General features: G+C 47.4%; 28 pseudogenes; 13 read left to right on the forward strand and 15 right to left on the reverse strand.

Moving 5' to 3' along the window:
- Window positions 1–597: 597 nt before the first annotated feature.
- On the reverse strand, window positions 598–716 carry LOC143947201 (5S ribosomal RNA; annotated as a pseudogene).
- Window positions 717–1,038: 322 nt separating this feature from the next.
- Window positions 1,039–1,157, reverse strand: LOC143948026 (5S ribosomal RNA; annotated as a pseudogene).
- A 14,549-nt stretch (window positions 1,158–15,706) lies between these two features.
- On the forward strand, window positions 15,707–15,825 carry LOC143947952 (5S ribosomal RNA; annotated as a pseudogene).
- Window positions 15,826–16,147: 322 nt separating this feature from the next.
- On the forward strand, window positions 16,148–16,266 carry LOC143948494 (5S ribosomal RNA; annotated as a pseudogene).
- A 101-nt stretch (window positions 16,267–16,367) lies between these two features.
- On the forward strand, window positions 16,368–16,486 carry LOC143947202 (5S ribosomal RNA; annotated as a pseudogene).
- A 12,301-nt stretch (window positions 16,487–28,787) lies between these two features.
- LOC143948426 (5S ribosomal RNA) lies at window positions 28,788–28,906 on the reverse strand (annotated as a pseudogene).
- A 323-nt stretch (window positions 28,907–29,229) lies between these two features.
- On the reverse strand, window positions 29,230–29,348 carry LOC143947953 (5S ribosomal RNA; annotated as a pseudogene).
- A 3,555-nt stretch (window positions 29,349–32,903) lies between these two features.
- LOC143948891 (5S ribosomal RNA) lies at window positions 32,904–33,022 on the reverse strand (annotated as a pseudogene).
- A 695-nt stretch (window positions 33,023–33,717) lies between these two features.
- LOC143949559 (5S ribosomal RNA) lies at window positions 33,718–33,836 on the reverse strand (annotated as a pseudogene).
- Window positions 33,837–37,680: 3,844 nt separating this feature from the next.
- Window positions 37,681–37,799, forward strand: LOC143949015 (5S ribosomal RNA; annotated as a pseudogene).
- Window positions 37,800–45,383: 7,584 nt separating this feature from the next.
- LOC143949138 (5S ribosomal RNA) lies at window positions 45,384–45,503 on the forward strand (annotated as a pseudogene).
- A 9,835-nt stretch (window positions 45,504–55,338) lies between these two features.
- LOC143947910 (5S ribosomal RNA) lies at window positions 55,339–55,457 on the reverse strand (annotated as a pseudogene).
- Window positions 55,458–55,560: 103 nt separating this feature from the next.
- On the reverse strand, window positions 55,561–55,679 carry LOC143947954 (5S ribosomal RNA; annotated as a pseudogene).
- A 12,439-nt stretch (window positions 55,680–68,118) lies between these two features.
- Window positions 68,119–68,237, reverse strand: LOC143947203 (5S ribosomal RNA; annotated as a pseudogene).
- Window positions 68,238–68,559: 322 nt separating this feature from the next.
- On the reverse strand, window positions 68,560–68,678 carry LOC143947955 (5S ribosomal RNA; annotated as a pseudogene).
- Window positions 68,679–72,204: 3,526 nt separating this feature from the next.
- On the reverse strand, window positions 72,205–72,323 carry LOC143949429 (5S ribosomal RNA; annotated as a pseudogene).
- Window positions 72,324–72,989: 666 nt separating this feature from the next.
- LOC143949560 (5S ribosomal RNA) lies at window positions 72,990–73,108 on the reverse strand (annotated as a pseudogene).
- Window positions 73,109–86,863: 13,755 nt separating this feature from the next.
- Window positions 86,864–86,983, reverse strand: LOC143949895 (5S ribosomal RNA; annotated as a pseudogene).
- A 95-nt stretch (window positions 86,984–87,078) lies between these two features.
- LOC143949703 (5S ribosomal RNA) lies at window positions 87,079–87,197 on the reverse strand (annotated as a pseudogene).
- A 3,879-nt stretch (window positions 87,198–91,076) lies between these two features.
- Window positions 91,077–91,195, reverse strand: LOC143949651 (5S ribosomal RNA; annotated as a pseudogene).
- Window positions 91,196–92,967: 1,772 nt separating this feature from the next.
- LOC143947471 (5S ribosomal RNA) lies at window positions 92,968–93,086 on the forward strand (annotated as a pseudogene).
- Window positions 93,087–93,406: 320 nt separating this feature from the next.
- Window positions 93,407–93,525, forward strand: LOC143948750 (5S ribosomal RNA; annotated as a pseudogene).
- Window positions 93,526–93,626: 101 nt separating this feature from the next.
- Window positions 93,627–93,745, forward strand: LOC143949213 (5S ribosomal RNA; annotated as a pseudogene).
- A 3,717-nt stretch (window positions 93,746–97,462) lies between these two features.
- LOC143949915 (5S ribosomal RNA) lies at window positions 97,463–97,581 on the forward strand (annotated as a pseudogene).
- Window positions 97,582–103,178: 5,597 nt separating this feature from the next.
- LOC143948578 (5S ribosomal RNA) lies at window positions 103,179–103,297 on the forward strand (annotated as a pseudogene).
- A 95-nt stretch (window positions 103,298–103,392) lies between these two features.
- On the forward strand, window positions 103,393–103,512 carry LOC143949770 (5S ribosomal RNA; annotated as a pseudogene).
- Window positions 103,513–121,972: 18,460 nt separating this feature from the next.
- LOC143947958 (5S ribosomal RNA) lies at window positions 121,973–122,091 on the forward strand (annotated as a pseudogene).
- A 323-nt stretch (window positions 122,092–122,414) lies between these two features.
- LOC143947205 (5S ribosomal RNA) lies at window positions 122,415–122,533 on the forward strand (annotated as a pseudogene).
- The last annotated feature ends 11,131 nt before the right edge of the window (window positions 122,534–133,664 follow it).

Genomic DNA, 133,664 nt, shown 5'->3' on the forward strand with positions numbered 1-133,664 from the left:
GGACCCAGTTTCGCTTTTCGGAAGAATACCTCCGCGAGACATAGTAAGCTCATGGTGATCGTTGGAGATCGCTGTTCCAAACGTTGGACAGCTGATGAGCTGGTGAGCCGAGGGCGTCTCTTGCTCCCTGGGAGGGGACCCCACCCTATCCACTCTACCCACGACACCCCCTTACCCCTTCTTTTCCTTTTCTGCCATTTCCTTCCCCAATCTTCTCTTTCCCCTTCTCCCTCCTTTCAGTTCTACTATTTCCCTTCTTAACTCAAAAAAGGGAAAAGAAAATGGTATGTTCCGACCCCATTTGACTACTACACAATACTCTTCCCCTATCTATGGATATCTAAACTCTTCGAGGGTAGCAGGGCTAGTATCAATAATATTTTAAGTGGTAGAGGATCCCAACGAGATGGAGCTTTAATCTCATCTTGATATGACCGCAAAGCTGTACACGTGCTATTCTCCTCATACTTCTTACCATTGGCTCTGATATCCATGCAATATGATCGTTTGTTTATAACTATTTGTATCACACATTCTGTGAAGTTGCCTTTGCATTGTATGTCGCATACTACTAAATAAAAAAACAAAAAAAACAGAAGCCTATGGCACCTGGTATTCCCAGGCGGTCTCCCATCCAGGTACTAACCAGGCCCGACACTGTTTAGCATCCGAGATCAGACGAGATTGGGCGCTTTCAGGGTGATGGGGCCGTAGGTGATCTCTTCGGGCACTCTCAACCCTCTTGACAAATGCCAAGATGGTCACCTTGGGAAACAAGTGAAAAAAAAACAGGTCAATGTCAACAACATAAAAAGAAGAATACGGCACCTGGTATTCCAACGCCATCTCCCATCCAGGTACTAACTAGGCCCAACCCTTCTTAGCCTCAGAAAAGAGAAGAGATAGGGCTCTTTCAGGGTGATGCTGCTGTAAGCGATCTCTTTGGGCACTCTCAACCCTCTTGACAAATGCCAAGATGGTCACCTTGGGAAACAAGCAAAAAAAAGAAAACGAATTAACGCCAACAACATAAAAAGAAGCCTACAATAACTGGTAATCCCAGGTGGTCTCCCATCCAGGTACTAACCAGGCCCGACTCTTCTTAGCCTCCAAGATCAGATGAGATTGGGTGCTTTCAGAGTGATGTGGCCATAGACAATCTCTTCAGGCACTCTCAACCCTCTTGACAAACACCAAGATGGTCACTTTGGGAAATAAGCGAAAAAAAAAAACAGGTCAACGCCAACAACATAAAAAGAAGTCTACGACACCTGGTATTCCCAGGCGGTCTCCCATCCAGGTACTAACAAGGCCCGACTCTATTAGCCTCCAACATCAAACGAGATCGGGTGCTTTCAGGGTGATGTGCCCGTAGGCAATCTCTTCAGGCACTTTCAACCCTCTTGACAAATGCCAAGATGGTCACCTTAGGAAACAAGCAAAAAAATAAAAATAAGTCGGAAGCTAGAGACAATACGGCCCGAGTCCTCAATTTAATCCATGCGGCGCATGTACAGGGAAGGCCCTTGCTTATGTTGTCAACGGACGCGGAGAAGGCCTTTGACAGGGTGGCCTGGCACTTTATGCAGGCCACCCTGGAACATATAGGTCTTGGCCCCAACATGATGAGCTGGGTAATGTCGCTTTACTCCACGCCATCGGCAGCGGTACGGGTGACCGAGGGGTGCTCAGACTCTTTCCCCATCACTAATGGGACGAGGCAGGGGTGCCCTCTGTCTCCCCTAATTTTAATTCTGACACTGGAACCACTTATGTGTCACGTTCGGAATGACCCGAATATTACTGGCATATCCAAACCCTCGGCACACCACAAAATTGCGGCGTACGCTGATGATCTAATTTTTTCCGTCTCCAATCCACACATTTTGCTTCCCAAAATACTTGCGTCTCTACAGCGACACGGCAGCCTATCAAACTATAAAAACAATTGCGCCAAGTCGGCTGTATTGAATATATCGGTCCCGGATGGTGAGGCCAAGAGGCTCCGCTCCTCTTTTCCATTCTACTGGGCTGAAAAATCTATACGTTAACTGGGCGTTGACATCGCAGCGGATTTAGCGCAATTGTACCTGCTTGATTTTGTCCCTCTCCTGGATAGACTGAAATCTGATTTGGGAAACTGGCATGCTTTAACACTGACCTGGGTTGGGCGCTGTAATGCATTCAAAATGATGGCCCTCCCTCGGATCTTATACATGTTCCAGACATTACCGATCCGGTTACCCCCAATTTTTTTCAGACAACTGTAGGTGCTGCTCCGGGACTTTATTTGGGCGCGCAAACCGCCCAGAGCCCGTTTGCAATTGCTTGCCAGACCAAAGGACAAGGGGGGTCTGGGTCTCCCAGATCTCAGACAATTCTACAGAGTGACTCTGCTAGCGAGAGTCGTTGATTGGCATTGTAATGGCCCACACAAGCAGTGGGTGGAGATGGAGATTGAGGATGGATCCATTCCCCTATTGACCTCCCCGTGGCTCCTGTCCTCCCTACCAAAAGACCTCAGAGGTCACCCCGTAGTGGGAGCTACGTTGGCTGTTGTGCGGAGGTTGTTCCGCTGCACACACATTGCTCCCCTGCCATCACCAATGACTCTGGTTATAGGTAATCCAGACTTTTCATCGGGATTTACCAACAAGAAACTGCGACAGTTGACAGTGGTGGGGAAACAGCGTCTGGGAGAGGTGTGGCCCACGGGAGGGCTCCCGACCACGTAAACGGTCGCCGAGCTTTCTGACCCTCCGCTTGACTTGTTTAGTGCTTATCAACTTCGTCACTTTCTTCTGGCCATACAAAGGGCCCCCTACACTCCTAGAGACCTGACACCCTATAAATCCATCTGTCACAAAAGGGAACCTGTGCGACACACCCTCTCCCTCCTGTACAACCTATTAAGTAGTCAGGAGGAGGAGTCGACCCCCACCATTTATCCACAAATGGGAGAGGGACTTAGGCATCACATTTACCCCACAACAGATAGGGAAGATCCTGACCTTCGTACATAAAGCTTCCATCGCAAACCAATATCAAGATACAAGATAGTCTCACGCTGGTATAGAGTCCCATACCTTCTGAATAAAATGGATAGATCGATCCCGGATGTTTGTTGGAGGTGAAATTCAGATATGGGGACCATGGGACACCCTTTCTGGGCATGCCCGACCTTGAGGAACTTTTGGGTTCCCAGTAGCGTGCCTTCTACACTTGACCGAACAGCCTGTTCGAAAATACAAAAAAACCCTCACGATGCAACTCCTGAATGCCGCCCGGGCCTGCATTCCCGCACTGTGGAGGCAGCCTCAGCCCCCATCCAAGGTGCTGTGGTATTCCAAAGTCAATCATATTCTCCGGATGGAAGAATTGACCGCCACCCTTCACAACACTGAAGAGGCATTTAGTGTTACATGGAGGCCCTGGAGGTATTTTACTGGTACTCGAGACTACATTCGGGAGGTGAGCAGTGCCTCCGTCCCAGAAAACGACTGAACATCTAACGTTTACCTACGTAGGCCATGTCTGCCCTGGGTGGCATTCCCCCCCTCCTTTTTGTCTTTATTTTTCTTTTTTTCCCCGTCGCCATCCCCCCACCTCCTCTCTCTCCGTCTTTGCACTCTCTTCTTCCCCCGTCCTCCCTTTTGACTATGCCTTGTCTCCTTACTAGCCTTCGGGACCCAGAAGAACCCCAGGGTTCTGGACATGACCGGCTCATATTTTGCTCTGGTTCACGTAGGTCATGATAAGCTGGCTCGCTGTGGTCCCAGTTGTTCTCCATGATTACATTTGTCCGAACGGAGCTGCACTAGTTATACTGTACTACATGTCGGAGGTGGGGTTTCTCTATTTTCTGCATGAAACTGTAGGACTCCCCTCTGAGAACCCAGAGTTATTTGGCTGCCTATTTTTTGTTAGCATGTAATTGTGACCCTGGGTCATGCTGTATGGTTGACTGTTATATTTATATTGTTCTACTTATGCTTAATAAAAGAATAAAACAAAAAAAAAAAAAATAAGTCAATGCCAACAACTTAAAAAAAAAGCCTATGGCATCGAGAAATCCCAGGCGGTTTCCCATCCCGGTACTAACCAGGTCCCAACCCTGCTTAGCCTCTGAGATCAAATGCACGCTCAACCCTCTTGACAAACGCCAAGATGGTCACCTTGGGAAACAAACAAAAAAAACAAGTCAACGCCAACAACATAAAAAGAAGCCTGCAGCATTTGGAAAACCCAGACGGTCTCCGATCCAGGTACAAACCAGGCCCAATCCTGCTTAGCCTCTGAGACCAAACGAGATTGGGCGTTTTCAGGGTGTTGTGCCCGTAGGCAATTTCTTTGTGCACTCTTAACCCTCTTGACAAATGCCAAGATGGTCACCTTGGGAAACAAGGGAAAAAAAACAGGTCAAAGCCAACAACATAAAAAGAATCCTACGGCATCCGGTATTCCCAGGCGATCTCCCAATCAAGACACTAACCAGACCAGATCCTTCTATGTCACCTGGTCTTCCCAGGCAGTCTCCCATCCAGGTACTAACCAGGCCTGATGCTGCTAAGCCTCTGAAATCAGACGAGATCGGGTGCTTTCAGTGTGATGTGGCCGTAAGCGTTCTCTTCAAGACACGGCCAACCCTCTTGACAAACGCCAAGATGGTCGCCTTGAGAAACAAGCGAAAAAAACAGTTCAAAGCCAACAACATAAAAAGAAGCCTACGGCACCTGGTATTCACAGATGGTCTCCCATACAGGTATTAACCAGGCCGTACACTGCTAGGCCTCCGAGATCAGATGAGATTCTGCACTTTCAGGGTGATGTGGCCATAGGTGTTCTATTTAGACACTCTCAACCCTCTTGACAAATACCAAGATGGTTATCTTGGGAAACAAGTGAAAAAAAAAAGGTCAACGCCAACAACATAGACCCTGGCGGTCTCCCATCTGACCCAGACCCTGCTTAGCCTCTGAGATCGGGCGCTTTCAGGGTGATGTGACCTCAGGCGAACGCTTTGGGACATACTCAAAACTCTTGACTGATGCTAAAATGGTCACCTTGGGAAACAAGCGAAAGAAAAACAGGTCAAAGCCAACAATATAAAAAGATTCCTACGGCACCTTTAATTAGGTACTATCCAGGCCGGACCCTGCTTAGCCTCTGAGATCAGATGAGATCGGGCGCTTTCAGGGGGATGTGGCCGTAGGAGATTTCTTTGGGCTCTCTCAGCCCTCTTGACAAATGCCAAGATGATCACCTTGGGAAACAAGCGGAAAAAAAAAAACATGTCAACGCCAACAACATAAAAAGAATGCTACGGCACCTGGTATTCCCAGTTGGTCTCCCATCCAGTTACTAATCAGGCCCGACAATGCTTAGCCTCCGAGATCAGACAAGATCAGGCACTTTCAAGGTGATGGGGCCATAGGCGATCTCTTCGGGCACTCTCAACCATCTTGACAAACGCCAACATGGTCATCTTGGGAAACAAGCGAAAAAAACCAAGTCATTGCCAACATTGGAGGCTAAGCAGGGTTGGGCAATCAGTTTCCTTGCCTGAAATAGGCATCTCAGAACTGCCATCTGGCTACTTCCCGGGTTTCCAACTCCTTCAACTAATCCCAGGAGACAATACTTCGCCTCCATCCTGGTGGAGGTTCCAACCACCCGATCAATGGTTCCTGTCACCTCTGTCCAGTAGCGGATCAACTTCGGGCATCTCCAAAACATGTGCATCATGTCTCCCCCCATGTTCCCGCACCGGGGGCAACTTGCGTCCGGCCGTTCGGCCAAACTGAAAAAGTTTACGAGGAGCATAATAGGTTCTATATAATAAGAACAGATGTGACATCCTGTGTGAGGAGAGCCACAATTCACCACAGGCAGGATTCCTGTGGCCAATTATAGCTCAGGGGGGTTTAGTACACACCCCACACTATATAAGGCCGCCAGCATGGCGGCCTTGTATAGTGTGTTGCGGTGGTCAGGGAAAGAGGACGATAGGCAGGGACAGTGTCTTTACTGCTTGGGAACCTAGCACTGTTACAGTGGGTGTTATGTGCCTCCTGCACAGTACACACCTGAAGCTACCCTTTATTACTGGTGTTCAATTTCTGCAATACATGCATCTGCAGTGCAGAAGTTAGAGTCGGTGTTGTGTGCCTCCTGCACAGTATACACCTTATTGCTGGTGTTCTGTTTCTGTAATACAGGAACCTAGTACTGTTACAGTGCTAGGGTGTACAGAGAAGCTGGTATATATAGAAGACTACAGCATACAGAAGAAAGGCTAGTGAATACAGAATACAGGTTTCGTGTATGTAGCTAGTCTTGAGTATACAGAGATGCTAGAGTAAACAGTGAGGCTGGGGTACACAGAGAGGCTAGTTTAAAGACAAATACAAAGATGTTAGTGTATATAGAGAGGTTAGTGTATAGAGAGAGTCGAGTGTATACAGAAAGGACAGTGCATATAGAGAAGCTAGTGTATACAGAAAGGGTATACATGAAAGCTGACATTCTATACAGAAGACTGGGTAGTGTATACAGAGAGTCTAGTGGGTACAGAAGACAGGCTGGTGTATTCTAGCTAGTTTTTACAGTCTAGTGTATACAGAAGACAGGCTGTGGTATACAGAGAGTTTAGTGTATTCAGAGAGTCTAGTGTATACAGCTGGCGAGTGTATACATAAGACTGGCTAGTTTACACAGTGTTTACAGAGATGCAAGGGTGTACAGAGAAGCTGGTATATATAGAAGACTACAGCATACAGAAGAAAGGCTAGTTAATACACAATACAGAAGACTCGTGTATGTAGATAGGCTTGAGTATACAGAGATGCTAGAGTAAACAGTGAGGCTGGGGTACACAGAGAGGCTAATTTAAAGAGAGGCTAGTATATACAAAGATGTTAGTGTATATAGAGAGGTTAATGTATAGAGAAGGTCGAGAGTATACAGAAAGGACAGTGCATATAGAGAAACTAGTGTATGCAGAAGACAGGCTTGGGTATACATCAAAGCTGACAGTGTATACAGAAGACTGGGTAGTGCATACAGAGAGTCTATTGGGTAAAGAAGACAGGCTGGTGTATTCTAGCTAGTTTTTACAGTCTAATGTATACAGAAGACAGGCTGTGGTATACTGAGGGTTTAGTGTATTCAGAGAGTCTAGTGTACAGAGATGCAAGGGTGTACAGAGAAGCAGGAAGCTAGTATATATAAGGCTAGTGAATACAGGCTAGTGAATGCAGATAGGCTTGAGTATACAGAGATGCTAGAGTAAACAATGAGGCTGGGGTACACAGAGAGGCTAATTTAAAGAGAGGCTAGTATATACAAAGATGTTAGTGTATATAGAGAGGTTAGTGTATAGAGAGAGTCGAGTGTATACAGATAGGACAGTGGATATAGAGAGACTAGTGTATACAGAAGACAGGCTTGGGTATACATCCAAGCTGACAGTGTATACAGAAGACTGGGTAGTGTATACAGAGAATCTAGTGAACCTAGTAAACCAGGCTGGTGTATTCTAGCTAGTGTTTACAGTCTAGTGTATACAGAAGACAGGCTGTGGTATACAGAGGATTTAGTGTATTACAGAGATGCAAGGGTGTACAGAGAAGCTAGTATATATAAAAGACTACAGCATACAGAAGAAAGGCTAGTGAATACAGAATAAAGGCTGGCTTCTACGGAGAGGCTACCACTACGGAGATGCAGAACACTATATATAGAGAGAGGGTATATAGAGAGGCTAGATTATACAGAGAGGCTAGTGCATAGAGTGAAGCTATTGTATATAGAAGCCTGGTTAGTGTATACAGAGAAGCTAGTGTGTACAGAAGAAAGGCTAGACAGGCTATAAAGAGAGACAAGTTTTTACAGAAGACAGTTTGGGGTATACAGAGATGCTAGTTTATACAGAGAGACTAATGTATACAGAAGACAGGCTAGGGCATACAGAAGACAGAAGACGGGCTAGTGTATTCAGAACATAGGCTAGTGTATATCGAAGACAGGCTATTGTATGCAGAAGACCGGCTAGTGTAAACATGCTGGTGTATATAGAGAGGCTAGTGAATTTAGAGGGTAGGCTAAGTGATAACAGAAGGCAATCTGGGCTATACAGAGACATTTCATCATTTCATCTAGCTCACATCTCTAATGGAGTTTGTCTCATTGCCATGTTATGCCTTTACATTCTTGTGCTAAATATAGATCACTACACGATTTTAATCATCCACATCAAGCATGCAATAAAACTATCATAAATCAAAATAAACCATGTACTCTTTTGCTCTATTTTGCATATTTGTACCGGGACTGTGAGTATGTGACAGTCCTGACACACCATCCTGACTTATTTTTCTTTATTTCTTATTAGAAATGGAGAGTACTATCTCAAAATCCGCTTAAATCTATTCACTTCTACCGCTAATTGTACCTTAATGCAAAATGTTCACAAAACCATCCATTTGCTACCAGACATGCTGCACATACTAAGAGTAATGTAACCATCGCTCTCTAACGATGTAAACAGTTTTATTGCTTTTCTGACATTGACCGAGTATCTCTGACATTAACTGAGTATCTCTCTGCACTATGATCTTAATAATAATAATAATAATAATAATAGAATTGTGTAATGCAAAGATCAACTAGTCAATCAATAAGCTTTCTCATTGGTACCAGCATATCCTTTAAATTTAGACTAACTCAACTATTTCTCGGCCATTTTCAAGCTAAGCTTTCAATCTCTTACCTTTGAACAGCGATACTTCCTCCCTACAATATTAAAGGGGTTGTAAAGGTACATTTTTTATTTTCTACATAGCTTCCATTAAGCTAGTGCATTGTTGGTTCACTTATCTTTTCCTTCGATTTCCCTTCTAAATGTTTTTTTTTCTTTGTTTTCTTTGTCTGAATTTCTCACTTCCTGTTCCTCCTCAGTAAGCTGTTCAGTAAGCTGTTCTGGCTGACTAACCACCAGCTCGAATGATGGTGAGAAGTTTACTGAGGAGAAAAAGGAAGTGAGATATTCAGACAAAGCAAAAAAACATTTAGAAGGGAAATCAAAGGAAAAGGTAAGTGAACCAACAATGCACTAGCTCAAAGGAACCTATGTAGAAAATAAAAAAATTACCTTTACAACCCCTTTAAGCCATTTAAATGTCCTATTGGTCGCCTATATTATACAACAATATGTAGAGAATAAAACTAGTCTTACATCTTAATAAAACAGTTTTATTGCTCAACCAGTATCAGCTGTCATGACAAATAAACGTTTCCACTGTTTTTTTTTTTTTAACTCCGTTTTTTATTAACAATAGTTGGCACAGACATATATAATTAGTACATCTTTGTGTGATATAAACAAGACATGATAAACATTGGCAAGTCATACTATAGTAATTGCCCTGTACCTCAGTTATACCAAAATCGTATACCAATTGTATTTTTTAACGTTTCCACTGTTTGACTCTATTTTCTGTATTACTTCTTTTTCTCCACCTTATCTGTCACAGTTAAAACACAGTGACAAAACATTTCTTTTTACCGCAGCAAAATGTGAGAAAAGCAGTGTAAGCCGTCTTTCTGCCATATGCAACCATCTCTCGCTACCTCTATACAATAGGTTTCTCTTTCCAGTGGAAACGGAAAACAGTCAGTGTAAGCCGTCTTCGTGCGTAACAAAATTAATGGAACGATTTACACGTTGGAATTTGCAAGCTACGTCAATTTACTCTTAAATAATGTACCTTTGCATTTATCCCTTGACTTTGCAACTATCCCTTGATCCCTTTTGTGTATTCACGTTATCTCGACCTATATATACTGCCTCAATATTTTCCTAATTTGTTTTCCTATACTTATTATTATTATATTATAGAGATTACTAACTCTAAATCATTGTAAACCTAACCATAGTTATAATGTCCACAGCTAATTTTACGTTAAAGAAAAATTCACACAAAACCATCTTTTTAAAACCTTTACACATTAAGAGTAATGCAACCATCTCTCGCTACCTCTATGCAATAGGATTCTCTTTCCAGTGGAAACGGAAAACAGTCAGTGTAAGCCGTCTTCTTGAGCATCAAAATTAATGGAACGATTTACACGTTGGAATTTGCAAGCTACGTCAATTTACTGTTAAATAGAGTACCTTTGCATTTAACCCTTGACTTTGCTACTATCCCTTGATCCCTTTTGTGTATTCACTATATCTCGACCTATACATACTGCCTCAAAATATTCCTAATTTGTTTTGCTATACTTATTATTATTATTTTATAGAGATTACTATCTCTAAATCATTGTAACAAGTTATAATGTCTACAGCTAATTTTACGTTAAAGCAAAAGTCACACAAAACCATATTTTTAAAACCTTTTACACACTGCACATTAAGATTAATGCAACCATCTCTCGCTACCTCTATGCAATAGGATTCTCTTTCTGACTCTATTTTGTGTATTACTTCTTCTCCACATTAACTGTCACACTGATAACCATTTGTAACACATAACACTTGCAACACATTTTTTAACAGCGGCAAAATGTGAGAAAATCAGTGGGACGGTTTACTTGATTGAGAAGTGGTTGCAGTAGCAAAGCATAACAATACAGTTTGATTACATTAATAACACATAATGCAACTATTTTACATTCATTTTACATTTACATCATGCATACATCCTAATGTAAGCTGTCTATCACTATTAATGTTCATGGTTACTGATACATTATGCCGATGACCAGTGGAAACGGAAAACAGTCAGTGTAAGCCGTCTTCGTGCGTAACATAATTAATGGAACGATTTACACGTTGGAATTTTCAAGCTACGTCAATTTACTCTATTGAACAATGTAAAGGTAAGCTAGATATTTTGTGTATTTCCACTTAAACTCGACCTGTATATACTGTCTCTATATTATCTTTTCTAATTTTGCTAAATTAGATTATAGAGTTTGCTATGTCTAAATCCAGGTTACCTACTCACCTTTATTACGTATACTGCTAATTTTAGGATAATACAAAACCATCTTATTGCTTCTTTACACGCTGCACATATTAAGAGTAATGCAATGCTACCGTGAACAGTTTAATTGCTCGTCTCACATTTAGCTGGTATCTCTCTGCTATAGGAAACTGAATTTGTACTAGAACGATCACTCATCTAATATCAGTCCACTCAGTGCTACTGGGATAACTTTTACATTTAGAGTAATGAAATGATTTCTCAGTCATTTTGGAGCTACTGCAACTAACGCTTCCGATCTAATTTCGACTGCAATACTTAATCTCTGCTATTGTAGAATATTTAGCTGCTTAGCTCACACTTTGCTGTACGTAGCCGTGGCGATTGGCATTTCAACTCTAATTCATATTCACATTTCTAATGCAGTTTGTCTTTTTGCCATGTCATCCTCTGTTAGTTATTATGCTTTCTCATCCTTGTGCTCCAATATTGGGGTATATTCACTACATGATTAAAGACACGTAATGAACTTGATTGATAAAAACCTACACACGTTGTTGCTGTTATTTCGTGTATTTTCACTTAAACCCGTTATAGTTATTTTTCTATATTTATTACTAGTATAAAAAGATTACTATCTCTAAATCCTGGTAAACCAGCTCACACTAAACCATCTAATTTCTACCTTACACGCAGCACATATTAACATATTAACATTTAGCCGGTATAGTGAAATAGTAAACGAAATGCGTAGATCACTCATCTAATATCGTCTTTTTAGTGCTGCCGGAACATATTTTAAATTTAGAGTAATGCAACGATTTCTCAGTTTTATGAAGCTACTGCAACTAACGCTTTGAATCTCTTTCCTGATAAATTACGCTCTGCAATATTAAGCCATGTAAATTGTCCTATTGGTCTGCTAACAATGCTATGTATAATAATACAAATCTTTTAAAAGCAATATCGTCTCACTGCAATACTTACACTCTGCATAATATATATGAATAATGCGAATAATGCTAATAATAAAGTCGTCTAAAACACGGCTATAAGTAGAGAATAAAACTATCTTACATCAAAATAAACCATGTACTGCCAAACCAATAACGGCCAATTACTTAACGTCTATCAGTCAATGACTTAACAAAGTAAACTTAGCACTCTTTTGCTCTATTTTGAATAGTTGTAGTTCTCCACATTAACTGTCACATTGATATCACCACTGACAACACACCACTTTTTAACAGCACCAAAATATGAAAAAAGCACTTTATATGTTTCAAAAGTAGTTACATTAGCAAAAAATAAAGTCCTGTCTTCTTTACACGCTAGCTTTTCTGTATACATTAATCTCTCTGTGTACACCAGCCACTCAATATAGACTAGCCTCTCTGTCTTCTGTATACAGGTGCCCGTAAACTATATACACTAGCCTGCCTTCTTTTTACAATAGTCTCGGTGTCTCAGCCTCTCTGCATACACTAGCCTCACTGAATTCCCCAGACTGTCTTCTGTATACACAAGCCTATCTGTAAAAAAAAATAGCCGTTCTTCTGCATACTCTAGCCTCTCTGTGTAACACAGTCTCTCTCTGGATTCCCTAGCCTACATCTCTGCATACCCAGGACCTTCCTCTGTATAATCTAGCCTATCTGTATACACTAGCCTGTCTTTTGTACAAATTAGCTTCTCTGTAGCCGGTCTTCTGTATACACGAGCCTCACTGTCTACTCTTGGTTGTCTTTTGTATACACTAGCATCTCTTTATACATTAGCTCTCTGTATACCCAAGCCTCTCTGTATACACTAGTCCACCGGTATGCACTAGCAAGTCTGCATACACTAGCCTCTCTTTGTAACTCAACTTCTCTCTCTGTATACCTTAGCCTCCATCTCTGCATACCCAGGACGTTCTTCTCTATAATCTAGCCTATGTGTATACACTAGCCGGTCTTCTGTAGACATTAGCCTCCCTGTATAAACTAGCTGGTCTACTGTATACACTAGTCCGTCTGTATACACTAGCAAGCTTGCATACACTAGCCTCTCTGTGTAACCCAGCCTCCATCTCTGCATACCCAGGACGTTCTTCTCTATAATCTAGCCTATTTGTATACACTAGCCTGTCTTTTGTACACATTAGCCTCTCTGTATAAACTAGCCGGCCTCTGGGGTTCTTCTGGGTCCCGAAGGCTAGTAAGGAGACAAGGCATAGTCAAAAGGGAGGACGGGGGAAGAAGAGAGTGCAAAGACGGAGAGAGAGGAGGTGGGGGGATGGCGACGGGGAAAAAAAGAAAAATAAAGACAAAAAGGAGGGGGGAATGCCACCCAGGGCAGACATGGCCTACGTAGGTAAACGTTAGATGTTCAGTCGTTTTCTGGGACGGAGGCACTGCTCACCTCCCGAATGTAGTCTCGAGTACCAGTAAAATACCTCCAGGGCCTTCATGTAACACTAAATGCCTCTTCAGTGTTGTGAAGGGTGGCGGTCAATTCTTCCATCCGGAGAATATGATTGACTTTGGAATACCACAGCACCTTGGATGGGGGCTGAGGCTGCCTCCACAGTGCGGGAATGCAGGCCCGGGCGGCATTCAGGAGTTGCATCGTGAGGGTTTTTTTGTATTTTCGAACAGGCTGTTCGGTCAAGTGTAGAAGGCACGCTACTGGGAACCCAAAAGTTCCTCAAGGTCGGGCATGCCCAGAAAAGGTGTCCCATGGTCCCCATATCTGAATTTCACCTCCAACAAACATCTGGGATCGATCTATCCATTTTATTCAGAAGGTATGGGACTCTATACCAGCGTGAGACTATCTTGTATCTTGATATTGGTTTGCGATGGAAGCTTTATGTACTAAGGTCAGGATTTTCCCTATCTGTTGTGGGGTAAATGTGATGCCTAAGTCCCTCTCCCATTTGTGGATAAATGGTGGGGGTCGACTCCTCCTCCTGACTACTCAATAGGTTGTACAGGAGGGAGAGGGTGTGTCGCACAGGTTCCCTTTTGTGACAGATGGATTTATAGGGTGTCAGGTCTCTAGGAGTGTAGGGGGCCCTTTGTATGGCCAGAAGAAAGTGACGAAGTTGATAAGCACTAAACAAGTCAAGCGGAGGGTCAGAAAGCTCGGCGACAGTTTACGTGGTCGGGAGCCCTCCCGTGGGCCACACCTCTCCCAGACGCTGTTTCCCCACCACTGTCAACTGTCGCAGTTTCTTGTTGGTAAATCCCGGTGGGAAGTCTGGATTACCTATAACCGGAGTCATTGGTGATGGCAGGGGAGCAATGTGTGTGCAGCGGAACAACCTCCGCACAACAGCCAACGTAGCTCCCACTACGGGGTGACCTCTGAGGTCTTTTGGTAGGGAGGACAGGAGCCACGGGGAGGTCAATAGGAGAATGGAACCATCCTCAATCTCCATCTCCACCCACTGCTTGTGTGGGCCATTACAATGCCAATCAACGACTCTCGCTAGCAGAGTCACTCTGTAGTATTGTCTGAGATCTGGGAGACCCAGACCCCCCTTGTCCTTTGGTCTGGCAAGCAATTGCAAACGGGCTCTGGGCGGTTTGCGCTCCCAAATAAAGTCCCGGAGCAGCACCTGCAGTTGTCTGAAAAAAATTGGGGGTAACCGGATCGGTAATGTCTGGAACATGTATAAGATCCGAGGGAGGGCCATCATTTTGAATGCATTACAGCGCCCAAACCAGGTCAGTGTTAAAGCATGCCAGTTTCCCAAATTAGATTTCAGTCTATCCAGGAGAGGGACAAAATTAAGCAGGTACAATTGCGATAAATCGGCTGCGATGTCAACGCCCAGTTAACGTATAGATTTTTCAGCCCAGTAGAATGGAAAAGAGGAGCGGAGCCTCTTGGCCTCACCATCCGGGACCGATATATTCAATACAGCCGACTTGGCGCAATTGTTTTTATAGTTTGATAGGCTGCCGTGTCGCTGTAGAGACACAAGTATTTTGGGAAGCAAAATGTGTGGATTGGAGACGGAAAAAATTAGATCGTCAGCGTACGCCGCAATTTTGTGGTGTGCCGAGGGTTTGGATATGCCAGTAATATTCGGGTCATTCCGAACGTGACACATAAGTGGTTCCAGTGTCATAATTAAAATTAGGGGAGACAGAGAGCACCCTTGCCTCGTCCCATTAGTGATGGGGAAAGAGTCCGAGCACCACTCGGTCACCCGTACCGCTGCCGATGGCGTGGAGTAAAGCGACATTACCCAGCTCATCATGTTGGGGCCAAGACCTATATGTTCCAGGGTGGCCTGCATAAAGTGCCAGGCCACCTTGTCAAAGGCCTTCTCCGCATCCGTTGACAACATAAGCAAGGGCCTTCCCTGTACATGCGCCGCATGGATTAAATTGAGGACTCGGGCCGTATTGTCTCTAGCTTCCGACTTATTTTTATTTTTTTGCTTGTTTCCCAAGGTGACCATCTTGGCGTTTGTCAAGAGGGTTGAAAGTGCCTGAAGAGATTGCCTACGGGCACATCACCCTGAAAGCACCCGATCTCGTTTGATGTTGGAGGCTAATAGAGTCGGGCCTTGTTAGTACCTGGATGGGAGACCGCCTGGGAATACCAGGTGTCGTAGACTTTTTTTTATGTTGTTGGCGTTGACCTGTTTTTTTTTCGCTTATTTCCCAAAGTGACCATCTTGGTGTTTGTCAAGAGGGTTGAGAGTGCCTGAAGAGATTGCCTATGGCCACATCACTCTGAAAGCACCCAATCTCGTCTGATCTTGGAGGCTAAGAAGAGTCGGGCCTGGTTAGTACCTGGATGGGAGACCACCTGGGATTACCAGTTATTGTAGGCTTCTTTTTATGTTGTTGGCGTTGATTCGTTTTCTTTTTTTTTGCTTGTTTCCCAAGGTGACCATCTTGGCATTTGTCAAGAGGGTTGAGAGTGCCCAAAGAGATCGCTTACAGCAGCATCACCCTGAAAGAGCCCTATCTATTCTCTTTTCTGAGGCTAAGAAGGGTTGGGCCTAGTTAGTACCTGGATGGGAGATGGAGTTGGAATACCAGGTGCCGTATTCTTCTTTTTATGTTGTTGACATTGACCTGTTTTTTATCGCTTGTATCTCAAGGTGACTATCTTGGCATTTGTCAAGAGGGTTGAGAATGCCCAAAGAGATTGCCTATGGGCACATAACCCTGAAAGCACCCGATCTCCTCTGATCTCAGAAGCTAAACAGGGTTGGGCCTTGCTAGTACCTGGATTGGAGACCACCTGGGAATTCTAGGTGCTGTAGGCTTCTTTTTATGTTGTTGGCCTTGACCTGTTTTTTTTTTCACTTGTTTCCCAAGGTGACCATCTTGGCGTATGTCAAGAGGGTTGAGAGTGCCCGAAGAGATTACCTACGGCCCCATCACCCTGAAAGCGCCCAATCTCGTCTGATCTCGGATGCTAAACAGTGTCGGGCCTGGTTAGTACCTGGATGGGAGACCGCCTGGGAATACCAGGTGCCATAGGCTTCTTTTTTTTATTTTTTTTTATTTAGTAGTATGCAACATACAATGCAAAGGCAACTTCACAGAATGTGTGATACAAATAGTTACAAACAAACGATCATATTGCATGGATATCAGAGCCAATGGTAAGAAGTCCGAGGAGAATAGCATGTGTACAGCTTTGCGGTCATATCAAGATGAGATTAAAGCTCCATCTCGTTGGGATCCTCTACCACGTAAAATATTATTGATACTAGCCCTGCTATCCTCGAAGAGTTTAGATATCCATAGATAGGGGAAGAGTATTGTGTAGTAGTCAAATGGGGTCGGAACATACCATTTTCTTTTCCCTTTTTTGAGTTAAGAAGGGAAATAGTAGAACTGAAAGGAGGGAGAAGGGGAAAGAGAAGATTGGGGAAGGAAATGGCAGAAAAGGAAAAGAAGGGGTAAGGGGGTGTCGTGGGTAGAGTGGATAGGATGGGGTCCCCTCCCAGGGAGCAAGAGACGCCCTCGGCTCACCAGCTCATCAGCTGTCCAACGTTTGGAACAGCGATCTCCAACGATCACCATGAGCTTACTATGTCTCGCGGAGGTATTCTTCCGAAAAGCGAAACTGGGTCCAGTAGAACCATCTGTTCCCATGCTCCTCCCTCATTGTGGCAGTCAGGTCTTCCATTCGTTCAATATCATTTACCCTTGCGAACCACTGGGTCACCATTGGAGCAGATTGCTCTTTCCACTGACTTGGGATACAGGCCCTAGCTGCATTGAGGAGATGTTTAAGTAAGGACTTATGATAACGCTTTCTCGACATAGGAGTTAGATTGAGAAGAACTGCTGTGGGATCATTGGCTAAGGAAATGTCTGTGAACTTGTGGATGAGTCTCAGGACAGGCTGCCAGAATGTTTGTAATTTAGGGCATTCCCAGAAAATGTGGAGAATGGTGCCAGCCTGTTGCCCGCAGCGACAGCAGCGGTCAGATTGACCGGGGAATATTTTGGCCAACACCACCGGTGTACGATACCAGCGTGTGATCAGCTTATATGAGATCTCCTGATATTTACTGCAGAGTGACGACTTATGGGCGAAAAAGAGTATTCTGTCCTTCTGTGGTTTGGAGAATGTAGTTTGTAAGTCCCTTTTCCATTTAGCTAGGAAGGGTGGATCCGTGGAGGATTGTGCGTCTGTAAGGATTTGGTAGGACCTAGAGAGGAAACCACGAACTGGGCCATCATCCAGGCAAAGTTCCTCAAAGGGGTGGAATTGTCTAGAGAAGAACGAATGGTTAGGTAGTGATCCGAGGAAATGGATTAGCTGTCTAGCTCTCCAGCTATCCAATGCAACAGGTACTTGCTCTAGCAGTATGGTCCCCATGGGAATCAAGCCCGTGGGTCCAAGAAATAGGGCTGCTCTCAGAAGCCCTTTCGGGGCTTGCCTGGTAAAGGCCTGGTCAGACAGGCCCGGAGGGAATCTAGGATGTCCAATAATTGGGGTCATAGGAGAAGGGAAGTTAGTGAGGTGGGAAAGGTGAAAAAAACTATCCATCTCGGCGAGCGAGGGGCCAATTAACGGGTGAGTAGTCACACAGGGCTCCAATGGCCTCCCCGCCCAAGGCAGACCAGTCAGTGGAACCCGCACCATCTCCTGCTCTAGCTTGACCCATAGCTTCAGTTCCCCATGCCGGTGTCCTATCACATATGGTCCCCCATCGGATAGTGTCCGCTGTGTGCTGCGCATGCGCAGTACACAGCAACACAGATTCCGAAAATTGCCGAGCATGAACGGCGCCTGCGCACTGAGTCCAGGTTCTATCCCCACTATCCAAGTGGACATAGAGTAAGAATATAAAAGAGCCGAGCGCAGCGAGGCCGAGCCCGAAGCGTGGCGAGCGAAGCTCGCCTGCGAGGGACCCTCTAATATTCACAACCCTATGTCCGCTTGGATGGTGGGGCTACCACCTCCACTCACCGCGCAGGCGCCGTTTAGCTTCGGAGATTTTCCGAAGCTTCGTCTGCTCCGTACTGCTCATGCGCAGTACGGCGCGGACACTATATCATGGCCGGACAGTATATGGCAGAACACCGGCACCAGTCAACCACCTGTTTCATGTGCGTCGCTGTGTAATATAGAGCAGGGTCCGGGAAGCCAATACCTCCCCGCAATTTCGGTCGCAATAGCATTGCCCTACCAATACGCATATGTTTTCCGCGCCAGAGGAACTTGATAAAGATTGAGCGAACCGCATGAAAGAAAGTCTGGGGTATTTTGATAGGTAAGGCTTGTAGTAGATACAGAAGTCGTGGCATCGCGTTCATCTTCAACACATTACAGCGTCCGAACCATGACAGAGCTAGTGGGTCCCATCTTTTAAGGTCCGCTGTAAGCCCATAGGCTTCTTTTTATGTTGTTGGCTTTGACCTGTTTTTTTTGCTTGTTTCTCAAGGCGACCATCTTGGCGTTTGTCAAGAGGGTTGGGCGTGTCTTGAAGAGAACGATTACGGCCACATCAACCTGAAAGCACCCGATGTCATCTGATTTCAGAGGCTAAGCAGCGTCAGGCCTGGTTAGTACCTGGATGGGAGACTCCCTGGGAAGACCAGGTGCCATAGAAGGATCTGGTCTGGTTAGTGTCTTTTTTTTTTTTTATTCTTTATTTACGGATTGCAGGTAATACAGAGACAAACTGTAAAAGACATAGATCCCTCAGTTTTCCAGGTTAACAAAAATACATAGTTAATACTTCGTGGGGGACCGGGGGAAACCTAACAACTTATGTCAGCAGCAGCCCCAGCCGTGGCTAGGCCACCACATTATCCCACTCTAATGATCTGGCACCCTAGTGTCTACTTATAAACCAGGGCAGTCCGCGGGGCGATCCCCCTCAAGGCCCAGACTGAGGGGCCTCTAACATCGGTCACCTTCATTCTATTGGTCAAAGAGCTCAGCCGGGACCACCCCGAGGGCCGCCAACCCCTGGCTGGGAAATCGAGGGAACAAAACAAAAAGATCCTTGCAATCACCATGTATTTTAATTATACTTGGGAGTTAGGGGGTAGGGAAAGAGGGGGGAGCAAATGGGCAGGAGAAGGGGATGGGGTAGAAAGAATGAAAGTTATAGGGGGCTAACAGTGCTACGAGGCAGACGGGGGAGAGAGTGAACCAGGGTGGTATACGAGAAGGGAGAGAAAGAAAGAGGACTCCGATGGGTTCCCACGGCCGGACCCTTCCCTCTATACACGTGCCAGAGCCTACAGATAGGATCTGTATGCATCGGAAAACCTGAACAGGCTCCAAGACAACCAACAAGCAGTGTGCTCTTCCTCCCTGTCGCCTAACGCTGATGTGAGCTGTTCCATACTGTAGATGTCGCAAACTCTTGCAAACCAGTGAGACACCAGTGGAGCGGCCTGCTGTTTCCACATGCTAGGTATACATGCCCTGGCCCCACTCAGAAGATGTTTTAAGAGAGATTTATGGTACTTCTTGCTCGAGAGTGGGGTCAGATTGAGGAAGATCGCAGCTGGGTTGTTCTGGAGATCAATAGCCGTGAGGTCATAAATGATATTGAGAACCTGTCTCCAGAAATGGGCCAGTTGAGGGCATTCCCAGAAGATATGTAGTAACGTGCCGGCTTGTTCACCGCATCTCCAGCACAAAGGGCTGTGACCGGGAAACATAGCCGCCAGGACAGTGGGGGTCCTGTACCATCGGGTCAAAATTTTATAAGCTATTTCCTGGTATTTACTACATAGGGATGACTTGTGCGCAAAAAGAAGCGCGCGGTTCTTCTGGTCTGGCGAGAGCCGGACATGCAGGTCTCGCTCCCATTTTTCCACGAACACCAGGTTACCCTGGGAGAGTTGGTCCAGTAGGATGCGATATGACAGGGAAAGAGACCTTCGGGTCGGTCCCTCTCCTGAGAATACCTCCTCAAACGATGTTAGGGGTCTGCGGAATTCGCCACTGTTTGGCAAAGATTTCAAGAAGTGGGAGAGTTGGGAAAGCTTCCACTGTCCCAGGGCCGTGGTTGCTAACGCCTCGTACATAGTGGAGACCGCTGTCCACGTCCTAGGGCCAAGAAAAGAAGAGGCCCGCACAAGGTCCCAGTCAGGGTCGAGGCGGAAAGACTTTTCCGTCATGCCGGGTTCAAAGCGTGGGTGTCCAATAATAGGAGTCATGGGCGAAGGGAAACTGGGCACGCCCGTCAGGGTAAAATATCTGTCTAGCTCTTGTAACTTTGGCTCAATGTGTGGGTGTGCCCGCGTCGCTCCCGACCAGCCCGGTCCACTCCAGGGCAAACCCTCAAGTGGAAATGGTACGGATTCATGCTCCAGACGAACCCACAGCTTATCCTTCAGGTGTCTGCACCAGTCAACTACTCTGTTCATGTGCACCGCCGTATAGTACCATGCCGGATCTGGGAGGCCAATCCCTCCCTTGTCTTTTGGTCTGAGCAGTAATGTTCGGCTGAGTCTTGGAGGCCTGCCCTGCCATACGTATCGAATAAAGATGGAGCGCATGGCTTTAAAAAATGATTGGGGGATTTTTATCGGTAAGGCTTGTAATAGGTACAAGAGTCTGGGCATTACATTCATTTTGAGCACATTGCATCTCCCAAACCAAGAGGTCGCCAACTTTGACCACCTCTCTAGATCTACGGCAACATTTTTTAGAAGCGGCTGGAAATTCAATTGGAAAATCAGATGTGGGTCCGGGTGAACCTTGGTACCCAGATATTGTATAGCCCCAGTTGCCCAACGAAAGGGAAAATTAGTGCTTAGACTCGTCTGGGCGTTGGTAGACAGGGAGACGTTGAGTGCTTCCGATTTCTGTAAGTTAATTTTAAAATTTGACAGGGTGCCATATCGTCTTATTTCCGCTAAGAGATTCGGCAATGTAATGTGAGGCTCTGAGACATAGAACAAGAGGTCATCTGCAAAGGCTGCGACCTTATGGTGGTGTGAGAGGGTGTCCAGTCCCTTGATGTCTATGTTCTGCCTGATGTGGTGCAGCAAGGGTTCAAGCGATAGGACAAACAAAAGGGGGGACAACGGGCATCCCTGCCTCGTTCCATTGCCAATAGTGAAACGCGACGAGGCAAACCCATTGACCCTAACCATCGCCATCGGTGACGAGTAAAGAGCTGTAACCCATGAAAGCATGGGGGGGGGGGTACCCCCAGGCTTCGCAGGGTGGCTAGCAAAAAAGGCCAGCTCACCCTGTCAAACGCTTTTTCTGCGTCCACAGAGAGCAACATAATCGGTAGTTTAAGGCGTCTGGGGCGTTCTATAACATTGATTGTCCTGGTAGTGTTGTCTCGGGCTTCCCTGTTACGAATAAACCCCACCTGATCCAGAGGTATCAGGCGTTGGAGAATGGGCGCCAACCGCTCCGCCAGTATCTTAGTGAAGAGCTTAAGGTCGCGTATTAAGGAGATGGGCCTGTAGTTCGCACAGAGAAGCGGATCCTTCTCCGGCTTGGGTATGACCGAGATGCTTGCCTGCAACAGCTCCGGTGGAAAGGTCTGGCCCTCCAATAGGGCGTTAAAAGCTGACACAAACGGCGTGGACAACAGGGAGAGGAAGGCCTTATAATAAGGGACCGTAAACCCATCTGGGCCTGGTGCCTTGCCCTTGGGTGAGTCTCTTAACGTTGCCGACAATTCCTCCGGGGAGATAGGTTGCGAGAGAAGCTCTATCTCTTCCTGTGTCAGCGACGGGAGGTTTGCCGAAGCTAGGTACTCGTCAATGGCCGCTGTGCCGGCCTGGAGGGCGTCTCCTGAGTCCCGGGGGTGCAAGTTATAAAGGGCTTCATAGAAAGATCGGAAACACTCCGCTATCTCCCGTGAATCATGAAGCTTGGCACCTGAAGGGGAGGTCATGGTTGGAATGAAGGACGCTTTGCGTTGGGCACGCAGGGAGTTCGCTAGGGACCTACTACACTTATCTCCATATTCATAATACGTCCTGTGGACCCACATGAGTCTGGTTCTAGCCTGAAAGAGAGAGAAATCTCTGATTTGTTCTCTAAGATCTCTCACCTCCACCTCCAGCGCAGCAGTCGGCTGGGATTTGTGTCGTTGTTCACACGCATGCAACTTGGCAATAAGTTTGGCGAGAGCCTCAATTTTGGCCACTTTGAGTCTATGACCATGTTAAATAAGAATGCCCCTAATGTAGCATTTATGAGCCGCCCATAACATGAGGGGGTTGGAAACAGAATCACGGTTATGATCAAAGTAACTTTCTAATTCCCTAAGCATGTCTGCGTGGGTCTCAGGGTCCTTCAGGAGAGACTCGTTCAGTCTCCACCAGGACTGACCACACGACTCCTGTTGTAGCTTCAGCATCAAAGAAATCGGGGCATGGTCAGACAGGGCTATGTGGCCTATCTGAGCGTCTGTGACCGCCGGGATAGCATTGTGGGCGACTAAAAACATATCTATACGTGAGTAAGAACCATGAGCGGTGGAAAAGAACGTATAGTCCCTATCCTGTGGGTGAAGCGTACGCCACACATCGATCAGTCGGTGGGAGTGTAGCAGGTCTCTTATATGTGAACGCGTTCTCGCAGAAATCGCAGAGGTGCCCGATGATGAGTCTCTGCGGGGGTCCAAGGTGAGGTTAAAGTCCCCCCCAACGATCAAAGTACCCTCCGAGAATGCAGCCAGGGCATCCAAGCATGCTTCTAAGGCCGGCAGCTGGTCCACATTCGGCATGTATAGGTTGGCAAGAGTAAAAGTTTGCGAGTGGAGAGTTCCCTTAATGAAGAGTAATCTCCCTTCACTATCGGCTTGGACAGCTAACAGGCATTTTTAGCAAGAAGAACACACACTCCTCTCGATTTGGAAGTAGGGGACGTGCTGTGGTGGGCCAGGGGGAAGTGCTTACTATAAAGCCGTGGTATTTGGTCTGTCCTGAAATGGGTCTCCTGGAGGAAAACTATTTGGGGCTTCATCCGCCACAATTCTGTTAGGCAGCTGGACCTTTTTTCAGGTACATTCAGCCCTTTCACATTCCAGGAAACCAGCTTCAGGGCCATGTCGGCAGTGGTACCCGGCCGGCGGTCCCCACCAGAGTCAGTAGTAGATATAGAGTTCAAGCATAGAGGAAGAGGAGGAGAAAAAGGAAAAGCAGTAATGAAGCGGAGAAGGTCCGGAGTTAGTAGGGAGGAGGAGGGTAGGAGGGGTGGGGATAGATCGGGGAATTGCTAAAGCTCCTATCGGAGAGAACCTGCTGGTTAGGGCAGAGGGGCCTAGTGGGGGAAGAGGTAAGGCACTGCAGAGGGAGGAACTCGTCGGTGCAGTACCCCTCCAGCATCCCATGGTCCATGCAGTCGCAATCGGGCGTGCACGGAGCTTCTTTGGCATCTTAACTACGACATCAAACGCATTATAGAACATCACTGCAGCAGGTATCGGGCAGTTAACAATAGTAGAACAGTGCATAATTAAACCAACATATTAAACTTTTCAACACAGAGTATAGATAACTTTATACCACCCAGGCACCCGCCCCCCCCCCCCAAAAAAATGGAAAAAAGGGGGGGGGGGGGGAGAGGGGGAGGGAGCGGGAACGCCGCCCAGGGGCACCCGGGGGGCACCACCAGGCAGTCCAAAAACACAAACAGCGCAGAGACTAGGGCACCTGTAGATAAACAGTAACGAGAATGGTGAACAGTACCGCCAATAACTCAGGGCTTCGTCCAGGAAGCGCAGTGTCCAACTCTGTTCTTCCAATGTCCTTGCTCTCCCCTAGCGGGGGCGCTGGGAACAATGGCCCGTGGCATGGTAAACAACACAAAGCTGGATACTCCAGCCATCTATGTTGGTAGAGAAAAAGAAAACAAAAAAAAAAGGGTATAACACAGGAATAACGGAAAATTACTGTACTCTCTCAGGGTTCACGATCTTGAGGGGCCTGCGATCTCTGACGTTGGGATCGACGGTGGCGTCTCACTCTCTGTGGCCTGGTTGAGGGGTTGTTCGTCAGGGCCACTGCTCCCTGGGGGACAACAGGAGCCAACCAGTCGGGGACCTGAACCGAGGGCAGGCCCAAAGCCTCCAGAAAGGACGGGACCTCCGAAGGGTGTCGTAGCGCAAGGGGCCTCCCATTTTTGCGCACTATAAGGTGAAACGGATGGCCCCACTTGTATGGAATCCTCCGTTCAGTTAGGTGTTCCAGAAGGGGTCGCAGACAGCGTCTCATCTGGAAGGTCTTGCGGGATACATCTGGCAGAAGGATGACTTGGGCCCCGTCAAAATCAATGCTGCCTTTGCGCCACGACGCTTGCAGGACATCCTCCCTAACTGAGTAATTGTGGAGACAGCATAAAACGTCACGTGGCCGGTTCTCTGTGGGGCTCCTGGGGCCCAGGGTCCTGTGGACTCTATCAATAGCTATTACTGTGTCAGCAGCGCGGTCCAGACAGGCGTTAAATATAGCTGTAACTGTGGCTTTGAGGTCTGCCTGGCCAGTGGCTTCGGGCAAGTCTCTGATCCTGATGTTGCGTCTGCGGTTGCGATTCTCAAGGTCATCCACTAGGAGTTGCAACTGTGCCACTCTGTCAGCAAGGGTATCATGTGCGGCTTGCAGGCCAGAAACATCAGTGGTCAGGGAGGTCACATCCGATGCCAGGGTGGTCACCCGCTCATTCGTAGCCGACACGTCACGTTTGACCCCTGCGATTTCATGTCGCAAGGTCGTTTCAATCCTGGCTGCCATACAGCTAAAGTCTGCTTTAGTGGGAAGGTTTTGGAGTAAAGCTAGGATGGCCTTGTCCCCCAATAATGCCGGTGCTGGTGGCAGCGGTGGGTCCCCCTGTGTGTCTGAGGCGAGAGCAGCCTGGCCATTCGGTCCTGGGATGAGGCTTCCACTGCGGGAGGGTCTCTGGGACAGTTGGGAGGGGAGTTGTGAGGGAACCAGGGTGGCAGGCCGCTATGGTCCGGGCTGTCAAGCGAGGCCATGGACAGTGAGCGGGGGAGACACGGGGACAAGTCACTAGGCGAGGAGAACGGGGGCATGTCGTGTCCCTACATAGCAGTCTGCTCACCTTCCCTCTGTGCCGCGTGTCCTGGAGCGCCGGAGGCCGCGGGCGCCATCTTGGCTGGATCCGGCGTGGAGGCTGGAGGCTGCAGCGGGACCAAGTACCTGTCCATGGCAGCAGCGGCGGACCCCGCTCGGCTGGCTGTGTTCCGCCGATGCGCGGGGATGTCGGCGATGCCGAAATATGCGACCAGACTGTGGTAAAGGGGTGCGGAGGGGTCACGGACCAGGAGCTCCGGAAAAGAGCGTCCTCACTCCTTCATGCCAAGGCCACGCCCCCCCCTGGTTAGTGTCTTGATTGGGAGATCGCCTGGGAATACTGGATGCCGTAGGCTTCTTTTTATGTTGTTGGCTTTGACCTGTTTTTATTAGCTTGTTTCCCAAGGTGACCATCTTGGCCTTTGTCAAGAGGCTTCAGAGTGCCCAAAGAGAGTGCCTACGGCCAAATCACCTATATAGTATCTTATATATAATAACTAAAAATATTATTTATTATTATAGATATAGATATATAGTATAGGGATTTGGCCGTAGGCACTCTCTTTGGGCACTCTGAAGCCTCTTGACAAAGGCCAAGATGGTCACCTTGGGAAACAAGCTAAAAAAAACAGGTCAAAGCCAACAACATAAAAAGAAGCCTACGGCATCCAGTATTCCCAGGCGATCTCCCAATCAAGACACTAACCAGACCAGATCCTTCTATGGCACCTGGTCTTCCCAGGGAGTCTCCCATCCAGGTACTAACCAGGCCTGACGCTGCTTAGCCTCTGAAATCAGACGAGATCGGGTGCTTTCAGGTTGATGTGGCCGTAAGCGTTCTCTTCAAGACACGCCCAACCCTCTTGACAAACGCCAAGATGCTCACCTTGAGAAACAAGCAAAAAAAAACAGGTCAAAGCCAACAACATAAAAAGAAGCCTATGGGCTTACAGCGGACCTTAAAAGATGGGACCCACTAGCTCTGTCATGGTTCGGACGCTGTAATGTGTTGAAGATGAACGCGATGCCACGACTTCTGTATCTACTACAAGCCTTACCTATCAAAATACCCCAGACTTTCTTTCATGCGGTTCGCTCAATCTTTATCAAGTTCCTCTGGCGCGGAAAACATATGCGTATTGGTAGGGCAATGCTATTGCGACCGAAATTGCGGGGAGGTATTGGCTTCCCGGACCCTGCTCTATATTACACAGCGACGCACATGACACCGGTGGTTGACTGGTGCCGGTGTTCTGCCATATACTGTCCGGCCATGATATAGTGTCCGCGCCGTACTGCGAAGCAGACGAAGCTTCGGAAAATCTCCGAAGCTGAACGGCGCCTGCGCGGTGAGTGGAGGTGGTAGCCCCACCATCCAAGCGGACATAGGGTTGTGAATATTAGAGGGTCCCTCGCAGGCGAGCTTCGCTCGCCACGCTTCGGGCTCGGCCTCGCTGCGCTCGGCTCTTTTATATTCTTACTCTATGTCCACTTGGATAGTGGGGATAGAACCTGGACTAAGTGCGCAGGCGCCGTTCATGCTCGGCAATTTTCGGAATCTGTGTTGCTGTGTACTGCGCATGCGCAGTACACAGCGGACACTATCCGATGGGGGACCATATGTGATAAGACACCGGCATGGGGAACTGAAGCTATGGGTCAAGCTAGAGCAGGAGATGGCGCGGGTTCCACTGGCTCGTCTGCCTTGGGCGGGGAGGCCATTGGAGCCCTGTGTGACTACTCACCCGTTAATTGGCCCCTCGCTCGCCGAGATGGATAGTTTTTTTCACCTTTCCCACCTGACTAACTTCCCTTCTCCTATGACCCCAATTATTGGACATCCTAGATTCCCTCCGGGCCTGTCTGACCAGGCCTTTACCAGGCAAGCCCCGAAAGGGCTTCTGAGAGCAGCCCTATTTCTTGGACCCACGGGCTTAATCCCCTCGGGGACCATACTGCTAGAGCAAGTACCTGTTGCATTGGATAGCTGGAGAGCTAGACAGCTAATCCATTTCCTCGGATCACTACCTAACCATTCGTTCTTCTCTAGACAATTCCACCCCTTCGAGGAACTTTGCCTGGATGATGGCCCAATTCGTGGTTCCCTCTCTAGGTCCTACCAAATCCTGACAGACGCACAATCCTCCACGGATCCACCCTTCCTAGCTAAATGGAAAAGGGACTTACAAACTACATTCTCCAAACCACAGAAGGACAGAATACTCTTTTTCGCTCATAAGTCGTCACTCTGCAGTAAATATCAGGAGATCTCATATAAGCTGATCACACGCTGGTATCGTACACCGGTGGTGTTGGCCAAAATATTCCCCGGTCAATCTGACCGCTGCTGTCGCTGTGGACCAAATGTGGCACCATTCTCCACATTTTCTGGGAATGCCCTAAATTACAAACATTCTGGCAGCCTGTCCTGAGACTCATCCACAAGTTCACAGACATTTCCTTAGCCAATGATCCCGCAGCAGTTCTTCTCAATCTAACTCCTATGTCGAGAAAGCGTTATCATAAGTCCTTACTTAAACATCTCCTCAATGCAGCTTGGGCCTGCATCCCAAGTCAGTGGAAAGAGCAATCTGCTCCAATGGTGACCCAGTGGTTCGCAAGGGTAAATGATATTGAACGAATGGAAGACCTGACTGCCACAATGAGGGATAAAACGGAGGAGCATGGGAACAGATGGTTCTACTGGACCCAGTTTCGCTTTTCGGAAGAATACCTCCGCGAGACATAGTAAGCTCATGGTGATCGTTGGAGATCGCTGTTCCAAACGTTGGACAGCTGATGAGCTGGTGAGCCGAGGGCGTCTCTTGCTCCCTGGGAGGGGACCCCACCCTATCCACTCTACCCACGACACCCCCTTACCCCTTCTTTTCCTTTTCTGCCATTTCCTTCCCCAATCTTCTCTTTCCCCTTCTCCCTCCTTTCAGTTCTACTATTTCCCTTCTTAACTCAAAAAAGGGAAAAGAAAATGGTATGTTCCGACCCCATTTGACTACTACACAATACTCTTCCCCTATCTATGGATATCTAAACTCTTCGAGGGTAGCAGGGCTAGTATCAATAATATTTTAAGTGGTAGAGGATCCCAACGAGATGGAGCTTTAATCTCATCTTGATATGACCGCAAAGCTGTACACGTGCTATTCTCCTCAGACTTCTTACCATTGGCTCTGATATCCATGCAATATGATCATTTGTTTGTAACTATTTGTATCACACATTCTGTGAAGTTGCCTTTGCATTGTATGTCGCATACTACTAAATAAAAAAAATAAAAAACAGAAGCCTATGGCACCTGGTATTCCCAGGCGGTCTCCCATCCAGGTACTAACCAGGCCCGACACTGTTTAGCATCCGAGATCAGACGAGATTCGGCGCTTTCAGGGTGATGGGGCCGTAGGTGATCTCTTCGGGCACTCTCAACCCTCTTGACAAATGCCAAGATGGTCACCTTGGGAAACAAGTGAAAAAAAAAACAGGTCAATGTCAACAACATAAAAAGAAGAATCGGCACCTGGTATTCCAACGCCATCTCCCATCCAGGTACTAACTAGGCCCAACCCTTCTTAGCCTCAGAGAAGAGAAGAGATAGGGCTCTTTCAGGATGATGCTGCTGTAAGCGATCTCTTTGGGCACTCTCATCCCTCTTGACAAATGCCAAGATGGTCACCTTGGGAAACAAGCAAAAAAAAAAAAAACGAATCAACGCCAACAACATAAAAAGAAGCCTACAATAACTGGTAATCCCAGGTGGTCTCCCATCCAGGTACTAACCAGGCCCGACTCTTCTTAGCCTCCAAGATCAGACGAGATTGGGTGCTTTCAGAGTGATGTGGCCATAGGCAATCTCTTCAGGCACTCTCAACCCTCTTGACAAACACCAAGATGGTCACTTTGGGAAATAAGCGGAAAAAAAACAGGTCAACGCCAACAACATAAAAAGAAGTCTACGACACCTGGTATTCCCAGGCGGTCTCCCATCCAGGTACTAACAAGGCCCGACTCTATTAGCCTCCAACATCAAACGAGATCGGGTGATTTCAGGGTGATGTGCCCGTAGGCAATCTCTTCAGGCACTTTCAACCCTCTTGACAAACGCCAAGATGGTCACCTTGGGAAACAAGCAAAAAAATATAAATAAGTCGGAAGCTAGAGACAATACGGCCCGAGTCCTCAATTTAATCCATGCGGCGCATGTACAGGGAAGGCCCTTGCTTATGTTGTCAACGGACGCGGAGAAGGCCTTTGACAGGGTGGCCTGGCACTTTATGCAGGCCACCCTGGAACATATAGGTCTTGGCCCCAACATGATGAGCTGGGTAATGTCGCTTTACTCCACGCCGTCGGCAGCTTTACGGGTGACCGAGTGGTGCTCGGACTCTTTCCCCATCACTAATGGAACGAGGCAGGGGTGCCCTCTGTCTCCCCTAATTTTAATTCTGACACTGGAACCACTTATGTGTCACGTTCGGAATGACCCAAATATTACTGGCATATCCAAACCCTCGGCACACCACAAAATTGCGGCGTACGCTGACGATCTAATTTTTTCGTCTCCAATCCACACATTTTGCTTCCCAAAATACTTGCGTCTCTACAGCGACACGGCAGCCTATCAAACTATAAAAACAATTGCGCCAAGTCGGCTGTATTGAATATATCGGTCCCGGATGGTGAGGCCAAGAGGCTCCAGTCCGCTTTTCCATTCTACTGGGCTGAAAAATCTATACGTTAACTGGGCGTTGACATCGCAGCGGATTTAGCGCAATTGTACCTGCTTAATTTTGTCCCTCTCCTGGATAGACTGAAATCTGATTTGGGAAACTGGCATGCTTTAACACTGACCTGGTTCGGGCGCTGTAATGCTTTTAAAATGATGGCCCTCCCTCGGATCTTATACATGTTCCAGACATTACCGATCCGGTTACCCCCAATTTTTTTCAGACAACTGCAGGTGCTGCTCCGGGACTTTATTTGGGAGCTCAAACCGCCCAGAGCCCGTTTGCAATTGCTTGCCAGACCAAAGGACAAGGGGGGTCTGGGTCTCCCAGATCTCAGACAATACTACAGAGTGACTCTGCTAGCGAGAGTCGTTGATTGGCATTGTAATGGCCCACACAAGCAGTGGGTGGAGATGGAGATTGAGGATGGTTCCATTCCCCTATTGACCTCCCCGTGGCTCCTGTCCTCCCTACCAAAAGACCTCAGAGGTCACCCTGTAGTGGGAGCTACGTTGGCTGTTGTGCGGAGGTTGTTCCGCTGCACACACATTGCTCCCCTGCCATCACCAATGACTCCGGTTATAGGTAATCCAGACTTCCCACCGGGATTTACCAACAAGAAACTGCGACAGTTGACAGTGGTGGGGAAACAGCGTCTGGGAGAGGTGTGGCCCACGGGAGGGCTCCCGACCACGCAAACTGTCGCCGAGCTTTCTGACCCTCCGCTTGACTTGTTTAGTGCTTATCAACTTCGTCACTTTTTTCTGGCCATACAAAGGGCCCCCTACACTCCTAGAGACCTGACACCCTATAAATCCATCTGTCACAAAAGGGAACCTGTGCGACACACCCTCTCCCTCCTGTACAACCTATTGAGTAGTCAGGAGGAGGAGTCGACCCCCACCATTTATCCACAAATGGGAGAGGGACTTAGGCATCACATTTACCCCACAACAGATAGGGAAGATCCTGACCTTAGTACATAAAGCTTCCATCGCAAACCAATATCAACATACAAGATAGTCTCACGCTGGTATAGAGTCCCATACCTTCTGAATAAAATGGATAGATCGATCCCGGATGTTTGTTGGAGGTGAAATTCAGATATGGGGACCATGGGACACCTTTTCTGGGCATGCCCGACCTTGAGGAACTTTTGGGTTCCCAGTAGCGTGCCTTCTACACTTGACCGAACAGCCTGTTCGAAAATACAAAAAAACCCTCACGATGCAACTCCTGAATGCCGCCCGGGCCTGCATTCCCACACTGTGGAGGCAGCCTCAGCCCCCATCCAAGGTGCTGTGGTATTCCAAAGTCAATCATATTCTCCGGATGGAAGAATTGACCGCCACCCTTCACAACACTGAAGAGGCATTTAGTGTTACATGGAGGCCCTGGAGGTATTTTACTGGTACTCGAGACTACATTCGGGAGGTGAGCAGTGCCTCCGTCCCAGAAAACGACTGAACATCTAACGTTTACCTACGTAGGCCATGTCTGCCCTGGGTGGCATTCCCCCCCTCCCTTTTTGTCTTTATTTTTCTTTTTTTCCCCGCCGCCATCCCCCCACCTCCTCTCTCTCCGTCTTTGCACTCTCTTCTTCCCCCGTCCTCCCTTTTAACTATGCCTTGTCTCCTTACTAGCCTTCAGGACCCAGAAGAACCCCAGGGTTCTGGACATGACCGGCTCATATTTTACTCTGGTTCACGTAGGTCATGATAAGCTGGCTCGCTGTGGTCCCAGTTGTTCTCCATGATTACATTTGTCCGAACGGAGCTGCACTAGTTATACTGTACTACATGTCGGAGGTGGGGTTTCTCTATATTCTGCATGAAACTGTAGGACTCCCCTCTGAGAACCCAGAGTTATTTGGCTGCCTATTTTTTGTTAGCATGTAATTGTGACCCTGGGTCATGCTGTATGGTTGACTGTTATATTTATGTTGTTCTACTTAATAAAAGAATAATAAAAATAAAAAAAATAAGTCAATGCCAACAGCTTAAAAACTAAAGCCTATGGCATCGAGAAATCCCAGGCGGTCTCCCATCCAGGTACTAACCATGTCCCAACCCTGCTTAGCCTCTGAGATCAAATGCACGCTCAACCCTCTTGACAAACGCCAAGATGGTCACCTTGGGAAACAAAAAAAAAAAACAAGTCAACGCCAACAACATAAAAAGAAGCCTGCGGCATCTGGAAAACCCAGGCGGTCTCCCATCCAGGTACAAACCAGGCCCAACCCTGCTTAACCTCTGAGACCAAACGAGATTGGGCGCTTTCAGGGTGTTGTGCCCGTAGGCAATTTCTTTGTGCACTCTCAACCCTCTTGACAAATGCCAAGATGGTCACCTTGGGAAACAAGGGAAAAAAAACAGGTCAAAGCCAACAACATAAAAAGAATCCTACGGTATCCGGTATTCCCAGGCGATCTCCCAATCAAGACACTAACCAGACCAGATCCTTCTATGTCACCTGGTCTTCCCAGGCAGTCTCCCATCCAGGTACTAACCAGGCCTGATGCTGCTAAGCCTCTGAAATCAGACGAGATCGGGTGCTTTCAGGGTGATGTGGCCGTAAGTGTTCTCTTCAAGACACGCCCAACCCTCTTGACAAACGCCAAGATGGTCGCCTTGAGAAACAAGCGAAAAAAACAGTTCAAAGCCAACAACAAAAAAAGAAGCCTATGGCACCTGGTATTTCCAGGCGGTCTCCCATCCAGGTACTAACCAGGCCCGACACTGTTTAGCCTCTGAGATCAGATGAGATTGGGCGCTTTCAGGGTGATGGGGCCGTAGGTGATCTCTTTGGGCACTCTCAACCCTCTTGTTAAGCGCCAAGATGGTCACCTTGGGAAACAAGCGAAAATAAACAGGTAAACGCCAACAACATAAAAAGAAGCCTACGGCACCTGGTATTCACAGATGGTCTCCCATACAGGTATTAACCAGGCCGTACACTGCTAGGCCTCCGAGATCAGATGAGATTGTGCGCTTTCAGGGTGATGTGGCCATAGGTGTTCTATTTAGACACTCTCAACCCTCTTGACAAATACCAAGATGGTTATCTTGGGAAACAAGTGAAAAAAAAAAGGTCAACGTCAACAACATAGACCCTGGTGGTCTCCCATCTGACCCAGACCCTGCTTAGCCTCTGAGATCGGGCGCTTTCAGGGTGATGTGACCTCAGGCGAACACTTTGGGACATACTCAAAACTCTTGACTGATGCTAAAATGGTCACCTTGGGAAACAAGCGAAAGAAAAACAGGTCAAAGTCAACAATATAAAAAGATTCCTACGGCACCTTTAATTAGGTACTATCCAGGCCGGACCCTGCTTAGCCTCTGAGATCAGATGAGATCGGGCGCTTTCAGGGGGATGTGGCCGTAGGAGATTTCTTTGGGCTCTCTCAGCCCTCTTGACAAATGCCAAGATGATCACCTTGGGAAACAAGCGGAAAAAAAAAACCATGTCAACGCCAACAACATAAAAAGAATCCTACGGCACCTGGTATTCCCAGTTGGTCTCCCATCCAGTTACTAATCAGGCCCGACAATGCTTAGCCTCCGAGATCAGACAAGATCAGGCACTTTCAAGGTGATGGGGCCATAGGCGATCTCTTCGGGCACTCTCAACCATCTTGACAAACGCCAACATGGTCATCTTGGGAAACAAGCGAAAAAAAAACAAGTCATTGCCAACATTGGAGGCTAAGCAGGGTTGGGCAATCAGTTTCCTTGCCTGAAATAGGCATCTCAGAACTGCCATCTGGCTACTTCCCGGGTTTCCAACTCCTTCAACTAATCCCAGGAGACAATACTTCGCCCCCATCCTGGTGGAGGTTCCAACCACCCGATCAATGGTTCCTGTCACCTCTGTCCAGTAGCGGATCAACTTCGGGCATCTCCAAAACATGTGCATCATGTCTCCCCCCATGTTCCCGCACCGGGGGCAACTTGCGTCCGGCCGTTCGGCAAAACTGAAAAAGTTTACGAGGAGCATAATAGGTTCTATATAATAAGAACAGATGTGACATCCTGTGTGAGGAGAGCCACAATTCACCACAGGCAGGATTCCTGTGGCCAATTATAGCTCAGGGGGGTTTAGTACACACCCCACACTATATAAGGCCGCCAGCACGGCGGCCTTGTATAGTGTGTTGCGGTGGTCAGGGAAAGAGGACGATAGGCAGGGACAGTGTCTTTACTGCTTGGGAACCTAGCACTGTTACAGTGGGTGTTATGTGCCTCCTGCACAGTACACACCTGAAGCTACCCTTTATTACTGGTGTTCAATTTCTGCAATACATGCATCTGCAGTGCAGAAGTTAGAGTCGGTGTTGTGTGCCTCCTGCACAGTATACACCTTATTGCTGGTGTTCTGTTTCTGTAATACAGGAACCTAGCACTGTTACAGTGCTAGGGTGTACAGAGAAGCTGGTATATATAGAAGACTACAGCATACAGAAGAAAGGCTAGTGAATACAGAATACAGGTTTCGTGTATGTAGATAGGCTTGAGTATACAGAGATGCTAGAGTAAACAGTGAGGCTGGGGTACACAGAGAGGCTAGTTTAAAGACAAATACAAAGATGTTAGTGTATATAGAGAGGTTAGTGTATAGAGAGAGTCGAGTGTATACAGAAAGGACAGTGCATATAGAGAAGCTAGTGTATACAGAAAGGGTATACATGAAAGCTGACATTCTATACAGAAGACTGGGTAGTGTATACAGAGAGTCTAGTGGGTACAGAAGACAGGCTGGTGTATTCTAGCTAGTTTTTACAGTCTAGTGTATACAGAAGACAGGCTGTGGTATACAGAGAGTTTAGTGTATTCAGAGAGTCTAGTGTATACAGTCGGCGAGTGTATACATAAGACTGGCTAGTTTACACAGTGTTTACAGAGATGCAAGGGTGTACAGAGAAGCTGGTATATATAGAAGACTACAGCATACAGAAGAAAGGCTAGTTAATACACAATACAGAAGACTCGTGTATGTAGATAGGCTTGAGTATACAGAGATGCTAGAGTAAACAGTGAGGCTGGGGTACACAGAGAGGCTAATTTAAAGAGAGGCTAGTATATACAAAGATGTTAGTGTATATAGAGAGGTTAATGTATAGAGAGGGTCGAGAGTATACAGAAAGGACAGTGCATATAGAGAAACTAGTGTATACAGAAGACAGGCTTGGGTATACATCAAAGCTGACAGTGTATACAGAAGACTGGGTAGTGCATACAGAGAGTCTATTGGGTAAAGAAGACAGGCTGGTGTATTCTAGCTAGTTTTTACAGTCTAATGTATACAGAAGACAGGCTGTGGTATACTGAGGGTTTAGTGTATTCAGAGAGTCTAGTGTACAGAAATGCAAGGGTGTACAGAGAAGCGAGAAGCTAGTATATATAAGGCTAGTGAATACAGGCTAGTGAATACAGAATACAGACTCGTGTATGCAGATAGGCTTGAGTATACAGAGATGCTAGAGTAAACAATGAGGCTGGGGTACACAGAGAGGCTAATTTAAAGAGAGGCTAGTATATACAAAGATGTTAGTGTATATAGAGAGGTTAGTGTATAGAGAGAGTCGCGTGTATACAGATAGGACAGTGCATATAGAGAGACTAGTGTATACAGAAGACAGGCTTGGGTATACATCCAAGCTGACAGTGTATACAGAAGACTGGGTAGTGTATACAGAGATTCTAGTGGGTACAGAAGACAGGCTGGTGTATTCTAGCTAGTGTTTACAGTCTAGTGTATACAGAAGACAGGCTGTGGTATACAGAGGCGTTTAGTGTATTACAGAGATGCAAGGGTGTACAGAGAAGCTAGTATATATAGAAGACTACAGCATACAGAAGAAAGGCTAGTGAATACAGAATAAAGGCTGGCTTCTACGGAGAGGCTACCACTACGGAGATGCAGAACACTATCTAGGGTATATAGAGAGGCTAGATTATACAGAGAGGCTAGTGCATAGAGTGAAGCTATTGTATATAGAAGCCTGGTTAGTGTATACAGAGAAGCTAGTGTGTACAGAAGAAAGGCTAGACAGGCTATAAAGAGAGACAAGTTTTTACAGAAGACAGTTTGGGGTATACAGAGATGCTAGTTTATACAGAGAGACTAATGTATACAGAAGACAGGCTAGGGCATACAGAAGACAGAAGACGGGCTAGTGTATTCAGAACATAGGCTAGTGTATATCGAAGACAGGCTATTGTATGCAGAAGACCGGCTAGTGTAAACATGCTGGTGTATATAGAGAGGCTAGTGAATTTAGAGGGTAGGCTAAGTGATAACAGAAGACAATCTGGGCTATACAGAGACATTTCATCATTTCATCTAGCTCACATCTCTAATGGATTTTGTCTCATTGCCATGTTATGCCTTTTCATTCTTATGCTAAATATAGATCACTACACGATTTTAATCATCCACATCAAGCATGCAATAAAACTATCATACATCAAAATAAACCATGTACTCTTTTGCTCTATTTTGCATATTTGTACCGGGACTGTGAGTATGTGACATAGAGTAAGAATATAAAAGAATATAAAAGAGCCGAGCGCAGCGAGGCCAAGCCCGAAGCTCGCCTGCGAGGGGCCCTCTAATATTCACAACCCTATGTCCACTTGGATGGTGGGGCTACCACCTCCACTCACCGCGCATGAAAATCTCCGAAGCTTCGTCTGCTCCGTACTGCGCATGCGCAGTACGGCGCAGACACTATATCATGGCCGGACAGTATATGGCAGAACACCGGCACCAGTCAACCACCGGTGTCATGTGCGTCGCTGTGTAATATAGAGCAGGGTCCGGGAAGCCAATACCTCCCCGCAATTTCGGTCGCAATAGCATTGCCCTACCAATACGCATATGTTTTCCGCGCCAGAGGAACTTGATAAAGATTGAGCGAACCGCATGAAAGAAAGTCTGGGGTATTTTGATAGGTAAGGCTTGTAGTAGATACAGAAGTCGTGGCATTGCGTTCATCTTCAACACATTACAGCGTCCGAACCATGACAGAGCTAGTGGGTCCCATCTTTTAGGGTCCGCTGTAAGCCCATAGGCTTCTTTTTATGTTGTTGGCTTTGACCTGTTTTTTTTGCTTGTTTCTCAAGGCGACCATCTTGGCGTTTGTCAAGAGGGTTGGGCGTGTCTTGAAGAGAAAGCTTACGGCCACATCAACCTGAAAGCACCCGATCTCGTCTGATTTCAGAGGCTAAGCAGCGTCAGGCCTGGTTAGTACCTGGATGGGAGACTGCCTGGGAAGACCAGGTGCCACAGAAGGATCTGGTCTGGTTAGTGTCTTAATTGGGAGATCGCCTGGGAATACTGGATGCCGTAGGCTTCTTTTATGTTGTTGGCTTTGACCTGTTTTTTTTAGCTTGTTTCCCAAGGTGACCATCTTGGCCTTTGTCAAGAGGCTTCAGAGTGCCCAAAGAGAGTGCCTACGGCCAAATCACCCTGAAAGATCCCAATCTCATCTGATCTCGAAGGCTAAGCAGCGATGGGCCTGGTTAGTTCCTGGATGGGAGACAGCTTGGGAATACCAGGTGCCGTAGGCTTCTCATTATGTTGTCGGCGTTGACCTGTTTTATTTTCCCTTGTTTCCCAAGGTGACCATCTTGGCATGTGTCAAGAGGGTTGAGAGTGCACAAAGAAATTGCCTACGAGCACAACACCCTGAAAGCGCCCAATCTCGCTTGGTCTCAGAGGCTAAGCAGGGTTGGGCCTGGTTTGTATCTGGATGGGAGACCGCCTGGGTTTTCCAGATGCCGCAGGCTTCTTTTTATGTTGTTGGTGTTGACCTGTTTTTTTCGCTTGTTTCCCAAAGTGATCATCTTGGCATTTGTCAAGAGGGTTGAGAGTGCCTAAAGAGATCGCTTACAGCCACATCACCCTGAAAGCACCATATCTCTTCTGATCTCAGAGGCTAAGAAGGGTTGGGCCTAGTTAGTACTTGAATGGGAGACGGCCTTGGAATACCAGGTGCCGTATTCTTCTTTTTATGTTGTTGGCGTTGACCTGTTTTTTTTCGCTTGTTTCCCAGGGTGACTATATTGGCATTTTTCAAGAGGGATGAGAGTGCCCAAAGAGATTGCCTATGGGCACATCACCCTGAAAGCGCCCAATCTCCGCTGATCTCAGAGGCTAGAAAGGGCCGCCTCTTGTTAATACCTGGATGGGAGACCGCCTGGAAATACTAGGTGCGGTAGGCTTCTTTTTATGTTGTTGGTGTTGACTTGTTTTTTTTGTTTGTTTCCTAAGGTGACCATCTTGGCATTTGTCAAGAGGGTTGAGCGTGCCTGAAAAAATCTACTATGGCTGCATCACCCTGAAAGAGCCAAATCTCATTTGATCTCAGAGGCTAAGCAGGGTTGGGACCTGGTTAGTACCGGGATGGGAGACCGCCTGGGATTTCTCGATGCCATAGGCTTTTTTTTTAAGTTGTTGGCATTGACTTTTTTTTTTTTTTTGTTTTATTCTTTTATTAAGTATAAGTAGAACAACATAAATATAACAGTCAACCATACAGCATGACCCAGGGTCACAATTACATGGTAACAAAAAATAGGCAGCCAAATAACTCTGGGTTCTCAGAGGGGAGTCCTAGAGTTTCATGCAGAAAAGAGAGAAACCCCACCTCCGACATGTAGTACAGTATAACTAATGCAGCTCCGTTCGGACAAATGTAATCATGGAGAACAACTGGGACCACAGCGAGCCAGCTTATCATGACCTATGTGAACCAAGTAAAATATGAGCCGGTCGTGTCCAGAACCCTGGGGTTCTTCTGGGTCCCAAAGGCTAGTAAGGAGACAAGGCATAGTGAAAAGGGAGGACGGGGGAAGAAGAGAGTGCAAAGACGGAGAGAGAAGAGGGGGGCGGGATGGCGGCGGGGAAAAAAAGAAAAATAAAGACAAAAAGGGAGGGGGGGAATGCCACCCAGGGCAGACTTGGCCTACGTAGGTAAACGTTAGATGTTCAGTCGTTTTCTGGGACAGGGGCGCTGCTCACCTCCCAAATGTAGTCTCAGGTACCAGTAAAATACCTCCAGGGCCTCCATGTATCACTAAATGCCTCTTCAGTGTTGTGAAGGGTGGCGGTCAATTCTTCCATCCGGAGAATATGATTGACTTTGGAATACCACAGCACCTTGGATGGGGGCTGAGGCTGCCTCCACAGTGTGGGAATGCAGGCCCGGGCGGCGTTCAGGAATTGCATCGTGAGGGTTTTTTTGTATTTTTGAACAGGCTGTTCGGTCAAGTGTAGAAGGCACGCTGCTGGGTTGTCTGCGATATCTACATTTCTGAGAGTTTTTATCGTCCCGGTCACCTCCACCCAAAAGTTCCTCAAGGCCGGGCATGCCCAGAAAATGTGTCCCATGGTCCCCGTATCTGAATTACACCTCCAACAAACATCCGGAATCGATCTATTCATTTTATTCAGAAGGTATGGGACTCTATACCAGCGTGAGACTATCTTGTATCCTGATTCTTGATATTGGTTTGCGATGGAAGCTTTATGTACTAATGTCAGGATCTTCCCTATCTGTTGTGGGGTAAATGTGATGCCAAATGCAATCTCCCATTTGTGGATAAATGGTGGGGTCGACTCCTCCTCCTGACTACTTAATAGGTTGTACAGGAGGGAGAGGGTGTGTTGCACAGGTTCCTTTTTGTGACAGATGGATTCATAGGGCGTCAGGTCTCTAGGAGTGTAGGGGGCCCTTTGTATGGCCAGAAGAAAGTGACGAAGTTGATAAGCATTAAACAAGTCAAGCGGAGGGTCAGAAAGCTCGGCGACGGTTTGCGTGGTCGGGAGCCCTCCCGAGGACCACACCTCTCCCAGACGCTGTTTCCCTACCACTGTCAACTGTCGCAGTTTCTTGTTGGTAAATCCCGGTGGGAAGTCTGGATTACCTATAACCGGAGTCATTGGTGACGGCAGGGGAGCAATGTGTGTGCAGCGGAACAACCTCCGCACAACAGCCAACGTAGCTCCCACTACGGGGTGATCTCTGAGGTCTTTTGGTAGGGAGGACAGGAGCCACGGGGAGGTCAATAGGGGAATGGATCCATCCTCAATCTCCATCTCCACCCACTGCTTGTGTGGGCCATTACAATGCCAATCAACGACTCTCGCTAGCAGAGTCGCTCTGTTGTATTGTCTCAGATCTGGGAGACCCAGACCCCCCTTGTCCTTTGGTCTGGCAAGCAATTGCAAACGGGCTCTGGGCGGTTTGCGCGCCCAAATAAAGTCCCGGAGCAGCACCTGCAGATGTCTGAAAAAGATTGGGGGTAACCGGATCGGTAATGTCTGGAACAAGTATAAGATCCGCGGGAGGGCCGTCATTTTGAATGCATTACAGCGCCTGAACCAGGTCAGTGTTAAAGCATGCCAGTTTCCCAAATCAGATTTCAGTCTATTCAGGAGAGGGACAAAATTAAGCGGGTACAATTGCGCCAAATCCGCTGCGATGTCAACGCCCAGGTAACGTATAGATTTTTCAGCTCAGTAGAATGGAAAAGCGGAGCGTAGCCTCTTGGCCTCACCATCCGGGACCGATATATTCAATACAGCCAAAGGTGCAATTGATTTTATAGTTTGATAGGCTGCCGTATCGCCGAAGAGTCGCGAGTATATTGGGAAGCGAAATGTGTGGATTGGAGACGAAAGAAATTAGATCGTCAGCGTACGCCGCAATTTTGTGGTGTGCCGAGGGTTTGGATATGCCAGTAATATTCGGGTCATTCCGAACGTGACAAATAAGTGGTTCCAGTGTCAGAATAAAAATTAGGGGAGACAGAGGGCACCCCTGCCTCGTCCCATTAGTGATGGGGAAAGAGTCCGAGCACTCTGAAAGCACCCAATCTCATCTGATCTTGGAGGCTAAGAAGAGTCAGGCCTGGTTAGTACCTGGATGGGAGACCACCTGGGAATACCAGTTATTGTAGGCTTCTTTTTATGTTGTTGGCCTTGATTCGTTTTTTTTTTTTTCACTTGTTTCCCAAGGTGACCATCTTGGCATTTGTCAAGAGGGTTGAGAGTGCCCAAAGAGTTCGCTTACAGCAGCATCACCCTGAAAGAGCCCTATCTCTTCTCATCTCTGAGGCTAAGAAGGGTTGGGCCTAGTTAGTCCCTGGATGGGAGATGGCTTTGGAATACCAGGTGCCGTAGTCTTCTTTTTATGTTGTTGACATTGACCTGTTTTTTTTTCGCTTGTTTCCCAAGGTGACTATCTTGGCATTTGTCAAGAGGGTTGAGAGTGCCCAAAGAGATTGCCTATGGGCAGGGCCAGATTAAGAACATTGTGGGCCTGGTGCTGAGGATTTTGATGGGGCCTTTTATAAACAATAAATAAATAAAAATGCAAACTATTTTTTGTTATAACAAATTAAATGAAAGAGAGAGAGGGGATGAAAGAGGTGTGAGGGGTAAGGGAGGGAGGATGAGAGAGAAAGGGGGGGATGGGAGAAAGAGGGAATGACATCAATGCAGCCTGGCCAAGGCAAATGACGGAAGGCACAGAACCCAGAACGAAGACCGGGTGAAGATGGAAGTGCCCGGGCCCCGCCGGACTGATCACAGCACAGCACTGGAGGTCTGACAGGTAAGTGTACCCTAATGTGCTAATATGCTGGGCACACTTGTACATTATGGCATAACCTCCCCAAGGGCCTCTAAAAAGTAGTAATGTTAGAAAAGTTTACTACCGCTTTACTATCACCGGAGCCTCTCATGGGGCCCTACTGACCCTGTGGCCCTTGGGCAGTGCCTAAGTACATGGTTGTCAACATTTCAAATATATTTTAGGGTTGCTTTTTTTACAAGTGCTATATTTAGAGTAGCTGACATCCCCCGTGTTCCTCTATACATCACAATAGTCATTACAAAATAAAATAAGTACTAATAATGGGGCAGAACAAATATGAGGACTGTGAGATTTCCTTTAGTTGAACTGACAAAAGTGCCCATTCTAGAGCTGGTAACATTGAGGAACATATAATTTTAACATATAATTTTAAAGAACAGTTTTTTGTGGGTAAGAGGCATAAGGGAGGAGTGTGGATGGTATAAAAGTGGGAAGTATGTGCAGGTGAGGGAGAGGAATGTGGAAGTTCTAACAGTGGGCACTATGTACATGAGAGGAGTGCAGAGGGTATGGCAGAAGGCACTATGTACAGGAGAGGAGTGTGAAGGGTAAGACAGTGGGCAGTATGCACAGCAGAGGAGTGTAGAGGGTATGAAATTGGGCACTATGTATAAGAGAAGAGTGTGGAGGGTATGACAGTGGGCACTATGTACAGGAGAGTAGGACAGTAAGCAGTAATTACAGGAGAGGAGTGTGGAGGGAGGATATGACGGTGGGCACTATGTATAGGAGAGGAGTATGGAGGGTATGAAAGTTAGTAGTATGTACAGGAGTGGAGGGTATGATAGTGGGCACTATGTATAGGAGAGAAGTGTTGGAGGTATGGCAGTGGGCACTATGTATAGGAGAGAAGTGTTGGAGGTATGACAGTGGGCACTATGTATAGGAGAGGAGTGTGGAGGGTATGACAGTGAGTAGTATGTACAGGAGAGGAGTATGGAGGGTATAGCGGTGGGCACTATGTATAGGAGAGGAGTATGGAGGGTATGGCGGTGGGCACTATGTATAGGAGAGGAGTATGGAGGGTATGTCGGTGGGCACTGTATAGGAGAGGAGTGTGAAGGGTACGACAGTGGACACTATGTACAGGAGAGAAGTGTATGACAGCGGGCACTATGTATATGAGAGGAGTATGGAGGGTATGATAGTGAGTAGTATGTACAGGAGAGGAGTGTGGAGGGTATGACAGTGGGCACTATGTATAGGAGAGAAGTGTTGGAGGCATGGCAGTGGGCACTATGTATAGGAGAGAGGTGTTGGAGGTATGACAGTGGGCACTATGTATAGGAGAGGAGTGTGAAGGGTATGACAGTGAGTAGTATGTACAGGAGAGGAGTATGGAGGGTATAGCGGTGGGTACTATGTATAAGAGAGGAGTATGGAGGGTATGGCGGTGGGCACTATGTATAGGAGAGGAGTATGGAGGGTATGTCGGTGGGCACTGTATAGGAGAGGAGTGTGAAGGGTACGACAGTGGACACTATGTACAGGAGAGAAGTGTATGACAGTGGGCACTAAGTACAGGTGAGGAGAGTGTAGGATATGACAGCGGGCGTTATGTATAAGAGAGAAGTGTGGAGGGTATGACAGTGAGCAGTATGTACAGGAGAGAAGTGTGGAGAGTATGACAGTGGACACTATGTATAGGAGAGAAGTGTGGAGAGTATGACAGTGGGCACTATGTATAGGAGAGAAGTGTGGAGAGTATGACAGTGGGCACTATGTATAGGAGAGAAGTGTGGAGAGTATGACAGTGGGCACTATGTATAGGAGAGAAGTGTGGAGAGTATGACAGTGGGCACTATGTATAGGAGAGAAGTGTGGAGAGTATGACAGTGGGCACTATGTATAGGAGAGAAGTGTGGAGGGTATGACAGTGGGCACTATGTATAGGAGAGAAGTGTGGAGAGTATGACAGTGGGCACTATGTATAGGAGAGGAGGATGAAGTAATCTGGGAAGGAAAAATGTAAAGGTTTGTGGAAGGATGTTTAGGGGCTGTGTAGTGGTTAAGCGGGCCAGACATGGATTGAAATTACACCAATTAGGCAGAGACCAGCCATAGTCGATCTATGTATGGGCTAGCTGGTTTTACACAAGTCAACCTATTAACCGACTTGAGTGCAACCAGCCTGTCAGGTTTTCCCCAAAATAATCAGTGCTGCCACCTATAGTTAGCAACACTAATCATTGTATTCACTGGCAGAACACAATAACACTGCGGGAGTGATTGAATAACACTGCGGGAGTGATTGCCCCATTCACAGGGCAGCAGGTGAGAGGGTGTGTGGGGACAGGCTGGGAGAGATACTAGTCAGTCCCTGGGTAGGCACCGGTTAGTATCAGAGCCAGATACACACAGGTTACATACGCCAAGATCATTAGAGCGAGAGCAATAATTCTAGCACTAGACCTCCTCTGTAACTCTAAACATGTAAACTGTAAAAAAATGTAAAGCATCGCTTAGTACACAACAAAAAATCGTCCTAACTTTAGTGTTTTTTTTTATGAATGAAACAGTTTCTTTCCAACATAAAAAGTTGCAAATACCACCATTTTATTCCATAGGGTCTCTGCTAAAACAATATATAATGTTTGAGGGTTCTGAGTAATTTTCTAGCATAAAAAAATGATGATTTTTACATGTAGGAGAGAAGTCTCAGAATGGGCCTGGTTGCCAAGGGGTTAATTATCATAAGTAATATACAAATAATTATTATGAGCTCTGTGAGTTCATCCTCTCAGTCTGCTGCAGAGTGTTCCAGCTTGTATTTATACTGCCGCTCTGTATGTAGCTTCTGACAGGCTGCGCAAGGAACCCTGTATCTCCGGAACCATAGATGATAGCAGCCCCATATTTTAACCAGTGCTGGGGTGGGTCTTTAGCTACATACCCACCAAATATGGGGTCTCTGTGACTCCTGGTCGCCGAGCTAAAATCCTCTAGGTCGATCTTTTTTTTTTTTTTTTTGATTTTTTTTTTTTTGGGGCAAATGGGCCTATCTTGAGAAAGGGGCCTGGAGCTGCAGCTCCAATAGCCCCTATGTTAATCCGGCCCTGCCTATGGGCACATAAGCCTGAAAGCGCCCGATCTCCTCTGATCTCAGAGGCTAAACAGGGTCGGGCCTTGCTAGTACCTGGATTGGAGACCACCTGGGAATACTAGGTGCTGAAGGCTTATTTTTATGTTCTTGGCGTTGACTTGTTTTTTTTTTTTGTTTGTTTACCAAGGTGACCATCTTGGTGTTTGTCAAGAGGGTTGAGAGTGCTTGAAGAGCTCGCCTATGGCCACATAACCCTGAAAGCACCAGATCTCGTCTGATCTCAGAGACTAAACAGTGTCGGGCCTTGTTAATACCTGGATGGGAGACCACCTGGGAATACTAGGTGCTGCAGACTTCTTCTCATGTTGTTGGCGTTGACTTGATTTTTTTGTTTGTTTCCCAAGGTGACCATATTGGCGTTAGTCAAGGTTGAGAGTGCCTGAAGAAATCTCCTACGGCCACACCACCCTGAAAGAGCCCAATCTCATCTGATCTCAGAGGCTAAGCAGGGTTGGGACCAGTTTAGTACCTGGATGGGAGACCGCCTGGGATTTCCAGATGCCGTAGGCTTCTTTTTATGTTGTTGCCGTTGACCTATTTTTTTCCGCTTGTTTCCAAGGTGACCATCTTGGTGTTTGTCAAGAGAGTTGAGAGTGCCTGAAGATATTGGCTACGGCCACATCACCCTGAATCTGTTCCATCTTGTCTGATATTGGAGGCTAAGCAGGGTCGGGCCTGGTTAATGCCTGGATGGGAGACCGCCTGGGAATACCAGGTGTCGTAGGCTTCTTTTTTTTTTCAAATATAATTTTTTCTCCAAATAGGGGAAGACGGTCCCCCGAGTACATAATGCAACAGAGAAATACAGAGCAAAAAGCAGCTGAACAATACTTGATACAGGTATATTCGCAACTGTGAGTCTGCCTTCCATCAATCACAATGATTCGAGGCACGGATAAAGTACTGTACCAAGATCCAGGGTCACACAAACCCCAGGTCCCTCCGGCATAATCCATCCAGAGGGGGGTGTGGGGCCGTCATTCCCAATTTTCCACTCTTTCCAAAAGAGAGAGGGGGTGGAGGGGGTGAGAGATAGGGGAGGAAGGCAGAAAAGAGAAGGGTTGAAAGATCAGAAAAGGAGAAGGGGGGACGAGACACGATGGCAGCCACTGTCCAAGGGGCCAGTCAAGGAAAGCTCAGAGCACTAAGGCGATAGCAGGCGACATCCTTCCAGCGAGAATATAAAGGTATTCCAGATGTCTCAGGTTTGTTTAAAAAATTCTTGTTTACCTTGTGATGTGAGGATCAAGTCCTCCATTTTTTTTAATGTCCTCTATTTTCTTAAGCCAGTGGGTAATGAAAGGGGGGGAACATTTTTTCCAATAGAGAGGGATGCAGGATTTCGCCGCATTTATCACATGCCGTAAAATTGATTTTTTTGTACTTCTTAATGGGAATCTGTGAATGGTGCAAGAGAAAGAATGCAGCCTCTTCCTGGATGGAGAAGTCTGTGAATTTTTGTGTTATGCATCGGAGCTCTGTCCAGAAGTCCACCAAGCTGAGGCAGGACCAAAATTTGTGCAGCAACGTGCCCTCTTCTTCTCCACACCTCCAGCATATGTTCGAGGAAGAGGGGAAACATTTCTGCAGCTTTGATGGTGTCAAATACCACCTGGTGAGAAGTTTAAAATTCGTCTCCTGTATCTTCGTGCACAGCGACATTTTGAGAGCCAAAGTGATAATGTGTTGTCTCTGTGCTGGGGAAAATTAGCAATTAAGGTCCTTTTCCCAGTTGGACAGACAGGTTAAGTGTGGGTAATCTGTTTGAGAGAGAATGTGGGCCAAAGGGCCTTCGCTCCTGCATAGAGTCTCAAACTCCGTCTGAGGGCGGGCGAACGTTTGAGGATTGGGGATGGAATGGAGAAAATGATGTCGTTGCGCAGCTCTCCAAAAAGGCAGTTGGAAAAGCCCTGTCGGATCTGTTAGGGTTGAGAAAGAAGGCCATTTTCCATCAATGACGAATTTAGACGCATTGTCTAGGTTGGAATTTCTAAGTGGGTCCCCAGTTCAAAGGTTGGATGGCCACGTATAGGGAATAGGGGGGAAGTCAAAGACGTGAGTGTGTTTTGGGTAGCGATCAGGTGACTGACTTTCAACTAAGCCCCTATAGTGGGATGTGACATAAATTCTGTGGGTAAATACTTATAGCACCACATGGTGCTTCTTATCGGAATTTGGGAGTGAGCTTAGAAAGTTTGTTTCGATTCCAGTCCAATACACGCCCCAGATGGGAGGCCAGGTAGTAGCGTTGCAAGTTAGGGAGAACCAACACTCCCTGTTGTTTAGACAATGTCAGCTGTGACGCTTAAGTCTGGGATTTTTGTGAGCCCAGTTAAATTGAGTGAGCAAGGATTGAACTTGCTTAAAAAACAGGACTGGAATCTGGATCAGGAGAGCTTGGAAAAGATAAGTAAATTTAGGGAGTATGTTCATTTTAATGAGATTGCATCTGCTGAACCAGGAATGGAGGCCAGAATGCCACCCGTGAAGCAAACTGCGGATCTTAGTGACAAGGGGTGGGGGGAAGTTCAACATAAACGTACGCGCGATGTCCGGTGGAATGTAAGTACGTGAGTATATTTTACTTATCCATGCCAGCATCCGTTCACTCAGACCTATATGGCGAAGGACCGAGAACATTAATGTCCATTTGACCCGATCAAAAGCCTTCTCGGCATCAGTACTCATGAAAAGACAAGGGGTCCCAGATGACTTTGCTTTACGGATCAGGGTAAGCACCTTAGTGGTGTTGTCCCTATTTTCCCTGGTGGGAATAAAACCTAACTGGTCAATATGTATAAGGGACTACAAGTGATGTGCCAATCACGTGGCGAGGAGTTAGAGAATAGTTTTAGGACCGAATTTTGGAGGGAAATGGGTCTGTAGCTCCCACATAGGCCCGGGTCTTTGCCCTCCTTAGGTATCAACGAGATGTGGGCTCTAAGAGTATCCTCAGGAAAATCCCCATTCGAGCTCAGAGTATTAAATAAATTCACCAAGCGCGGGCCGAGAATAGGGAGGAAGGTCTTAAAGTATTGTGCGGTATATCCGTCAGGGCCCGGAGCCTTACCCACCTTCGGAGGTCCCACAGCCGTCTGGACTTCTTCCAGTGTGATCGGGTCCTCCAAGTACTCCCGTGATTCCGATGAGAGGGTTGGTAGACCAGAACCGGTTACATATCTGTCTATATTGTCCTGTCCAGACCCTGAATCGGGCAGGTTGTAGAAAACAGAGTAACATTTTTCAAAGACTTCGACTATTTGGGTTGGGGTAGAGCCCTCTGGCCATTCTCATCTATCAACTGTGGTATGTAAGAGCCAGATTTCAACTCCTTTACCGACCTGGCTAAGATTTTTCTGCATTTGTCCTCTGACTCCTACGCCAGTTTACGACAAAACTGGAGTGCCGCTTTCGCTTTATAATGGAGTAGGACAGCAATATGGGTATGGAGTGTCCCCAATTCAATCTCTAAGGTCCGTAAGGGGGTATGTTTATGTTTCGCTTCCACAGAGGCAAGTTCACGAAACAGATTAGCAAGCTGTTCCTTCCGTGTTCGTTTGATGCGCGCCCCGTGCCTGATAAGTACCCTGCGGAGTACTGACTTGTGAGCCTCCCAAATTATCCCCGGGTCACAGTCCTGCTTTAGTTTTCTTGGAAATAAAGGTCCAATTCCCTGGTCACATCTGCTAAAACTTCCGGTATCTGGAGGAGGCTCTCATTAAGGTGCCAGAATAGAGACCTAGGTGAGGGGTAGGGAGCGAGGAGCAAGAGGCAGAAGTATCAACCGATGGCGAAAGGGGACATTAAAGTCCCCACCTAATATCAATTGGCCCTCCCGAAAGTCACATAATCTGTGCAGGGTAGTTCTGAGGAACGTGTCTTGGTGATCATTGGGAGCGTACACAGTGGCAAATGTAAAAAGGCGCTCTCCAATGTGGCCCCTAAGAAAAAGATATTGGCCCCCAGGGTCCACCAGAGAATCCTGGAGAACCCAGGGGAGCCTGCTAGAGATCAGAATGGAGAGGAGGGGTTAGTAGAGTGGTAGACCTTAGGGAAGGATCTCGACCATAGAAAGGGGAGGCTAGTATTTTTAAAATGTGTTTCTTGTATAAAGGCCACATCAGTACAGGATGTGTTCAGTTCTCACAGGAGGATCCACCATTTTTCAGGGGAGTTCAGTCCCTTAACGTTTAGAGAGGTGACCTTGACTGAGTCTCCCATCGCTCCTCGGGGAAGGGGAGGGGGACGTCAGAGAAAAGCAAAGAAAGTTGAACCAAGGTAGGTTTTGGGTAGGTAATGCATGGCGGGAACTAAGGGGGAGAAAGGAAGGGCAAATGGAAGGAAAGGTAAAGGGAAAAAGAGGCCGGGCACCTCAACCCCAGGGGGAGAGGGAAATTAAGGGTTGTCCGCACTCAACAGTACAGGAAGGGTATACTAAAACAGCACAATTATGCTATAGCGCTTACCAGATGTACACTGGGTTTAAAGCGCTGTCCTACTTGGGTTATTGGGTAGACAGGTCGGAGAGGGAGCCCCCGAATCCTAGTCCCCCCAGTCCCGGCAGTGGTAAATGTCACGTCTGATACCGGTATGCAAATAAAAGACAATCAGTAACATCAAAGAAACAAAAAACAGTAGTATAACCAAAACAGAGGTAGAGCATATAACTGTCAGCACTGAGGGGTCTCCTCGGCTCACCCTAAACATAGGCATGCACGAGGGAGCCCGTCACAACAGAAAAGGCATCACAGAATGGGATCCACCACCCCCGTCCCATACCCCTAAAGTACATGCAGTCCCCGAACAAATGCATTTCTCCCTTTGGCAGATTGTCCTCTCCTTACCCCCTCTCCCCCGTCCACGCCCCGGGGGGAAAAGGGGCAGGGAAGGGGGGAAAGGGGGAGTGGAAGGGGGAAAGGGGGAGTGTAAGGGGGAAAGGGGGAGGGAAAGGAGGGAAGGGAAGGGTGGTAAGGGAGGGAAGGGAGGGGGAAACAGAGGAGAGGGGACAAACATGCAGAAATGTCAAGTCCTTTAGCGCACTCCCACCAGCAAACACCCGGACCCCATAAATTTAAACTCCTCCCCTCCATGGTCACCACATCAAGATGAAAGAGGAGCAGCCCTGGTCGGTGCATGGAAAATCCGGCAGGCAAGGGGCTAGGGCCACCATCCCTCCATCCAATGGGAGACTTCACCCGAGCAGCAGTCCTGGGGCCCGCCAATTAGTGTCTCTCCTGCATCGCCATCGGGGGCTGTGTAGAGCATCCAGAGGGAGGCTGGGACCGCCCAAACAGTAAGGGGTAAATCCTCCAGGGGGGTCCAGAGTCACCCTGGAGGGAAGCAGTGTCTCGTACCAATAGGCTCAATAAATAAGTCATCCAGGGTCCCCGAAAGCTGCAGAAGGCAATGTCGGCAAAGAGTAGGTGGGAGCCAGAGGGGGGGACAAGGGGCGCATCCAGGGGGAGGGGACACATATGCGGGAATGTCGAGGCCCTTCCAGTACAGCGCATTAGGTATCACTCAGACCCCCCAAAGTGCAACTCCCCCATCTAAGGTCAAGACTCCAGAAGGGAAGATGAGCCGCCCTGGTCTGTACATGAAAGAACCTGCTGCCAAGGGGTTGGGGCCATCATCCCTTCCTCCAATGGGAGATGCCACCGGAATGACAGCCCCGTGTCCTGTCAAGTGGTGCCCCTCTGACAATGTCGTTGTGGTATATGTGGAGCATCCAGGGAGAGGCAGGGACCACCCACACAGTGAGGGGTAAAGCCTCCAAGGAGGACCGGTGTCAGACAGGAGGATAGCGGTGTCTTGTACAAGTTGGTTAATTAGACAAGTCATCCAGTGTGTTCCTGTGAGCAGCGGAAAGAAAGGTCAGTAAGGATTATGAAAGGGTGGGGGCCAGGGAGTGCATAAAACTGCCACCAGATGACCGGGGCAAAGAGGGCAAGGGGATGAAACTCAGATCTGGTAGGTGGGGGCGGGGGTGAGGAGTGTCCCTCATATTACTCACGTTGGCCATACCTTGAAGCTGAGCGCTCTGCATACCCAGGACGTTCTTCTGTATAATCTAGCCTATCTGTATACATTAGCCTGTCTTTTGTACACATTAGTCGGTCCTCTGTATACACTAGTCTGTCTGTATACACTAGTGTATACAGATAAGCTAGATTATACAGAAGAACGTCCTGGGTATGCAGAGATGGAGGCTAGGGTATACAGAGAGAGAGGCTAGAGTATGCATACTTGCTAGTGTATACAGACGGACTAGTGTATACAGTAGACCGGCTAGTTTATATAGGGAGGCTAATGTGTGCAAAAGACAGGCTAGTGTATACAAATAGGCTAGATTATAGAGAAGAACATCTTGGGTATGCAGAGAGAGAATCTGGGTTACACAGAGAGGCTGGTGTATGCAGACTTGCTAGTGTATACAGACGGACTAGTGTATAGAGAGGCTTGGGTATACAGAGAGCTAATGTATAAAGAGCAGCTAGTGTATACAAAAGACATCCAAGGGTATACAGAGAGACTCGTGTATGCAGAAGACCGGCTAGTTTATACAGAGAGGCTAAAGTGTACAAAACACAGGCTAGATTATACAGAAGAACGTCCTGGGTATGCAGAGATGGAGGCTAGGGTATACAGAGAGAGAGACTGCGTTACACAGAGAGGCAGGAGTATGCAGACTTGCTAGTGTATACAGATGGACTAGTGTATACAGTAGACCGGCTAGTTTATACAGAGAGGCTAATGTGTACAAAAGACAGGCTAGTGTATACAGATAGGCTAGATTATACATAAGAAGGTCCTGGTTATGCAAGAGATGGAGGCTAGGGTATGCAGAGAGAGAGGCTTGGTTACACAGACTTGCTAATGTATACAGACGGACTAGTGTATACAGAGGACCGGCTAGTTTATATAGAGAGGCTAATGTGTACAAAAGACAGGCTAGTTTATACAGATAGGCTAGATTATACAAAAGAACGTCCTGGGTATGCAGAGATGGAGGCTAGGGTATACAGAGAGAGAGTGAGGCTGGGTTACACAGAGCGGCAGTAGTATGCAGACTTGCTAGGGTATACAGAGAGAGAGGCTAGAGTATGCATACTTGCTAGTGTATACAGGCGGACTAGTGTATACAGAAGACCGGTTAGTTTATACAGAGAGGCAAATGTGTACAAAAGACAGGCTAGTGTATACAAATAGGCTAGATTATAGAGAAGAACGTCCTGGGTATGCAGAGATGGATGGCTAGTGTATACAGATAGGCTAGATTATACAGATAGGCTAGATTATACAGAAGAACGTCCTGGGTATGCAGAGATGGAGGCTAAGGTATACAGAGAGAGAGGCTAGAGTACGCATACTTGCTAGTGTATACAGATGGACTAGTGTATACAGAGGACCGGCTAGTTTATACAGAGAGGCTAATGTGTACAAAAGACAGGCTAGTGTATAAAAATAGGCTAGATTATAGAGAAGAACGTCCTGGGTATGCAGAGAGAGAAGTTGGGTTACAAAGAGAGGCTAGTGTATGCAGACTTGCTAGTGTATACCGGTGGACTAGTGTATACAGAGAGGCTTGGGTATACAGAGAGCTAATGTATAAAGAGATGCTAGTGTATACCGACGGACTAGTGTATACAGAGGACCGGCTAATTTATACAGAGAGGTTAATGTGTACAAAAGACAGGCTACTTTATACAGATAGGCTAGATTATACAGAAGAACGTCCTGGGTATGCAGAGATGGAGGCTAGGGTATACAGAGAGAGAGAGCGAGGCTGGGTTACACAGAGACGCAGGAGTATGCAGACTTGCTAGTGTATACAGATGGACTAGTGTATACAGTAGACCGGCTAGTTTACACAGAGAGGCTAATGTGTACAAAAGACAGGCTAGTGTATACAGATAGGCTAGATTATACAGAAGAAGGTCCTGGTTTATGCAAGAGATGGAGGCTAGGGTATGCAGAGAGAGAGGCTTGGTTACACAGACTTGCTAGTGTATACAGACGGACTAGTGTATACAGAGGACCGGCTAGTTTATACAGAGAGGCTAATGTGTACAAAAGACAGGCTAGTGTATACAGATAGGCTAGATTATACAGAAGAACGTCCTGGGTATGCAGAGATGGAGGCTAGGGTATACAGAGAGAGAGGCTAGAGTATGCATACTTGCTAGTGTATACAGGCGGACTAGTGTATACAGAAGACCGGTTCGTTTATACAGAGAGGCTAATGTGTACAAAAGACAGGCTAGTGTATACAAATAGGCTAGATTATAGAGAAGAACGTCCTGGGTATGCAGAGAGAGAAGTTGGGTTACAAAGAGAGGCTAGTGTATGCAGACTTGCTAGTGTATACCGGTGGACTAGTGTATACAGAGAGGCTTGGGTATACAGAGAGCTAATGTATAAAGCGATGCTAGTGTATACCGACGGACTAGTGTATACAGAGGACCGGCTAGTTTATACAGAGAGGTTAATGTGTACAAAAGACAGGCTACTTTATACAGATAGGCTAGATTATACAGAAAAACGTCCTGGGTATGCAGAGATGGAGGCTAGGGTATACAGAGAGAGAGAGCGAGGCTGGGTTACAGAGAGAGGCAGGAGTATGCAGACTTGCTAGTGTATACAGATGGACTAGTGTATACAGTAGACCGGCTAGTTTACACAGAGAGGCTAATGTGTACAAAAGACAGGCTAGTGTATACAGATAGGCTAGATTATACAGAAGAAGGTCCTGGTTTATGCAAGAGATGGAGGCTAGGGTATGCAGAGAGAGAGGCTTGGTTACACAGACTTGCTAGTGTATACAGATGGACTAGTGTATACAGAGGACCGGCTAGTTTATACAGAGAGGCTAATGTGTACAAAAGACAGGCTAGTGTATACAGATAGGCTAGATTATACAGAAGAACGTCCTGGGTATGCAGAGATGGAGGCTAGGGTATACAGAGAGAGAGGCTAGAGTATGCATACTTGCTAGTGTATACAGGCGGACTAGTGTATACAGAAGACCGGTTAGTTTATACAGAGAGGCAAATGTGTACAAAAGACAGGCTAGTGTATACAGATAGGCTAGATTATACAGATAGGCTAGATTATACAGAAGAACGTCCTGGGTATGCAGAGATGGAGGCTAAGGTATACAGAGAGAGAGGCTAGAGTACGCATACTTGCTAGTGTATACAGATGGACTAGTGTATACAGAGGACCGGCTAGTTTATACAGAGAGGCTAATGTGTACAAAAGACAGGCTAGTGTATACAAATAGGCTAGATTATAGAGAAGAACGTCCTGGGTATGCAGAGATGGAGGCTAAGGTATACAGAGAGAGAAGTTGAGTTGCAAAGAGAGGCTAGTGTATGCAGACTTGCTAGTGTATACCGGTGGACTAGTGTATACAGAGAGGCTTGGGTATACAGAGAGCTAATGTATAAAGAGATGCTAGTGTATACAAAAGACAACCAAGAGTAGACAGTGAGGCTCGTGTATACAGAAGACCGGCTACAGAGAAGCTAATTTGTACAAAAGACAGGCTAGTGTATACAGATAGGCTAGATTATACAGAGGAAGGTCCTGGGTATGCAGAGATGTAGGCTAGGGAATCCAGAGACTGTGTTACACAGAGAGGCTAGAGTATGCAGAAGACCGGCTATTTTTTTTTACAGATAGGCTTGTGTATACAGAAGACAGTCTGGGGAATTCAGTGAGGCTAGTGTATGCAGAGAGGCTGGGACACCGAGACTATTGTAAAAAGAAGGCAGGCTAGTGTATATAGATTACGGGCACCTGTATACAGAAGACAGAGAGGCTAGTCTATATTGAGTGGCTGGTGTACACAGAGAGATTAATGTATACAGAAAAGCTAGCGTGTAAAGAAGACAGGACTTTATTTTTTGCTAATGCAACTACTTTTGAAACATATAAAGTGCTTTTTTCATATTTTGGTGCTGTTAAAAAGTGGTGTGTTGTCAGTGGTGATATCAATGTGACAGTTAATGTGGAGAACTACAACTATTCAAAATATTTGTTAGACATTTGACTACTACAAAATACTCTTCCCCTATCTATGGATATCTAAACTCTTCGAGGGTAGCAGGGCTAGTATCAATAATATTTTAAGTGGTAGAGGATCCCAACGAGATGGAGCTTTAATCTCATCTTGATATGACCGCAAAGCTGTACACGTGCTATTCTCCTCAGACTTCTTACCATTGGCTCTGATATCCATGCAATATGATCATTTGTTTGTAACTATTTGTATCACACATTCTGTGAAGTTGCCTTTGCATTGTATGTCGCATACTACTAAATAAAAAATAAAAAAAACAGAAGCCTATGGCACCTGGTATTCCCAGGCGGTCTCCCATCCAGGTACTAACCAGGCCCGACACTGTTTAGCATCCGAGATCAGACAAGATTGGGCGTTTTCAGGGTGATGGGGCCATAGGTGATCTCTTCGGGCACTCTCAACCCTCTTGACAAATGCCAAGATGGTCACCTTGGGAAACAAGCAAAAAAAAGAAAACGAATCAACGCCAACAACATAAAAAAAAGCCTACAATAACTGGTAATCCCAGGTGGTCTCCCATCCAGGTACTAACCAGGCCCGACTCTTCTTAGCCTCCAAGATCAGACGAGATTGGGTGCTTTCAGAGTGATGTGGCCATAGGCAATCTCTTCAGGCACTCTCAACCCTCTTGACAAACACCAAGATGGTCACTTTGGGAAATAAGCGAAAAAAAAACAGGTCAACGCCAACATCATAAAAAGAAGTCTACGACACCTGGTATTCCCAGGCGGTCTCCCATCCAGGTACTAACAAGGCCCGACTCTATTAGCCTCCAACATCAAACGAGATCGGGTGCTTTCAGGGTGATGTGCCCGCAGGCAATCTCTTCAGGCACTTTCAACCCTCTTGACAAACGCCAAGATGGTCACCTTGGGAAACAAGCAAAAAAATATAAATAAGTCGGAAGCTAGAGACAATACGGCCCGAGTCCTCAATTTAATCCATGCGGCGCATGTACAGGGAAGGCCCTTGCTTATGTTGTCAACGGACGCGGAGAAGGCCTTTGACAGGGTGGCCGGGCACTTTATGCAGGACACCCTGGAACATATAGGTCTTGGCCCCAACATGATGAGCTGGGTAATGTCGCTTTACTCCACGCCGTCGGCAGCGGTACGGGTGACCGAGGGGTGCTCGGACTCTTTCCCCATCACTAATGGGACGAGGCAGGGGTGCCCTCTGTCTCCCCTAATTTTAATTCTGACACTGGAACCACTTATGTGTCACGTTCGGAATGACCCGAATATTACTGGCATATCCAAACCCTCGGCACACCACAAAATTGCAGCGTACGCTGACGATCTAATTTTTTCCGTCTCCAATCCACACATTTTGCTTCCCAAAATACTTGCGTCTCTACAGCGACACGGCAGCCTATCAAACTATAAAAACAATTGCGCCAAGTCGGCTGTATTGAATATATTGGTCCCGGATGGTGAGGCCAAGAGGCTCCGGTCCGCTTTTCCATTCTACTGGGCTGAAAAATCTATACGTTAACTGGGCGTTGACATCGCAGCGGATTTAGCGCAATTGTACCTGCTTAATTTTGTCCCTCTCCTGGATAGACTGAAATCTGATTTGGGAAACTGGCATGCTTTAACACTGACCTGGTTCGGGCGCTGTAATGCATTCAAAATGATGGCCCTCCCTCGGATCTTATACATGTTCCAGACATTACCGATCCGGTTACCCCCAATTTTTTTCAGACAACTGCAGGTGCTGCTCCGGGACTTTATTTGGGCGCGCAAACCGCCCAGAGCCCGTTTGCAATTGCTTGCCAGACCAAAGGAAAGGGGGGTCTGGGTCTCCCAGATCTCAGACAATACTACAGAGTGACTCTGCTAGCGAGAGTCGTTGATTGGCATTGTAATGGCCCACACAAGCAGTGGGTGGAGATGGAGATTGAGGATGGTTCCATTCTCCTATTGACCTCCCCGTGGCTCCTGTCCTCCCTACCAAAAGACCTCAGAGGTCACCCCGTAGTGGGAGCTACGTTGGCTGTTGTGCGGAGGTTGTTCCGCTGCACACACATTGCTCCCCTGCCATCACCAATGACTCCGGTTATAGGTAATCCAGACTTCCCACCGGGATTTACCAACAAGAAACTGCGACAGTTGACAGTGATGGGGAAACAGCGTCTGGGAGAGGTGTGGCCCACGGGAGGGCTCCCGACCACGCAAACTGTCGCCGAGCTTTCTGACCCTCCGCTTGACTTGTTTAGTGCTTATCAACTTCGTCACTTTCTTCTGGCCATACAAAGGGCCCCCTACACTCCTAGAGACCTGACACCCTATAAATCCATCTGTCACAAAAGGGAACCTGTGCGACACACCCTCTCCCTCCTGTACAACCTATTGAGTAGTCAGGAGGAGGAGTCGACCCCACCATTTATCCACAAATGGGAGAGGGACTTAGGCATCACATTTACCCCACAACAGATAGGGAAGATCCTGACCTTAGTACATAAAGCTTCCATCGCAAACCAATATCAAGATACAAGATAGTCTCACGCTGGTATAGAGTCCCATACCTTCTGAATAAAATGGATAGATCGATCCCGGATGTTTGTTGGAGGTGAAATTCAGATATGGGGACCATGGGACACCTTTTCTGGGCATGCCCGACCTTGAGGAACTTTTGGGTTCCCAGTAGCGTTTCAACACAGATTCCGAAAATTGCCGAGCATGAACGGCGCCTGCGCACTGAGTCCAGGTTCTATCCCCACTATCCAAGTGGACGTAGAGTAAGAATATAAAAGAGCCGAGCGCAGCGAGGCCAAGCCCGAAGCGTGACGAGCGAAGCTCGCCTGCGAGGGGCCCTCTAATATTCACAACCCTATGTCCGCTTGGATGGTGGGGCTACCACCTCCACTCACCGCGCAGGCGCCGTTCAGCTTCGGAGATTTTCCGAAGCTTCGTCTGCTCCATACTGTGCATGCACAGTACGGCGCGGACACTATATCATGGCCGGACAGTATATGGCAGAACACCGGCACCAGTCAACCACCGGTGTCATGTGCGTCGCTGTGTAATATAGAGCAGGGTCCGGGGGCCAATACCTCCCCGCAATTTCGGTCGCAATAGCATTGCCCTACCAATACGCATATGTTTTCCGCGCCAGAGGAACTTGATAAAGATTGAGCGAACTGCATGAAAGAAAGTCTGGGGTATTTTGATAGGTAAGGCTTGTAGTAGATACAGAAGTCGTGGCATCGCGTTCATCTTCAACACATTACAGCGTCCGAACCATGACAGAGCTAGTGGGTCCCATCTTTTAAGGTCCGCTGTAAGCCCATAGGCTTCTTTTTATGTTGTTGGCTTTGACCTGTTTTTTTTTTGCTTGTTTCTCAAGGTGAGCATCTTGGCGTTTGTCAAGAGGGTTGGGCGTGTCTTGAGGAGAACGCTTACGGCCACATCAACCTGAAAGCACCCGATCTCGTCTGATTTCAGAGGCTAAGCAGCGTCAGGCCTGGTTAGTACCTGGATGGGAGACTCCCTGGGAAGACCAGGTGCCATAGAAGGATCTGGTCTGGTTAGTGTCTTGATTGGGAGATCGCCTGGGAATACTGGATGCCGTAGGCTTCTTTTTATGTTGTTGGCTTTGACCTGTTTTTTTTAGCTTGCTTCCCAAGGTGACCATCTTGGCCTTTGTCAAGAGGCTTCAGAGTGCCCAAAGAGAGTGCCTACGACCAAATCACTATACTATATATCTATATCTATAATAATAAATAATATTTTTAGTTATTATATATAAGATACTATATAGGTGATTTGGCCGTAGGCACTCTCTTCGGGCACTCTGAAGCCTCTTGACAAAGGCCAAGATGGTCACCTTGGGAAACAAGCTAAAAAAAACAGGTCAAAGCCAACAACATAAAAAGAAGCCTACGGCATCCAGTATTCCCAGGCGATCTCCCAATCAAGACACTAACCAGGGGGGCGTGGCCTAGGCATGAAGGAGTGAGGACACTCTTTTCCGGAGCTCCCGATCCGTGACCCCTCCGCACCCCTTTACCACAGTCTGGTCGCATATTTTGGCATCGCCGACATCCCCGCGCTTCGGCGGAACACAGCCAGCCGAGCGGGGTCCGCCGCTGCTGCCATGGACATGTACTTGGTCCCGCTGCAGCCTCCGGCCTCCACGCCGGATCCAGCCAAGATGGCGCCCGCGGCCTCCGGCGCTCCAGGACACGCGGCACAGAGGGAAGGTGAGCAGACTGCTATGCAGGGACACGACATGCCCCCGTTCTCCCCGCCTAGTGACTTGTCCCCGTGTCTCCCCCGCTCACTGTCCATGGCCTCGCTTGACAGCCCGGACCATAGTGGCCTGCCACCCTGGTTCCCTCACAACTCCCAACTGTCCCAGAGACCCTCCCGCAGTGGAAGCCTCATCCCAGGACCGAATGGCCAGGCTGCTCTCGCCTCAGACACACAGGGGGACCCACCGCTGCCACCAGCACCGGCATTATTGGGGGACAAGGCCATCCTAGCTTTACTCCAAAACCTTCCCACTAAAGCAGACTTTAGCTGTATGGCAGCCAGGATTGAAACGACCTTGCGACATGAAATCGCAGGGGTCAAACGTGACGTGTCGGCTACGAACGAGCGGGTGACCACCCTGGCATCGGATGTGACCTCCCTGACCACTGATGTTTCTGGCCTGCAAGCCGCACATGATACCCTTGCTGACAGAGTGGCACAGTTGCAACTCCTAGTGGATGACCTTGAGAATCGCAACCGCAGACGCAACATCAGGATCAGAGACTTGCCCGAAGCCACTGGCCAGGCAGACCTCAAAGCCACAGTTACAGCTATATTTAACGCCTGTCTGGACCGCGCTGCTGACACAGTAATAGCCATTGATAGAGTCCACAGGACCCTGGGCCCCAGGAGCCCCACAGAGAACCGGCCACGTGACGTTTTATGCTGTCTCCACAATTACTCAGTTAGGGAGGATGTCCTGCAAGCGTCGTGGCGCAAAGGCAGCATTGATTTTGACGGGGCCCAAGTCACCCTTCTGCCAGATGTATCCCGCAAGACCTTCCAGATGAGACGCTGTCTGCGACCCCTTCTGGAACACCTAACTGAACGGAGGATTCCATACAAGTGGGGCCATCCGTTTCACCTTATAGTGCGCAAAAATGGGAGGCCCCTTGCGCTACGACACCCTTCGGAGGTCCCGTCCTTTCTGGAGGCTTTGGGCCTGCCCTCGGTTCAGGTCCCCGACTGGTTGGCTCCTGTTGTCCCCCAGGGAGCAGTGGCCCCGACGAACAACCCCTCAACCAGGCCACAGAGAGTGAGACGCCACCGTCGATCCCAACGTCAGAGATCGCAGGCCCCTCAAGATCGTGAACCCTGAGAGAGTACAGTAATTTTCCGTTATTCCTGTGTTATACCCTTTTTTTTTTGTTTTCTTTTTCTCTACCAACATAGACGGCTGGAGTATCCAGCTTTGTGTTGTTTACCATGCCACGGGCCATTGTTCCCAGCGCCCCCGCTAGGGGAGAGGAAGGACATTGGAAGAACAGAGTTGGACACTGCGCTTCCTGGACGAAGCCCTGAGTTATTGGCGGTACTGTTCACCATTCTCGTTACTGTTTATCTACAGGTGCCCTAGTCTCGGCGCTCTTTGTGTTTTTGGACTGCCTGGTGGTGCCCCCCGGGTGCCCCTGGGCGGCGTTCCCGCTCCCTCCCCCTCTCCTCCCCCCCCCCCTTTTTTCCATTTTTTTTTTGGGGGGGGGGGGGAGGGGCGGGTGCCTGGGTGGTATAAAGTTATCTATACTCTGTGTTGAAAAGTTTAATATGTTGGTCTAATTATGCACTGTTCTACTGTTGTTAACTGCCCGATACCTGCTGCAGTGATGTTCTATAATGCGTTTGATGTCGTAGTTAAGATGCCAAAGAAGCTCCGTGCACGCCCGATTGCGACTGCATGGACCATGGGATGCTGGAGGGGTACTGCACCGACGAGTTCCTCCCTCTGCAGTGCCTTACCTCTTCCCCCACTAGGCCCCTCTGCCCTAACCGGCAGGTTCTCTCCGATAGGAGCTTTAGCAATTCCCCGATCTATCCCCACCCCTCCTACCCTCCTCCTCCCTACTAACTCCGGACCTTCTCCGCTTCGTTACTGCTTTTCCTTTTTCTCCTCCTCTTCCTCTGTGCTTGAACTCTATATCTACTACTGACTCTGGTGGGGACCGCCGGCCGGGTACCACTGCCGTCATGGCCCTGAAGCTGGTTTCCTGGAATGTGAAAGGGCTGAATGTACCTGAAAAAAGGTCCAGCTGCCTGACAGAATTGTGGCGGATGAAGCCCCAAATAGTTTTCCTCCAGGAGACCCATTTCAGGACAGACCAAATACCACGGCTTTATAGTAAGCACTTCCCCCTGGCCCACCACAGCACGTCCCCTACTTCCAAATCGAGAGGAGTGTGTGTTCTTGCTAAAAACTTGCCGTGGCGCCTGTTAGCTGTCCAAGCCGATAGTGAAGGGAGATATCTCTTCATTAAGGGAACTCTCCACTCGCAAACTTTTACTCTTGCCAACCTATACATGCCGAATGTGGACTAGCTGCCGGCCTTAGAAGCATGCTTGGATGCCCTGGCTGCATTCTCAGAGGGTACTTTGATCGTTGGGGGGGACTTTAACCTCACCTTGGACCCCCGCAGAGACTCATCATCGGGCACCTCTGCGATTTCTGCGAGAACGCGTTCACACATAAGAGACCTGCTACACTCCCACCGACTGATCGATGTGTGGCGTACGCTTCACCCACAGGATAGGGACTATATGTTCTTTTTCACCGCTCATGGTTCTTACTCACGTATAGATATGTTTTTAGTCACCCACAATGCTATCCCGGCGGTCACAGACGCTCAGATAGGCCACATAGCCCTGTCTGACCATGCCCCGATTTCTTTGATGCTGAAGCTACAACAGGAGTCGCGTGGTCAGTCCTGGTGGAGACTGAACGAGTCTCTCCTGAAGGACCCTGAGACCCACGCAGACCTGCTTAGGGAATTAGAAAGTTACTTTGATCATAACCGTGATTCTGTTTCCAACCCCCTCATGTTATGGGCGGCTCATAAATGCTACATTAGGGGCATTCTTATTAAACATGGTCATAGACTCAAAGTGGCCAAAACTGAGGCTCTCTCCAAACTTATTGCCAAGTTGCATGCGTGTGAACAACGACACAAATCCCAGCCGACTGCTGCGCTGGAGGTAGAGGTGAGAGATCTTAGAGAACAAATCAGAGATTTCTCTCTCTTTCAGGCTAGAACCAGACTCATGTGGGTCCGCAGGACGTATTATGAATATGGAGACAAGTGTAGTAGGTCCCTAGCGAACTCCCTGCGTGCCCAACGCAACGCGTCCTTCATTCCAACCATAACCTCCCCTTCGGGTGCCAAACTTCATGATTCACGGGAGATAGCGGAGTGTTTCCGATCTTTCTATGAAGCCCTTTATAACTTGCACCCCCGGGACTCAGGAGACGCCCTCCAGGCCGGCACAGCGGCCATTGACGAGTACCTAGCTTCGGCAAACCTCCCGTCGCTGACACAGGAAGAGATAGAGCTTCTCTCGCAACCTATCTCCCCGGAGGAATTGTCGGCAGCGTTAAGAGACTCACCCAAGGGCAAGGCACCAGGCCCAGATGGGTTTACGGTCCCTTATTATAAGGCCTTCCTCTCCCTGTTGTCCACGCCGTTTGTGTCAGCTTTTAACGCCCTATTGGAGGGCCAGACCTTTCCACCGGAGCTGTTGCAGGCAAGCATCTCGGTCATACTCAAGCCGGAGAAGGATCCGCTTCTCTGTGCGAACTACAGGCCCATCTCCTTATTAAACAGCGACCTTAAGCTCTGCACTAAGATACTGGCGGAGCGGTTGGCGCCCATTCTCCAACGCCTGATACCTCTGGATCAGGTGGGGTTTATTCGTAACAGGGAAGCCCGAGACAACACTACCAGGACAATCAATGTTATAGAACGCGCCAGACGCCTTAAACTACCGATTATGTTGCTCTCTGTGGACCCAGAAAAAGCGTTTGACAGGGTGAGCTGGCCTTTTTTGCTAGCCACCCTGCGAAGCTTGGGTGTACCCCCCCATGCTTTCATGGGTTACAGCTCTTTACTCGTCACCGACGGCGATGGTTAGGGTCAATGGGTTTGCCTCGTCGCGTTTCACTATTGGCAATGGAACGAGGCAGGGATGCCCGTTGTCCCCCCTTTTGTTTGTCCTATCGCTTGAACCCTTGCTGCACCACATCAGGCAGAACATAGACATCAAGGGCCTGGACACCCCCTCACACCACCATAAGGTCGCAGCCTTTGCAGATGACCTCTTGTTCTATGTCTCGGAGCCTCACATTACATTGCCGAATCTCTTAGCGGAAATAAGACGATATGGCACCCTGTCAAATTTTAAAATTAACTTACAGAAATCGGAAGCACTCAACGTCTCCCTGTCTACCAACGCCCAGACGAGTCTAAGCACTAATTTTCCCTTTCGTTGGGCAACTGGGGCTATACAATATCTGGGTACCAAGGTTCCCCCGGACCCACATCTGATTTTCCAATTGAATTTCCAGCCGCTTCTAAAAAATTTTGCCATAGATCTAGAGAGGTGGTCAAAGTTGGCGACCTCTTGGTTTGGGAGATGCAATGTGCTCAAAATGAATGTAATGCCCAGACTCTTGTACCTATTACAAGCCTTACCGATAAAAATCCCCCAATCATTTTTTAAAGCCATGCGCTCCATCTTTATTCGATACGTATGGCAGGGCAGGCCTCCAAGACTCAGCCGAACATTACTGCTCAGATCAAAAGACAAGGGAGGGATTGGCCTCCCAGATCCGGCATGGTACTATACGGCGGTGCACATGAACAGAGTAGTTGACTGGTGCAGACACCTGAAGGATAAGCTGTGGGTTCGTCTGGAGCGTGAATCCGTACCATTTCCAGGTTTGCCCTGGAGTGGACCGGGCTGGTCGGGAGCGACGCGGGCACACCCACTCATTGAGCAAACGTTACAAGAGCTAGACAGATATTTTACCCTGACGGGCGTGCCCAGTTTCCCTTCGCCCATGACTCCTATTATTGGACACCCACGCTTTGAACCAGGCATGACGGAAAAGTCTTTCCGCCTCGACCCTGACCGGGACCTTGTGCGGGCCTCTTCTTTTCTTGGCCCTAGGATGTGGACAGCGGTCTCCACTATGTACGAGGCGTTAGCAACCACGGCCCTGGGACAGTGGAAGCTTGCCCAACTCTCCCACTTCTTGAAATCTTTGTCAAACAGTGGCGAATTCCGCAGACCCCTAACATCGTTTGAGGAGGTATGCTCAGGAGAGGGACCGACCCGAGGGTCTCTTTCCCTGTCATATCGCATCCTACTGGACCAACTCTCCCAGGGTAACCTGGTGTTCGTGGAAAAATGGGAGCGAGACCTGCATGTCCGGCTCTCGCCAGACCAGAAGAACCGCGCGCTTCTTTTTGCGCACAAGTCATCCCTATGTAGTAAATACCAGGAAATAGCTTATAAAATTTTGACCCGATGGTACAGGACCCCCACTGTCCTGGCGGCTATGTTTCCCGGTCACAGCCCTTTGTGCTGGAGATGCGGTGAACAAGCCGGCACGTTACTACATATCTTTTGGGAATGCCCTCAACTGGCCCATTTCTGGAGACAGGTTCTCAATATCATTTATGACCTCACGGCTATTGATCTCCAGAACAACCCAGCTGCGATCTTCCTCAATCTGACTCCACTCTCGAGCAAGAAGTACCATAAATCTCTCTTAAAACATCTTCTGAGTGGGGCCAGGGCATGTATACCTAGCATGTGGAAACAGCAGGCCGCTCCACTGGTGTCTCACTGGTTTGCAAGAGTTTGCGACATCTACCGTATGGAACAGCTCACATCAGCGTTAGGCGACAGGGAGGAAGAGCACACTGCTCGTTGGTTGTCGTTGGTTGTCTTGGAGCCCCCCATCCCCTTCTCCTGCCCATTTGCTCCCCCCTCTTTCCCTACCCCCTAACTCCCAAGTATAATTAAAATACATGGTGATTGCAAGGATCTTTTCGTTTTGTTCCCTCGATTTCCCAGCCAGGGGTTGGCGGCCCTCGGGGTGGTCCCGGCTGAGCTCTTTGACCAATAGAATGAAGGTGACCGATGTTAGAGGCCCCTCAGTCTGGGCCTTGAGGGGGATCGCCCCGCGGACTGCCCTGGTTTATAAGTAGACACTGGGGTGCCAGATCATTACAGTGGGATAATGTGGAGGCCTAGCCACGGCTGGGGCTGCTGCTGACATAAGTTGTTAGGTTTCCCCCGGTCCCCCACGAAGTATTAACTATGTATTTTTGTTAACCTGGAAAACTGAGGGATCTATGTCTTTTACAGTTTGTCTCTGTATTACCTGCAATCCGTAAATAAAGAATTAAAAAAAAAAAAGACACTAACCAGACCAGATTCTTCTATGGCACCTGGTCTTCCCAGGGAGTCTCCCATCCAGGTACTAACCAGGCCTGACGCTGCTTAGCCTCTGAAATCAGACGGCATCGGGTGCTTTCAGGTTGATGTGGCCGTAAGCGTTCTCTTCAAGACACGCCCAAACCTCTTGACAAATGCCAAGATGGTCGCCTTGAGAAACAAGCAAAAAACAACATAAAAAGAAGCCTATGGGCTTACAGCGGACCTTAAAAGATGGGACCCACTAGCTCTGTCATGGTTCGGACGCTGTAATGTGTTGAAGATGAACGCGAGGCCACGACTTCTGTATCTACTACAAGCCTTACCTATCAAAATACCCCAGACTTTCTTTCATGCGGTTCGCTCAATCTTTATCAAGTTCCTCTGGCGCGGAAAACATATGCGTATTGGTAGGGCAATGCTATTGTGACCGAAATTGCGGGGAGGTATTGGCTTCCCGGACCCTGCTCTATATTACACAGCGACGCACATGACACCGGTGGTTGACTGGTGCCGGTGTTCTGCCATATACTGTCCGGCCATGATATAGTGTCCGCGCCGTACTGCGCATGCGCAGTATGGAGCAGACGAAGCTTCGGAAAATCTCCGAAGCTGAACGGCGCCTGCGCGGTGAGTGGAGGTGGTAGCCCCACCATCCAAGCGGACATAGGGTTGTGAATATTAGAGGGTCCCTCGCAGGCGAGCTTTGCTCGCCACGCTTCGGGCTCGGCCTCGCTGCGCTCGGCTCTTTTATATTCTTACTCTATGTCCACTTGGATAGTGGGGATAGAACCTGGACTCAGTGCGCAGGCGCCGTTCATGCTCGGCAATTTTCTGAATCTGTGTTGCTGTGTACTGCGCATGCGCAGTACACAGCGGACACTATCCAATGGGGGACCATATGTGATAAGACACCGGCATGGGGAACTGAAGCTATGGGTCAAGCTAGAGCAGGAGATGGCGCGGGTTCCACTGGCTGGTATGCCTTGGGCGGGGAGGCCATTGGAGCCCTGTGTGACTACTCACCCGTTAATTGGCCCCTCGCTCGCCGAGATGGATAGTTTTTTTCACCTTTCCCACCTGACTAACTTCCCTTCTCCTATGACCCCAATTATTGGACATCCTAGATTCCCTCCGGGCCTGTCTGACCAGGCCTTTACCAGGCAAGCCCCGAAAGGGCTTCTGAGAGCAGCCCTATTTCTTGGACCCACGGGCTTGATTCCCATGGGGACCATACTGCTAGAGCAAGTACCTGTTGCATTGAATAGCTGGAGAGCTAGACAGCTAATCCATTTCCTCGGATCACTACCTAACCATTCGTTCTTCTCTAGACAGTTCCACCCCTTCGAGGAACTTTGCCTGGATGATGGCCCAATTCGTGGTTCCCTCTCTAGGTCCTACCAAATCCTGACAGACGCACAATCCTCCACGGATCCACCCTTCCTAGCTAAATGGAAAAGGGACTTACAAACTACATTCTCCAAACCACAGAAGGACAGAATACTCTTTTTCGCCCATAAGTCGTCACTCTGCAGTAAATATCAGGAGATCTCATTTAAGCTGATCACACGCTGGTATCGTACACCGGTGGTGTTGGCCAAAATATTCCCCGGTCAATCTGACCGCTGCTGTCGCTGTGGGCAACAGACTGGCACCATTCTCCACATTTTCTGGGAATGCCCTAAATTACAAACATTCTGGCAGCCTGTCCTGAGACTCATCCACAAGTTCACAGACATTTCCTTAGCCAATGATCCCGCAGCAGTTCTTCTCAATCTAACTCCTATGTCGAGAAAGCGTTATCATAAGTCCTTACTTAAACATCTCCTCAATGCAGCTAGGGCCTGCATCCCAAGTCAGTGGAAAGAGCAATCTGCTCCAATGGTGACCCAGTGGTTCGCAAGGGTAAATGATATTGAACGAATGGAAGACCTGACTGCCACAATGAGGGATAAAACATGGGAACAGATGGTTCTACTGGACCCAGTTTCGCTTTTCGGAAGAATACCTCCGTGAGACATAGTAAGCTCATGGTGATCGTTGGAGATCGCTGTTCCAAACGTTGGACAGCTGATGAGCTGGTGAGCCGAGCGCGTCTCTTGCTCCCTGGGAGGGGACCCCACCCTATCCACTCTACCCACGACACCCCCTTACCCCTTCTTTACCTTTTCTGCCATTTCCTTCCCCAATCTTCTCTTTCCCCTTCTCCCTCCTTTCAGTTCTACTATTTCCCTTCTTAACTCAAAAAAGGGAAAAGAAAATGGTATGTTCCGACCCCATTTGACTACTACACAATACTCTTCCCCTATCTATGGATATCTAAACTCTTCGATGGTAGCAGGGCTAGTATCAATACTATTTTAAGTGATAGAGGATCCCAACGAGATGGAGCTTTAATCTCATCTTGATATGACCGCAAAGCTGTACACGTGCTATTCTCCTCAGACTTCTTACCATTGGCTCTGATATCCATGCAATATGATCGTTTGTTTGTAACTATTTGTATCACACATTCTGTGAAGTTGCCTTTGCATTGTATGTCGCATACTACTAAATAAAAAAAATAAAAAACAGAAGCCTATGGCACCTGGTATTCCCAGGCGGTCTCCCATCCAGGTACTAACCAGGCCCGACACTGTTTAGCATCCGAGATCAGACGAGATTGGGCGCTTTCAGGGTGATGGGGCCGTAGGTGATCTCTTCGGGCACTCTCAACCCTCTTGACAAATGCCAAGATGGTCACCTTGGGAAACAAGTGAAAACAAAACAGGTCAATGTCAACAACATAAAAAGAAGAATACGGCACCTGGTATTCCAACGCCATCTCCCATCCAGGTACTAACTAGGCCCAACCCTTCTTAGCCTCAGAAAAGAGAAGAGATAGGGCTCTTTCAGGGTGATGCTGCTGTAAGCGATCTCTTTGGGCACTCTCAACCCTCTTGACAAATGCCAAGATGGTCACCTTGGGAAACAAGCAAAAAAAAGAAAACGAATCAACGCCAACAACATAAAAAGAAGCCTACAATAACTGGTAATCCCAGGTGGTCTCCCATCCAGGTACTAACCAGGCCCGACTCTTCTTAGCCTCCAAGATCAGACGAGATTGGGTGCTTTCAGAGTGATGTGGCCATAGGCAATCTCTTCAGGCACTCTCAACCCTCTTGACAAACACCAAGATGGTCACTTTGGGAAATAAGCGAAAAAAAAACAGGTCAACGCCAACAACATAAAAAGAAGTCTACGACACCTGGTATTCCCAGGCGTTCTCCAATCCAGGTACTAACAAGGCCCGACTCTATTAGCCTCCAACATCAAACGAGATCGGGTGCTTTCAGGGTGATGTGCCCGTAGGCAATCTCTTCAGGCACTTTCAACCCTCTTGACAAACGCCAAGATGGTCACCTTGGGAAACAAGCAAAAAAATAAAAATAAGTCGGAAGCTAGAGACAATACGGCCCGAGTCCTCAATTTAATCCATGCAGCGCATGTACAGGGAAGGCCCTTGCTTATGTTGTCAACGGACGCGGAGAAGGCCTTTGACAGGGTGGCCTGGCACTTTATGCAGGCCACCCTGGAACATATAGGTCTTGGCCCCAACATGATGAGCTGGGAAATGTCGCTTTACTCCACGCCATCGGCAGCGGTACGGGTGACCGATTGGTGCTCGGACTCTTTCCCCATCACTAATGGGACGAGGCAGGGGTGCCCTCTGTCTCCCCTAATTTTAATTCTGACACTGGAACCACTTATGTGTCACGTTTGGAATGACCCGAATATTACTGGCATATCCAAACCCTCGGCACACCACAAAATTGCGGCGTACGCTGACGATCTAATTTTTTCCGTCTCCAATCCACACATTTTGCTTCCCAAAATACTTGCGTCTCTACAGCGACACGGCAGCCTATATGTATTGAATATATCGGTTCCGGATGGTGAGGCCAAGAGGCTCCGCTCCTCTTTTCCATTCTACTGGGCTGAAAAATCTATACGTTAACTGGGCGTTGACATCGCAGCGGATTTAGCGCAATTGTACCTGCTTAATTTTGTCCCTCTCCTGGATAGACTGAAATCTGATTTGGGAAACTGGCATGCTTTAACACTGACCTGGTTCGGGCGCTGTAATGCATTCAAAATGATGGCCCTCCCTCGGATCTTATACATGTTCCAGACATTACCAATCCGGTTACCCCCAATTTTTTTCAGACAACTGCAGCTGCTGCTCCGGGACTTTATTTGGGCGCGCAAACTGCCCAAAGCCCATTTGCAATTGCTTGCCAGACCAAAGGACAAGGGGGGTCTGGGTCTCCCAGATCTCAGACAATACTACAGAGTGACTCTGCTAGCGAGAGTCGTTGATTGGCATTGTAATGGCCCACACAAGCAGGGGGTGGAGATGGAGATTGAGGATGGATCCATTCCCCTATTGACCTCCCCGTGGCTCCTGTCCTCCCTACCAAAAGACCTCAGAGGTCACCCCGTAGTGGGAGCTACGTTGGCTGTTGTGCGGAGGTTGTTCCGCTGCACACACATTGCTCCCCTGCCATCACCAATGACTCCGGTTATAGGTAATCCAGACTTCCCACCGGGATTTACCAACAAGAAACTGCGACAGTTGACAGTGGTGGGGAAACAGCGTCTGGGAGAGATGTGGCCCACGGGAGGGCTCCCGACCACGCAAACTGTCGCCGAGCTTTCTGACCCTCCGCTTGACTTGTTTAGTGCTTATCAACTTCGTCACTTTCTTCTGGCCATACAAAGGGCCCCCTACACTCCTAGAGACCTGACACCCTATGAATCCATCTGTCACAAAAGGGAACCTGTGCGACACACCCTCTCCCTCCTGTACAACCTATTGAGTAGTCAGGAGGAGGAGTCAACCCCCACCATTTATCCACAAATGGGAGAGGGACTTTGGCATCACATTTACCCCACAACAGATAGGGAAGATCCTGACCTTAGTACATAAAGCTTCCATCGCAAACCAATATCACGATACAAGATAGTCTCACGCTGGTATAGAGTCCCATACCTTCTGAATAAAATGGATAGATCGATCCCGGATGTTTGTTGGAGGTGAAATTCAGATATGGGGACCATGGGACACCTTTTCTGGGCATGCCCGACCTTGAGGAACTTTTGGGTTCCCAGTAGTGTGCCTTCTACACTTGACCGAACAGCCTGTTCGAAAATACAAAAAAACCCTCACGATGCACCTCCTGAATGCCGCCCGGGCCTGCATTCCCGCACTGTGGAGGCAGCCTCAGCCCCCATCCAAGGTGCTGTGGTATTCCAAAGTCAATCATATTCTCTGGATGGAAGAATTGACCGCCACCCTTCACAACACTGAAGAGGCATTTAGTGTTACATGGAGGCCCTGGAGGTATTTTACTGTTACGCGAGACTACATTCGGGAGGTGAGCAGTGCCTCCGTCCCAGAAAACGACTGAACATCTAACGTTTACCTACGTAGGCCATGTCTGCCCTGGGTGGCATTCCCCCCCTCCCTTTTTGTCTTTATTTTTCTTTTTTTTCCCCGCCGCCATCCCCCCACCTCCTCTCTCTCCGTCTTTGCACTCTCTTCTTCCCCCGTCCTCCCTTTTGACTATGCCTTGTCTCCTTACTAGCCTTCGGGACCCAGAAGAACCCCAGGGTTCTGGACATGACCGGCTCATATTTTACTCTGGTTCACGTAGGTCATGATAAGCTGGCTCGCTGTGGTCCCAGTTGTTCTCCATGATTACATTTGTCCGAACGGTGTTGCACTAGTTATACTGTACTACATGTCGGAGGTGGGGTTTCTCTATTTTTTGCATGAAACTGTAGGACTCCCCTCTGAGAACCCAGAGTTATTTGGCTGCCTATTTTTTGTTAGCATGTAATTGTGACCCTGGCTCATGCTGTATGGTTGACTGTTATATTTATGTTGTTCTACTTAATAAAAGAATAATAAAAATTAAAAAAATAAGTCAATGTCAACAACTTAAAACTAAAGCCTATGGCATCGAGAAATCCCAGGCGGTCTCCCATCCATGTACTAACCATGTCCCAACCCTGCTTAGCCTCTGAGATCAAATGCACGCTCAACCCTGTTGACAAACGCCAAGATGGTCACCTTGGGAAACAAACAAAAAAAACAAGTCAACGCCAACAACATAAAAAGAAGCCTGCGGCATCTGGAAAACCCAGGCGGTCTCCCATCCAGGTACAAACCAGGCCCAACCCTGCTTAGCCTCTGAGACCAAACGAGATTGGGCGCTTTCAGGGTGTTGTGCCCGTAGGCAATTTCTTTGTGCACTCTCAACCCTCTTGACAAATGCCAAGATGGTCACCTTGGGAAACAAGGGAAAAAAAACAGGTCAAAGCCAACAACATAAAAAGAAGCCTACGGCATCCGGAATTCCCAGGCGATCTCCCAATCAAGACACTAACCAGGCCAGATCCTTCTATGTCACCTGGTCTTCCCAGGCAGTCTCCCATTCAGGTACTAACCAGGCCTGATGCTGCTAAGCCTCTGAAATCAGACGAGATCGGGTGCTTTCAGGGTGATGTGGCCGTAAGCGTTCTCTTCAAGACACGCCCAACCCTCTTGACAAACGCCAAGATGGTCGCCTTGAGAAACAAGCGAAAAAAACAGTTCAAAGCCAACAACAAAAAAAGTAGCCTATGGCACCTGGTATTTCCAGGCGGTCTCCCATCCAGGTACTAACCAGGCCCGACACTGATTAGCCTCTGAGATCAGATGAGATTGGGCGCTTTCAGGGTGATGGGGCCGTAGATGATCTCTTTGGGCACTTTCAACCCTCTTGTTAAACGCCAAGATGGTCACCTTGGGAAACAAGCGAAAATAAACAGGTAAACGCCAACAACATAAAAAGAAGCCTACGGCACCTGGTATTCACAGATGGTCTCCCATACAGGTATTAACCAGGCCGTACACTGCTAGGCCTCCGAGATCAGATGAGATTGTGCGCTTTCAGGGTGATGTGGCCATAGGTGTTCTATTTAGACACTCTCAACCCTCTTGACAAATACCAAGATGGTTATCTTGGGAAACAAGTGAAAAAAAAAAGGTCAATGCCAACAACATAGACCCTGGCGGTCTCCCATCTGACCCAGACCCTGCTTAGCCTCTGAGATCGGGCGCTTTCAGGGTGATGTGACCTCAGGTGAACGCTTTGGGACATACTCAAAACTCTTGACTGATGCTAAAATGGTCACCTTGGGAAACAAGCGAAAGAAAAACAGGTCAAAGCCAACAATATAAAAAGATTCCTACGGACCCTGCTTAGCCTCTGAGATCAGATGAGATTGGGCGCTTTCAGGGGAATGTGGCCGTAGGAGATTTCTTTGGGCACTCTCAGCCCTCTTGACAAATGCCAAGATGATCACCTTGGGAAACAAGCGGAAAAAAAAAAACATGTCAACGCCAACAACATAAAAAGAATCCTACGGCACCTGGTATTCCCAGTTGGTCTCCCATCCAGTTACTAATCAGGCCCGACAATGCTTAGCCTCCGAGATCAGACAAGATCAGGCACTTTCAAGGTGATGGGGCCATAGGCGATCTCTTCGGGCACTCTCAACCATCTTGACAAACGCCAACATGGTCATCTTGGGAAACAAGCGAAAAAAACCAAGTCATTGCCAACATTGGAGGCTAAGCAGGGTTGGGCAATCAGTTTCCTTGCCTGAAATAGGCATCTCAGAACTGCCATCTGGCTACTTCCCGGGTTTCCAACTCCTTCAACTAATCCCAGGAGACAATACTTCGCCTCCATCCTGGTGGAGGTTCCAACCACCCGATCAATGGTTCCTGTCACCTCTGTCCAGTAGCGGATCAATTTTGGGCCTCTCCAAAACATGTGCATCATGTCTCCCCCCATGTTCCCGCACCGGGGGCAACTTGCGTCCGGCCGTTCGGCCAAACTGAAAAAGTTTACGAGGAGCATAATAGGTTCTATATAATAAGAACAGATGTGACATCCTGTGTGAGGAGAGCCACAATTCACCACAGGCAGGATTCCTGTGGCCAATTATAGCTCGGGGGGTTTAGTACACACCCCACACTATATAAGGCCGCCAGCACGGCGGCCTTGTATAGTGTGTTGCGGTGGTCAGGGAAAGAGGACGATAGGCAGGGACAGTGTCTTTACTGCTTGGGAACCTAGCACTGTTACAGTGGGTGTTATGTGCCTCCTGCACAGTACACACCTGAAGCTACCCTTTATTACTGGTGTTCAATTTCTGCAATACATGCATCTGCAGTGCAGAAGTTAGAGTCGGTGTTGTGTGCCTCCTGCACAGTATACACCTTATTGCTGGTGTTCTGTTTCTGTAATACTGTTACAGTGCTAGGGTGTACAGAGAAGCTGGTATATATAGAAGACTACAGCATACAGAAGAAAGGCTAGTGAATACAGAATACAGGTTTCGTGTATGTAGATAGGCTTGAGTATACAGAGATGCTAGAGTAAACAGTGAGGCTGGGGTACACAGAGAGGCTAGTTTAAAGACAAATACAAAGATGTTAGTGTATATAGAGAGGTTAGTGTATAGAGAGAGTCGAGTGTATACAGAAAGGACAGTGCATATAGAGAAGCTAGTGTATACAGAAAGGGTATACATGAAAGCTGACATTCTATACAGAAGACTGGGTAGTGTATACAGAGAGTCTAGTGGGTACAGAAGACAGGCTGGTGTATTCTAGCTAGTTTTTACAGTCTAGTGTATACAGAAGACATAGAGCTTAGTGTATTCAGAGAGTCTAGTGTATACAGTCGGCGAGTGTATACATAAGACTGGCTAGTTTACACAGTGTTTACAGAGATGCAAGGGTGTACAGAGAAGCTGGTATATATAGAAGACTACAGCATACAGAAGAAAGGCTAGTTAATACAGAATACAGAAGACTCGTGTAGGCTTGAGTATACAGAGATGCTAGAGTAAACAGTGAGGCTGGGGTACACAGAGAGGCTAATTTAAAGAGAGGCTAGTATATACAAAGATGTTAGTGTATATAGAGAGGTTAATGTATAGAGAGGGTCGAGAGTATACAGAAAGGACAGTGCATATAGAGAAACTAGTGTATACAGAAGACAGGCTTGGGTATACATCCAAGCTGACAGTGTATACAGAAGACTGGGTAGTGTATACAGAGATTCTAGTGGGTACAGAAGACAGGCTGGTGTATTCTATCTAGTGTTTACAGTCTAGTGTATACAGAAGACAAGCTGTGGTATACAGAGGGTTTAGTGTATTACAGAGATGCAAGGGTGTACAGAGAAGCTAGTATATATAGAAGACTACAGCATACAGAAGAAAGGCTAGTGAATACAGAATAAAGGCTGGCTTCTACGGAGAGGCTACCACTACGGAGATGCAGAACACTACCTAGGGTATATAGAGAGGCTAGATTATACAGAGAGGCTAGTGCATAGAGTGAAGCTATTGTATATAGAAGCCTGGTTAGTGTATACAGAGAAGCTAGTGTGTACAGAAGAAAGGCTAGACAGGCTATAAAGAGAGACAAGTTTTTATAGAAGACAGTTTGGGGTATACAGAGATGCTAGTTTATACAGAGAGACTAATGTATACAGAAGACAGGCTAGGGCATACAGAAGACAGAAGACGGGCTAGTGTATTCAGAACATAGGCTAGTGTATATCGAAGACAGGCTATTGTATGCAGAAGACCGGCTAGTGTAAACATGCTGGTGTATATAGAGAGGCTAGAGAATTTAGAGGGTAGGCTAAGTGATAACAGAAGACAATCTGGGCTATACAGAGACATTTCATCATTTCATCTAGCTCACATCTCTAATGGAGTTTGTCTCATTGCCATGTTATGCCTTTTCATTCTTATGCTAAATATAGATCACTACACGATTTTAATCATCCACATCAAGCATGCAATAAAACTATCATACATCAAAATAAACCATGTACTCTTTTGCTCTATTTTGCATATTTGTACCGGGACTGTGATTATGTGACAGTCCTGACACACCATCCTGACTTATTTTTCTTTATTTCTTATTAGAAATGGAGAGTACTATCTCAAAATCCGCTTAAATCTATTCACTTCCATGAGTTCTACCTCTAATTGTACCTTAATGCAAAATGTTCACAAAACCATCCATTTGCTACCAGACATGCTGCACATACTAAGAGTAATGTAACTATCGCTCTCTAACGATGTAAACAGTTTTATTGCTTTTCTGACATTGACCGAGTATCTCTGACATTAACTGAGTATCTCTCTGCACTATGATCTTAATAATAATAATAATAATAATAATAGGATTGTGTAATGCAAAGATCAACTAGTCTAATATAAGCTTTCTCATTGGTACCGGCATATCCTTTAAATTTAGACTAACGCCACTATTTCTCGGCCATTTTCAAGCTAAGCTTTCAATCTCTTACCTTTGAACAGCGATACTTCCTCCCTACAATATTAAGCCATTTAAATGTCCTATTGGTCGCCTATATTATACAACTCTTTGAAAAGCCTATATGTAGAGAATAAAACTAGTCTTACATCTTAATAAAACAGTTTTATTGCTCAACCAGTATCAGCTGTCATGACAAATAAACGTTTCCACTGTTTGACTCTATTTTCTGTATTACTTCTTTTTCTCCACCTTATCTGTCACAGTTAAAACACAGTGACAAAAAATTTCTTTTTACCGCAGCAAAATGTGAGAAAAGCAGTATAAGCCGTCTTTCTGCCATATGCAACCATCTCTCGCTACCTCTATGCAATAGGATTCTCTTTCCAGTGGAAACGGAAAACAGTCAGTGTAAGCCGTCTTCGTGCGTAACAAAATTAGTGGAACGATTTACACGTTGGAATTTGCAAGCTACGTCAATTTACTGTTAAATAGAGTACCTTTGCATTTATCCCTTGACTTTGCAACTATCCCTTGATCCCTTTTGTGTATTCACTTTATCTCGACCTATATATAATGCCTCAATATTTTCCTAATTTGTTTTGCTATACTTATTATTATATTATAGAGATTACTAACTCTAAATCATTGTAAACCTAACCATAGTTATAATGTCTACAGCTAATTTTACGTTAAAGCAAAATTCACACAAAACCATCTTTTTAAAACCTTTACACATTAAGAGTAATGCAACCATCTCTCGCTACCTCTATGCAATAGGATTCTCTTTCCAGTGGAAACGGAAAACAGTCAGTGAAAGCCGTCTTCGTGCGCAGCAAAATTAATGGAACGATTTACACGTTGGAATTTGCAAGCTACGTCAATTTACTGTTAAATAGAGTACCTTTGCATTTATCCCTTGACTTTGCTACTATCCCTTGATCCCTTTTGTGTATTCACTATATCTCGACCTATACATACTGCCTCAAAATTTTCGTAATTTGTTTTGCTATACTTATTATTATTATTTTATAGAGATTACTATCTCTAAATCATTGTAACAAGTTATAATGTCTACAGCTAATTTTACGTTAAAGCAAAAGTCACACAAAACCATCTTTTTAAAACCTTTTACACACTGCACATTAAGATTAATGCAACCATCTCTCGCTACCTCTATGCAATAGGATTCTCTTTCTGACTCTATTTTGTGTATTACTTCTTCTCCACATTAACTGTCACACTGATAACCATTTGTAACACATAACACTTGCAACACATTTTTTAACAGCGGCAAAATGTGAGAAAAGCAGTGGGACGGTTTACTTGATTGAGAAGTGGTTGCAGTAGCAAAGCATAGGAATACAGTTTGATTACATTAATAACACATAATGCAACTATTTTACATTCATTTTACATTCACATCATGCATACATCCTAATGTAAGCTGTCTATCACTATTAATGTTCATGGTTACTGAAACATTATGCCGATGACCAGTGGAAACGGAAAACAGTCAGTGTAAGCCGTCTTCGTGCGTAACATAATTAATGGAACGATTTACACGTTGGAATTTTCAAGCTACGTCAATTTACTCTTAAATACCCTTTAGCTGCTTAGCTCACACTTTGCTGTATGTAGCCGCGTTTACATGTAAGTAACCAATGGGGATTGACATTTCATGTCCATCTCACATCTCTAATGCAATATGTCTCTTTGCCATGTCATACTTTGCCAGTTATTATACTTTCTCATCCGATAGAAACCTAGGCGTTGCTGATATTTCATGATTACAGCAATCATCTCATCTAATTGCTATTCCGACATTCTGCCTTGGTATTACTTTGCAATGCTCTATTGAACAATGTAAAGGTAAGCTAGATATTTTGTGTATTTCCAGTTAAACTCGACCTGTATATACTGTCTCAATATTATCCTTTCTAATTTTGCTAAATCAGATTATAGAGTTTGCTATGTCTAAATCCAGGTTACCTACTCACCTTTATTACGTATACTGCTAATTTTAGGATAATACAAAACCATCTTATTGCTTCTTTACACGCTGCACATATTAAGAGTAATGCAATGCTACCGTGAACAGTTTAATTGCTCGGGATAACTTTTACATTTAGAGTAATGAAATGATTTCTCAGTTTTTTTGGAGCTACTGCAACTATCGCTTCCGATCTCATTTCGACTGCAATACTTAATCTCTGCTATTGCAGAATATTTAGCTGCTGACACGTAATTAACTTGATTGATAAAAACCTACACACGTTGTTGCTGTTATTTCACGTATTTCCACTTAAACTCGTTATAGTTATTTTGCTATATTTATTACTAGTATAAACAGATTACTATCTCTAAATCCTGGTAAACCAGCTCACACTAAACCATCTAATTTCTACCTTACACGCAGCACATATTAACATATTAACATTTAGCCGGTATAGTGAAATAGTAAACGAAATGTGTAGATCACTCATCTAATATCGTCTTTTCAGTGCTACCGGAACAACTTTTAAATTTAGAGTAATGCAACGATTTCTCAGTTTTATGAAACTACTGCAACTAACGCTTTGGATCTCTTTCCTGATAAATTACGCTCTGCAATATTAAGCCATGTAAATTGTCCTATTGGTCTGCTAACAATGCTATGTATATTAATACAAATCTTTTAAAAGCAATATCGTCTCACTGCAATACTTACACTCTGCATAATATATATGAATAATGCGAATAATGCTAATAATAAAGTCGTGTAAAACTCGGCTATAAGTAGAGAATAAAACTATCTTACATCAAAATAAACCATGTACTGCCAAACCAATAATGGCCAATTACTCAACGTCTATCAGTCAATGACTTAACAAAATAAACTTTAGCACTCTTTTGCTCTATTTTGAATAGTTGTAGTTCTCCACATTAACTGTCACATTGATATCACCACTGACAACACACCACTTTGTAACAGCACCAAAATATGAAAAAAGCATTTTACATGTTTCAGAAGTAGTTGCATTAGCAAAAAATAAAGTCCTGTTTTCTTTACACGCTAGCTTTTCTGTATACATGAATCTCTCTGTGTACACTAGCCACTCAATATAGACTAGCCTCTCTGTCTTCTGTATACAGGTGCCCGTAATCTATATACACTAGCCTGCCTTCTTTTTACAATAGTCTCGGTGTCCCAGCCTCTCTGCATACACTAGCCTCACTGAATTCCCCAGACTGTCTTCTGTATACACAAGTCTATCTGTAAAAAAAATAGCCGGTCTTCTGCATACTCTAGCCTCTCTGTGTAACACAGTCTCTCTCTGGATTCCCTAGCCTACATCTCTGCATACCCAGGACCTTCCTCTGTATAATCTAGCCTATCTGTATACACTAGCCTGTCTTTTGTACAAATTAGCTTCTCTGTAGCCGGTCTTCTGTATACACGAGCCTCACTGTCTACTATTGGTTGTCTTTTGTATACACTAGCATCTCTTTATACATTAGCTCTCTATACCCAAGCCTCTCTGTATACACTAGTCCACCGGTATACACTAGCAAGTCTGCATACACTAGCCTCTCTTTGTAACTCAACTTCTCTCTCTGTATACCTTAGCCTCCATCTCTGCATACCCAGGACGTTCTTCTCTATAATCTAGCCTATGTGTATACACTAGCCGGTCTTCTGTAGACATTAGCCTCCCTGTATAAACTAGCTGGTCTACTGTATACACTAGTCCGTCTGTATACACTAGCAAGCTTGCATACACTAGCCTCTCTGTGTAACCCAGCCTCCATCTCTGCATACCCAAGACGTTCTTCTCTATAATCTAGCCTATTTGTATACACTAGCCTGTCTTTTGTACACATTAGCCTCTCTGTATAAACTAGCCGGTCCTCTGTATACACTAGTCCATCTGTATACACTAGCAAGTATGCGTACTCTAGCCTCTCTCTCTCTGTATACCTTAGCCTCCATCTCTGCATACCCAGGACGTTCTTCTGTATAATCTAGCCTATCTGTATACAATTGCCTGTCTTTTGTACACATTAGACTCTCTGTATAAACTAGCCGGTCCTCTGTATACACTAGTCCGTCTGTATACACTAGCAAGTCTGTGTAACCAAGCCTCTCTCTCTGCATACCCTAGCCTCCATCTCTTGCATAAACCAGGACCTTCTTCTGTATAATCTAGCCTATCTGTATACACTAGCCTGTCTTTTGTACAGATTAGCCTCTCTGTGTAAACTAGCCGGTCTACTGTATACACTAGTCCATCTGTATACACTAGCAAGTCTGCATACTCCTGCCTCTCTGTGTAACCCAGTCTCTCTCTCTGTATACCCTAGCCTCCATCTCTGCATACCCAGGACATTCTTCTGTATAATCTAGCCTGTGTTTTGTACACTTTAGCCTCTCTGTATAAACTAGCCGGTCTTCGGCATACACGAGTCTCTCTGTATACCATTGGATGTCTTTTGTATACACTAGCTGCTCTTTATACATTAACTCTCTGTATACCCAAGCCTCTCTATACACTAGTCCGTCTGTATACACTAGCAAGTCTGCATACACCAGCCTCTCTTTGTAACCCAGCCTCTCTCTCTGCATACCCAAGATGTTCTTCTCTATAATCTAGCCTATTTGTATACACTAGCCTGTCTTTTGCACACATTAGCCTCCCTATATAAACTAGCCGGTCTTCTGTATACACTAGTCCGTCTGTATACACTCTAGCCTCCATCTCTGCATACCCAGGACGTTCTTCTGTATAATCTAGCTTATCTGTATACACTAGTGTATACAGACAGACTAGTGTATACAGAGGACCGACTAATGTGTACAAAAGACAGGCTAATGTATACAGATAGGCTAGATTATACAGAAGAACGTCCTGGGTATGCAGAGCGCTCAGCTTCAAGGTATGGCCAACGTGAGTAATATGAGGGACACTCCTCACCCCCGCCCCCACCTACCAGATCTGAGTTTCATCCCCTTGCCCTCTCTGCCCCGGTCATCTGGTGGCAGTTTTATGCACTCCCTGGCCCCCACCCATTCATAATCCTTACCGACCTTTCTTTCCGCTGCTCACAGGAACACACTGAATGACTTGTCTAATTAACCAACTTGTACAAGACACCGCTATCCTCCTGTCTGACACCGGTCCCCCTTGGAGGCTTTACCCCTCACTTTTTGGGTGGTCCCTGCCTCTCCCTGGATGCTCCACATATACCACAACGACATTGTCAGAGGGGCACCACTTGACAGGACACAGGGCTTTCATTCTGGTGCCATCTCCCATTGGAGGAAGGGATGATGGCCCCAACCCCTTGGCAGCAGGTTCTTTCATGTACAGACCAGGGCGGCTCATCTTCCCTTCTGGAGTCTTGACCTTAGATGGGGGAGTTGCACTTTGGGGGGTCTGAGTGATACCTAATGCGCTGTACTGGAAGGGCTTGACATTCCCGCATATGTGTCCCCTCCCCCTGGATGCGCCCCTTGTCCCCCCCTCTGACTCCCACCTACTCTTTGCCGACATTGCCTTCTGCAGCTTTCGGGGACCCTGGATGACTTATTTATTGAGCCTATTGGTACGAGACACTGCTTCCCTCCAGGGTGACTCTGGACCCCCCTGGAGGATTTACCCCTTACTGTTTGGGCGGTCCCAGCCTCCCTCTGGATGCTCTACACAGCCCCCGATGGCGATGCAGGAGAGACACTAATTGGCGGGCCCCAGGACTGCTGCTCAGGTGAAGTCTCCCGTTGGATGGAGGGATGGTGGCCCCAGCCCCTTGCCTGCCGGATTTTCCATGCACCGACCAGGGCTGCTCCTCTTTCATCTTGATGTGGTGACCATGGAGGGGAGGAGTTGAAATTTATGGGGTCCGGGTGTTTGCTGGTGGGAGTGCGCTAAAGGACTTGACATTTCTGCATGTTTGTCCCCTCTCCCCTGTTTCCCCCCTCCCTCCCCCCCCTTCCCACCCTTCCCTTCCCTCCTTTCCCTCCCCCTTTCCCCCTTCCACTCCCCCTTTCCCCCCTTCCACTCCCCCTTTCCCCCCTTCCCTGCCCCTTTTCCCCCCGGGGCGTGGACGGGGGAGAGGGGGGTAAGGAGAGGACAATCTGCCAAAGGGAGAAATGCATTTGTCCGGGGACTGCATGTACTTTAGGGGTATGGGACGGGGGGTGGTGGATCCCATTCTGTGATGCCTTTTCTGTTGTGACGGGCTCCCTCGTGCATGCCTATGTTTAGGGCGAGCCGAGGAGACCCCTCAGTGCTGACAGTTATATGCTCTACCTCTGTTTTGGTTATACTATTGTTTTTTGTTTCTTTGATGTTACTGATTGTCTTTTATTTGCATAGCGGTATCAGACGTGACATTTACCACTGCCGGGACTGGGGGGACTAGGATTCGGGGGCTCCCTCTCCGACCTGTCTACCCAATAACCCAAGTAGGACAGCGCTTTAAACCCAGTGTACATCTGGTAAGCGCTATAGCATAATTGTGCTGTTTTAGTATACCCTTCCTGTACTGTTGAGTGCGGACAACCCTTAATTTCCCTCTCCCCCTGGGGTTGAGGTGCCCGGCCTCTTTTTCCCTTTACCTTTCCTTCCATTTGCCCTTCCTTTCTCCCCCTTAGTTCCCGCCATGCATTACCTACCCAAAACCTACCTTGGTTCAACTTTCTTTGCTTTTCTCTGATGTCCCCCTCCCCCTCCCCGAGGAGCGATGGCAGACTCAGTCAAGGTCACCTCTCTAAACGTTAAGGGACTGAACTCCCCTGAAAAATGGTGGATCCTCCTGTGAGAACTGAACACATCCTGTACTGATGTGGCCTTTATACAAGAAACACATTTTAAAAATACTAGCCTCCCCTTTCTATGGTCGAGATCCTTCCCTAAGGTCTACCTCTCTACTAACCCCTCCTCTCCATTCTGATCTCTAGAAGGCTCCCCTGGGTTCTCCAGGATTCTCTGGTGGACCCTGGGGGCCAATATCTTTTTCTTAGGGGCCACATTGGAGAGCGCCTTTTTACATTTGCCACTGTGTACGCTCCCAATGATCACCAAGACACGTTCCTCAGAACTACCCTGCACAGATTATGTGACTTTCGGGAGGGCCAATTGATATTAGGTGGGGACTTTAATGTCCCCTTTCGCCATCGGTTGACACTTCTGCCTCTTGCTCCTCGCTCCCTACCCCTCACCTAGGTCTCTATTCTGGCACCTTAATGAGAGCCTCCTCCAGATACCGTAAGTTTTAGCAGATGTGACCAGGGAATTGGACCTTTATTTCCAAGAAAACTAAAGCAGGACTGTGACCCGGGGATAATTTGGGAGGCTCACAAGTCAGTACTCCGCAGGGTACTTATCAGGCACGGGGCGCGCATCAAACGAACACGGAAGGAACAGCTTGCTAATCTGTTTCGTGAACTTGCCTCTGTGTAAGCGAAACATAAACATACCCCCTTACGGACCTTAGAGATTGAATTGGGGACACTCCATACCCATATTGCTGTCCTACTCCATTATAAAGCGAAAGCGGCACTCCAGTTTTGTCGTAAACTGACGTAGGAATCAGAGGACACATGCAGAAAAATCTTAGCCAGGTCGGTAAAGGAGTTGAAATTTGGCTCTTACATACCACAGTTGATAGATGAGAATGGCCAGAGGGCCTCTACCCCAACCCAAATAGTCGAAGTCTTTGAAAAATGTTACTCTGATCTCTACAACCTGCCCGATTCAGGGTCTGGACAGGACAATATAGACAGATATGTAACCGGTTCTGGTCTACCAACCCTCTCATCGGAATCACGGGAGTACTTGGAGGACCCGATCACACTGGAAGAAGTCCAGACGGCCGTGGGACCTCCGAAGGTGGGTAAGGCTCCGGGCCCTGACGGATATACCGCACAATACTTTAAGACCTTCCTCCCTATTCTCGGCCTGCGCTTGGTGAATTTATTTTCCTGAGGATACCCTTAGAGCCCACATCTCGTTGATAACTAAGGAGGGCAAGGACCCAGGCCTATGTGGGAGCTACAGACCCATTTCCCTCCAAAATTCGGTCCTAAAACTATTCTCTAACTCCTCGCCACGTGATTGGCACATTACTTGTAGTCCCTTATACATATTGACCAGTTAGGTTTTATTCCCACCAGGGAAGATAGGGACAACACCACTAAGGTGCTTACCCTGATCCGTAAAGCAAAGTCATCTGGGACCCCTTGTCTTTTCATGAGTACTGATGCCGAGAAGGCTTTTGATCGGGTCAAATGGACATTAATGTTCTCGGTCCTTCGCCATATAGGTCTGAGTGAACGGATGCTGGCATGGATAAGTAAGATATACTCACGTACTTACATTCCACCGGACATCGTGCGTACGTTTATGTTGAACTTCCCCCCACCCCTTGTCACTAAGATCCGCAGTTTGCTTCACGGGTGGCATTCTGGCCTCCATTCCTGGTTCAGCAGATGCAATCTCATTAAAATGAACATACTCCCTAAATTTACTTATCTTTTCCAAGCTCTCCCGATCCAGATTCCAGTCCTGTTTTTTAAGCAAGCTCAATCCTTGCTCACTCATTTTAACTGGGCCCACAAAAATCCCAGACTTAAGCGGTCACAGCTGACATTGTCTAAACAACAGGGAGGGTTTGTTCTCCCTAACTTGCGACGCTACTACCTGGCCTCCCATCTGGGGCATGTATTGGACTGGAATCGAAACAAACTTTCTAAGCTCACTCCCAAATTCCGCTAAGAAGCGCCATGTGGTGCTATAAGTATTCCCCCACAGAATTTATGTCACATCCCACTATAGGGGCTTAGTTGAAAGTCAGTCACCTGATCGCTACCCAAAACACACTCACGTCTTTGACTTCCCCCCTATTCCCTATACGTGGCCATCCAACCTTTGAACTGGGGACCCACTTAGAAATTCCAACCTAGACAATGCGTCTAAATTCGTCATTGATGGAAAATGGCCTTCTTTCTCAACCCTAACAGATCCGACAGGGCTTTTCCAACTGCCTTTTTGGAGAGCGGCGCAACTACATCATTTTCTCCATTCCATCCCCAATCCTCAAACGTTCGCCCGCCCTCAGTCGGAGTTTGAGACTCTATGCAGGAGCGAAGGCCCTTTGGCCCACATTCTCTCTCAAACAGATTACCCACACTTAACCTGTCTGTCCAACTGGGAAAAGGACCTTAATTGCTAATTTTCCCCAGCACAGAGACAACGCATTATCACTTTGGCTCTCAAAATGTCGCTGTGCACGAAGATACAGGAGACGAATTTTAAACTTCTCACCAGGTGGTATTTGACACCATCAAAGCTGCAGAAATGTTTCGAACATATGCTGGAGGTGTGGAGAAGAAGAGGGCACGTTGCTGCACATTTTTTGGTCCTGCCTCAGCTTGGTGGACTTCTGGACAGAGATCCGATGCATAACACAAAAATTCACAGACTTCTCCATCCAGGAAGAGGCTGCATTCTTTCTCTTGCACCATTCACAGATTCCCATTAAAGTGGAGGGCCGGTTATAAAAAAAAAAAAAAAAAAAAAAGTCAGCAGCTGCAAACACTGCAGCTGCTGACTTAATAAACACACTCACCTGTCCAGGGCGCCCGCGATGTCGGCCGCCCGAGGCCGACCCGTCCCTCGGCTCTCGGGTCCCGGCGCCGCCATCCCTTGTAAGGGAAACAGGCAGCGGAGCCTTATGGCTTCACTGCCCGTTTCCTACTGCGCATGCGCGAGTCCCGCAGCTACTGCGCATGCGCGAGTCCCGCAGCGCTTTCTGAATGGGACGCGCTGTGTTCTGGAACACACAGTTCCCAGAACATAGCGCGACTCATTACCCAGAAGACGCCGCGACGAAGACAGAAGACAGAAGATCTCCGCGGAGGAGGAAGAGGAAGATTAGGAGAAAGTGCCTAGCAACAGGCATTTCTGGTAAGTAAAAAAAAAAAAATGTTTTCATTTTTTTTTTTTTTAGATTTTTTGTAATTTTTAACATTTTTTTGTTTTTCAGGGTGGCCCTCCCCTTTAAGAAGTACAAAAAAATCTATTTTACGGCATGTGATAAATGCGGCGAAATCCTGCATCCCTCTCTATTGGAAAAAATGTTCCCCCCCTTTCATTACCCACTGGCTTAGGAAAATAGAGGACATTAAAAAAAATGGAGGACTTGATCCTCACATCACAAGGTATACAAGAATTTTTTAAACAAACCTGAGACATCTGGAATACCTTTATATTCTCGCTGGAAGGATGTCGCCTGCTATCGCCTTAGTGCTCTGAGCTTTCCTTGACTGGCCCCTTGGGGACAGTGGCTGCCATCGTGTCTCGTCCCCTCTTCTCCTTTTCTGATCTTTCAACCCTTCTCTTTTCTGCCTACCTCCCCTATCTCTCACCCCCTCCACCCCCTCTCTCTTTTGGAAAGAGTGGAAAATTGGGAATGACGGCCCCACACCCCCCTCTGGATGGATTATGCCGGAGGGACCTGGGGGTTTGTGTGACCCTGGATCTTGGTACAGTACTTTATCCGTGCCTCGAATCATTGTGATTGATGGAAGGCAGACTCACAGTTGCGAATATACCTGTATCAAGTATTGTTCAGCTGCTTTTTGCTCTGTATTTCTCTGTTGCATTATGTACTCGGGGGACCGTCTTCCCCTATTTGGAGAAAAAATTATATTTGAAAAAAAAAAAGAAGCCTACGACACCTGGTATTCCCAGGCGGTTTCCCATACAGGCATTAACCAGGCCTGCTGGTCTGCTTAGCCTCCAAGATCAGACGAGATGGAACAGATTCAGGGTGATGTGGCCGTAGCCGATATCTTCAGGCACTCTCAACTCTCTTGACAAACACCAAGATGGTCACCTTGGAAACAAGCGGAAAAAAATAGGTCAATGGCCACAACATAAAAAGATGCCTACGGCATCTGGAAATCCCAGGCGGTCTCCCATCCAGGTACTAAACTGGTCCCAACCCTGCTTAGCCTCTGAGATCAGATGAGATTGGGCTCTTTTAGGGTGGTGTGGCCGTAGGAGATTTCTTCAGGCACTCTCAACCTTGACTAACGCCAATATGGTCACCTTGGGAAACAAACAAAAAAATCAAGTCAACGCCAACAACATGAGAAGAAGTCTACAGCACCTAGTATTCCCAGGTGGTCTCCCATCCAGGTATTAACAAGGCCCGACCCTGTTTAGTCTCTGAGATCAGACGAGATCTGTTGCTTTCAGGGTTATGTGGCCATAGGCGAGCTCTTCAAGCACTCTCAACCCTCTTGACAAACACCAAGATGGTCACCTTGGTAAACAAAAAAAAAAAAAAAAACAAGTCAACGCCAACAACATAAAAATAAGCCTTCAGCACCTAGTATTCCCAGGTGGTCTCCAATCCAGGTACTAGCAAGGCCCGACCCTGTTTAGCCTCTGAGATCAGAGGAGATCGGGCGCTTTCAGGCTTATGTGCCCATAGGCAATCTCTTTGGGCACTCTCAACCCTCTTGACAAATGCCAAGATAGTCACCTTGGGAAACAAGCGAAAAAAAAACAGGTCAATGTCAACAACATAAAAAGAAGACTACGGCACCTGGTATTCCAAAGCCATCTCCCATCCAGGGACTAACTAGGCCCAACCCTTCTTAGCCTCAGAGATGCGAAGAGATAGGGCTCTTTCAGGGTGATGCTGCTGTAAGCGAACTCTTTGGGCACTCTCAACCCTCTTGACAAATGCCAAGATGGTCACCTTGGGAAACAAGCGAAAACAAAACAAAACGAATCAAGGCCAACAACATAAAAAGAAGCCTACAATAACTGGTATTCCCAGGTGGTCTCCCATCCAGGTACTAACCAGGCCTGACTCTTCTTAGCCTCCAAGATCAGATGAGATTGGGTGCTTTCAGAGTGCTCGGACTCTTTCCCCATCACTAATGGGACGAGGCAGGGGTGTACTCTGTCTCCCCTAATTTTTATTCTGACACTGGAACCACTTATGTGTCACGTTCGGAATGACCCGAATATTACTGGCATATCCAAACCCTCGGCACACCACAAAATTGCGGCATGCGCTGACGATCTAATTTTTTTCGTCTCCAATCCACATATTTCACTTCCCAATATACTCGCGGCTCTCCGGCGATACGGCAGCCTATCAAACTATAAAATCAATTGCACCGTCGGCTGTATTGAATATATCGGTCCCGGATGGTGAGGCCAGGAGGCTACGCTCCGCTTTTCCATTCTACTGAGCTGAAAAATCTATACGTTACCTGGGCGTTGACATCGCAGCGGATTTGGCGCAATTGTACCCGCTTAATTTTGTCCCTCTCCTGAATAGACTGAAATCTGATTTGGGAAACTGGCATGCTTTAACACTGACCCGGTTCGGGCGCTGTAATGCATTCAAAATGACGGCCCTCCCGCGGATCTTATACTTGTTCCAGACATTACCGATCCGGTTACCCCCAATTTTTTTCAGACAACTGCAGCTGCTGCTCCGGGACTTTATTTGGGCATGCAAACCGCCCAGAGCCCGTTTGCAATTGCTTGCCAGACCAAAGGACAGGGGGGGTCTGGGTCTCCCAGATCTGAGACAATACAACAGAGCGACTCTGCTAGCGAGAGTCGTTGATTGGCATTGTAATGGCCCACACAAGCAGTGGGTGGAGATGGAGATTGAGGATGGATCCATTCCCCTATTGAGCTCCCCGTGGCTCCTGTCCTCCCTACCAAAAGACCTCAGAGATCACCCCGTAGTGGGAGCTACGTTGGCTGTTGTGCGGAGGTTGTTCCGCTGCACACACATTGCTCCCCTGCCGTCACCAATGACTCCGGTTATAGGTAATCCAGACTTCCCACCGGGATTTACCAACAAGAAACTGCGACAGTTGACAGTGGTGGGGAAACAGCGTCTGGGAGAGGTGTGGTCCTCGGGAGGGCTCCCGACCACGCAAACTGTCGCCGAGCTTTCTGACCCTCCGCTTGACTTGTTTAATGCTTATCAACTTCGTCACTTTCTTCTGGCCATACAAAGGGCCCCCTACACTCCTAGAGACCTGACGCCCTATGAATCCATCTGTCACAAAAAGGAACCTGTGCAACACACCCTCTCCCTCCTGTACAACCTATTAAGTAGTCAGGAGGAGGAGTCGACCCCACCATTTATCCACAAATGGGAGATTGCATTTGGCATCACATTTACCCCACAACAGATAGGGAAGATCCTGACATTAGTACATAAAGCTTCCATCGCAAACCAATATCAAGAATCAGGATACAAGATAGTCTCACGCTGGTATAGAGTCCCATACCTTCTGAATAAAATGAATAGATCGATTCCGGATGTTTGTTGGAGGTGCAATTCAGATACGGGGACCATGGGACACATTTTCTGGGCATGCCCGGCCTTGAGGAACTTTTGGGTGGAGGTGACCGGGACAATAAAAACAGCCTGTTCGAAAATACAAAAAAACCCTCACGATGCAACTCCTGAACGCCGCCCGGGCCTGCATTCCCACACTGTGGAGGCAGCCTCAGCCCCCATCCAAGGTGCTGTGGTATTCCAAAGTCAATCATATTCTCCGGATGGAAGAATTGACCGCCACCCTTCACAACACTGAAGAGGCATTTAGTGTTACATGGAGGCCCTGGAGGTATTTTACTGGTACTTGAGACTACATTTGGGAGGTGAGCAGCGCCCCTGTCCCAGAAAACGACTGAACATCTAACGTTTACCTACGTAGGCCAAGTCTGCCCTGGGTGGCATTCCCCCCCTTCCCTTTTTGTCTTTATTTTTCTTTTTTTCCCTGCCGCCATCCCCCCCCCTCTTCTCTCTCCGTCTTTGCACTCTCTTCTTCCCCCGTCCTCCCTTTTGACTATGCCTTGTCTCCTTACTAGCCTTTGGGACCCAGAAGAACCCCAGGGTTATGGACACGACCGGCTCATATTTTACTCTGGTTCACGTAGGTCATGATAAGCTGGCTCGCTGTGGTCCCAGTTGTTCTCCATGATTACATTTGTCCGAACGGAGCTGCATTAGTTATACTGTACTACATGTCGGAGGTGGGGTTTCTCTCTTTTCTGCATGAAACTCTAGGACTCCCCTCTGAGAACCCAGAGTTATTTGGCTGCCTATTTTTTGTTACCATGTAATTGTGACCCTGGGTCATGCTGTATGGTTGACTGTTACATTTGTGTTGTTCTACTTATACTTAGTAAAAGAATAAAACAAAAAATAAAAAATAAGTCAATGCCAACAACTTAATAAAAAAGCCTATGGCATCGAGAAATCCCAGGCGGTCTCCCATCCACGTACTAACCAGGTCCCAAACCTGCTTAGCCTCTGAGATCAAATGAGATTTGGCTCTTTCAGGGTGATGCAGCCATAGTAGATTTTTTCAGGCACGCTCAACCCTCTTGACAAACGCCAAGATGGTCACCTTGGGAAACAAACAAAAAAAACAAGTCAATGCCAACAACATAAAAAGAAGCCTACCGCACCTAGTATTTCCACGCGGTCTCCCATCCAGGTATTAACAAGGCGCGTCCCTTTCTAGCCTCTGAGATCAGCGGAGATTGGGCGCTTTCAGGGTGATGTGTCCATAGGCAATCTCTTTGGGCACTCTCATCCCTCTTGAAAAATGCCAAAACCCTGGGAAACAAGTGAAAAAAAACAGGTCAACGCCAACAACATAAAAAGAAGAATACGGCACCTGGTATTCCAAGGCCGTCTCCCATTCAAGTACTAACTAGGCCCAACCCTTCTTAGCCTCTGAGATCAGAAGAGATAGGGTGCTTTCAGGGTGATGTGGCTGTAAGCGATCTCTTTAGGCACTCTCAACCCTCTTGACAAATGGCAAGATGATCACTTTGGGAAACAAGCGAAAAAAACAGGTCAACACCAACAACATAAAAAGAAGCCTGCGGCATCTGGAAAACCCAGGCGGTCTCCCATCCAGGTACAAACCAGGCCCAACCCTGCTTAGCCTCTGAGACCAAGCGAGATTGGGCGCTTTCAGGTTGTTGTGCTCGTAGGCAATTTCTTTGTGCACTCTCAACCCTCTTGACACATGCCAAGATGGTCACCTTGGGAAACAAGGGAAAATAAAACAGGTCAACGCCGACAACATAATGAGAAGCCTATGGCACCTGGTATTCCCAAGCTGTCTCCCATCCAGGAACTAACCAGGCCCATCGCTGCTTAGCCTTCGAGATCAGATGAGATTGGGCTCTTTCAGGGTGATTTGGCCGTAGGCACTCTCTTTGGGTACTCTGAAGCCTCTTGACAAAGGCCAAGATGGTCACCTTGGGAAACAAGCTAAAAAAAACAGGTCAAAGCCAACAACATAAAAAGAAGCCTACGGCATCCAGTATTCCCAGGCGATCTCCCAATCAAGACACTAACCAGACCAGATCCTTCTATGGCACCTGGTCTTCCCAGGCAGTCTCCCATCCAGGTACTAACCAGGCCTGACGCTGCTTAGCCTCTGAAATCAGACGAGATCGGGTGCTTTCAGGTTGATGTGGCCGTAAGCGTTCTCTTCAAGACACGCCCAACCCTCTTGACAAACGGCAAGATGGTCGCCTTGAGAAACAAGCAAAAAAAACAGGTCAAAGCCAACAACATAAAAAGAAGCCTATGGGCTTACAGTGGACCCTAAAAGATGGGACCCACTAGCTCTGTCATGGTTCGGACGCTGTAATGTGTTGAAGATGAACGCGTTGCCACGACTTCTGTATCTACTACAAGCCTTACCTATCAAAATACCCCAGACTTTCTTTCATGCGGTTCGCTCAATCTTTATCAAGTTCCTCTGGCGTGGAAAACATATGCGTATTGGTAGGGCAATGCTATTGCGACCGAAATTGCGGGGAGGTATTGGCTTCCCGGACCCTGCTCTATATTACACAGCGACGCACATGACACCGGTGTTGACTGGTGCCGGTGTTCTGCCATATACTGTCCGGCCATGATATAGTGTCTGCGCCGTACTGCGCATGCGCAGTACGGAGCAGACGAAGCTTCGGAGATTTTCATGCGCGGTGAGTGGAGGTGGTAGCCCCACCATCCAAGTGGACATAGGGTTGTGAATATTAGAGGGCCCCTCGCAGGCGAGCTTCGCTCGCCACGCTTTGGGCTTGGCCTCGCTGCGCATGCGCAGTACACAGCGGACACTATCCGATGGGGGACCATATGTGATAAGACACCGGCATGGGGAACTGAAGCTATGGGTCAAGCTAGAGCAGGAGATGGTGCGGGTTCCACTGGCTGGTCTGCCTTGGGCGGGGAGGCCATTGGAGCCCTGTGTGACTACTCACCCGTTAATTGGCCCCTCGCTCGCCGAGATGGATAGTTTTTTTCACCTTTCCCACCTGACTAACTTCCCTTCTCCTATGACCCCAATTATTGGACATCCTAGATTCCCTCCGGGCCTGTCTGACCAGGCCTTTACCAGGCAAGCCCCGAAAGGGCTTCTGAGAGAAGCCCTATTTCTTGGACCCACGGGCTTGATTCCCATGGGGACCATACTGCTAGAGCAAGTACCTGTTGCATTGGATATATATATATATATTGGACCTATATGTTTCAGGGTGGCCTGCATAAAGTGCCAGGCCACCCTGTCAAAGGCCTTCTCCACGTCCGTTGACAACATAAGCAAGGGCCTTCCCTGTACATGCGCCGCATGGATTAAATTGAGGACTCGGGCCGTATTGTCTCTAGCTTCCGACTTATTTTTATTTTTTTGCTTGTTTCCCAAGGTGACCATCTTGGCGTTTGTCAAGAGGGTTGAAAGTGCCTGAAGAGATTGCCTACAGGCACATCACCCTGAAAGCACCCGATCACGTTTGATGTTGGAAGCTAAGAAGAGTCAGGCCTTGTTAGTACCTGGAGGGGAGACCGCCTGGGAATACCAGGTGTCGTAGACTTCTTTTTATGTTGTTGGCGTTGACCTGTTTTTTTTCCGCTTGTTTCCCAAAGTGACCATCTTGGTGTTTGTCAAGAGGGTTGAGAGTGCCTGAAGAGATTGCCAATGGCCACATCACTCTGAAAGCACCCAATCTCGTCTGACCTTGGAGGCTAAGAAGAGTCGGGCCTGGTTAGTACCTGGATGGGAGACCACCTGGGAATACCAGTTATTGTAGGCTTCTTTTTATGTTGTTGGCGTTGATTCGTTTTCTTTTTTCGCTTGTTTCCCAAGGTGACCATCTTGGCATTTGTCAAGAGGGATGAGAGTGCCCAAAGAGATCGCTTACAGCAGCATCACCCTGAAAGAGCCCTATCTCTTCTCTTCTCTGAGGCTAAGAAGGGTTGGGCCTAGTTAGTACCTGGATGGGAGATGGCGTTGGAATACCAGGTGCCGTATTCTTCTTTTTATGTTGTTGACATTGACCTGTTTTTTTTCGCTTGTATCTCAAGGTGACTATCTTGGCATTTGTCAAGAGGGTTGAGAATGCCCAAAGAGATTGCCTATGGGCACATAACCCTGAAAGCGCCCGATCTCCTCTGATCTCAGAAGCTAAACAGGGTTGGGCCTTGCTAGTACCTGGATTGGAGACCACCTGGGAATACTAGGTGCTGTAGGCTTCTTTTTATGTTGTTGGCCTTGACCTGGTTTTTTTTTCACTTGTTTCCCAAGGTGAAAATCTTGGCGTTTGTCAAGAGGGTTGAGAGTGCCCAAAGAGATCACCTACGGCCCCATCACCCTGAAAGCGCCCAATCTCGTCTGATCTCGGATGCTAAACAGTGTCGGGCCTGGTTAGTACCTGGATGGGAGACCGCCTGGAAATACCAGATGCCATAGGCTTTTTTTTTTTTTTTTTTTTTTTTATTTAGTAGTATGCGACATACAATGCAAAGGCAACTTCACAGAATGTGTGATACAAATAGTTACAAACAAACGATCATATTGCATGGATATCAGAGCCAATGGTAAGAAGTCCAAGGAGAATAGCACGTGTACAGCTTTGCGGTCATATCAAGATGAGATTAAAGCTCCATCTCGTTGGGATCCTCTACCACTTAAAATATTATTGATACTAGCCCTGCTACCTTCGAAGAGTTTAGATATCCATAGATAGAGAAAGAGTATTGTGTAGTAGTCAAATGGGGTCGGAACATACCATTTTCTTTTCCCTTTTTTGAGTTAAGAAGGGAAATAGTAGAACTGAAAGGAGGGAGAAGGGGAAAGAGAAGATTGGGGAAGGAAATGGCAGAAAAGGAAAAGAAGGGGTAAGGGGGTGTCGTGGGTAGAGTGGATAGGATGGGGTCCCCTCCCAGGGAGCAAGAGACGCCCTCGGCTCACCAGCTCATCAGCTGTCCAACGTTTGGAACAGCGATCTCCAACGATCACCATGAGCTTACTATGTCTCGCGGAGGTATTCTTCCGAAAAGCGAAACTGGGTCCAGTAGAACCATCTGTTCCCATGCTCCTCCGTTTTATCCCTCATTGTGGCAGTCAGGTCTTCCATTCGTTCAATATCATTAACCCTTGCGAACCACTGGGTCACCATTGGAGCAGATTGCTCTTTCCACTGACTTGGGATGCAGGCCCTAGCTGCCTTGAGGAGATGTTTAAGTAAGGACTTATGATAACGCTTTCTCGACATAGGAGTTAGATTGAGAAGAACTGCTGCGGGATCATTGGCTAAGGAAATGTCTGTGAACTTGTGGATGAGTCTCAGGACAGGCTGCCCGAATGTTTGTAATTTAGGGCATTCCCAGAAAATGTGGAGAATGGTGCCAGCCTGTTGCCCACAGCGACAGCAGCGGTCAGATTGACCGGGGAATATTTTGGCCAACACCACCGGTGTACGATACCAGCATGTGATCAGCTTATATGAGATCTCCTGATATTTACTGCAGAGTGACGACTTATGGGCGAAAAAGAGTATTCTGTCCTTCTGTGGTTTGGAGAATGTAGTTTGTAAGTCCCTTTTCCATTTAGCTAGGAAGGGTGGATCCGTGGAGGATTGTGCATCTGTCAGGATTAGGTAGGACCTAGAGAGGGAACCATGAATTGGGCCATCATCCAGGCAAAGTTCCTTGAAGGGGTGGAATTGTCTAGAGAAGAACGAATGGTTAGGTAGTGATCCGAGGAAATGGATTAGCTGTCTAGCTCTCCAGCTATCCAATGCAACAGGTACTTGCTCTAGCAGTATGGTTCCCATGGGAATCAAGCCTGTGGGTCCAAGAAATAGGGCTGCTCTCAGAAGCCCTTTCGGGGCTTGCCTGGTAAAGGCCTGGTCAGACAGGCCCGGAGGGAATCTAGGATGTCCAATAATTGGGGTCATAGGAGAAGGGAAGTTAGTCAGGTGGGAAAGGTAAAAAAAACTATCCATCTCGGCGAGCGAGGGGCCAATTAATGGGTGAGTAGTCACACAGGGCTCCAATGGCCTCCCCGCCCAAGGCAGACCAGCCAGTGGAACCCGCACCATCTCCTGCTCTAGCTTGACCCATAGCTTCAGTTCCCCATGCCGGTGTCTAATCACATATGGTCCCCCATCGGATAGTGTCCGCTGTGTACTGCGCATGCGCAGTACACAGCAACACAGATTTCAAAAATTGCGAGCATGAACGGCACCTGCGCACTGAGTACAGGTTCTATCCCCACTATCCAAGTGGACATAGAGTAAGAATATAAAAGAGCCGAGCGCAGCGAAGCCAAGCCCGAAGCGTGGCGAGCGAAGCTCGCCTGCGAGGGGCCCTCTAACCACTTTCAGACCGGACCAATTTGCTGGTCAAAGACCAGACCACTTTTTGCGATTCGGCACTGCGTCGCTTTAACTGACAATTGCGCGATCGTGCGACGTGGCTCTCAAACAAAATTAACGTCCTTTTTTTCCCACAAATAGAGCTTTCTTTTGGTGGTATTTGATCACCCCTGCGGTTTTTATTTTTTGCGCTATAAACAAAAATAGAGCGACAATTTTGAAAAAAACGCATTATTTTTTACTTTTTGTTATAATAAATATCCCCCAAAAATATATAAAAAAACATTTTTTTCCCTCAATTTAGGCCAATACGTATTCGTCTACATATTTTTGGTAAAAAAAATCGCAATAAGCGATTATTGATTGGTTTGCGCAAAAGTTATAGCGTTTACAAAATAGGGATAGTTTTATAGCATTTTTATTAATATTTTTTTATTATTTTATTTTTACTAGTAATGGCGGCGATCTGCGATTTTTATTGTGACTGCGACATTGTCGGGGACCCATCGGACATTTTTGACACATTTTTGGGACCATTGTCATTTATACAGTAATCACTGCTATATAAATGCAGTGATTCCTGTGTAAATGACACTGGCAGTGAAAGGGTTAACCAGTGAGTGGCAGTGTAGGGGTTAAGTGTTCCTAGGGGAGTGTTACTAACTGTGGGGGGGTTGGGCTTTCATTTAGTGTACACTGATCTCTGCTCCAATCACATGGAGCAGAGATCAGCGTCACTAGTTGCTAGGCAGAATGAGAAAATGTTGTTTATACAGCATTTCCTCACTTCCGCCGCTCCGTGAGACGATCGAGGGGATGCCCGCGGCGATCGAGTCCGCGGGTCCCGCGACCGGACTCACGGGGGTCCCGACCAGCGCGGGAGCGCGCCGCCGCCGGCGCGCTCCCGATGGCACGGCGGCAACGAATATTGGACGTACATGTACGCCAATATGCCTGCCCGTGCCATGCTGTCGACGTACATCGTCGTGCGCTGGTCGGGAAGTGGCTAATATTCACAACCCTATGTCCGCTTGGATGGTGGGGCTACCACCTCCACTCACCGCGCAGGAGCCGTTCAGCTTCGGAGTACACAGCGGACACTATATCATGGCCGGACAGTATATGGCAGAACACCGGCACCAGTCAACCACCGGTGTCATGTGCCTCGCTGTGTAATATAGAGCAGGGTGCGGGAAGCCAATACCTCCCCGCAATTTCGGTCGCAATAGCATTGCCCTACCAATACGCATATGTTTTCCGCGCCAGAGGAACTTGATAAAGATTGAGCGAACCGAATGAAAGAAAGTCTGGGGTATTTTGATAGGTAAGGCTTGTAGTAGATACAGAAGTCGTGGCAACGCGTTCATCTTCAACACATTACAGCGTCCGAACCATGACAGAGCTAGTGGGTCCCATCTTTTAAGGTCCGCTGTAAGCCCATAGGCTTCCTTTTATGTTGTTGGCTTTGTCTGTTGTTCTCAAGGCGACCATTTGGCGTTTGTCAAGAGGGTTAGGCGTGTCTTGAAGAGAACGCTTACGGCCACATCAACCTGAAAGCACCCGATCTCGTCTGATTTCAGAGGCTAAGCAGCGTCAGGCCTGGTTAGTACCTGGATGGGAGACTGCCTGGGAAGACCAGGTGCCATAGAAGGATCTGGTCTGGTTAGTGTCTTGATTGGGAGATCGCCTGGGAATACTGGATGCCGTAGGCTTCTTTTTATGTTGTTGGCTTTGACCTGTTTTTTTTAGCTTGTTTCCCAAGGTGACCATCTTGGCCTTTGTCAAGAGGCTTCAGAGTGCCCAAAGAGAGTGCCTACAGCCAAATCACCCTGAAAGAGCCTAATCTCATCTGATCTCGGAGGCTAAGCAGCGATGGGCCTGGTTAGTACCTGGATGGGAGAAAGCTTGGGAATACCAGGTGCCGTAGGCTTCTCATTATGTTGTCGCGTTGACCTGTTTTTTTTCCCTTGTTTCCCAAGGTGACCATCTTGGCATGTGTCAAGAGGGTTGAGAGTGCACAAAGAAATTGCCTATGGGCACAACACCCTGAAAGCGCCCAATCTCGTTTGGTCTCAGAGGCTAAGCAGGGTTGGGCCTGGTTTGTACCTGGATGGGAGACCGCCTGGGTTTTCCAGATGCCGCAGGCTTCTTTTTATGTTGTTGGTGTTGACCTGTTTTTTTCGCTTGTTTCCCAAAGGGATCATCTTGGCATTTGTCAAGAGGGTTGAGAGTGCCTAAAGAGATCGCTTACAGCCACATCACCCTGAAAGCACCCTATCTCTTCTGATCTCAGAGGCTAAGAAGGGTTGGGCCTAGTTAGTACTTGAATGGGAGACGGCCTTGGAATACCAGGTGCCGTATTCTTCTTTTTATGTTGTTGGCGTTGACCTGTTTTTTTTCGCTTGTTTCCCAGGGTGACTATCTTGGCATTTTTCAAGAGGGATGAGAGTGCCCAAAGAGATTGCCTATGGGCACATCCCCCTGAAAGCGCCCAATCTCCGCTGATCTCAGAGGCTAGAAAGGGTCGCGCCTTGTTAATACCTGGATGGGAGACCGCCTGGAAATACTAGGTGCGGTAGGCTTCTTTTTATGTTGTTGGTGTTGACTTGTTTTTTTTGTTTGTTTCCTAAGGTGACCATCTTGGCATTTGTCAAGAGGGTTGAGCGTGCCTGAAAAAATCTACTATGGCTGCATCACCCTGAAAGAGCCAAATCTCATTTGATCTCAGAGCAGGGCCGGCGCTACCACTAGGCGAAGTAGGCAGCCGCCTAGGGCGCACTACCACCTAGGGCGCAACTACGGCCTCTGCCCAGTGTGAGCTCCTCTTCTGCTCTCTCGCCCCCCCTGTGGTGTTCCACCGGCGCCACCATTCCCCCATGTTTCCCGCTGAGCGCCCCACCGTACTCATCTCACAGCGCCGCTCCGGGACTCCTTTGCTCCAGCCTGTCCCTCTGGAGCTGCGCTGTGTGTCTGTGTGAGTGCAGCGGAGGGGCGGGGCTCGGCGGAGATGGGAGCTTCGAGAGGTCGGTCAGCTGACCTCCTGCCCGGCGGGGACATCATGGAGCGGGGTTGACGGCGCTGGCCTGGTCCCGGCGGGGATATGATGGAGGCGGAGCGGATGGATGGCGCTGGTGTGGCCCCGGCGGAGCGGGTGGACGGCGCTGGTGTGGCCCCGGCGGAGCGGATGGATGGCGCTGGCGTGGCCCCGGCGGAGCGGGTGGACGGCGCTGGCAGTGCGGAGAAGTCGGAGAGGCCCGGTGGGATGATGGTCGCTGAAGGCAGCATCAAAGAGCAGAGGTAAGGAGGAGGATGGATCCATTGAGCTGTATGGAGGGGGTTTGTGTGTGAGTAATGCAGGAAGTAGGAGTCAGGTAGGTCAGTGTGATGTGTGTCAGTGTCATGCCAGTGTGGTGTGTCTGTGTATGTGTCATGTCAGTGTGATGTGTCTGTGTATGTGTCATGTCAGTGTGATGTGTCTGTGTATGTGTCATGCCAGTGTGATGTGTTTGTGTATGTGTCATGTCAGTGTGATGTGTCTGTGTATGTGTCATGTCAGTGTGATGTGTCTGTGTATGTGTCATGTCAGTGTGATGTGTCTGTGTATGTGTCATGTCAGTGTAATGTGTCAGTGTATGTGTCATGTCAGTGTAATGTGTCAGTGTATGTGTCATGCCAGTGTGATGTGTCAGTGTATGTGTCGTGTCAGTGTATGTGTCATGTCAGTGTAATGTGTCAGTGTATGTGTCATGTCAGTGTAATGTGTCTGTGTATGTGTCATGTCAGTGTGATGTGTCTGTGTATGTGTCATGTCAGTGTGATGTGTCTGTGTATGTGTCATGTCATTGTGATGTGTCTGTGTATGTGTCATGCCAGTGTGATGTGTCAGTGTATGTGTCGTGTCAGTGTATGTGTCATGTCAGTGTAATGTGTCAGTGTATGTGTCATGTCAGTGTGATGTGTCAGTGTATGTGTCATGTCAGTGTGATGTGTCTGTGTATGTGTCATGTCAGTGTATGTGTCATGTCAGTGTGATGTGTCTGTGTATGTGTCATGCCAGTGTGATGTGTCTGTGTATGTGTCATGCCAGTGTGATGTGTCAGTGTATGTGTCATGCCACTGTATGTGTCATGCCAGTGTGATGTGTCGTGTCAGTGTATGTGTCGTGTCAGTGTAATGTGTCAGTGTATGTGTCGTGTCAGTGTATGTGTCATGTCAGTGTATGCGTCAGTGTATGCGTCAGTGTATGCGTCAGTGCCATTTTATGTGTCAGGGTATGTGTTTTCAGGGTATGTGTTTTCAGGGTATGTGTTTTCAGGGTAGGTGTCAGCGTGATGGTCAGTGTAGGTGTCAGCGTGATGGTCAGTGTAGGTGTCAGCGCGATGGTCAGTGTAATTGGCAGTGTAGGTGCCAGGTGGGTTGGTGTAGGTGCCAGGTGGGTCGGTGTAATTATCAGGTGGGTCAGTGTAGGGGTCAATGTGATGTGAGTAGTGCAGGAAGTAGGAGTCAGGTGGATTAGTTTATGTGTCAGGGGGTCAGTGTAGGGGTCAGATAGGTCATGTGTAGCAAGGGCAGGTGGAGTCATGGGCGCAGCCGGGGGGGGGGTGGCAAAATTAGGTTTTCGCCTAGGGTGTCAACGATCCTTGCACCAGCCCTGTCTCAGAGGCTAAGCAGGGTTGGGACCTGGTTAGTACCGGGATGGGAGACCGCCTGGGATTTCTCGATGCCATAGGCTTTTTTTTTAAGTTGTTGGCATTGACTTAATTTTTTTTTTTTGTTTTATTCTTTTATTAAGTATAAGTAGAACAACATAAATATAACAGTCAACCATACAGCATGACCCAGGGTCACAATTACATGGTAACAAAAAATAGGCAGCCAAATAACTCTGGGTTCTCAGAGGGGAGTCCTAGAGTTTCATGCAGAAAAGAGAGAAACCCCACCTCCGACATGTAGTACAGTATAACTAATGCAGCTCCGTTCGGACAAATGTAATCATGGAGAACAACTGGGACCACAGCGAGCCAGCTTATCATGACCTACGTGAACCAGAGTAAAATATGAGCCGGTCGTGTCCAGAACCCTGGGGTTCTTCTGGGTCCCAAAGGCTAGTAAGGAGACAAGGCATAGTCAAAAGGGAGGACGGGGGAAGAAGAGAGTGCAAAGACGGAGAGAGAAGAGGGGGGGGGGATGGCGGCAGGGAAAAAAAGAAAAATAAAGACAAAAAGGGAAGGGGGGGAATGCCACCCAGGGCAGACTTGGCCTACGTAGGTAAACGTTAGATGTTCAGTCGTTTTCTGGGACAGGGGCGCTGCTCACCTCCCAAATGTAGTCTCAAGTACCAGTAAAATACCTCCAGGGCCTCCATGTAACACTAAATGCCTCTTCAGTGTTGTGAAGGGTGGCGGTCAATTCTTCCATCCGGAGAATATGATTGACTTTGGAATACCACAGCACCTTGGATGGGGGCTGAGGCTGCCTCCACAGTGTGGGAATGCAGGCCCGGGCGGCGTTCAGGAGTTGCATCGTGAGGGTTTTTTTGTATTTTCGAACAGGCTGTTTTTATTGTCCCGGTCACCTCCACCCAAAAGTTCCTCAAGGCCGGGCATGCCCAGAAAATGTGTCCCATGGTCCCCGTATCTGAATTGCACCTCCAACAAACATCCGGAATCGATCTATTCATTTTATTCAGAAGGTATGGGACTCTATACCAGCGTGAGACTATCTTGTATCCTGATTCTTGATATTGGTTTGCGATGGAAGCTTTATGTACTAATGTCAGGATATTCCCTATCTGTTGTGGGGTAAATGTGATGCCAAATGCAATCTCCCATTTGTGGATAAATGGTGGGGTCGACTCCTCCTCCTGACTACTTAATAGGTTGTACAGGAGGGAGAGGGTGTGTTGCACAGGTTCCTTTTTGTGACAGATGGATTCATAGGGCGTCAGGTCTCTAGGAGTGTAGGGGGCCCTTTGTATGGCCAGAAGAAAGTGATGAAGTTGATAAGCATTAAACAAGTCAAGCGGAGGGTCAGAAAGCTCGGCGACAGTTTGCGTGGTCGGGAGCCCTCCCGAGGACCACACCTCTCCCAGACGCTGTTTCCCCACCACTGTCAACTGTCGCAGTTTCTTGTTGGTAAATCCCGGTGGGAAGTCTGGATTACCTATAACCGGAGTCATTGGTGACGGCAGGGGAGCAATGTGTGTGCAGCGGAACAACCTCCGCACAACAGCCAACGTAGCTCCCACTACGGGGTGATCTCTGAGGTCTTTTGGTAGGGAGGACAGGAGCCACGGGGAGGTCAATAGGGGAATGGATCCATCCTCAATCTCCATCTCCACCCACTGCTTGTGTGGGCCATTACAATGCCAATCAACGACTCTCGCTAGCAGAGTCGCTCTGTTGTATTGTCTCAGATCTGGGAGACCCAGACCCCCCTTGTCCTTTGGTCTGGCAAGCAATTGCAAACGGGCTCTGGGCGGTTTGCGCGCCCAAATAAAGTCCCGGAGCAGCACCTGCAGATGTCTGAAAAAGATTGGGGGTAACCGGATCGATAATGTCTGGAACAAGTATAAGATCCGCGGGAGGGCCGTCATTTTGAATGCATTACAGCGCCCGAACCAGGTCAGTGTTAAATCATGCCAGTTTCCCAAATCAGATTTCAGTCTATTCAGGAGAGGAAGAAAATTAAGCGGGTACAATTGCACCAAATCCGCTGCGATGTCAACGCCCAGGTAACGTATAGATTTTTCAGCTCAGTAGAATGGAAAAGCGGAGCATAGCCTCTTGGCCTCACCATCCGGGACCGATATATTCAATACAGCCGATGGTGCAATTGATTTTATAGTTTGATAGGCTGCCGTATCGCCGGAGAGCCACGAGTATATTGGGAAGCGAAATGTGTGGATTGGAGACGAAAAAAATTAGATCGTCAGCGTACGCCGCAATTTTGTGGTGTGCCGAGGGTTTGGATATGCCAGTAATATTCGGGTCATTCCGAACGTGACACATAAGTGGTTCCAGTGTCAGAATAAAAATTAGGGGAGACAGAGGGCACCCCTGCCTCGTCCCATTAGTGATGGGGAAAGAGTCCGAGCACTCTGAAAGCACCCAATCTCGTCTGATCTTGGAGGCTAAGAAGAGTCAGGCCTGGTTAGTACCTGGATGGGAGACCACCTGGGAATACCAGTTATTGTAGGCTTCTTTTTATGTTGTTGGCCTTGATTCGTTTTGTTTTTTTTTCGCTTGTTTCCCAAGGTGACTATCTTGGCATTTGTCAAGAGGGTTGAGAGTGCCCAAAGAGATTGCCTATGGGCACATAAGCCTGAAAGCGCCAGATCTCCTCTGATCTCAGAGGCTAAACAGGGTCGGGCCTTGCTAGTACCTGGATTGGAGACCACCTGGGAATACTAGGTGCTGAAGGCTTATTTTTATGTTGTTGGCGTTGACTTGTTTTTTTTTTTTTGTTTGTTTACCAAGGTGACCATCTTGGTGTTTGTCAAGAGGGTTGAGAGTGCTTGAAGAGCTCGCCTATGGCCACATAACCCTGAAAGCACCAGATCTCATCTGATCTCAGAGACTAAACAGGGTAGGGCCTTGTTAATACCTGGATGGGAGACCACCTGGGAATACTAGGTGCTGTAGACTTCTTCTCATGTTGTTGGCGTTGACTTGATTTTTTTGTTTGTTTCCCAAGGTGACCATATTGGCGTTAGTCAACGTTGAGAGTGCCTGAAGAAATCTCCTACGGCCACACCACCCTAAAAGAGCCCAATCTCATCTGATCTCAGAGGCTAAGCAGGGTTGGGACCAGTTTAGTACCTGGATGGGAGACCGCCTGGGATTTCCAGATGCCGTAGGCTTCTTTTTATGTTGTGGCCGTTGACCTATTTTTTTCCGCTTGTTTCCAAGGTGACCATCTTGGTGTTTGTCAAGAGAGTTGAGAGTGCCTGAAGATATCGGCTACGGCCACATCGCCCTGAATCTGTTCCATCTCGTCTGATCTTGGAGGCTAAGCAGGGTCAGGCCTGGTTAATGCCTGGATGGGAAACCGCCTGGGAATACCAGGTGTCGTAGGCTTCTTTTTTTTTTCAAATATAATTTTTTCTCCAAATAGGGGAAGACGGTCCCCCGAGTACATAATGCAACAGAGAAATACAGAGCAAAAAGCAGCTGAACAATACTTGATACAGGTATATTCGCAACTGTGAGTCTGCCTTCCATCAATCACAATGATTCGAGGCACGGATAAAGTACTGTACCAAGATCCAGGGTCACACAAACCCCCAGGTCCCTCCGGCATAATCCATCCAGAGGGGGGTGTGGGGCCGTCATTCCCAATTTTCCACTCTTTCCAAAAGAGAGAGGGGGTGGAGGGGGTGAGAGATAGGGGAGGAAGGCAGAAAAGAGAAGGGTTGAAAGATCAGAAAAGGAGAAGAGGGGACGAGACACGATGGCAGCCACTGTCCAAGGGGCCAGTCAAGGAAAGCTCAGAGCACTAAGGCGATAGCAGGCGACATCCTTCCAGTGAGAATATAAAGGTATTCCAGATGTCTCAGGTTTGTTTAAAAAATTCTTGTATACCTTGTGATGTGAGGATCAAGTCCTCCATTTTTTTTAATGTCCTCTGTTTTCTTAAGCCAGTGAGTAATGAAAGGGGGGGAACATTTTTTCCAATAGAGAGGGATGCAGGATTTCGCCGCATTTATCACATGACGTAAAATAGATTTTTTTGTACTTCTTAATGGGAATCAGTGAATGGTGCAAGAGAAAGAATGCAGCCTCTTCCTGGATGGAGAAGTCTGTGAATTTTTGTGTTATGCATCGGATCTCTGTCCAGAAGTCCACCAAGCTGAGGCAGGACCAAAAAATGTGCAGCAACGTGCCCTCTTCTTCTCCACACCTCCAGCATATGTTCGAGGAAGAGGAGAAACATTTCTGCAGCTTTGATGGTGTCAAATACCACCTGGTGAGAAGTTTAAAATTCGTCTCCTGTATCTTCGTGCACAGCGACATTTTGAGAGCCAAAGTGATAATGCGTTGTCTCTGTGCTGGGGAAAATTAGCAATTAAGGTCCTTTTCCCAGTTGGACAGACAGGTTAAGTGTGGGTAATCTGTTTGAGAGAGAATGTGGGCCAAAGGGCCTTCGCTCCTGCATAGAGTCTCAAACTCCGTCTGAGGGCGGGCGAACGTTTGAGGATTGGGGATGGAATGGAGAAAATGATGTCGTTGCGCCGCTCTCCAAAAAGGCAGTTGGAAAAGCCCTGTCGGATCTGTTAGGGTTGAGAAAGAAGGCCATTTTCCATCAATGACGAATTTAGACGCATTGTCTAGGTTGGAATTTCTAAGTGGGTCCCCAGTTCAAAGGTTGGATGGCCACGTATAGGGAATAGGGGGGAAGTCAAAGACGTGAGTGTGTTTTGGGTAGCGATCAGGTGACTGACTTTCAACTAAGCCCCTATAGTGGGATGTGACATAAATTCTGTGGGTAAATACTTATAGCACTACATGGCGCTTCTTAGCGGAATTCGGGAGTGAGCTTAGAAAGTTTGTTTCGATTCCAGTCCAATACACGGCCCAGATGGGAGGCCAGGTAGTAGCGTCGCAAGTTAGGGAGAACCAACCCTCCCTGTTGTTTAGACAATGTCAGCTGTGACCGCTTAAGTCTGGGATTTTTGTGGGCCCAGTTAAATTGAGTGAGCAAGGATTGAGCTTGCTTAAAAAACAGGACTGGAATCTGGATCGGGAGAGCTTGGAAAAGATAAGTAAATTTAGGGAGTATGTTCATTTTAATGAGATTGCATCTGCTGAACCAGGAATGGAGGCCAGAATGCCACCCGTGAAGCAAACTGCGGATCTTAGTGACAAGGGGTGGGGGGAAGTTCAACATAAACGTACGCGCGATGTCCGGTGGAATGTAAGTACGTGAGTATATCTTACTTATCCATGCCAGCATCCGTTCACTCAGACCTATATGGCAAAGGACCGAGAACATTAATGTCCATTTGACCCGATCAAAAGCCTTCTCGGCATCAGTACTCATGAAAAGACAAGGGGTCCCAGATGACTTTGCTTTACGGATCAGGGTAAGCACCTTAGTGGTGTTGTCCTTATCTTCCCTGGTGGGAATAAAACCTAACTGGTCAATATGTATAAGGGACTACAAGTGATGTGCCAATCACGTGGCGAGGAGTTAGAGAATAGTTTTAGGACCGAATTTTGGAGGGAAATGGGTCTGTAGCTTCCACATAGGCCCGGGTCTTTGCCCTCCTTAGGTATCAACGAGATGTGGGCTCTAAGGGTATCCTCAGGAAAATCACCATTTGAGCTCAGAGTATTAAATAAATTCACCAAGCGCGGGCCGAGAATAGGGAGGAAGGTCTTAAAGTATTGTGCGGTATATCCGTCAGGGCCCGGAGCCTTACCCACCTTCTGAGGTCCCACGGCCGTCTGGACTTCTTCCAGTGTGATCGGGTCCTCCAAGTACTCCCGTGATTCCGATGAGAGGGTTGGTAGACCAGAACCGGTTACATATCTGTCTATATTGTCCTGTCCAGACCCTGAATCGGGCAGGTTGTAGAGATCAGAGTAACATTTTTCAAAGACTTCAACTATTTGGGTTGGGGTAGAGGCCCTCTGGCCATTCTCATCTATCAACTGTGGTATGTAAGAGCCAGATTTCAACTCCTTTACCGACCTGGCTAAGATTTTTCTGCATTTGTCCTCTGACTCCTACGTCAGTTTACGACAGAACTGGAGTGCCGCTTTCGCTTTATAATGGAGAAGGACAGCAATATGGGTATGGAGTGTCCCCAATTCAATCTCTAAGGTCCGTAAGGGGGTATGTTTATGTTTCGCTTCCACAGAGGCAAGTTCACGAAACAGATTAGCAAGCTGTTCCTGATAAGTACCCTGCGGAGTACTGACTTGTGAGCCTCCCAAATTATCCCCGGGTCACAGTCCTGCTTTAGTTTTCTTGGAAATAAAGGTCCAATTCCCTGGTCACATCTGCTAAAACTTCCGGTATCTGGATGAGGCTCTCATTAAGGTGCCAGAATAGAGACCTAGGTGAGGGGTAGGGAGCGAGGAGCAAGAGGCAGAAGTGTCAACCGATGGCGAAAGGGGACATTAAAGTCCCCACCTAATATCAATTGGCCCTCCCGAAAGTCACATAATCTGTGCAGGGTAGTTCTGAGGAACGTGTCTTGGTGATCATTGGGAGCGTACACAGTGGCAAATGTAAAAAGGCGCTCTCCAATGTGGCCCCTAAGAAAAAGATATTGGCCCCCAGGGTCCACCAGAGAATCCTGGAGAACCCAGGGGAGCCTGCTAGAGATCAGAATGGAGAGGAGGGGTTAGTAGAGTGGTAGACCTTAGGGAAGGATCTCGACCATAGAAAGGGGAGGCTAGTATTTTTAAAATGTGTTTCTTGTATAAAGGCCACATCAGTACAGGATGTGTTCAGTTTTCCCAGGAGGATCCACCGTTTTTCAGGGGAGTTCAGTCCCTTAACGTTTAGAGAGGTGACCTTGACTGAGTCTCCCATCGCTCCTCGGGGAGGGGGAGGGGGACGTCAGAGAAAAGCAAAGAAAGTTGAACCAAGGTAGGTTTTGGGTAGGTAATGCATGGCGGGAACTAAGGGGGAGAAAGGAAGGGCAAATGGAAGGAAAGGTAAAGGGAAAAAGAGGCCGGGCACCCCAACCCCAGGGGGAGAGGGAAATTAAGGGTTGTCCGCACTCAACAGTACAGGAAGGGTATACTAAAACAGCACAATTATGCTATAGCGCTTACCAGATGTACACTGGGTTTAAAGCGCTGTCCTACTTGGGTTATTGGGTAGACAGGTCGGAGAGGGAGCCCCCGAATCCTAGTCCCCCCAGTCCCGGCAGTGGTAAATGTCACGTCTGATACCGCTATGCAAATAAAAGACAATCAGTAACATCAAAGAAACAAAAAACAATAGTATAACCAAAACAGAGGTAGAGCATATAACTGTCAGCACTGAGGGGTCTCCTCGGCTCGCCCTAAACGTAGGCATGCACGAGGGAGCCCGTCACAACAGAAAAGGCATCACAGAATGGGATCCACCACCCCCCATCCCATACCCCTAAAGTACATGCAGTCCCCGAACAAATGCATTTCTCCCTTTGGCAGATTGTCCTCTCCTTACCCCCTCTCCCCTGTCCACGCCCCGGGGGGAAAAGGGGCAGGGAAGGGGGGAAAGGGGGAGTGGAAGGGGGGAAAGGGGGAGTGGAAGGGGGAAAGGGGGAGGGAAAGGAGGGAAGGGAAGGGTGGGAAGGGGGGGAAGGGAGGGGGGAAACAGGGGAGAGGGGACAAACATGCAGAAATGTCAAGTCCTTTAGCGCACTCCCACCAGCAAACACCCGGACCCCATAAATTTCAACTCCTCCCCTCCATGGTCACCACATCAAGATGAAAGAGGAGCAGCCCTGGTCGGTGCATGGAAAATCCGGCAGGCAAGGGGCTGGGGCCACCATCCCTCCATCCAATGGGAGACTTCACCCGAGCAGCAGTCCTAGGGCCCGCCAATTAGTGTCTCTCCTGCATCGCCATCGGGGGCTGTGTAGAGCATCCAGAGGGAGGCTGGGACCGCCCAAACAGTAAGGGGTAAATCCTCCAGGGGGGTCCAGAGTCACCCTGGAGGGAAGCAGTGTCTCGTACCAATAGGCTCAATAAATAAGTCATCCAGGGTCCCCGAAAGCTGCAGAAGGCAATGTCAGCAAAGAGTAGGTGGGAGCCAGAGGGGGGGACAAGGGGCGCATCCAGGGGGAGGGGACACATATGCGGGAATGTCAAGCCCTTCCAGTACAGCGCATTAGGTATCACTCAGACCCCCCAAAGTGCAACTCCCCCATCTAAGGTCAAGACTCCAGAAGGAAAGATGAGCCGCCCTGGTCTGTACATGAAAGAACCTGCTGCCAAGGGGTTGGGGCCATCATCCCTTCCTCCAATGGGAGATGCCACCGGAATGAAAGCCCTGTGTCCTGTCAAGTGGTGCCCCTCTGACAATGTCGTTGTGGTATATGTGGAGCATCCAGGGAGAGGCAGGGACCACCCAAACAGTGAGGGGTAAAGCCTCCAAGGGGGACCAGTGTCGGACAGGAGGATAGCTGTGTCTTGTACAAGTTGGTTAATTAGACAAGTCATCCAGTGTGTTCCTGTGAGCAGCGGAAAGAAAGGTCGGTAAGGATTATGAATGGGTGGGGGTCAGGGAGTGCATAAAACTGCCACCAGATGACCGGGGCAGAGAGGGCAAGGGGATGAAACTCAGATCTGGTAGGTGGGGGCGGGGGTGAGGAGTGTCCCTCATATTACTCACGTTGGCCATACCTTGAAGCTGAGCGCTCTGCATACCCAGGACGTTCTTCTGTATAATCTAGCCTATCTGTATACATTAGCCTGTCTTTTGTACACATTAGTCGGTCCTCTGTATACACTAGTCTGTCTGTATACACTAGTGTATACAGATAAACTAGATTATACAGAAGAACGTCCTGGGTATGCAGAGATGGAGGCTAGGGTATACAGAGAGAGAGGCTAGAGTATGCATACTTGCTAGTGTATACAGACGGACTAGTGTATACAGAAGACCGGCTAGTTTATATAGGGAGGCTAATGTGTGCAAAAGACAGGCTAGTGTATACAAATAGGCTAGATTATAGAGAAGAACATCTTGGGTATGCAGAGAGAGAGGCTGGGTTACACAGAGAGGCTGGTGTATGCAGACTTGCTAGTGTATACAGACGGACTAGTGTATAGAGAGGCTTGGGTATACAGAGAGCTAATGTATAAAGAGCAGCTAGTGTATACAAAAGACATCCAAGGGTATAAAGAGAGACTCGTGTATGCAGAAGACCGGCTAGTTTATACAGAGAGGCTAAAGTGTACAAAACACAGGCTAGATTATACAGAAGAACATCATGGTTATGCAGAGATGGAGGCTAGGGTATACAGAGAGAGAGACTGTGTTACACAGAGAGGCAGGAGTATGCAGACTTGCTAGTGTATACAGATGGACTAGTGTATACAGTAGACCGGCTAGTTTATACAGAGAGGCTAATGTGTACAAAACACAGGCTAGTGTATACAGATAGGCTAGATTATACATAAGAAGGTCCTGGTTATGCAAGAGATGAAGGCTAGAGTATGCAGAGAGAGAGGCTTGGTTACACAGACTTGCTAATGTATACAGACGGACTAGTGTATACAGAGGACCGGCTAGTTTATATAGAGAGGCTAATGTGTACAAAAGACAGGCTAGTTTATACAGATAGGCTAGATTATACAAACGAACGTCCTGGGTATGCAGAGATGGATGGCTAGTGTATACAGATAGGCTAGATTATACAGATAGGCTAGATTATACAGAAGAACGTCCTGGGTATGCAGAGATGGAGGCTAAGTTATACAGAGAGAGAGGCTAGAGTACGCATACTTGCTAGTGTATACAGATGGACTAGTGTATACAGAGGACCGGCTAGTTTATACAGAGAGGCTAATGTGTACAAAAGACAGGCTAGTGTATACAAATAGGCTAGATTATAGAGAAGAACGTCCTGGGTATGCAGAGATGGAGGCTGGGTTACACAGAGAGGCTAGTGTATGCAAGCTTGCTAGTGTATACAGACGGACTAGTGTATACAGTAGACCAGCTAGTTTATACAGGGAGGCTAATGTCTACAGAAGACCGGCTAGTGTATACACATAGGCTAGATTATAGAGAAGAACGTCCTGGGTATGCAGAGATGGAAGCTAAGGTATACAGAGAGAGAAGTTGAGTTACAAAGAGAGGATAGTGTAGGCAGACTTGCTAGTGTATACCGGTGGACTAGTGTATACAGAGAGGCTTGGGTATACAGAGAGCTGTATATGTATATGTATAAAGAGATGCTAGTGTATACAAAAGACAACCAAGAGTAGACAGTGAGGATCGTGTATACAGAAGACCGGCTACAGAGAAGCTAATTTGTACAAAAGACAGGCTAGTGTATACAGATAGGCTAGATTATACAGAGGAAGGTCCTGGGTATGCAGAGATGTAGGCTAGGGAATCCAGAGAGAGACTGTGTTACACAGAGAGGCTAGAGTATGCAGAAGAACGCTTATTTTTTTTTTACAGATAGGCTTGTGTATACAGAAGACAGTCTGGGGAATTCAGTGAGGCTAGTGTATGCAGAGAGGCTGGTACACCAAGACTATTGTAAAAAGAAGGCAGGCTAGTGTATATAGATTACGGGCACCTGTATACAGACGACAGAGAGGCTAGTCTATATTGAGTGGCTGGTGTACACAGAGAGATTAATGTATACAGAAAAGCTAGCGTGTAAAGAAGACAGGACTTTATTTTTTGCTAATGCAACTACTTTTGAAACATATAAAGTGCTTTTTTCATATTTTGGTGCTGTTAAAAAGTGGTGTATTGTCAGTGGTGATATCAATGTAACAGTTAATGTGGAGAACTACAACTATTCAAAATAGAGCAAAAGAGTGCTAAGTTTATTTTGTTAAGTCATTGACTGATAGACGTTAAGTAATTGGCCGTTATTGGTTTGGCAGTACATGGTTTATTTTGATGTAAGATAGTTTTATTCTCTACTTATAGCCGAGTTTTAGACGACTTTATTATTAGCATTATTCGCATTATTCATATATATTATGCAGAGTGTAAGTATTGCAGTGAGACGATATTGCTTTTAAAAGATTTGTATTATTATACATAGCATTGTTAGCAGACCAATAGGACAATTTACATGGCTTAATATTGCAGAGCGTAATTTATCAGGAAAGAGATTCAAAGCGTTAGTTGCAGTAGCTTCATAAAACTGAGAAATCGTTGCATTACTCTAAATTTAAAATATGTTCCGGCAGCACTGAAAAGACGATATTAGATGAGTGATCTACACATTTCGTTTACTATTTCACTATACCGGCTAAATGTTAATATGTTAATATGTGCTGCGTGTAAGGTAGAAATTTGATGGTTTAGTGTGAGCTGGTTTACCAGGATTTAGAGATAGTAATCTGTTTATACTAGTAATAAATATAGCAAAATAACTATAACGGGTTTAAGTGGAAATACACGAAATAACAGCAACAACGTGTGTAGGTTTTTATCAATCAAGTTCATTACGTGTCTTTAATCATGTAGTGAATATACCCCAATATTGGAGCACAAGGATGAGAAAGCATAATAACTAACAGAGGATGACATGGCAAAAAGACAAACTGCATTAGAAATGTGAATATGAATTAGAGTTGAAATGCCAATCGCCACGGCTACGTACAGCAAAGTGTGAGCTAAGCAGCTAAATATTCTGCAATAGCAGAGATTAAGTATTGCAGTCGAAATGAGATCGGAAGCGTTAGTTGCAGTAGCTCCAAAATGACTGAGAAATCATTTCATTACTCTAAATGTAAAAGTTATCCCGGTAGCACTGAGTGGACTGATATTAGATGAGTGATCGTTGTAGTACAAATTCAGTTTCCTATAGCAGAGAGATACCAGCTAAATGTGAGACGAGCAATTAAACTGTTCACGGTAGCATTGCATTACTCTTAATATGTGCAGCGTGTAAAGAAGCAATAAGATGGTTTTGTATTATCCTAAAATTAGCAGTATACGTAATAAAGGTGAGTAGGTAACCTGGATTTAGACATAGCAAACTCTATAATCTAATTTAGCAAAATTAGAAAAGATAATATTGAGAGAGTATATACAGGTCGAGTTTAAGTGGAAATACACAAAATATCTAGCTTACCTTTACATTGTTCAATAGAGCGTTGCAAAGAAATACCAAGGCAGAATGTCGGAATAGCAATTAGATGAGATGATTGCTGTAATCATGAAATATCAGCAACGCCTAGGTTAATATCGGATGAGAAAGTATAATAACTGGCAAAGTATGACATGGCAAAGAGACAAATTGCATTAGAGATGTGAGATGGACATGAAATGTCAATCCCCATTGGTTACTTACATGTAAACGCGGCTACATACAGCAAAGTGTGAGCTAAGCAGCTAAAGGGTATTTAAGAGTAAATTGACGTAGCTTGAAAATTCCAACGTGTAAATCGTTCCATTAATTATGTTACGCACGAAGACGGCTTACACTGACTGTTTTCCGTTTCCACTGGTCATCGGCATAATGTATCAGTAACCATGAACATTAATAATGATAGACAGCTTACATTAGGATGTATGCATGATGTGAATGTAAAATGAATGTAAAATAGTTGCATTATGTGTTATTAATGTATTGCTATGCTTTGCTACTGCAACCACTTCTCAATCAAGTAAACCGTCCCACTGCTTTTCTCACATTTTGCCGCTGTTAAAAAATGTGTTGCAAGTGTTATGTGTTACAAATGGTTATCAGTGTGACAGTTAATGTGGAGAAGAAGTAATACACAAAATAGAGTCAGAAAGAGAATCCTATTGCATAGAGGTAGCGAGATATGGTTGCATTAATCTTAATGTGCAGTGTGTAAAAGGTTTTAAAAAGATGGTTTTGTGTGACTTTTGCTTTAACGTAAAATTAGCTGTAGACATTATAACTTGTTACAATGATTTAGAGATAGTAATCTCTATAAAATAATAATAATAATAAGTATAGCAAAACAAATTAGGAAAATTCTGAGGCAGTATGTATAGGTCGAGATATAGTGAATACACAAAAGGGATCAAGGGATAGTAGCAAAGTCAAGGGATAAATGCAAAGGTACTCTATTTAACAGTAAATTGACGTAGCTTGCAAATTCCAACGTGTAAATCGTTCCATTCATTTTGCTGCTCAAGAAGACGGCTTACACTGACTGTTTTCCGTTTCCACTGGAATGAGAATCCTATTGCATAGAGGTAGCGAGAGATGGTTGCATTACTCTTAATGTGTAAAGGTTTTAAAAAGATGGTTTTGTGTGAATTTTGCTTTAACGTAAAATTAGCTGTGGACATTATAACTATGGTTAGGTTTACAATGATTTAGAGTTAGTAATCTCTATGATATAATAATAATAAGTATAGCAAAACAAATTAGGAAAATATTGAGGCAGTATATATAGGTCGAGATAAAGTGAATACACAAAAGGGATCAAGGGATAGTTGCAAAGTCAAGGGATAAATGCAAAGGTACTCTATTTAATAGTAAATTGACGTAGCTTGCAAATTCTAACAAGTAAATCGTTCCATTAATTTTGTTACGCACGAAGACGGCTTACACTGACTGTTTTCCGTTTCCACTGGAAAGAGAATCCTATTGCATAGAGGTAGCGAGAGATGGTTGCATATGGCAGAAAGACGGCTTACACTGCTTTTCTCACATTTTGCTGCGGTAAAAAGAAATGTTTTGTCACTGTGTTTTAACTGTGACAGATAAGGTGGAGAAAAAGAAGTAATACAGAAAATAGAGTCAAAACGTGGAAACGTTTATTTGTCATGACAGCTGATACTGGTTGAGCAATAAAACTGTTTTATTAAGATGTAAGACTAGTTTTATTCTCTACGTGTAGGCTTTTAACCGAGTTGTATAATATAGGCGACCAATAGGACATTTAAATGGCTTAATATTGTAGGGAGGAAGTATCGCTGTTCAAAGGTAAGAGATTGAAAGCTTAGCTTGAAAATGGCCGAGAAATAGTTGCGTTAGTCTAAATTTAAAGGATATGCCGGTACCAATGAGAAAGCTTATTGATTGACTAGTTGATCTTTGCATTACACAATCCTATTATTATTATTATTATTATTATTAAGATCATAGTGCAGAGAGATACTCAGTTAATGTCAGAGATACTCGGTCAATGTCAGAAAAGCAATAAAACTGTTTACATCGTTAGAGAGCGATGGTTACATTACTCTTAGTATGTGCAGCATGTCTGGTAGCAAAAAGCGGTAGAAGTGAATAGATTTAAGCGGATTTTGAGATAGTACTCTCCATTTCTAATAAGAAATAAAGAAAAATAAGTCAGGATGGTGTGTCAGGACTGTCACATACTCAAGGTCCCGGTACAAATATGCAAAATAGAGCAAAAGAGTACATGGTTTATTTTGATGTATGATAGTTTTATTGCATGCTTGATGTGGATGATTAAAATCGTGTAGTGATCTATATTTAGCATAAGAATGAAAAGGCATAACATGGCAATGAGACAAACTCCATTAGAGATGTGAGCTAGATGAAATGATGAAATGTCTCTGTATAGCCCAGATTGTCTTCTGTTATCACTTAGCCTACCCTCTAAATTCACTAGCCTCTCTATATACACCAGCATGTTTACACTAGCCGGTCTTCTGCATACAATAGCCTGTCTTCGATATACACTAGCCTATGTTCTGAATACACTAGCCCGTCTTCTGTCTTCTGTATGCCCTAGCCTGTCTTCTGTATACATTAGTCTCTCTGTATAAACTAGCATCTCTGTATACCCCAAACTGTCTTCTGTAAAAACTTGTCTCTCTTTATAGCCTGTCTAGCCTTTCTTCTGTACACACTAGCTTCTCTGTATACACTAACCAGGCTTCTATATACAATAGCTTCACTCTATGCACTAGCCTCTCTGTATAATCTAGCCTCTCTATATACCCTCTCTCTATATATAGTGTTCTGCATCTCCGTAGTGGTAGCCTCTCCGTAGAAGCCAGCCTTTATTCTGTATTCACTAGCCTTTCTTCTGTATGCTGTAGTCTTTTATATATACTAGCTTCTCTGTACACCCTTGCATCTCTGTAATACACTAAACCCTCTGTATACCACAGCCTGTCTTCTGTATACACTAGACTGTAAACACTAGCTAGAATACACCAGCCTGTCTTCTGTACCCACTAGAATCTCTGTATACACTACCCAGTCTTCTGTATACACTGTCAGCTTGGATGTATACCCAAGCCTGTCTTCTGTATACACTAGTCTCTCTATATGCACTGTCCTATCTGTATACACTCGACTCTCTCTATACACTAACCTCTCTATATACACTAACATCTTTGTATATACTAGCCTCTCTTTAAATTAGCCTCTCTGTGTACCCCAGCCTCATTGTTTACTCTAGCATCTCTGTATACTCAAGCCTATCTGCATTCACTAGCCTGTATTCACTAGCCTTATATATACTAGCTTCCTGCTTCTCTGTACACCCTTGCATCTCTGTACACTAGACTCTCTGAATACACTAAACCCTCAGTATACCACAGCCTGTCTTCTGTATACACTAGACTGTAAAAACTAGCTAGAATACACCAGCCTGTCTTCTTTACCCAATAGACTCTCTGTATGCACTACCCAGTCTTCTGTATACACTGTCAGCTTTGATGTATACCCAAGCCTGTCTTCTGTATACACTAGTTTCTCTATATGCACTGTCCTTTCTGTATACTCTCGACCCTCTCCTTTATACCCTCTCCTTTATACACTCTATATACACTAACATCTTTGTATATACTAGCCTCTCTTTAAATTAGCCTCACTGTTTACTCTAGCATCTCTGTATACTCAAGCCTATCTACATACACGAGTCTTCTGTATTGTGTATTAACTAGCCTTTCTTCTGTATGCTGTAGTCTTCTATATATACCAGCTTCTCTGTACACCCTTGCATCTCTGTAAACACTGTGTAAACTAGCCAGTCTTATGTATACACTCGCCGACTGTATACACTAGACTCTCTGAATACACTAAACTCTCTGTATACCACAGCCTGTCTTCTGTATACACTAGACTGTAAAAACTAGCTAGAATACACCAGCCTGTCTTCTGTACCCACTAGACTCTCTGTATACACTACCCAGTCTTCTGTATAGAATGTCAGCTTTCATGTATACCCTTTCTGTATACACTAGCTTCTCTATATGCACTGTCCTTTCTGTATACACTCGACTCTCTCTATACACTAACCTTTCTATATACACTAACATCTTTGTATTTGTCTTTAAACTAGCCTCTCTGTGTACCCCAGCCTCACTGTTTACTCTAGCATCTCTGTATACTCAAGCCTATCTACATACACGAAACCTGTATTCTGTATTCACTAGCCTTTCTTCTGTATGCTGTAGTCTTCTATATATACCAGCTTCTCTGTACACCCTAGCACTGTAACAGTACTAGGTTCCTGTATTACAGAAACAGAACACCAGCAATAAGGTGTATACTGTGCAGGAGGCACACAACACCGACTCTAACTTCTGCACTGCAGATGCATGTATTGCAGAAATTGAACACCAGTAATAAAGGGTAGCTTCAGGTGTGTACTGTGCAGGAGGCACATAACACCCATTGTAACAGTGCTAGGTTCCCAAGCAGTAAAGACACTGTCCCTGCCTATCGTCCTCTTTCCCTGACCACCGCAACACACTATACAAGGCCGCCATGCTGGCGGCCTTATATAGTGTGGGGTGTGTACTAAACCCCCCTGAGCTATAATTGGCCGCAGGAATCCTGCCTGTGGTGAATTGTGGCTCTCCTCACACAGGATGTCACATCTGTTCTTATTATATAGAACCTATTATGCTCCTCGTAAACTTTTTCAGTTTGGCCAAACGGCCGGACGCAAGTTGCCCCCGGTGCGGGAACATGGGGGGAGACATGATGCACATGTTTTGGAGATGCCCGAAGTTGATCCGCTACTGGACAGAGGTGACAGGAACCATTGATCGGGTGGTTGGAACCTCCACCATGATGGAGGCAAAGTATTGTCTCCTGGGATTAGTTGAAGGAGTTGGAAACCCGGGAAGTAGCCAGATGGCAGTTCTTGGATGCCTATTTCAGGCAAGGAAACTGAATGCCCAACCCTGCTTAGCCTCCAATGTTGGCAATGACTTGGTTTTTTTCACTTGTTTCCCAAGATGACCATGTTGGCGTTTGTCAAGATGGTTGAGAGTGCCCGAAGAGATCGCCTATGGCCCCATCACCTTGAAAGTGCCTGATCTTGTCTGATCTCGGAGGCTAAGCATTGTCGGGCCTGATTAGTAACTGGATGGGAGACCAACTGGGAATACCAGGTGCCGTAGCATTCTTTTTATGTTGTTGGCGTTGACATGGTTTTTTTTTTCCGCTTGTTTCCCAAGGTGATCATCTTGGCATTTGTCAAGAGGGCTGAGAGAGCCCAAAGAAATCTCCTACGGCCACATCCCCCTGAAAGCGCCCGATCTCATCTGATCTCAGAGGCTAAGCAGGGTCCGGCCTGGATAGTACTTTGACCTGTTTTTCTTTCGCTTGTTTCCCAAGGTGACCATTTTAGCATCAGTCAAGAGTTTTGAGTATGTCCCAAAGCGTTCGCCTGAGGTCACATCACCCTGAAAGCGCCCGATCTCAGAGGCTAAGCAGGGTCTGGGTCAGATGGGAGACCGCCAGGGTCTATGTTGTTGGCGTTGACCTTTTTTTTTTCACTTGTTTCCCAAGATAACCATCTTGGTATTTGTCAAGAGGGTTGAGAGTGTCTAAATAGAACACCTATGGCCACATCACCCTGAAAGTGCACAATCTCATCTGATCTCGGAGGCCTAGCAGTGTACGGCCTGGTTAATACCTGTATGGGAGACCATCTGTGAATACCAGGTGCCGTAGGCTTCTTTTTATGTTGTTGGCATTTACCTGTTTATTTTCGCTTGTTTCCCAAGGTGACCATCTTGGTGTTTAACAAGAGGGTTGAGAGTGCCCAAAGAGATCACCTACGGCCCCATCACCCTGAAAGCGCCCAGTCTCATCTGATCTCAGAGGCTAAACAGTGTCGGGCCTGGTTAGTACCTGAATGGGAGACCGCCTGGAAATACCAGGTGCCATAGACTTCTTTTTTTGTTGTTGGCTTTGAACTGTTTTTTTCGCTTGTTTCTCAAGGCGACCATCTTGGCGTTTGTCAAGAGGGTTGGCCGTGTCTTGAAGAGAACGCTTACGGCCACATCACACTGAAAGCACCTGATCTCGTCTGATTTCAGAGGCTTAGCAGCATCAGGCCTGGTTAGTACCTGGATGGGAGACTGCCTGGGAAGACCAGGTTACATAGAAGGATCTGGTCTGGTAGTGTCTTGATTGGGAGATCGCCTGGGAATACCGGATGCCGTAGGATTCTTTTTATGTTGTTGGCTTTGACCTGTTTTTTTTCCCTTTTTTCCCAAGGTGACCATCTTGGCATTTGTCAAGAGGGTTAAGAGTGCACAAAGAAATTGCCTACGGGCACAACACCCTGAAAGCGCCCAATCTCATTTGGTCTCAGAGGCTAAGCAGGGTTGGGCCTGGTTTGTACCTGGATGGGAGACCGCCTGGGTTTTCCAAATGCTGCAGGCTTCTTTTTATGTTGTTGGCATTGACTTGTTTTTTTTTGTTTGTTTCCCAAGGTGACCATCTTGGCGTTTGTCAAGAGGGTTGAGCGTGCATTTGATCTCAGAGGCTAAGCAGGGTTGGGACCTGGTTAGTACCGGGATGGGAGACCGCCTGGGATTTCTCGATGCCATGGGCTTTTTTTTTAAGTTGTTGGCATTGACTTATTTATTTTTTTTGTTTTATTCTTTTATTAAGTATAAGTAGAACAATATAAATATAACAGTCAACCATACAGCATGACCCAGGGTCACAATTACATGCTAACAAAAAATAGGCAGCCAAATAACTCTGGGTTCTCAGAGGGGAGTCCTACAGTTTCATGCAGAAAATAGAGAAACCCCACCTCCGACATGTAGTACAGTATAACTAGTGCAGCTCCGTTCGGACAAATGTAATCATGGAGAACAACTGGGACCACAGCGAGCCAGCTTATCATGACCTACGTGAACCAGAGCAAAATATGAGCCGGTCATGTCCAGAACCCTGGGGTTCTTCTGGGTCCCGAAGGCTAGTAAGGAGACAAGGCATAGTCAAAAGGGAGGACGGGGGAAGAAGAGAGTGCAAAGACGGAGAGAGAGGAGGTGGGGGGATGGCGACGGGGAAAAAAAGAAAAATAAAGACAAAAAGGAGGGGGGGAATGCCACCCAGGGCAGACATGGCCTACGTAGGTAAACGTTAGATGTTCAGTCGTTTTCTAGGACGGAGGCACTGCTCACCTCCCGAATGTAGTCTCGAGTACCAGTAAAATACGTCCAGGGCCTCCATGTAACACTAAATGCCTCTTCAGTGTTGTGAAGGGTGGCGGTCAATTCTTCCATCCGGAGAATATGATTGACTTTGGAATACCACAGCACCTTGGATGGGGGCTGAGGCTGCCTCCACAGTGCGGGAATGCAGGCCCGGGCGGCATTCAGGAGTTGCATCGTGAGGGTTTTTTTGTATTTTCGAACAGGCTGTTCGGTCAAGTGTAGAAGGCACGCTACTGGGAACCCAAAAGTTCCTCAAGGTCGGGCATGCCCAGAAAAGGTGTCCCATGGTCCCCATATCTGAATTTCACCTCCAACAAACATCCGGGATCGATCTATCCATTTTATTCAGAAGGTATGGGACTCTATACCAGCGTGAGACTATCTTGTATCTTGATATTGGTTTGCGATGGAAGCTTTATGTACTAAGGTCAGGATCTTCCCTATCTGTTGTGGGGTAAATGTGATGCCTAAGTCCCTCTCCCATTTGTGGATAAATGGTGGGGGTCGACTCCTCCTCCTGACTACTCAATAGGTTGTACAGGAGGGAGAGGGTGTGTCGCACAGGTTCCCTTTTGTGACAGATGGATTTATAGGGTGTCAGGTCTCTAGGAGTGTAGGGGGCCCTTTGTATGGCCAGAAGAAAGTGACGAAGTTGATAAGCACTAAACAAGTCAAGCGGAGGGTCAGAAAGCTCAGCGACAGTTTACGTGGTCGGGAGCCCTCCCGTGGGCCACACCTCTCTCAGACGCTGTTTCCCCACCACTGTCAACTGTCGCAGTTTCTTGTTGGTAAATCCCGATGGGAAGTCTGGATTACCTATAACCGGAGTCATTGGTGATGGCAGGGGAGCAATGTGTGTGCAGCGGAACAACCTCCGCACAACAGCCAACGTAGCTCCCACTACGGGGTGACCTCTGAGGTCTTTTGGTAGGGAGGACAGGAGCCACGGGGAGGTCAATAGGGGAATGGATCCATCCTCAATCTCCATCTCCACCCACTGCTTGTGTGGGCCATTACAATGCCAATCAACGACTCTCGCTAGCAGAGTCACTCTGTAGTATTGTCTGAGATCTGGGAGACCCAGACCCCCCTTGTCCTTTGGTCTGGCAAGCAATTGCAAACGGGCTCTGGGCGGTTTGCGCGCCCAAATAAAGTCCCGGAGCAGCACCTGCAGTTGTCTGAAAAAAATTGGGGGTAACCGGATCGGTAATGTCTGGAACATGTATAAGATCCGAGGGAGGGCCATCATTTTGAATGCATTACAGCGCCCGAACCAGGTCAGTGTTAAAGCATTCCAGTTTCCCAAATCAGATTTCAGTCTATCCAGGAGAGGGACAAAATTAAGCAGGTACAATTGCGCTAAATCCGCTGCGATGTCAACGCCCAGTTAACGTATAGATTTTTCAGCCCAGTAGAATGGAAAAGAGGAGCGGAGCCTCTTGGCCTCACCATCCGGAACCGATATATTCAATACATATAGGCTGTCGTGTCGCTGTAGAGACGCAAGTATTTTGGGAAGCAAAATGTGTGGATTGGAGACGGAAAAAATTAGATCGTCAGCGTACGCCGCAATTTTGTGGTGTGCCGAGGGTTTGGATATGCCAGTAATATTCGGGTCATTCCGAACGTGACACATAAGTGGTTCCAGTGTCAGAATTAAAATTAGGGGGGACAGAGGGCACCCCTGCCTCGTCCCATTAGTGATGGGGAAAGAGTCCGAGCAACACTCGGTCACCCGTACCGCTGCCGATGGCGTGGAGTAAAGCGACATTACCCAGCTCATCATGTTGGGGCCAAGACCTATATGTTCCAGGGTGGCCTGCATAAAGTGCCAGGCCACCCTGTCAAAGGCCTTCTCCGTGTCCGTTGACAACATAAGCAAGGGCCTTCCCTGTACATGCGCCGCATGGATTAAATTGAGGACTCGGGCCGTATTGTCTCTAGCTTCCGACTTATTTTTATTTTTTTGCTTGTTTCCCAAGGTGACTATCTTGGCGTTTGTCAAGAGGGTTGAAAGTGCCTGAAGAGATTGCCTACGGGCACATCACCCTGAAAGCACCCGATCTCGTTTGATGTTGGAGGCTAATAGAGTCGGGCCTTGTTAGTACCTGGATGGGAGACCGCCTGGGAATACCAGGTGTCGTAGACTTCTTTTTATGTTGTTGGCGTTGACCTGTTTTTTTTTCGCTTATTTCCCAAAGTGACCATCTTGGTGTTTGTCAAGAGGGTTGAGAGTGCCTGAAGAGATTGCCTATGGCCACATCACTCTGAAAGCACCCAATCTCGTCTGATCTTGGAGGCTAAGAAGAGTCGGGCCTGGTTAGTACCTGGATGGGAGACCACCTGGGATTACCAGTTATTGTAGGCTTCTTTTTATGTTGTTGGCGTTGATTCGTTTTTTTTTTTTTGCTTGTTTCCCAAGGTGACCATCTTGGCATTTGTCAAGAGGGTTGAGAGTGCCCAAAGAGATCGCTTACAGCAGCATCACCCTGAAAGAGCCCTATCTCTTCTCTTTTCTGAGGCTAAGAAGGGTTGGGCCTTGTTAGTACCTGGATGGGAGATGGCGTTGGAATACCAGGTGCCGTATTCTTCTTTTTATGTTGTTGACATTGACCTGTTTTTTTTTTCACTTATTTCCCAAGGTGACCATCTTGGCATTTGTCAAGAGGGTTGAGAGTGCCCGAAGAGATCACCTACGGCCCCATCACCCTGAAAGCGCCCAATCTCGTCTGATCTCGGATGCTAAACAGTGTCGGGCCTGGTTAGTACCTGGATGGGAGACCGCCTGGGAATACCAGGTGCCATAGGCTTCTGTTTTTTTTGTTTTTTTATTTAGTAGTATGCGACATACAATGCAAAGGCAACTTCACAGAATGTGTGATACAAATAGTTACAAACAAACGATCATATTGCATGGATATCAGAGCCAATGGTAAGAAGTCTGAGGAGAATAGCACGTGTACAGCTTTACGGTCATATCAAGATGAGATTAAAGCTCCATCTCGTTGGGATCCTCTACCACTTAAAATATTATTGATACTAGCCCTGCTACCCTCGAAGAGTTTAGATATCCATAGATAGGGGAAGAGTATTGTGTAGTAGTCAAATGGGGTCGGAACATACCATTTTCTTTTCCCTTTTTTGAGTTAAGAAGGGAAATAGTAGAACTGAAAGGAGGGAGAAGGGGAAAGAGAAGATTGGGGAAGGAAATGGCAGAAAAGGAAAAGAAGGGGTAAGGGGGTGTCGTGGGTAGAGTGGATAGTGTGGGGTCCCCTCCCAGGGAGCAAGAGACGCCCTCGGCTCACCAGTTCATCAGCTGTCCAACGTTTGGAACAGCGATCTCCAACGATCACCATGAGCTTACTATGTCTCGCGGAGGTATTCTTACGAAAAGCGAAACTGGGTCCAGTAGAACCATCTGTTCCCATGCTCCTCCGTTTTATCCCTCATTGTGGCAGTCAGGTCTTCCATTCGTTCAATATCATTTACCCTTGCGAACCACTGGGTCACCATTGGAGCAGATTGCTCTTTCCACTGACTTGGGATGCAGGCCCTAGCTGCATTGAGGAGATGTTTAAGTAAGGACTTATGATAACGCTTTCTCGACATAGGAGTTAGATTGAGAAGAACTGCTGCGGGATCATTGGCTAAGGAAATGTCTGTGAACTTGTGGATGAGTCTCAGGACAGGCTGCCAGAATGTTTGTAATTTAGGGCATTCCCAGAAAATGTGGAGAATGGTGCCAGTCTGTTGCCCACAGTGACAGCAGCGGTCAGATTGACCGGGGAATATTTTGGCCAACACCACCGGTGTACGATACCAGCGTGTGATCAGCTTATATGAGATCTCCTGATATTTACTGCAGAGTGACGACTTATGGGCGAAAAAGAGTATTCTGTCCTTCTGTGGTTTGGAGAATGTAGTTTGTAAGTCCCTTTTCCATTTAGCTAGGAAGGGTGGATCCGTTGAGGATTGTGCGTCTGTCAGGATTTGGTAGGACCTAGAGAGGGAACCACGAATTGGGCCATCATCCAGGCAAAGTTCCTCGAAGGGGTGGAATTGTCTAGAGAAGAACGAATGGTTAGGTAGTGATCCGAGGAAATGGATTAGCTGTCTAGCTCTCCAGCTATCCAATGCAACAGGTACTTGCTCTAGCAGTATGGTCCCCACGGGAATCAAGCCCGTGGGTCCAAAAATAGGGCTGCTCTCAGAAGCCCTTTCGAGGCTTGCCTGGTAAAGGCCTGGTCAGACAGGCCCGGAGGGAATCTAGGATGTCCAATAATTGGGGTCATAGGAGAAGGGAAGTTAGTCAGGTGGGAAAGGTGAAAAAAACTATCCATCTCGGCGAGCGAGGGGCCAATTAACGGGTGAGTAGTCACACAGGGCTCCAATGGCCTCCCCGCCCAAGGAAGACCAGACAGTGGAACCCGCGCCATCTCCTGCTCTAGCTTGACCCATAGCTTCAGTTCCCCATGCCGGTGTCTTATCACATATGGTCCCCCATCGGATAGTGTCCGCTGTGTACTGCGCATGCGCAGTACACAGCAACACAGATTCCGAAAATTGCGGAGCATGAACGGCGCCTGCGCACTGAGTCCAGGTTCTATCCCCACTATCCAAGTGGACATAGAGTAAGAATATAAAAGAGGCGAGCGCAGCGAGGCCGAGCCCGAAGCGTGGCGAGCAAAGCTCGCCTGCGAGGGACCCTCTAATATTCACAACCCTATGTCCGCTTGGATGGTGGGGCTACCACCTCCACTCACCGCGCAGGCGCCGTTCAGCTTCGGAGATTTTCCGAAGCTTCGTCTGCTCCGTACTGCGTATGCGCAGTACGGCGCGGACACTATATCATGGCCGGACAGTATATGGCAGAACACCGGCACCAGTCAACCACCGGTGTCATGTGCGTCGCTGTGTAATATAGAGCAGGGTCCGGGAAGCCATTACCTCCCCGCAATTTCGGTCGCAATAGCATTGTCCTACCAATACGCTTATGTTTTCCGCGCCAGAGGAACTTGATAAAGATTGAGCGAACCGCATGAAAGAAAGTCTGGGGTATTTTGATAGGTAAGGCTTGTAGTAGATACAGAAGTCGTGGCATCGCGTTCATCTTCAACACATTACAGCGTCCGAACCATGACAGAGCTAGTGGGTCCCATCTTTTAAGGTCCGCTGTAAGCCCATAGGCTTCTTTTTATGTTGATTTTTGCTTGTTTCTCAAGGCGACCATCTTGGCGTTTGTCAAGAGGGTTGGGCGTGTCTTGAAGAGAACGCTTACGGCCACATCAACCTGAAAGCACCCGATGTCGTCTGATTTCAGAGGCTAAGCAGCGTCAGGCCTGGTTAGTACCTGGATGGGAGACTCCCTGGGAAGACCAGGTGCCATAGAAGGATCTGGTCTGGTCTGGTTAGTGTCTTTTTTTTTTTTTTTATTCTTTATTTACGGATTGCAGGTAATACAGAGACAAACTTTAAAAGACATAGATCCCTCAGTTTTCCAGGTTAACAAAAATACATAGTTAATACTTCGTGGGGGACCGGGGGAAACCTAACAACTTATGTCAGCAGCAGCCCCAGCCGTGGCTAGGCCACCACATTATCCCACTCTAATGATCTGGCACCCCAGTGTCTACTTATAAACCAGGGCAGTCCGCGGGGCGATCCCCCTCAAGGCCCAGATTGAGGGGCCTCTAACATCGGTCACCTTCATTCTATTGGTCAAAGAGCTCAGCCGGGACCACCCCGAGGGCCGCCAACCCCTGGCTGGGAAATCGAGGGAACAAAACAAAAAGATCCTTGCAATCACCATGTATTTTAATTATACTTGGGAGTTAGGGGGTAGGGAAAGAGGGGGGAGCAAATGGGCAGGAGAAGGGGATGGGGGGCTCCAAGACAACCAACGACAACCAACGAGCAGTGTGCTCTTCCTCCCTGTCGCCTAACGCTGATGTGAGCTGTTCCATACGGTAGATGTCGCAAACTCTTGCAAACCAGTGAGACACCAGTGGAGCGGCCTGCTGTTTCCACATGCTAGGTATACATGCCCTGGCCCCACTCAGAAGATGTTTTAAGAGAGATTTATGGTACTTCTTGCTCGAGAGTGGGGTCAGATTGAGGAAGATCGCAGCTGGGTTGTTCTGGAGATCAATAGCCGTGAGGTCATAAATGATATTGAGAACCTGTCTCCAGAAATGGGCCAGTTGAGGGCATTCCCAGAAGATATGTAGTAACGTGCCGGCTTGTTCACCGCATCTCCAGCACAAAGGGCTGTGACCAGGAAACATAGCCGCCAGGACAGTGGGGGTCCTGTACCATCGGGTCAAAATTTTATAAGCTATTTCCTGGTATTTACTGCATAGGGATGACTTGTGCGCAAAAAGAAGCGCACGGTTCTTCTGGTCTGGCGAGAGCCGGATATGCAGGTCTTGCTCCCATTTTTCCACGAACACCAGGTTACCCTGGGAGAGTTGGTCAAGTAGGATGCGATATGACAGGGAAAGAGACCCTCGGGTCGGTCCCTCTCCTGAGCATACCTCCTCAAACGATGTTAGGGGTCTGCGGAATTCGCCACTGTTTGGCAAAGATTTCAAGAAGTGGGAGAGTTGGGCAAGCTTCCACTGTCCCAGGGCAGTGGTTGCTAACGCCTCGTACATAGTGGAGACCGCTGTCCACGTCCTAGGGCCAAGAAAAGAAGAGGCCCGCACAAGGTCCCGGTCAGGGTCGAGGCGGAAAGACTTTTCCGTCATGCCGGGTTCAAAGCGTGGGTGTCCAATAATAGGAGTCATGGGCGAAGGGAAACTGGGCACGCCCATCAGGGTAAAATATCTGTCTAGCTCTTGTAACATTGGCTCAATGAGTGGGTGTGCCTGCGTCGCTCCCGACCAGCCCGGTCCACTCCAGGGCAAACCTGGAAATGGTACGGATTCACGCTCCAGACGAACCCACAGCTTATCCTTCAGGTGTCTGCACCAGTCAACTACTCTGTTCATGTGCACCGCCGTATAGTACCATGCCGGATCTGGGAGGCCAATCCCTCCCTTGTCTTTTGATCTGAGCAGTAATGTTCGGCTGAGTCTTGGAAGCCTGCCCTGCCATACGTATCGAATAAAGATGGAGCGCATGGCTTTAAAAAATGATTGGGGGATTTTTATCGGTAAGGCTTGTAATAGGTACAAGAGTCTGGGCATTACATTCATTTTGAGCACATTGCATCTCCCAAACCAAGAGGTCGCCAACTTTGACCACCTCTCTAGATCTACGGCAAAATTTTTTAGAAGCGGCTGGAAATTCAATTGGAAAATCAGATGTGGGTCCGGGGGAACCTTGGTACCCAGATATTGTATAGCCCCAGTTGCCCAACGAAAGGGAAAATTAGTGCTTAGACTCGTCTGGGCGTTGGTAGACAGGGAGACGTTGAGTGCTTCCGATTTCTGTAAGTTAATTTTAAAATTTGACAGGGTGCCATATCGTCTTATTTCCGCTAAGAGATTCGGCAATGTAATGTGAGGCTCCGAGACATAGAACAAGAGGTCATCTGCAAAGGCTGCGACCTTATGGTGGTGTGAGGGGGTGTCCAGTCCCTTGATGTCTATGTTCTGCCTGATGTGGTGCAGCAAGGGTTCAAGCGATAGGACAAACAAAAGGGGGGACAACGGGCATCCCTGCCTCGTTCCATTGCCAATAGTGAAACGCGACGAGGCAAACCCATTGACCCTAACCATCGCCGTCGGTGACGAGTAAAGAGCTGTAACCCATGAAAGCATGGGGGGGTACACCCAAGCTTCGCAGGGTGGCTAGCAAAAAAGGCCAGCTCACCCTGTCAAACGTTTTTTCTGCGTCCACAGAGAGCAACATAATCGGTAGTTTAAGGCGACTGACGCGTTCTATAACATTGATTGTCCTGGTAGTGTTGTCTCGGGCTTCCCTGTTACGAATAAACCCCACCTGATCCAGAGGTATCAGGCGTTGGAGAATGGGCGCCAACCGCTCCGCCAGTATCTTAGTGAAGAGCTTAAGGTCGCTGTTTAATAAGGAGATGGGCCTGTAGTTCGCACAGAGAAGCGGATCCTTCTCCGGCTTGAGTATGACCGAGATGCTTGCCTGCAACAGCTCCGGTGGAAAGGTCTGGCCCTCCAATAGGGCGTTAAAAGCTGACACAAACGGCGTGGACAACAGGGAGAGGAAGGCCTTATAATAAGGGACCGTAAACCCATCTGGGCCTGGTGCCTTGCCCTTGGGTGAGTCTCTTAACGCTGCCGACAATTCCTCCGGGGAGATAGGTTGCGAGAGAAGCTCTATCTCTTCCTGTGTCAGCGACGGGAGGTTTGCCGAAGCTAGGTACTCGTCAATGGCCGCTGTGCCGGCCTGGAGGGCGTCTCCTGAGTCCCGGGGGTGCAAGTTATAAAGGGCTTCATAGAAAGATCGGAAACACTCCGCTATCTCCCGTGAATCATGAAGCTTGGCACCCGAAGGGGAGGTTATGGTTGGAATGAAGGACGCGTTGCGTTGGGCACGCAGGGAGTTCGCTAGGGACCTACTACACCTGTCTCCATATTCATAATACGTCCTGCGAACCCACATGAGTCTGGTTCTAGCCTGAAAGAGAGAGAAATCTCTGATTTGTTCTCTAAGATCTCTCACCTCCACCTCCAGCGCAGCAGTCGGCTGGGATTTGTGTCGTTGTTCACACGCATGCAACTTGGCAATAAGTTTGGAGAGAGCCTCAGTTTTGGCCACTTTGAGTCTATGACCATGTTTAATAAGAATGCCCCTAATGTAGCATTTATGAGCCGCCCATAACATGAGGGGGTTGGAAACAGAATCACGGTTATGATCAAAGTAACTTTCTAATTCCCTAAGCAGGTCTGCGTGGGTCTCAGGGTCCTTCAGGAGAGACTCGTTCAGTCTCCACCAGGACTGCCCACGCGACTCCTGTTGTAGCTTCAGCATCAAAGAAATCGGGGCATGGTCAGACAGGGCTATGTGGCCTATCTGAGCGTCTGTGACCGCCGGGATAGCATTGTGGGTGACTAAAAACATATCTATACGTGAGTAAGAACCATGAGCGGTGAAAAAGAATGTATAGTCCCTATCCTGTGGGTGAAGCGTACGCCACACATCGATCAGTCGGTGGGAGTGTAGCAGGTCTCTTATGTGTGAACGCGTTCTCGCAGAAATCGCAGAGGTGCCCGATGATGAGTCTCTGCGGGGGTCCAAGGTGAGGTTAAAGTCCCCCCCAACGATCAAAGTACCCTCCGAGAATGCAGCCAGGGCATCCAAGCATGCTTCTAAGGCCGGCAGCTAGTCCACATTTGGCATATATAGGTTGGCAAGAGTAAAAGTTTGCGAGTGGAGAGTTCCCTTAATGAAGAGATATCTCCCTTCACTATCGGCTTGGACAGCTAACAGGCGCCACGGCAAGTTTTTAGCAAGAAGAACACACACTCCTCTCGATTTGGAAGTAGGGGACGTGCTGTGGTGGGCCAGGGGGAAGTGCTTACTATAAAGCCGTGGTATTTGGTCTGTCCTGAAATGGGTCTCCTGGAGGAAAACTATTTGGGGCTTCATCCGCCACAATTCTGTTAGGCACATTTTTCAGGTACATTCAGCCCTTTCACATTCCAGGAAACCAGCTTCAGGGCCATGACGGCAGTGGTACCCGGCCGGCGGTCTCCACCAGAGTCAGTAGTAGATATAGAGTTCAAGCACAGAGGAAGAGGAGGAGAAAAAGGAAAAGCAGTAACGAAGCGGAGAAGGTCCGGAGTTAGTAGGGAGGAGGAGGGTAGGAGGGGTGGGGATAGATCGGGGAATTGCTAAAGCTCCTATCAGAGAGAACCTGCCGGTTAGGGCAGAGGGGCCTAGTGGGGGAAGAGGTAAGGCACTGCAGAGGGAGGAACTCATCGGTGCAGTACCCCTCCAGCATCCCATGGTCCATGCAGTCGCAATCGGGCATGCACGGAGCTTCTTTGGCATCTTAACTACGACATCAAACGCATTATAGAACATCACTGCAGCAGGTATCGGGCAGTTAACAACAGTAGAACAGTGCATAATTAGACCAACATATTAAACTTTTCAACACAGAGTATAGATAACTTTATACCACCCAGGCACCCGCCCCTCCCCCCCCCCCCAAAAAAAAAATGGAAAAAAGGGGGGGGAGGAGAGGGGGAGGGAGCGGGAACGCCGCCCAGGGGCACCCGGGGGGCACCACCAGGCAGTCCAAAAACACAAAGAGCGCCGAGACTAGGGCAAGTGTAGATAAACAGTAACGAGAATGGTGAACAGTACCGCCAATAACTCAGGGCTTCGTCCAGGAAGTGCAGTGTCCAACTCTGTTCTTCCAATGTCCTTCCTCTCCCCTAGCGGGGGCGCTGGGAACAATGGCCCGTGGCATGGTAAACAACACAAAGCTGGATACTCCAGCCGTCTATGTTGGTAGAGAAAAAGAAAACAAAAAAAAAAGGGTATAACACAGGAATAACGGAAAATTACTGTACTCTCTCAGGGTTCACGATCTTGAGGGGCCTGCGATCTCTGACGTTGGGATCGATGGTGGCGTCTCACTCTCTGTGGCCTGGTTGAGGGGTTGTTCGTCGGGGCCACTGCTCCCTGGGGGACAACAGGAGCCAACCAGTCGGGGACCTGAACCGAGGGCAGGCCCAAAGCCTCCAGAAAGGACGGGACCTCCGAAGGGTGTCGTAGGGCAAGGGGCCTCCCATTTTTGCGCACTATAAGGTGAAACGGATGGCCCCACTTGTATGGAATCCTCCGTTCAGTTAGGTGTTCCAGAAGGGGTCGCAGACAGCGTCTCATCTGGAAGGTCTTGCGGGATACATCTGGCAGAAGGGTGACTTGGGCCCCGTCAAAATCAATGCTGCCTTTGCGCCACGACGCTTGCAGGACATCCTCCCTAACTGAGTAATTGTGGAGACAGCATAAAACGTCACGTGGCCGGTTCTCTGTGGGGCTCCTGGGGCCCAGGGTCCTGTGGACTCTATCAATGGCTATTACTGTGTCAGCAGCGCGGTCCAGACAGGCGTTAAATATAGCTGTAACTGTGGCTTTGAGGTCTGCCTGGCCAGTGGCTTCGGGCAAGTCTCTGATCCTGATGTTGCGTCTGCGGTTGCGATTCTCAAGGTCATCCACTAGGAGTTGCAACTGTGCCACTCTGTCAGCAAGGGTATCATGTGCGGCTTGCAGGCCAGAAACATCAGTGGTCAGGGAGGTCACATCCGATGCCAGGGTGGTCACCCGCTCGTTCGTAGCCGACACGTCACGTTTGACCCCTGCGATTTCATGTCGCAAGGTCGTTTCAATCCTGGCTGCCATACAGCTAAAGTCTGCTTTAGTGGGAAGGTTTTGGAGTAAAGCTAGGATGGCCTTGTCCCCCAATAATGCCGGTGCTGGTGGCAGCGGTGGGTCCCCCTGTGTGTCTGAGGCGAGAGCAGCCTGGCCATTCGGTCCTGGGATGAGGCTTCCACTGCGGGAGGGTCTCTGGGACAGTTGGGAGTTGTGAGGGAACCAGGGTGGCAGGCCGCTATGGTCCGGGCTGTCAAGCGAGGCCATGGACAGTGAGCGTGGGAGACACGGGGACAAGTCACTAGGCGGGGAGAACGGGGGCATGTCGTGTCCCTGCATAGCAGTCTGCTCACCTTCCCTCTGTGCCTGGAGCGCCGGAGGCCGCGGGCGCCATCTTGGCTGGATCCGGCGTGGAGGCCGGAGGCTGCAGCGGGACCAAGTACCTGTCCATGGCAGCAGCGGTGGACCCCGCTCGGCTGGCTGTGTTCCGCCGAAGCGCGGGGATGTCGGCGATGCCGAAATATGCAACCAGACTGTGGTAAAGGGGTGCGGAGGGGTCACGGACCGGGAGCTCCAGAAAAGAGCGTCCTCACTCCTTCATGCCTAGGCCACGCCCCCCCTGGTTAGTGTCTTGATTGGGAGATCGCCTGGGAATACTGGATGCTGTAGGCTTCTTTTTATGTTGTTGGCTTTGACCTGTTTTTTTTAGCTTGTTTCCCAAGGTGACCATCTTGGCCTTTGTCAAGAGGCTTCAGAGTGCCCGAAGAGAGTGCCTACGGCCAAATCACCTATATAGTATCTTATATATAATAACTAAAAATATTATTTATTATTATAGATATAGATATATAGTATAGTGATTTGGTCGTAGGCACTCTCTTTGGGCACTCTGAAGCCTCTTGACAAAGGCCAAGATGGTCACCTTGGGAAGCAAGCTAAAAAAAACAGGTCAAAGCCAACAACATAAAAAGAAGCCTACGGCATCCAGTATTCCCAGGCAATCTCCCAATCAAGACACTAACCAGACCAGATCCTTCTATGGCACCTGGTCTTCCCAGGGAGTCTCCCATCCAGGTACTAACCAGGCCTGACGCTGCTTAGCCTCTGAAAACAGACGAGATCGGGTGCTTTCAGGTTGATGTGGCCGTAAGCGTTCTCCTCAAGACACGCCCAACCCTCTTGACAAACGCCAAGATGCTCACCTTGAGAAACAATCAAAAAAAAAACAGGTCAAAGCCAACAACATAAAAAGAAGCCTATGGGCTTACAGCGGACCTTAAAAGATGGGACCCACTAGCTCTGTCATGGTTCGGACGCTGTAATGTGTTGAAGATGAACGCGATTCCACGACTTCTGTATCTACTACAAGCCTTACCTATCAAAATACCCCAGACTTTCTTTCATGCGGTTCGCTCAATCTTTATCAAGTTCCTCTAGCGCGGAAAACATATGCGTATTGGTAGGGCAATGCTATTGCGACCGAAATTGCGGGGAGGTATTGGCTTCCCGGACCCTGCTCTATATTACACAGCGACGCACATGACACCGGTGGTTGACTGGTGCCGGTGTTCTGCCATATACTGTCCGGCCATGATATAGTGTCCGCGCCGTACTGCGCATGCGCAGTACGGAGCAGACGAAGCTTCGGAAAATCTCCGAAGCTGAACGGTGCCTGCACGGTGAGTGGAGGTGGTAGCCCCACCATCCAAGCGGACATAGGGTTGTGAATATTAGAGGGCCCCTCGCAGGTGAGCTTCGCTCGCCACGCTTCGGGCTCGGCCTCGCTGCGCTCGGCTCTTTTATATTCTTACTCTATGTCCACTTGGATAGTGGGGATAGAACCTGGACTCAGTGCGCAGGCGCCGTTCATGCTCGGCAATTTTCGGAATCTGTGTTGCTGTGTACTGCGCATGCGCAGTACACAGCGGACACTATCCGATGGGGGACCATATGTGATAAGACACCGGCATGGGGAACTGAAGCTATGGGTCAAGCTAGAGCAGGAGATGGCACGGGTTCCACTGGCTGGTCTGCCTTGGGCGGGGAGGCCATTGGAGCCCTGTGTGACTACTCACCCGTTAATTGGCCCCTCGCTCGCCGAGATGGATAGTTTTTTTCACCTTTCCCACCTGACTAACTTCCCTTCTCCTATGACCCCAATTATTGGACATCCTAGATTCCCTCCGGGCCTGTCTGACCAGGCCTTTACCAGGCAAGCCCCGAAAGGGCTTCTGAGAGCAGCCCTATTTCTTGGACCCACGGGCTTGATTCCCACGGGGACCATACTGCTAGAGCAAGTACCTGTTGCATTGGATAGCTGGAGAGCTAGACAGCTAATCCATTTCCTCGGATCACTACCTAACCATTCGTTCTTCTCTAGACAATTCCACCCCTTCGAGGAACTTTGCCTGGATGATGGCCCAATTCGTGGTTCCCTCTCTAGGTCCTACCAAATCCTGACAGACGCACAATCCTCCACGGATCCACCCTTCCTAGCTAAATGGAAAAGGGACTTACAAACTACATTCTCCAAACCACAGAAGGACAGAATACTCTTTTTCGCCCATAAGTCGTCACTCTGCAGTAAATATCAGGAGATCTCATATAAGCTGATCACACGCTGGTATCGTACACCGGTGG

Source organism: Lithobates pipiens, unplaced genomic scaffold, assembly GCF_037356315.1.
Source record: "Lithobates pipiens isolate NorthernLeopardFrog02 unplaced genomic scaffold, aLitPip1_a1.2 Scaffold_30, whole genome shotgun sequence".
NCBI lineage: Eukaryota > Metazoa > Chordata > Amphibia > Anura > Ranidae > Lithobates > Lithobates pipiens.